This window comes from Manacus vitellinus, unplaced genomic scaffold (genome assembly GCF_001715985.3).
Source record: "Manacus vitellinus isolate BGI_N305 unplaced genomic scaffold, ASM171598v3 scaffold_12_pilon, whole genome shotgun sequence".
Taxonomy (NCBI): Eukaryota; Metazoa; Chordata; class Aves; order Passeriformes; family Pipridae; genus Manacus; species Manacus vitellinus.
The window spans coordinates 11,431,688-11,575,866 of NW_021938949.1; the positions used below are offsets into that span (position 1 = coordinate 11,431,688).

The window sequence follows — 144,179 nt, forward strand, 5'->3', positions numbered from 1 at the left end:
GAGGCTCTGTGCTGCCTCAGCACACAGTGCTGGGATGGAGCCCGAGGGTTTGCCTGCTTTTACTTGGAGGAGCTCCCGGGGCTGCAGAAGCTGAGCCATGAGGCTACAGTTTGAATCCCACGTCCTGTTCCCAGTTCTGCCAGGATGTGTTTGCCTGCTATGTCCCAGCCCTGTGGCCACCCCACCCCAGGGCTCGTAGCCCTCTCTGTCCCCAGCCTGGCACCTCGAGCACTCACAGCTGAGGTGCAGATGGTGTGTGGCCAGCAATGAGCCTCCCTTTCTGCTCTCAGGGCATTGCAGCACTAACACCCCCCTTCTCAAGCTTATGCCAGACACAAGCATCTCCCTCAGCCCTTCTCGCTGCCCAGTAGGAACTCACTGCAGAGGAATGGGTTTTCCTCCCTCACCACAAACAATCAGGCTGGGAACCACCGATGCTTTCATGCAAACATTGTTAGGGCCATTGATAGGACCTGGGGTTGCACAATTGCAGTCTCCTGAGGAGCCGATCAATCGAATATAAGAATTGTAAAAAACAGTCATTTATTTCTCATTAGATGTCATTTTTATGCCACATCCTCCTGTCAGGCCCAACAGAATGAATATATCTTGGGAAGTGCGGGAGGATACCCTTCCCAGTGCAAAATGCTGAAGGGAGGAGCTGCAGGGGCAGCTGCTCTTTCCTTTGCCTGCTGTACCCTGCTAACAACAGCCATTGTCTCTCCAGCAGGAGAAAAACCTAAAATCACTCCATGTGCTGGGGCAACCTAATTGGATATTCAATATTTGTGTAACAAGCTGCAACCAGGAGAAGTAGCAGGGCTGTTGTAACACTCCAAGGAAATGAAGATGGATGGACTCCCAGCATGGTGTGAGCTGCCAGCACCAGCAGCGAGGAGGGACAGTGTGGTTTGGGGCATCTGTGTGGTTTGCACCTGCCAGACCTTGGAGCAAAGGCCTTGGTAAAGCTCCTGGTGGGTAAGGAGAGGAATGAGGCTCAAAGTGCAAGAACAGGAGAAAGGATGGGGCAAACCTGGAGAAACAGCATCACCTAAACCCACACATCACCTTTCAGCTTCTCCATAAGTAACATTAGTTTTCTAATGCTTCATTTTTGCCCAGCTAAAGGATTGCAGGCACCTCTGGGGACAGCAGGAAAATGCAGTGCTGGAGTACATGGAGTACTTGAGGGAACTACTACACAGGCTTGCATTTGCAAAATGTTTTTAAACTGCACATTTGTTGGCATATAAATGCAACATTGAAAATCATTAGGAATGAAACAGCAGCAGGAAGCTGTGGACATGACCTGCAATTGTCCTGGGACAGCAGAACCCTTCATCCTTATCTGCTGATCCGTACCTCTGATCGTATCCACATCAGAGAGATCTGCTGAGGGTTTTTCTCATGTGACACGAGCATCACCCAAAGGACTGTCACCATTTCAAAGACTCCAGCACCTTTCTCTTTTCTTATGTGGATGTGTGTGTGTGTGTGTCCCCAGCAACATCCAGCTCTGTCCCTCTCCCCACTTCAGCTTCCTGCAGCAGGCAAGCCCCGAGGCAGCACATGGGGCACACGCTAATATTTATCACTTTGCTGTTATTGATTAGTCCCTCAGGGACTTGCAAATAATTCAGTCTGAATAATAGCATCCAGTGAGTGCAGCTGCAGTGACTGGTGACACATCAGACCTGAGGGGGAAGGAAAGAGCCTTCCCTGGAAACTTTGATGTGGGGACAGGTGTGCTGCTGTGTGGGTGGACATATTTCATCACCCTTGCTGTGGGTGATGGATGGGTGACAAAACAGCTCCAGAAAGACCGAATAGGAAAGTTAGAGCACAAAAGAGCTTTACATCAGATTTCCTTTAATATGAAGCAAAACCCAGTGCAGGAGGGGGACACCACTCTGGGCTCTGGCTTTAGGAGCACAGCTTGGAGTCCCTAGGCAGCAAAGGCTTCTTTCCCTTCTGACACATTCTGATGCTGCAGCTGATTTTCCAGTTAGGTTTGGAGATGACAGTACTGTCACACAGCTGTGCTTTTTTCACAGTAGTTAAAAAGTCATATAGTAAGCAAAACTCCCAAGCTTCTGATGAAACCTGTCTCAGGAGGGAGATTTTTCATCAGAGTATTGACTGGTGTTCTGTTAAAAGGCAAATATTAAAACCCAGGACTTCAGGTAACTCCAGCCCAAACTTTGATGAAATCCAGATGAAAAAATGGGATTCCCTGGAATTACATACTGTTGAAATATTCTGTGGGGCTGAGGTAAGTAAAAGGATTTGTCCTAATGTGATCAGAAATGTCACAGGGAGAATTTCATGCCATTCAAAGTCACTCAGCTAACAGCACCTGCACGAGAGGGGTCTGAACCCTCATCCACCAAAAGCTGTGCCCTTACATCCTGTATCACCTTCTCCCACTGAGCTCCCAGAGAAAAAATACTAAGTATTAGAGGAAACCAAAACAAAAATCCCTCACACTTACCCCCCTAGACTTACAGACCATACTCTGCTTCTAGTGTGCACTTGAGCTGCCTTTACTGGCCTTTAAGTAACCATGACTCATATTTCCCCCATCACCCCTTATTTTTTTAAAATACTCTAGAAGACCTTCAAGGCTTGGTCTGGAGCCCTTCATTGGCTCTGTGCATGGACAGGATCTCTTCCATGGCACTGTGGTTCTTCCAGTACATCAGAAAAAAAATTCCTTTAAACACACCCGCAGTGTAACTCATCTGAATTAGTCCTGCTGCTGGTTGTGGGAGGAGAACCACTTACAAAGCAGGCAATGAATCACTTGAAAATTAATATTAAGCTTGTTTGGAAGTGAAACCAGAAGAACTGAGACAACACAGACTCTCCCCCCTGTGGGAGACAGAGCTGCTTTGGATGGCAGCAGAAATCCCCTTATCACGCCCAGCGCACGCCGCAGGCATTTGGTGTGTGCAGCATCCTCCTGTCTGCAGGCCTGGTGTGGGATAACCACACGAGGGTTCAGGGGGTTGTAATGGCCAGCACTTCAGAGGGTTGTAATGGCCAGCACTTTGTGGGCCCTCTTAGCAGCAAATTGCAGGGGGTGAGCTGAGACAAAGTGCTCCAACCCTTCTACTCACTTCCCAGGGGCTGTGCCCCCACCTCCTCTCACAGGGGGAATAAATCTTCCCTGTCTTTCCCTTGGCTGCGACAGCACCAAGCTGATCCAAAACACTTGTTCATCCCCATCCAGACACAGGATCCAAGGCGGGATCCCACGTGCTCCAGGGTGTGTGGGATGCTCACACTGCCATCACCCTGCCAGGCTTTCTGCAGAGCACTGGGCTGCCTGGGGAGCTTTTGGCAATAATTGGTGGTTTTCCATGGGAGCTGTTAGATAATGCTCGGGTTTCTGTGGAGCTGCACTAGAAAACGTGGATGGACCTGTCAAAAGACACAAACTATACTGCAGTGTAATATGGACATGGAAAGGGGCCAGACTCAGCTCTTCTTTTCACAACAAAACAAGGGTTATTTCAATGTATTTTGAATATATAATGCTTTTTGTGGTTGGTTCAATTCAATACATCAAAAATCCTGAAAGAATTAGAGGGAGAAGAGGAAGTCAAGGGTGGCTGGAAATCGAGCCAAAATATTAGGCAAATAAAAAACCCCAGACTGTTTGTTTGCAGGCAGCAGTATTTGGGGTTAATGACACTTTTTATCCAGACTGGAGCAGAGAAAAGGAAATTCTTAAGGCTTAAAAATATTGCTGTAGCGTGAACCACAGTTCTCAGCCAGCTCTTGTTCTGAAGCTATTTATTTGCCATGACTAATTTGGAGTTTCAGATGCGGTCACCGCCTCACACGTGGCGGTGCCTGAGCTCTCTGGGCACCGGGAGCCCAGGAAGGGAACGCTGCTGATTCCCACCAGCAGTGCCAGCTCTGCTCTGGAGCCCAAAAACGAAAACTGTTAACCCTGAGTTTCTAAAATGCATTTCACGTGTGTGCATGGGGATGTTCCCACCCTGAAATTAAAATGCAGATGCAGATCAAATCGCTGCCTCACTATTTCTCATCTTGCCCTACTTTTTTTTTTTGTTTATTAATCAGCCCAGAGACACTGAGAAGCCAAGTGTCTTGACAGGGCAGAGGTGGTTTAGGAAGGGCTGGTGGGCTGCAAATCTCCTGGCAGCAGGATCAGTGCCTAGCTCAGCTTTGCAGTTGCCCCTGTTTTAAGGGTAAATATACTGTTAAATTTATTGAACTGATCATCACTTCCCAGGGAGCAGGAGAGGCAGGCAGCACTTCAAACACAGGTGGTTTAAGAGTTCTCTCCCTGCCCCATCTCCTCTGTGGATTGAAGAGAGTATGTCCCACTGCCCCTTTCCCTGTACAGGCAGTGTCTCCATCTACCATTAATAAGGATGAGAAGGGGGGACTTGAGGGGATTCTGGGTTCATTTATGGCAGTGCCACTTTCAAATTCCTTCAGTTCTGTGTGACGCACATTGGGCATGAGCTGAGATGCACCAGGCAGAGGGATGGGCTAAAAATAAACCTGGAGTGTCACTGCTGTGTTAGTCTCCTGTTGATATTTCCTGGTTTGTTCTGTAACATCTTCAAGGCCAGTCAGATGGGGGGGAAAAAACGTAAAAGAGGGAATTTTTGCTTTTGAGGCTGGATTAAGAGTGTGCTGGTACAAACTGTGTCATTTCACTGAGTGCCTGCAGAGCTCTGGTACTGGTTCACACTCGTGCTAAATAAAAAAGTATACAGCTTGTGCTAATTCTTAATGCATTATTATATTGATACCAATTCAATTTATGTTACTTAATTAAAGGAATGAACAAATTAATTCAACATTTACCTACCCATGTGAAAGGAAGGGACTGCAGTGCAACTTGGACTCAGCAAGCTCTGGTACCCCGAAAACAGAGACCAGGGGCACAGGAGGTGGTAATCCATCAGACCTTGGGTTCAGGACTTGTTGGCTGTATGGAGAGAAAGACTAAATTGGAGAGAAAAGCTTCCAAATAGGGAATTTTGGAAAGAAGGTCATGCTTTTAAGTGCATCTGGATGTTGCATTAATTGCCTGGGAGATGTAAGGTCTCTGCAGTGGTCTCTGCATCCCCACTCTGTGGTGGGCCAGAGTGGTCCCTGCACTGTCCCCTCCCCAGGGACACCTGCCTGCCCGTCCTGGTGTGGCTGGTCCTGCTGTGGCCAAGCTGCCTGGAAAGTACCTCACAGCACTTTTGCTTTTTTCCTGGAGGCAAAAAGTAATTTCTTCCTCTGAAGGCCATGGCTGGAGTCGTCCTCTGCTAATGAATGCACACCATCAGTGAGCTGTAATGGAAAATCGGGGATGACGTGGTAGGCAGTGGCTCGCTTTCAAGGCACCAAAAAAGCCCTTTTAAATTTAAATTTAGCAAAGAATTAAAAGCACATATAGGCAGACTCTATTAGAAAGTGAAATATTTGATCTTGGCTATTAATCTGTTATAAGCATACTTTCATTTCCTTGCCATATGTATCCAGTGATAGACTTGCATAAATGAAATCACATTAAAATGTACTTTATATTTCTAGTCAAATCTCTTTTATTATTATGCAAGTCCTAGTTAGGAAGAAAAAAAAAACAATTACAGAAGCAGACTAAGAAGAGTAAATTATTTTAACCCATTTATACAAGTGAAGTACTGCTCCTGCTTGAAGGCTGTACTTTGTGCAATAGTAGATGCCTTGGGAAGAGGTTGCTCCATTGCAGCCATGGTACCAGCTCTGGAATAACTTATAGGCTTCGGAGAGCTGCAGGGCCTGCTTTGGTGGAGGTGTTAACTCAGAGGCAAAGGGACCATTGGCAGCCTGAACCCAGCACAGAGGATCACAATGGATGTTTCAGGGTGAGAAGGAAAAAGTGGTTTACATCTTATAAGTTACTTTGCCTGATTAAGCACAGCTGTCTGTTTTAAACCTTAAAATATGGGCACCCAAATCCATGTCATATTCCTGCTGCTCCCAGCCCAGGGCAGCCAGGTGAAGGGAAAACCCTCACTGAGGTGCTAATTTGGCAACAGATTAGGCAAGATCATCTTTCATAGAAGAATGAAGCATTGCCATCCGTGTCTGGTTTAAACTATAGTAGAACCTCACGCATTTTTAATAATTTTTTAATCATTATTAGACAGCAAAGATTTACAACTGTTTGCATTTGTGAAGCCTAAGATTACAAATAGCTTCTGATTTTTAGAAAATAGGCTACAGATTCTTTAGTAATGGATGAAGGAACGGCAAATATCTGCGTACTGAAACGAAATCCCCATTGTCAAGGCAATTAAATACCTCGTTCCTGTCGCACTTGGTTTACTGTGCAACTATTGGCAGATTGCTCTGCACTAGGTTTTGTGTCATTACTGTGAATTAACCACGTTCTAGACTGTATAAATATTCATCACAATCCCCTCATCTTAGGCATGGCAGATGCAAAGATGTGATGGTGCTGTCTCCAGCAGACGGAGAGGCACAGCCTCTCCTGCCAGCGTGAGGTTGTCGGCAGCTCAGACCATCAGGTCCAGGGTGCCTCAGGATTTCTGTGTGTTGCCTCAGAGAGCAGATTCTTGCTGAAGTCTACACAGCGAACAAAACACTTGAACACCTGGTGGCTTGATGTTTTGTGGGTTTTTTTTTCCTTTTTCTTTAAAGTGACACATTTGGACATAATTAAAACAAAGGTTGTGTATTTTTTTTTTTAATATGCCATGACTGTTAGCAGCTGGATGAGGAATAAGCCAGCACAAAAGCAGCATACTCCTTATATCATCTATAAATAAAACCAGCCTTCAAGAGCACACTTTTTTCTTTTTTTCCCCTCCTTTCTCCCCTCCACAGAAAATCTTTTCTTTGTGCCAAGACTAAAATATTAGCACTGTGTTCCCTCCTCTGTTTAAACAGACCTCATTGCATCTAAGTGCCAAAAAAGTGGAATTCCTGAACAGCAGGTGAAAAGAAAACACAAGATCAAAAGCAGTTCTGGCTGCCAAGAGAACCTGCAGCATGGCTTAGGGGGTGCATGAAAAGTCACGCAGACTCCTGGTGGTGTCAAAGACTTTTGGAAGGTCGTCAAGGAGTTTTTCTTCAAGCATCCCACATCAAAAAGCTGTGCTAGGAGACAAACCTGCAATACATTATGAGGATGGTGCTAAAGATACCAGTCACCCACTTTTAGGAGAATTTAACTTTTTCCCCATAACACCCACGGAAGCAGCTCTAAGATATCCGTGCTCTGTGTGGAGACCATGGGTATGAAAATAAATTTAAGTGCTCATGCTGGGTGAACATCAGGCAATGGCTGGTTTGGGTCCATAACCCACCAGGGTACTATGAAGAAATGTGCCTTTCTGAGCTCATCCTTGCACTTAAGGCAAAGGACACATATTTTGCTGCTCTTGTAACCAGCCAGCCTTTACATTAATTCTTATTTCTGCACCCAGCTGGATATTTCTAAGCCCGTGACAGAGTCCTTTCTCTTTGGATGATGTGCCCTTTAGAGATCCATGGAAGAAACTGCTCCAACACTTTTCATAGCTGATGGCCTTCAGAGACGAGACTTCAGTCAAGCTCCTTGTTAATCCCTTCTGACCCTCTGCCTACCATTCCTTGACATCACTGGAAAAGGCAGGGACATTCTGGCTAAAAAACCAGACATCTGGGTTTGAAAACAAGGAAAACTTGGCCGAAAAAACTCAGATGTGTCTCTGGATGCCACAGTGCAGTCAGTGCTGGGAGTCCTGTGAAGTTCAACCACCTTCCAACCCTGCACTGGAGGCAGCACCCCAGGTCAGGCTGCAGCTCTGCCTGCCTGTGAGCCATCCTCTGACCAACGGAACTGATTCCCAAAAGGCATCCATGGATGCTTCCCCTGTAATTGCTACGGCTGGGAAATGGAGCCTGAGAAATGACTGACTGGACAGCAGTCCTGGAATCACAGGTTGGAAGTGCTTGGGCCCATTTTTCCTCCTAAAAATTACCAAGCAGCAAAGTTCTTTCAAATAAGACACACACTGGTGGAGTTGAAAATAACACAAGGTGCACATGTGCTCCTGAAGACAGCCTTTTTTAAATTTTTTTTATTTTAAAACTCTGCATCTGAAAACACAGTATGACAGAAAGCATTTATATACACTGCAGTGTTTTTGGTATAATACAGTATTTCATACATCCATTTCTTTTTCTGCAAAAAAATGTGCTTTGTCGGACAAACAACCAAACTCCCATTGACAAAGAATACAGCTAAGGCACATTGTTTCTGCTAAATGAAAGACAAAAGGGTGCAAAAACGGGTAGTGCAATAATTGCTGAAAATCACATTCTACTACAAGAAAAGCATTCTGACTTTGAACTTTGATTACTGGTCAATTTAAGACATTTCAATATCTCATAAAATACTCCTTTAAATAAATAGCAAAATATCTACATCTTTCAGTGTGTTCCATTTGAATTCCCAATTTTTTTTTAAACTTTCCTGTATATACATGGTTTTCTTTTTTCTTATTCAATAGATTACAAAATATTTCTGTACAATTTTATGCATATTATGATCTATAACAAAATAGTTATTTCTTAAAACTATATTACCACCAGTCTTTGAAAATGACAGAATAGAAATAACTTATTATGGACTATGTTAGGCAATAGAAAAATCCAATCAACCCAAAACAGAACCAAAAGGACAAAGTCAGAAAAATAATTTCATTACATTGAATTAATTATTTTTGTTCCACAAATTCTTGTTTTCCATGTAAACCCTTTGCAGTTGCCTTTGGGTTGTATCTGCATCTGAATACCAAAACAGGATAGAATTTGGGATTCCTAAAAGCCCTGCAGCCTGCCGGGAATATTGGTGCTACTGAAAGACGACAGTTCTCATGGAGAAAAGTATTAAAGAAACCCAACATACACCAGCCTTAGGAGAAGTCGTTGGTTTCTGCTGACTTTGACAACCTTTGGATGAAGCTCCAAAAGCCAGATTTTTGGAACTGCATTTATGACTCAGATGATACAACCAGACTCCACTATGATCTAAGTGTACTGTTAGATTCCCAACCACCACTCCAAATCTGGCCCATGTGGTGACATTCTTCAGGTTTTAAGACCATACCATTAAGAGGATATTTCTTCTCCCAGCTACCAGTACAAATCTGAGAGGAATGTTACTACATTGTGTTAAAATGAGTGAAATTACTGCACAATTTGTCTTGTGCAACTGAGAGCAGTCTGTCCTGTTGTAGTCTGAAGATAAATTAAAAGTTATTAAGTTTGTTCTTCGTAGGTAATTAAACCACCCTTCCTTATCTACAGTGAGTTGCAAAAGACAAGAGCTCATAATTTCCTAAGGTTTATATGAACGTCTGAGCCTTCCTTTTGCCCAAAGGGAAGGTCGTTTTCTTCCTTTAAAGACTGCATTTGTAAGCAATTTCTATTGTATTTGTGAAGTGTAAGCTGACAGCAACACAACTGAGCTGTAATAGAAATCTCAAGGTGCCTTTTATTCATTCCACAACAAACAGAGAAAGTGAGCAAGACACAGACAACACCGAAGTTCCTAACACAGTTTAAGGCCACATTTAGAAAGGATGAAAGTAAGGCTTTCTTTAAGGGGCAACACACTGGATGCCACAATGGGAACAGACACCGAGCGATCCAAAGCCGATAGGATTCACCCACGGAAAAGCTGAAACAACATCCTAGTTTTGGCCAGCAGGTCTGTGCCTTTTTTTTGGATCTAAGCAGGAAAATAAAATGAAATGCCATAGACATCCTCCTCCGGAATATTCCCAGCAAACTGAAGGTGCTCCCCTAGCAAGAGTGCTGTCTTCTCAGTCGAGGGTGCTAATTACAACAGAACCAAAGACAAGCTGAGTCATTACAATATACAAATGCAGCGCAATGAACCGCGCCTAGAATTGTCACTCTGTTATCAGAGGCACCTGTACAGTATCTTGCTGTTTATTTGGCAAGGTTACAAGTAATACTTCTAGGTTTTAACAAAGTAGAAAGAGAATTTTGCATAGATTGTACATTCAGTTCAAGGAGATTTCTGGTACCTTTTTTTGTTGTTCTCAGGTAAACGTGTTTGCAGACACAGTGAGGTAGCAGCTGTGATAGCACCCATGAGCAAAAGAAGGTAACCAAGGCAGAAGCAGAGTGATGAACACACCACTGTCAGTAGAAAGGAACAGAATCAACATGGTACCTGCAGTGTCACATTGTGAAGATTAACTGGTGCCAACACCACTTAACTGAGACACCCTAATGCTGCTGCCGTGGTCCTGGGTAACATGGGCTGTAAGACTTTGTTACCTCAATTTTAAAATGCTCTCAGTCTGATTCTTCTTTCCCTTACTATGATGGTGGTGGTGAAGGTTTTGAAGGCCAATCTCCTCTTCAGTACACCTTCGAAGGGAATTAAAAATCAGAGTGTTTGCTCGCTCCTGAAGAGTCTGCAGGGAAATAGGTGTTGCCCTACAAATTCTTCCTTGCTGCCCTTAACCCTAATTCACATTTTTTTTTGGCTCCTCTGTGCCTGGCTGTAGCAGCAGCTGCCCTCAGCAGGGCTTTGCAGGAGGTATTCCTGCTCTCAGGAAGTCCTGCTGGCCCCTGGAAGGGCAGTGCTCTGTCCCCTCTAACGCTGCATTGCTCCCTACCCGGTGTCACCCCCGGAGCTGTCTTGGCAGAAGCCTGAGGGTTTGGTTTGGAAAGGCTTTTTTACACAATGTTTTCAATTGCCATTTAATATGGGCTTCAGGTAATGTCCTACAAGTCCTTAAGATTATATTGGAGGTCTTGAATGGTAGAAATAAACACCTATGGATCATTATCTTTTCACCAGATTGAAGCAAAGGCCAGTGGGAAATGCTGCCAGCCACTTCCTACCAGGTCAATCTTACTCTGTTCCTGAAATAACCAAGTCTCCTCTTACATATATCAGATACCCAATGCTTGAAAATCAGGAAAAGGTAACTGCTGGCCTTCACCAACTCCCTCCTGTGTGCAAGTACTGAATGGACTGAAGGCTGCTCTGAAAAGCCAACTGGTCTGGTCTGCAGCAAGGGTTTTCTAAGAAGCCGAAGGGATTTGGCTCACACAAGTATAAAACTTCCTGCTCAGTGGAAAGTGGTGGAGTTGGCCAAAGTTTCACGTGGCCAACTCCTGAAGCTTTGGGATCTGGGAAGACAACAAGGAGGGCGTGGTAGCCAGCAGCAAGCTGGCAGTTCTCTGACAGCTGGGATGAAAGAGAATGAGAGAAATCAACAGAAAGCTGGTCCTCATTGCCTGGTCACAAGAAAGATCTGGATCTTGTTTTCTTTTTTATCTGGAAAGTCAAAGCTGAGTTCTCAGGGTATCAGTGGTTCTCAGCCTTGCTGTGCAGAAGGAGCCCAGTTTGTTCAAAGTTTTGTTGCAGCACAATTTTGTCAAAGTTTTGCTAAGTTTAAGCATCTTCTTTACCCTTCATCTCTCCCTTTGGTCAGGTTTAGACTATCCCAGCTCTGATTCACTGACTTCACAACTCTGCTCACTGTAATGGTAGCTAAGAGTGATGAAGGCTTCATTAGCATTGCAATTAGTGCTACAGGAGATGGAGAGAAAGTGAATGCCCATTAGCTGGTCCTTCTGAAGGTGCTGCAGGATCACTGTTAATACACTGTTAAACAACTGTACAGGCATTGTGCACTGAAGCCAGTACCCAGGAAAGTCAATTTGTAATACACGAATGCACATTCCTGTATCTCTAGGCTTAGCAAAAACGAAGGCTTAACAACAGAGATACAGAGGGACTTTCTTGTATAACACTTGCTATCATGAAGGAATTGTTAAAATTCTCTGCTTGCCAAGAGCACAAAAAAATGAAGACATCATTTCAATTCTAAAAAAAAAAACCCCTTGAATATCAGGAAATGAAAATGCAAATATTACTACTCAATGTCCAAATGTCATCAAAGAAAGAATTGGACAAATCTGAAAATAAACTGTCATTTGAGCTATTTCATTTAGCCTCGGGGTTTAACATTACCATATAAACAGGTTTGCATAATGCTAAGACTGACTTTGGACATAATTCATTAAATCACATATGTAGATGTTCTGCATTTTGCCACATTCCCTTTCTGTGTAATACAGATTGATCACAGGAGTGTTACATGGCTGTTGTGCAGAATGGGCAGGGAATTTAAACAAGGAAAGCATTACACACAGAGGACAAATGTGTGCCTATGGAAATATAACCCTCTTCCATTGAAAGGAATTTTGATCAAACCTGGCTTTCAGCTGGAATCCCGTTCGGCCAGGACTGGCCAGTGTGATTGGAAAATAACACCTGCACATTCAGATGAAGATGGATAACTTGCTTTTCTTTTTATACAAACTGTGGGGCCCTGCTCTGAATTCTCCTTTTCACCAAATGTAAGATCTGTGAAGTTATTCTCTTCTGACATTCAACAATGTTCATCACAGGTTCCCAGTGCTGCCGTTTCAAGCCAGAAAAACCACTAAGCAGGACGTTGGTCTTAGCAGTGCTACCTACCACTGATCCCTGCTGCAGAGTCTGGCTTTACATGGTTTTCATTCACAACTACAGGACTTTGTAATGCAGACACAGAGTACCATATATAACTTGTGGATCCATGTCTGCACATTAATAGCTATAGTAGAGGTGGTTATTTAGGTCCAGAATTTTACATTGCCCCCAGAAGATTTGCCAAAAATGGCAGCTTATCCTTTCATGACTTCAGAGACAGCAATTTAACCCTAGCATACTGTCACATCTTTTATGTATGCTGGACTTGACTCTGAAGCCCTCACTCAGCATTAGCACTCTGGAAGTTTTGCTTGAGAAAGGACTGCAGGGTCAGCCCCTTCAGCTCTGCATCCCATGTTTTAACAGCAGCACTGGATTGCCAGCTTGCTACAAAACTTCACTGTGTAGATGCTTTTTTCCTTTCAGAAAATAAACTAATAGAAATTTTGCTTTGAGATATTTTAAACCTAGCATATAATGCAAATGGATATATCAGCAACCATTTATTTTCTTTCCCTTTTCTTTGTACTAAAACAAAATAATTTGCACCTTATATTTTAAACTGTAAAAATGGCAGATTTTTTTTTCCTAACCACAGAAGACGTTGTCATCTTCTGCTTGGTCTAGTTAGTAATGAAAACTTACCAACAAAGCACTTGAAAACGTTCCTGCTTAAGAATAAAAATAAGTATCAAAATTAAAAACTGAAGTTATCTGCGTGGGTGCACCCTACACATATGCTTATGTGCAAGACAGACTGAAGATTTTGTGACTACCCTGGTAGCCTTATTGAGAACAAGCACTGCCTGGGCTTGTTAATGAATTTTATTGTGTGCCCTAAATATGATGTTCTTCATTTAATCTGCAGGGCTTGGACCGTGCAGTTGCCGCTGCATCAGTGTGACTAAAGCCCTGGATTTCACAGTGAGGATTGGAGGTCCCCAGAAAAGATGAACTTCACAAAGGAATGTTAGATTAAAAACAAGCACTGTTAAAACCCCCTACTGAATAGGAAATAACACTGTGATTCTATTACATAAACCTGTTGGCAACCCTGGTTTCAAACACGCTTTCCTCTAGAGCTGGTTGAAAAGCTGGAGCATTATCTTGACTGAAATATTTCAACCAGTTCTCATTGCTACAAACTTCCCTAAAACTACGGCTCATGACTGTCAAAATCAAGACAAAAAAAGAAAGGGAGGTGTGAGGGGAGGAAGGCCTTTTCTTAATAAAGGCAGCTTCAGTTAGTAAAATAACATAATCTTCAAGCTGCAAAGGCAGCACCTACTAATTAGTCATTGACTAAAACATAAATAATAAATACCTAAATTGTTCCTTCTATGCATCCATTTTTGTGCCAGATAAACATTTTAATGCTCTGCCTTAATGCCAGCACAGCTGACACCACAATTTCAAGTCCAAAGCAAACTGCAAGTAGCTTTAAACCAATATGACAGAGAGATTCTACAAGTCACTGGGATCTGTGTGTTAAAGTCATACTGCAATTGTTGTTTAAAAGGGAATTCAACCTTCCTGTGAGATTTGATTATGGAATGATTTAAGGGTCTGTTTCCCTCCTGATGTGCACACTTAACTCTCAGCAGAAAGTTAGCCATGCACACAGAAAGGTGAACAGACACTCTGTTAGAGCAACAAGACTTCTTCTTTCCTAATTACCCAATAGCTTCTAATGGCCTTTTTGGGCTCTGTTGCTAATAAGAGATTATTACCACAGCAACAACAACAAAGTGCATGTTTTTGCTAAGGTAAAATGCATTAGTTGGAGATGAATTTGCATACAAAACCTATATTTGAAAAAGTTCTTGGAACGTAAATTAATTTTTTTCTACTATAGGAAAAAATGATGCAAAACATGCCTATTTAAAACAGGATGCAGCTCGCTAGGAATTTTGAAGACAGGCAAGGGTAGACTGACAGAATAAAGTAAAAGCAGAGAGAAACATGGCATTGCTCTCCTTTCTGTTCAGCTTCTGGCTTTGGGCAGGGACCCACGTCCTGCACAGCCTTCCAGACGCCCTGCACAAGCCTAGAAGGATCCTTCTTCACAAAGAGATGGAGATCTGAGACCAAGGGAGGGAATTAGTGTTAAGACTTACTAGCCACTACTCAAATTAGGGAAGAAACCTGTTGTTGCAGATTTAGGTCCCAATTTGATCATTTCACTGGTTCTGTGCAACTCCATCTCCTGAGAAAAAACTCAGCTCAGCTCATGAGCAAAATCAGCAAAGGATGTGTGCAGACACATCACAACCCACCCCAACCTACACATGCACACCTGCTGTACTGGCAGTCTGTGAAAATGCTCAGGTGGGCTCAGAAAATACCTGGAGATTTGAAAAGGCTGAAATTCAAAATACTTCTTTTTTCTTTAATAAATACTCTTACTACGCTGACCCTGAACCCGACTGCATGAGACATAAAAGACTAATACAGCAAAACATTGATTCCATTTAGATTTGTTAGTGAAATTAGCCTAAAAAATCTCTGAAAGTTTCTCCTTTTACTTGTTTTTTTTCTAACTAGGGTAACAGACATCAGCTGAGTCCAGAATGACTTTGTGTTATTAAAAACCAGAGGGATGTTGTACCGTAATTATTTCACGTTCTGTGAGGTCATGTGGCCATACAGGCTCCAGCCTGCAGTAACCGACCTCTGGGAATTTTGCTGTGATTTATTCATGGTAGCAAAACAATGAAAGCCTATGAAATAGCAGAGGTACAGACAAATTTATTTTTAAAAAAACACTTTTAGCAGCTGCTCCTTCACTGCCGTCTCCATGGCTTGGCACTACTGTTTCCAAACCCACAAGACAGTGGATGCAGCAGCACATGGTACAGCCGGGTCCCCATGGGACAGCACAGGCTGTGGGACACATGAGGCTGCTCCCAACAGAGCTGATGGAGAGGGCAGTGCCAAAGGCCTTGTCTGAAATTCTTTTTTTTTTTTTTGAATTTTTTTTTTAAGTGAATTATATATTGCAATAGGTAACAAAAAAAAAAATGTAACATTCCCTTAGGTTTCTGAAATCTGGTGTGAGATTCACAGAGAAGCAAGGTTAAATTCCCTTTTAAAACCCTATGCCGGAGCAGGGCGCGCCGGATGCTACCTCAGGCGGCCGTCGGGTTTGACGGGGCCCAGCTCGGATTTGGGGTCTGGGCTCAGGGAGCTCCAGGCTGTCTGGGCACAGCCCTGCATGACCGGGCAGGCGGTGGGGCCGACGCTGCAGATGTCCACGGCTGACCAGACGCTGCCCACCAGAGAGTCCACCCAGGCCTCCAGCCGGGCGCCCACGAGCCCCGCGTTCCTCTTGGCCTGGTCCACGCGGGCGGCGCTGATGGGGATGTTCAGGACGGGGTTCAAGCCCTGGAAGCTCTGCTCCATGTACGCGTTCTTTGGAGGCCCGCTGTGATACTTCATGGCTTCCTCTGGAAATGCAGAAATAAACCCAAAAGTTAATGCATAAAAAACCCAACATTAAGGATCTAAGGGCACAGCAAACAATAAGACCAAGGTTAGTGGTGCACTGTGGTTCATCTCCCCAGTACTGAGGACATGCTGTGTCCCAGGGATGACTGGCTGTGCTCAGCACTGTAAGTTCTGCTCACTGTGATGCTCACCCTGAAAGCACTGCCTTAGCAGGGGGAGCTCTGAGCCTGAAAGCAGCATTGCCCTTTTCATCAACACGTACCACCAGCATCCTCAGAGCTGTAGAACACCCAGCCATGGCTGCACTTTGAAGTGAGGAAAGAGTTCAAGGATGCTTGGTGTGAACGGCTGCCAACCCCTGTCAGACCTTCAAGTGCTATCATTGATTTGTCTAGGAAGAAGAGCCAAGATCTCAGACTGTTTTGTGGTTTTTTCTCCCCTAAACAGATGAACCTTGACCGGTTGTGGAAAAGCCACAGCATTTCTTAGCTCTATCTGCCATTCCTGGCAACACCATGGCCTTGGACAGACCAGAACCATAATGAAATACGTGTAGCCCCAATATCATTCCTGGAAGAGCTCCAGTCTCCCTGGGAAAGAATTCTCTCATGACTATATTTCAAGCACTTGGGCTGAACAGTAGATCACAACTATTCCCTAATGACACTTTTCTTTGCATTGTGGTTGCTTTCCTTACAGTAAGTCTTCTATCTCAGCAAAATGCAGTACAATATCCCAAATCTGTAATACTGCAGTAAAAATCAATGTCAGGCTGTGACAATGCTCTCAAAGACCTAAACTGGACACTGTGGGTCAGGCTGCCTGTGTCTAAAGTTGTCTGACTTCTGAAGGTCTGTGACAGCACTGAAGTGCTGCACATAAAATCAGAATGGGACCCTCCAAAAATGTTCACCGAGTGCCTCTTGGGAGCAAATTTCCAACCATCTCTTCCTGTTCTCAGCTGCCTTCCCCAGCATCCTCACTCTGGCAGCACAGAGGATATGTTTAGCTCTGCCAACAGACACACTGTCTAGAACAGAAAATGGGCCCATTCAGGGCGCTCCAGGCGAGGAAAGCCACCGTGCACAGCGAGCGTCAGAGGCCAGGAATTACAAATTCACGGCTACAATTCCTTCCACATGTCCTTGCTGCTTGCACTGCAGCCTGACACTGAGTCCTTTCTTCTACGCAGAGGACAGTATCTCAGGTGCTGGCAATAAATCCGTATATTTATTCAGAGGGAAAAAGGGACGTTTAATTGGAGCTTTGCTGTTACATTTGCAAAGTCTTTAATGTCAAATACTGTTCAATTCCATTACTGCAAATCCCCAATTAAACTTGTTCAGCACATCCACATCACCATTATACATCACTCAACTGTTCCTGCATCCATCTAACCTCCTCTTTTTATTTTAAAAGGTAGATATCCACAATAACCTCTAGTCAAAATGAATTAGTTCCACGCACATGTGTCAGGAGTGTGTTCTGCCAGAGCACTGCAGTTTAAGAAACAGAACAAATATACATGATTAAATTTCCTTCTTTGGAAGCAATTAAATATGGAAGACTGTTTGTCAACATATTAATTAAATAGGAACATTCTGAGGAAAAATCCCCAAATAAATAAGAGTTGGCATTACTAGCAGGATCATCTGATTGAAACAGGCAATTCATTGAGCTTGTTGAATCAAAGCCTGTTGTGCATGTGTTTAGTGCATGGAACAAGAGAGATCTTTATTCAGACATGAAACAGGATGAAATGGAACTTGCTCTTCTGTCTGGCTCAGCCTTGCACTTGTCCCAGGCCTCAGGACTTGGTGGATTATCAGGACTGGAAGGAATGAAAACTAAAGAAACCACAGGACCCAGTGCTTGGCTGTGCAGCACACATTGTGTTAAGGGCTTCCACTGCCCACAGTTAAATGTGCTCTGATGAACCCTGACCTGGTACTGGTAGGGGATTGTCTGGCCCCACAGCAGAATGTCACCCCAGCCTGGGTGTCAGCACGTCCTAGAAAGGAAAAGGTGGGTAACAGCAACCTGAGTGCAGAGTTACATACACTCATCAACAGGAAATGATGAGGATTTGACCCAGAACCCTCTCCTGGAGCCTCCAGGTCTTTGTTGAACAGTTCATAGGAGAAAGCAAAGAGGATGCTGCTCATCCAAGTGATAGCAGATGTGTGCTGTTCCTCTGTGCATTAAAGGAAAAACAACAGAGACAGAACCATGACTCTGTAACTTACTGGGCTGGTACAGGAGAGGGACAGTGTGGCTCCCAAGCCCTGAAATGCTGTAAAAAGGAGTTTGGAGCCACTGGGTGTGCTGTTAATGCACTGACACTTCAGTCAAGTGTCATGAGCAAGAGCTCGGGAAAGAATAATGAAGAACATAAGGCTTGCCTCTATGAGAGGTGCGTTTAGACATTTCAATCTGTATGGTTAGAGCAAACAATTCAAAATTAGCTGAACTGCAGACATTAAGCCAGACTTTTTTGCCAGCAAGCACATCCAAGCAGCCCTTTGACTTCAGGAGGATATGCATCAATGCAAAATATATTCCACTGGCTCTAAAATATAGCTTTAAAAAACGTGGTTATTTTTGTCCTCCATTTTTATTTGCTCTTTACTCTGGGAGGGTACATTTCTCAACTGACTTTTCTTGGTATAACTTCTTTGAACTAAACCATAGCCAGCCACACAGGCTGGGATTTCAGAATTTTTGTGTGGGTTTGTTCTTCATTTTGCAGAAAAAGCAAATGAGTTCAGACAGAGAGTGGGCTAAGGAATGAAAAATGTGGTTACCTTGGTACACATTAGGGTACTAGACCTGTGGGTTTTTTAAAGCAACACAGAATGTACAGCTTTATTTCTTTACTTGAATTGTGCTGAAACCCTCTGGCAAAGAGGTAATTTTTTATTGACATTTTGTTTGTTTTCTCTTGCAGCAAACAAGACAGTGCTGCATTTGCTCATTGTGGAGCTAATCGACTCCTTGTCGGCTGGATCTGAACTAAATTTCGAAGCAAATCCCTATCTTCAGGGTTTTTCTCAGAATGATGATTCCAGGGCATGTCTGCTCTTCTGCAGTCATGTGCCTGCCTGCTGCTATTACTGCATTTATCAAGAACATGTCATGTTACCTCTGGTTAATTTAAAGAAATCACAGCAGTTCTGACACAAGTTGCCACCCACTTTATAATCCGTATAGATGCAATTAGAATTGATTGAGCCACTGCAAACAACCAAGGGCAAAACAAAGGTTTCCCAGTATATACTAATTGAGATGATCTATAAATATGGATTAGGTTAAAAGGCCATTGAGGTGCCTGTGTGCATCGCCTGTGTCTGCTAATGCTGTCAGGCTTTGAAAGGGCTGGTTGCAGTTTGGGGGCACAGGGACAAGGCACTGGTGTTTCAGGCTCCCTGGGAGCAGCAGAGATCAGCAGCTCCACGTCCAGGACATGCCATCAAGCTGGGAACTGAGCAGGAAAGGTCTCCCTTAAGGTAAAGAAGGAGGTTGCTCTTCTTCACTGCCCTCCTTGCTTGAAGGAAGAAGGGGTTTATGTATTCATTTATTTATTTATTTTCAATCCAGAGTTTACTATCATCTTGAGGTTTTGGGGATTTTTCTGCCTCGGAAGTGAACCTGCCCCCTGGCTCACCATAACCTATTTGGCTTTAATGGAGCAGGCACTATCCATTAAATGTATGACAACTCATTATCGGCGCTCCAGCTGGGAGAGCGCTGTGGAAACTTTACTGTGAATATAAACTCCAATTTAAAAATGAAATTGCTTTGCTTTTTTCTCTGCTCCTCCCTGTGCCCCCAGGAGACATGTAAGATCACACTTGGCATGACTTTTACATGGCCTTTGTAGAGCAGGGAAGGGGGAAAAGTGGGATGATGGGGATGCAGAGCCAACCTCTGCTGAATTTGCTGTTTTCTTAGGACTTGAAATCTGCTGGGTAGCTTGGATTATAGTCTGTGAACTGCTGGCTAAATGCTCTGAATTATACCTGTTGTTTGGCTCTGCCTCTGCAGTCCCTGTGCAGGGGACCTGGACATCTGGCCTCGAGTCTGCAAACCGTGCTTAAATTCAGACTGCCTAAAGCAGACAGCAAGAGTCCCCCACTCCTGTCTGTCATCACTGCTAGTGATCTTCTACTGATCTGCTCCCTGTTTTGTCTCCTCCACATCCCATTCCCTCTTAGTCTTGGCACAATTATTCCTAAAGCATCCTGCTGGTCCTTGGCAGCCCTCCCGTGTCCTTAAAACAAGCACGGAGTACTTGGCTTTAACACACTCGACCATATGGTGAGAAACTCAAAATCATTTTTTAGAAGAATAAACTGGAATCTGTCTGTGCAGGACATGGAGGGAAGGGGACTTGGTGGAGTGAGTGAACCTGATATCTCCAAATGATTTATCTCACAAATTCATTAAATTTCCTTTTTTTTTTTTTTTAACTTCCTCCAACTTCAATAATTGAAGGCATTCCTGAGCCAGAGGATCTGCTGAAGGCAGAGCTGATCAGTGACACAACTCAGAGTAGAGAAAATAGACACAGATTTGGATGACTGGAAGGGGGAAGAGGAGCGAGAAAGAATAAATAACATTAGATTATAGGTTTTGCACTGAAATAGCTTTGGGAGCCTCATTTACAGCAGAAATACCCAAAACAGCATCCCCAGTAATTCCATGTAAGATCTGATCTCCTTTGGATCCAGGTTTTGAAAAGGTCAATGAATCTATGCTTTTGAAACAATTTACATTCTATCAGTTATGCTCATTTGGACACAGTATCAAAGAAAACACATGCTCCTGATTTCCTTCTGTGGTTTTACTTGCATGCACAGAATTTAGGCCACAATTAATAAATAAACGGAAATACAAAAAATGAATAAACTAGTGGCATATGCTGCTTTTATAAACTGCTAAACAAAACATCTTTGCTGGCAGCTGTCCCTTGATTATTTTTTTGAGTTGCAATAATGAATTTTGAGAGTCACGATACAGGAACGGACATGTTTCACTTTGATTATTCAAAAGAAGGGCAAGTGTTTCCCTTCATGACACTGGGAAACCAAAAGCAACTTTCCCTTGTTGTGCTCTGGGCTGAAGTGATGTGTAGATGAGCACTGATTTAGGAAATACAGGGATTGTTGTTGTGTCCTTGTTCTCAAGATATAAGATTTTAGTGGCTGCTGCCAGATTTGTGCAAATGCTTTTCAGAATGACACAAGCAAATTGCACACAAGACCATGGACAGATTTTTATGTACATGGGCTCCAGTTTCTACATCTGGACTGTATGAGACAGAGGGGCCCAAATCATTATTGAGGAAATTACATGCAAAGAGGTATGAAAACTATCAGTCATTCAAAAAGCTTCTGGAGTAGCACATTACTTTCCAGGGCAATCCTTCTGACAAGGGCTTTTTTTTTTCCATGGGGAAGAGGTGGTGAAGGAGGATGGTTGGAAGAACAAAATTTTAAAATCTCCATTAAAACATATTCCTCTCCTCTGCTGACAACTCCTTGCTAAGTCTGATGTATGTTTTATTTTAAATGTTAAGACAAGGATACTATTCCTTCGTTTTAGATTATTTCTGGCAGCTTTTTCATTGTTTACAGTAACAGAAATCGTTCTTTTAGGAGTTCTAATTCTTCTGTCATACTCTCAAAATGCCTTTACTTGGCAGAGAAAAATGTATTTAAATAATAAAGTGGTGACAAACTGACAAAAGCTGGAAATCAAAGCTAAATGACAATTGCCTGCACAGAGCACAGTAGTGTCTGAGACAGAAAGCCTTAAAAACCAAGCAACAGGAATTTGCATTGTAAATACAATTCTAACTACAGTGGAGTTGTCACCACCTGCCCCTGTAATTAATTTTCTTCTCTACCTCCATGCCTCTATCATCTAGAGATTATACATCAGATCATCAGTAGCAAATCATTCCTGAGACTTTTTTCCTAGACAATATTGTTCCCAAGCTTTATATTTCATTCCTGTAGCAGATTCTAGTTACCATATGAATGAACAAGGCTCTTCAACAAAAAATACGAGCCAGATCTTCTCCCAGTGTATCAACAGGCAATACAGAATCACTACATCACTTCAGTGGAATTATTCCAGACTCAGAGTTTGGACCAAAGGGAATTTTGCCTTTATACCATAAAGTGTGGGCATAGTGTCTGAGACACATTTACCTGCCCATGGGGTTCTCACATTAAAGTCAAAAGTAGCAAGGTTACTTGCTACATGCCATGTTTTCTGTCCAATTTATGCCTTAGAAGTTAAATTACCAAAGAACATGGAATTCATTAATTTCCAGGAGACGAGTCAGTAACAGCTGCATTTAGAAGCAGGTTGCCTCAAACTTTAAAAATGTATTCCTTCTACACATGGTGTTTGTTCACAATTTATCACTGCCTATTAGCTAATAACAAGAGCAGGTTGGAGGTGGTTTAGTTTCTGCTTAAGAAACGATGCCACCAAATGTTAGAAGTAGAAATCAGTAAGTTTGCTCTTCTGCTGGGAACTGTGTGGAATCAAGCTCCTGTTGAGTGAGATAAGGGCTGCATTAGCTCTCAGCAGTTGTCTGTTGGTGTTTGCATTACAGAAGCAGCACGTTATGCTGGAAGGTAAATGCCTGACTCAGTTTATTTGCTGCCCTGTCAGGAAGAAGAACTTCTGAAAACTTAATAGGATCATTCATGTATCCAGCAAATTTAAGATGTCTAAAGTTATGAATATTAATACTGGGCAGATGGAAGCACTTGTGCACATTAAGAAGAATGGTAAAGATGTTCAGAGCAACATGCTTGTTTTGATCTTACTGAATAAGATAACAGGTGTGGCTGTAAAACATTCCCTCTTCTCCCAGCAGTGTCCTGGGCCCTGGCTGCAGACCCTGGCACTCAGATGATGCCTGTGCCATGCAAACTCCTGCTGAAGCCTGCAGACACTGGCAGCCCCAAAACAACCTCTGGATTTGGATGGCTCAGGGCTGCTCTGGCAGGGAAAAAAAAAGGTTTCTTTCTAAAACTTGTCAATGTGGGTCTGATCCCAGGACTGTATCCATAGATATTTCTGTAACAACTGCTTGGCACGTACTGAGCAGGTATCAGGCAAGAGTGAATGCCTGGACCTGACAATATGCCAGGTGAGCTCTGGCCTAGGGTAATTTTGCCTAATTCAGCATTTTGTGTGTTAAAGCTTTCGTTGTTAAACACACAAACTTTGTCATGAAAACAGTTTAAACGTCTGTAACTCTGTAAGAGCAAACGTGAATGAAAAGCAGCACAGAAAGGTCATTTTTTCTTTCTGTTTCTAAATGATGGTTTTTACAATAGCTGTTAGATTACTGAGAGTCTGAAGTTCTCTGGATTCTGAACTGTGCATATTTTAAAGATATAAATAGTCTTTTGTTCAAAGTGGCTGTGTTTTACAGACTGGATATAGACACTTCTACTTGTCTTAGTGCAGAAGTTTCTTCTGATTTAGTATCTATAAAATTCCTTTCTTATATCCTTTTTCAATAGAGTGCTACTTCATTTTTAACAGCAGCATTTACAGTGAGTACAGACCCAATAACTGTATTATTCCTATAGCAAATAATAAAACTTACCTTGTTTGATAGGCTGCTGATTGGAGAAGGTGAGAGGAGTAACAAGGAATTTGGTTTCAGCTACCTGTACCCAGTGGTGTAGAATTTTTATTGTCCAGACACCGGGTCGCAGGGGCAAATTCAGAGGTGGTTTGTAGTGAGTAAACTCGGCACTGGATTCAATAAGAATATCATATGTTGCTGCAATTACATTAATAGGATCCACCCAGATGACAGTCACAGTGACGTTGGGGCCTTTTCCCCATTTCTGCATGCCCACTGGCTCATCTGTTGGCCCGAGGAGTCCTCCAAAATTCCGGAAAAGCCTTTCCTTGGCGTCCCATTCGGTGCCAATCTGAAATGGAAGAACACACTGCTGCTGGCATCACCTCTGTAAGCATCTCAGACCCTTGTGTCAAATAAGGGCTCTCAAGAGACACAACTCACGTTTCTCTAATGACATGAATTATACATACATATAAAAGCTGACAGCAACATGACCTAAGATGTTGTGTACAGTGTGTACACAAATTGTGAGACAACCTCGAATGCGAGGTTTGCTTTTTTGGTCCACTTCGGATGGATAAAAAGGTTTTCTTTATCTTAAGGGTGACATAACAGGCTATAGCAGCTCCCTCTTCCTAACACAGAAGCAGTCCATAAGGGACCAAGCCTAGTGACCGAACACAGGTTATGCACAGAAAAAAAATTTGACCCATCATCTCCTGGGTCATGAAAATGTACTACACATATGAGAGATGGAACCTGCAGTAGAGACCTAACCAGCTACTGCTAAGACCAGGAAAGAAGCTTTTGCTGCTGACTTTAGGACAAGTCACATCAGGTCCTTTACTACAATCCATCCATGAGATGCTGTCTCCTTGCACTCCCTGCCTGCCTGAAGTGGGAAGTTATTTCTTGTAATCTCTTTTCTTACTGTCATAACAGTGACACTGTTTTTTATTTATTCACTAAGGAACAGTAAACCAGCTGATTCACAATCTAGTGTAAATATTTAATGGACTTTTTCCTAGCAGCTTTCATATTTCAATGCTCTTTATATGAATTTCAGTGGTTCACCCATAACCTGTGGGACGACACAAACTTACAAGCTATTGCCATTAAACCCCTCATAGTCCTTCAGGTCTCCTTTTGCCTTCATCTCCAGACAGTGTAGATGACTGAAGAGTTGATTTGTTCCCTGTACAGAAACCACGTGATTCTCTCAAGTGGCCTCTAGAGATCCATGCACACCCAGGAGGGATCCCCACTTTCAGAATATATGTGGATATTGCAGATTCCACCAACACAGAGCTGTCCTTGTCCCTAAGCTTCACCTCACAGGGGCATGGTCAGAACCTGCTTTCCCGAAAGCATAAGAAATAAGCGTAGCTCGTTTGCTTCAGAGATTTTTCTCCTTGATTTCATCTCATTTCATGAGAATAAGTGATTCCAGTATAATGCCAAAATCCCCACAAATCCCCAAAACATAACAATTACCTGATGCCTATTACTACTGATACCTGTACTGGAAACTGCCCAGTCTCCAGTCCCTTCTAAATAAATCCCTGTGGTTGGCAGACAAATTACAGGAGGACTGAAAGCAAAAAGCTACAAGGTCAGTAAAATAAAACCCTACCATCCTAAATCCATCTGTCATCATATGAATTCTTCCTACTGGACTATGACACTGCAGAATATGAGACAAAATGAGCCTTCCACTCCTCTGCAATCAACACAGCATTTCTGGTATTTCAGAGGTATTTCACCCAGTACACCAGCTAATCAAACCAGACAGCGTAGCCCAGATATCAGACCCAGGCATCAACTGCCTCGAGGAGCTGTCAGTGCGTACTCTCCTGACAAGACTGACTGAATATATATGGAAATAAGCTGAGAAAGAAAATTTCCTGACCAGATCTTATTATCTACTCTGCCAACCTTCACTGAGTGCAGCCATGTCACACCTACCGGTGCTCAAGAGACCTGGAAATAATAAAGCCACAAAACGTGAAACAAATCTACACCCTCCTGGGCAAGGAAAAGCCTGTAAGGAAGCTCCTTCCACTACATTCGATATTTCTTACTGAAGAACTCCTTGAAGAAAACTTACTTCATCCTCAAAAATTAAACGTTCATTCCTGACATCCAACTATTTCCCCTCTCTTTAGCCTTTCATCCCTGGGAAAAGAAATCAGAAAGTTACAGTCCCCTTGCTCCAGCCTCCAGGTGACACTGCTCAATACCAGGTTGCACAAAAGATGTTGAGACGTGTTCACGTGCACAAAGGTTTATTTATTAGAGTGCTCTGTAAAAGAGCTAAGGTTGCTTTTGGGGAAAAAATATAACAAAATCATTGTCTGGTTGCTAAGCTTTGTGCAAGTGTGGTATTGGGCTCCCTAATGCAAACCAAAAGTTACAGGCAAAGGGCTGGGGAAGAGAGAAGGAAAGGACAATTGCCTCCCATGAGAGCCTGTCACACCGCTGTCAGGGTGTGCAGGTCCATGAAACAACAGCACAGAACCAAAAGGAGGGCACAGGGCAACAAAAAGGAGGACACTTGACAACACAAAAGGCGCTCAGGCACCCCAAACCCCCACGTGCCCCAAAGCCAGGGCTCACACCAAGGCTCCACAGGCACCTTGGGGAAGGGAAAGGCAGGGAGTTGCACACATCTTCTCACAGGATCTGCCCTTTATGTCTGGTTTCCAGCTGGGGACATACTTTCCCAAGCTGCTCAGCTTGCAGTACAGCTGCTTTTAGAAGCACAGTATTTTATAGGGAATTTTACTTAAAGCACTGGTTCATACCTCTTCCCTTGAACTTTACACAGTTGAGTTCCCAGGACCGAGATGTCTGATTTTACAGGGCAAGAGATACTACAGTCCTATAATAATTTTCACAGCCCCTTAAAACATTGTTAGTAGGCTTTCACTTTCAAATGGAATACACAAAGTATGGGATGGAATCGAGCAGTAATGAAAATCTAATAAATTATGAAGGGATGTGGCACAGAAACTGACATTTTTCACATCACTATTTTAATCACCATTAGTTTGGGCTTCAGGAGCAAGCACTGTGCACAGGGTATGTTTGGAAAGCTGGAAATGTCTCATTGGTTTAAAACTTCTGTTTCTATATGTTTGGTCCCAAGATAAAATTTTCCCAAGATAAATTATGCCTTGATTATGGGTTTGTGTCTCATTGCTCACCACAAACAGGACCATTAGGTTCACACAATACACACTAATTGCCTGCCACCTAGTTTATTTTATTTTCTGTGATGAATCACAAGTCTTAACAAGACCAGAAATGAACTTAGTGTTCATCTGATAGATGGGGAGCTGAGACTTTTGGTTCTGCACAGCAAATAAATCTCCTGCCCTCCTTGGAAAAGTTGCCTGAACCCAGGCTGGCAGGACACATACTGTGTGCATTGTGCACAAGCCAATTTTAGGAGGTGTGGGAGTTTCACACTTGGAAATCATCTCTCTCGGATTTCCTCTGAGTTTATTTTACTTTATTGAGCCCGAGGCTGAGTGCAGAACACTGTCATTAACCCACCAGCCGTGGGGCAGCCCAGCTGGCCCATTTCTTTCCACTCGTCTCTCCATGGTGTGTGGTGAAATCTGCTCCTCGGGAGGCAAAGTCTGAGAAGCAAAGCAGAGGAGCAGAGGGCAGGAAGCACTGACTGGAGAGATCCCATCATCTCTGCTGCAATCTCAGTTGTGCATCAAGGTCACAAATACACTCGGGAGCACACTCAATGCAGCATATTTGTGCTCTTCCTGCTGGCCCTGCTGGTGTGAGCTGGGAGAGGGAAGAAAGCTCCCAGATAAAACAGCCCCATTCAGCTTTTAAATTCCTGTCAGATCATGGGGTGAAAGTTGTTGAAGAACCAGCAGTTCTATGTCCCAATAAGCACAAGTCTTAATTCTCATTTCTGTGAACACTAATGCCCTCCCATCTTAGCTAAACTGCTAAGTTTGTTTTCCACTCGCTGGACTTTGACAAAGCAGTGGTATTTTAATCAGCTGTAGCAGATCAGAGCTTTCCAGCCACACTGAAGCTGAAGAAGTTAATGCTGGATTTATACTAGGGTAACTGAGAGAATAATTTGGCTCAGAGGCAGAGATCCCTGCAGGCCAAGGGAAGGCAGATAGTAAAATAAACAATTAAGAAAAGATTAAATGATTTACTTTGTACCTCCTGGTCTTTTAATATATGAATCATCTATAAAAGGAGAGGACAATTAAAGAGTTTAGGTGAGAACACATAATGAAAACAAGTAAGCAGCTACCAAAACTCTTTTTGAGTTTCAAACAGAAGAAAATATTTCCTTATCCTGAAAAAAGCTCACCGGTGATTAAATTCTTCCCATGCTTTGCACTCACATGGTTTCCCTGCAGCAGCAGTTCCTGTGGGGCTGCTCACAGACCAGTCTGTGAGGCTGTGAGGAGCAGCTCCTTAGTCCCATGGGATCCAGGGATCCTCCCTGCAGGGCGACACGCCCCACAGAGCTGTGGGCACGGCCATGCCAGGGGAGGCTGCCCCGGGGCACTGCTGCTGCAGGATGTCTGTCAGGCAGGCTCATGCTTTGCTGCAGGACTGGTCTGAGGGAAAAAAAGGTGCCCTGTGGCCAGGGTGGGACCTGGCAAGTGGCCAGTGAGTAAATTCTGGTCTCAGGTTAGCTTCCTCCCTACAACTGCAATAAAGTCAGATGTGTTCTTCCTAATTATTTTTGAGTTCCAGAATACCAAGATCAATATACTCCGTTCTATCATACTGTTAGAAAAAACTCTGTCTCTGCTGCCAGCCCTGTTGCATTCTAAAAGAGGACCCAGAGCAGGCATCAGGATGAAAGTGAGATTAAAAGTACTAAATAAACAGCAGAAATACTCCTACAAATCACAAGAATTAAGGCTTGTATGACCATTTATCACTGCATGAAATGGCAAGCCTACCACCAGACACATTGATAAATGAAGCACACTTTCCATCCATCTCTTTAATGGCACATTAGTGTCATGGATTTGCCATGCACACCAAAACACTGAATCCCACCTAGGCGTTTCTTAATTGCCCAAGAAGATGGTAATTTATGGACTTAGCCATAATGACTAGAACACATTTGTTCAATCAATTTTATACCTTAATTGAAATTTGTGGCTTAACAAGAAAAATCATGAAATTAACTGCTCAGGTAGTTGTATCTTTAAAACAGAACACAGATGTCAGGTTCTATTAGTGGTCAACTTTCCTGATATATTTTAGGGTACATTTTTTACACTCCATGTCAGATGCTGAGAAAAATTCCTAGAAAAAAATGACAGGATTTGGGGGAAATCTCAGTCACTGCTGTGATAATTTTCTCTTTTGTGTTACAGCATCGATATTCTGCTCCCATGTGGCATTGATACCTGACTATCACTAATTTTATGAATTTTTTTTCAGTATAATCTTGAGAGAAACGTTTAAAGACATCACCATTCACACCTGGAGTTGTAGAAACATGACATTTTCCCCAGTTGCCTTTCACAGCACTTACAAAAATGATGGTTGCAAAACTTCTAAGTAAGTTACTGAGTCCTTTTTACAACAGCAAAGGCCTTCAATTTATTCTTAAAACAGAAAGGAGCGAGGAAACTCTGAGTAAGGTAAGAAGTGAGGCTTGACCACAGGTCTGACCTGGCAACAGTATCTCCTGTGAAGAGGATGTGCATTGTGTTAGACAGCCACTGTTTCCTAAAATCTACATGGAATACAGTTCCCAAAGGCTGCTGAATTGGTATGCAATCTCTTGATGCCAGAGGCTCATGGGGGACTACGAACACTTACCTCTGAGAACTGCAACCTTCCAAAATCGCTCGGTGGACTTGCGATCTTGAAGACTTTCTTAGGCATCACCCACGTTTCCAAAGTTTCTAGTTTACTGACAGCCAAATTGGTTGCGTGGTGCCTGATCAGGAAGCCTTGGAAACGGTCAGCAAGGAAGTAAAGGTGGACGGAAACCGGATGGCCCATGGGGTAGTATCTGTAAAACAGCATACGCACATACACTCATCAGTTACACAAGAGAGACATGAGATCTCCATTTACTTGCAGCTAATGGCTTAAGAAGCATTCATTTTAACTAGAAAATCCACCACTGTACATTAAGAGATTTCAAATGTGTTCATGACTCATTATCAAATATTCTTAGGCTGTTCCGATCACCCCGAAACGTAAAAGAAATGTTACTAAGAATACATGCTCATTTAGAGCATATCCACAGCTCTAAGCTCTTTAGGAGGTCCCTCTGTGTGTCAGAGAACTCCCCTCCCTAAGCACCTCTTCTGGGTAGAAAGTGCCACCCAGAGATACACACAGATCACCAGGCAGTGCAGCACTGTTTGCTCGGATAAACTGTAGGATAAAGGATACCCCAGCAACGTGCCTGTGCTTCAGGTGCCACCTTTCCTGCCCCAGCAGGGTCAGTGCCTGCCCATGTGGGAGAACATGGAATGCTGCAAGGCCGAGCATCAGCCCTGAGCCCCCTCCATTCCCAAACCCCTTCCCCAAGGGCACGGCTCTTTAGGGTGGCACTGCAGCCAAGGACATCAGGATCCAGCCCCCATTTTCCTACATTTTAGGAAATAAACTTCGCATTCCTTAAAGACTTGAGATTTAAAAAAACCCAAACTGATAAAAGGTCAAACAACCAGGCAAAACCTATCATTGGGAGATTTGGGGGCGTTTGATTACAGTTCAGATTTAAAGATATTGTGTTCACAGCTTCAAATAATAAACTGTATGGTCAATTGTCTGCTATAGTCGCAGAAACTCCCGTAACGATGTTTGGGTACATACGGATGTATAAATAATTAAAAATGTGTTTTTCATAGCTCAGAAATATATTACTACTTTGCAGCACTGACGTTAACTGCAAAACAAGTTGAACCACCCAGTATCACACCTTCCCAGTAAGTCAGCTAAGTCTGACTCCTCGTGCTTGTTACCACAGCTCAAGACATGAGCAGTGGTAACAATGAGCAGAGGAGCTGACCAATGAAGCTCTTCCATTGCACGAGGCCAGCAACACCCAGAAGGAAGTCTCTAGAGCTTGAGAAATAAACATAAGAAGACAGAGTACAAACACTGATGGACTGAGTAAAAACACAGCAAAGCTACGCAGCCAATACCACCAACAACCTAACTTCTGTTCTGAGTACTGAGACCTCCTGTTTTATATGTGTGTAGCAGCAAATATTTACAATATCCTTGAAATAGTCTGAGTAAATTGCCTCTTGGCAGCAGTGAGTAAAAATGCCTAGAGATGGAAGAAATAAATTAAACCTCAATCACACATTAATGTTGCTCCAAGAGAAGATGCTGATACGCAATCTCATTTGGTACCCGAGCAGTCTGCGGGGGGCACGGCTTCCTGAGGCTGTGAGCTGGCCCTCGTTAGAAAAGTGTACAGGGCAGCTTCTCTTATAAACATCTCCTGTGCTGCTGCGGGAGGCAGCAGGGACTGACTCCAAATGTGATCTGAAGCAGTAGCAGCTTTCCTTGCAGTGCCAGCAGCGGTGTGAAACGAGCTGGGGTGGTGACTACAGGATCAGCTGACTCGGTGCTGCTGTAGCCCCAGCAGCAAAGGAACACTGTCGAGGTGCTCAGCCCAAATACATCCCTGCCATTACTGTGTTAGAGACATGCAAAATCACTGGAGGGAAAGAGGAAAGGTATATATGCATACACCTAGAAAGACAACGTAGTATTGAAGAGACGTGAATCATAAACCTGAGGAATATCCACCTTTCTGTGATTTAAATTGGATGCTGACTCACAGTGTTTCGAGGGGGCTCAGGTAGGTATGAAAATGAAGCCTCCACTCCATATCACAGTGCAATTCCTCCCTGCACTGTTTCATGAGGCTACAGCCTGCTGTAAAGGAGCCATGCTTTATTCCAGGGACAGTTGCAATCAGCAGTGGGTGACACCATGTCCCTATCTATAATCTGAGCAAGCTTGAAAAGCACCTTGAGCTCCTGTGCAATGGAAAGTTCCTCAGAAAAGATATTTATAATTGATGTAAATCAGCGTCAGAACACTGGAAAAAGGAATAAGTGCAGAAGTAATTGTCAAATTATTTCAGTGCTGGTTACACAAAGCCCCCATCCTCTCTGTTTGGCTCTGCGGGACAAATGACCCAGCACTTCTTTAGGTCTGCCTTTATTTCATATAAGGAAGGCATGCTACTAGTGATTATTTCTATCTAATTGTTATTGATCTTTTATTGCTTTGCACCGGTGACCTTCACTGACAAAACTCTAATAGGAATCTGGAGCACTTATTGCCACATCTTTCTAAATGGGACATTGCTCAGCACTTCCATGACTAATTTAGGAAGGTCAAGGCACATTTGGTTCCCTCTTGAGAACACAAGAGGGGCAACGTCCATCCATCAAAGAACAAGGGGATGTCTTCAGTGTTGCTGACTTAGGTTGTGTTTTCTGTTAGGAAAAAAAAAAAGGCAGGGTCCAGAAATACATTCTGAAAAATGAATTAAGATGAACCCTCTCTGCTTTGAATGTAAACAGCTTCAGGTGTGTTTGCAGGCAGCAAACATCTACCATGAAGAGAGCCTTTTCTGTGCAAGTCTAACTCCGGGAATTCTTGTTTCAAATCTCTTTTAGACTGAATTGTTCTTTGCTAGGCTTATAGGTGAAAAAGGAATCTAGAATATAGGGGAAATTTCCCTTTAAAGAATATGGAACTTCATTTGAGATATATATATATTTCTAAATTATATTTATATATTAATACATTTTATGTATTTGATGTTAATAGATCCTACCAGTTGCAGCACTTTTGGCACAGACAGCTACACCAAGCAGGCAAACGGAGCCAAACAAGCGGCTCTGTGTACTCCGTGTGTGCTCCCAGGGGAACAAACAAGCAAGGACCATTAACCTGCCTGTGTTCAGATTAGTTCTGAAATCCTGTCCTCTGCTCTTGGTAAGCATAATAGAGGTGAACATGACCTCTGCTGCAATCACACGGAGGGTTTAGGAGCTGTGGCTATAATACACTTGCTGAAATTAATCAAGGAAAACGCAGCAGTGGGGGTAGCACTGCCCAACTGGATCCTGTCAGTCTTCATCAGGCCGGAAAGTAGCTCCTTAAAAGTGCAGCAAACAGGTCACATAATGTCAACCCAGAATAACCAGTGCTTTATTATGGACATAAATACTCCTGGAAATAAGTGCTGTGCACTTGCAGCTGCCTGGCCCTGTTTGTGAGGGCGGGTTCCAGCCAGCACAGCCGAGTAGAACCAACATCCCCGGGAGCTCGGCGGCCCGGTCAGCGTCCCCTGAGACCCCCAAGACAAGGCAGGCCCAGACTAACCGGCAGCTGTTGTCTCCAGCAGCGTGGAAGGAGGTCTCGGCTCTGCGCAGGCCCAGGCGGGAGAACGCGTGGTACATGGTGAGGGCCACGTCGCTGAGGGTCTGCACCCCGTCGGGCTCGTCGTACACGTTCTCCCAGTAGGCCCGCAGGCCGGGCGTGCCGGACGGGTAGTTGCCGTACAAGTAATAGTCCAGCTGGCCAATTATCTCTTGGTTCACTATAGCTTCAAATTTGCGGGCAAAGAAAGTTGGCCTGGCAGTCTGCTGTTGGGATACGACAGGAAAAGACACTGAGTGAGTTCCCATTTTCGGCCATGGCACTTTGTCCTAAGCCATGGGTTGGAGCTGAGGACACGAACTGGTTCTCTCCATGGGCAAAGATGACTTACAGGGTCACCTTTGTGCCCATTCGTTGTTAGGAGTGATATTAAGGTTCAGGTAAAAAACTACATAGTTACACAACAAAAACACAGCTGTGCCAATCCCTTCATACCACCAGCCTCCCCTTGCTGCCTTGCTCTGGAAGGCTCTCAAGTGCCAGAGCAGTGTGGAATGCTTTCTAAACCCTCTGTTAGCCTGGAGACGGTGCAGCACTGGCACGTGTTAGGCAGGGAAGAAAGCATTGTGTGACACAGGGGCTCAGAAGAGGCAGAGCAGCATTTTCTGTGCATGGATTTGCTGCTAGGAGGTGGTAAGAGGACTCTGGGAGAGTTGCCATCTATGGCTGAGGTTTCTCAACCTCTCAGTGGTCCTGCACAGATTTTTGCCCTGCACTTGACACAATCTTGAGCATATTACTGCTTTATATGCTACTCAACTACAATAAGGTTTAAAAAAGTCTTTGTTTTGCCTTGCTCATATTTGAGCATGGGTTCTGAGGTGCCAAGGAGTTCAAGGGTGCCCCAGATGGTTGGAAAATTCTTTTGAGGATGCTCAGTTTTAGTCCGAGAGGGCACATACTGTGGGCTCTCTGATCTGTGCCTCTGCAGCTCTCTTTGTGCCTCCATGAGAACTGTGAGTCAGCCTTCTGGTGCCCTGTGTTTGTGTGAGGGGCTCTCTCACCAGGCAAGTGTCAGAAGCTGCCTTTACATCTATTCTAATTTTGTACTTTCCCTTCCAGCTCAGTTTACTTGATTGTTTTCTGAAATATCATTGTGGGTTCACAGCCTGGAGCAGGTCAGGCTCTGCAGTCTGGCAGAAGTTTTTTAAGACTTGCCATTTGTTTTGTGCTGGAGACTTTCCTGGGCTTGGTGGTAGGGGCAGCAGAGCCTCTCTTAGATAACATCTCACTTGCTCTTTTTGTGAGTGCCTGTGTCACTGACTTCAAGTGTGTCTGGTAGGCACATTACAGTAAAGATCTGTTTCAGAGCAGTCATCATTTCTGTGCTGTAGGGTAACACATTCCCCATCCCACACAAAGCCTGAACAAATATGCTTTATGCAGGGAAGCCCAAGGAGCTGCAGGGATGGAATTGCAAATCTGGTGACCTTGAAACAAGAGGCTGTTCATTCTTAATAAAAGATACACGGGCCAGATACAGCCTTGAGACTGAGTGAACCCTTAAGCACAGGATTTGCTCTCATGTCTGGCTTGAGGAAACTATCACAAAGGAACTGATTACACTTTTTAAGGCAGTATTGCCAAACCTGGGTGATCAAAACCTCATGACTAAGGCTCCCAAAACAACAAAATGAACACTAATGCTGATGAATATGATCATGAAAATGAATTTGTCTTGTGCTATGTAAGTCTCTAGCAGGCACACTAGTCAACTTCTAAGTTTTTTTTAAAGATGATAAACATTGCTTAACACTGAAAGCTGGGAGTTTAATGAAATCATGAAAGCACCTGAGCTGAAACTTTGCAACAAAATCACAAGAGTTACCAAGTATCGTGAGAGATGTGTCAAGCTTCCCATCTTTCTAGCCCAGCAGATTACCAATGCTAAGTAGCCCAAAGAGTTGCTTTGTGACTTTACTGTGCAAGTAATATGTCTCAAGGGCCAAAACACAGGAGAACCAATCTTTTGTGCTCCTGAAATTAAGATCAGAGCTTCTTCACATCTCTTTCTCCACCTGACTGATGGAGTAAAAGCTTCCCTTCCCATTCCCTGCTGCAGCCATGCAGCCAGCTGGCTCTCCACACCCCAGCAGAGGGAGAAGAGCCTCTTTCAGGTTATGTTCAGTTACCTGGAATCGGTGAAAGTCTGCTGGTTTGAAGTCATTAGGTGAACAGCCACACCAGTCAACAATGTGCTTGTATTGACACTTGCAACCGAGTTTACGATTCCAGTTCGTGATGCGCAAGTTGTTGTCCACCATGGAGTCACAGTATGGGCTGTTCTCCAGAACAGTGTGAAAGAAGGACTGCAAGAAAGGCAGAGCAGATCACTGTATTTAGCTCCTCAAACTTCCATTTTCTCTCCTTCACTTCAGCCCATGGGTCCAAACCTAATGCAGGTGACTCATCTTCGTTTGAAATGATAGAATTAACAAGCTCTACTGTTCTGCCATATATGAAATGTGCTCTCTGTGTATGGATTCCATAGAGCATGAAAAAGTCACTACACACTACAGACCCAACCAAACTATAATAATACACAGCTGAGGCCTTGCTCCAAATACCTGGCACAGAAAACCTGCACTTCTGCAATGAGCAGTTTTGTGCACTGGGAGTCCAAAGGACTCCTGGAAAGGCCGCAGTGTCAGCAATTATTTTATTTATATTTCAGCTGTATGAGCAATTCTAAGAAATTCCCATTATTTCTTGTCTGTAAGTTACTGTCTGGTCTAATAGATTTAAGACTATTTTCCTGAGCAATGTGCAAGTAATATATCTCAAGTTCTTTCCTAAGACAATTCTCAAAACTACACCATCACCCCAGTTACTATGAAAATTATACAGTCCCAGATAGCTCTTCTGTGGCTCCCTTTACCACCAGCACTCTGAAATGCACTGCTAGTTGAGTGGCCTTGTTCAGAAATACACAGTTCACCCTAGGCACCAAAAGGACATTCTGCCTCCTGCATTTACGTCTGATATCGTAAGTCTTTACTTGCTGACTCATGGCAGCGTGGAATTCCTATTGGGCTACCCTAATTATATCATCATAATATCAGCTATTACATAAATCATGTGTAATGGGGACTGATACAGCAGGTTAACAGGTCAGTGAAGGCAGGGTGGTTTTAAGAAACCAGTTATGTATCTTGCAAAGAAAACCTTGCAGAAAAAGGCTATGGAATATCATCAAATTTAGCCCTGGAAGAGACCATTTTTGGAGCAGTGACTTCTCTTTAAAATCAGCAATAGCAGGATCTATAAATAACCAGCACAACATTAGCGTGGCTGGCCCCCAAATAATCCCCCTACCCTTTTTAATGTTAAATGACAGCTCAGTGAATATGGATTTTATGCTTGAACTGTTTGGTTAAACCCATAAAGGCATCCATTCTCATTCAAGCGAGAGGGGGAAAAAAAAACCTACCCAATTACCCATTGCCCTGTATCCTTTTATAGCAATACAGAAATTTCTCTAGATAATGGATGAAAAGGTTATCAGAGTTGAGAAAAAAAGTGATTTTTAACAGAAATGGGATTAAAAGAAAATTATTCAACATGTGTGTGGAATAATAAACCCCTACCAAAAGATGACAATTTCTGTGCTCTACCACAAGCTAACGAGCCTAGATTTGCAAGATTGGTCTCATCAATCCCTGGGAATGTTCAGGAGCCAAGGAAGCTATTATTTTAAAGACAGGCAACCAGGTCTTCCTTGGGATGGCTGAGTGCTACATGCTCTGGGAGCAGAGCCTGACAAGCCAGGGGAGTAACATACCTGCTGAGGCAGGTGAAGCACAGCCCGACAACCCGCCAGGCTCTGTGCTCTCCTTGCAGATAACGCACATTCCCTGACACACTGCTGCGTGCCAGACAAAAACCCATCCTCGTGTGTGCTCCCCTTCTGCATCACTTGTAGCCAGAGCCATTCCTGAGTGATCTAAATGATTTGTGACTGTGCCTTCCAGCTGAGTTTTGAACTGAACAATAAACCTTTGTTTGTAGGGTTTATATTTTTAAAGAAAAGGGCTGGATAATAGCAAGAAAAGCTACTTATGAAGACAATTCGCCATCTCTAATATCCTTCAAAAGCTTTGTGCAGGAACAATTTGCAAGCAAAGGACAGCTGGATTTTTGGTTGTTCGGTAACAGATTAATAGGCTTAGAAGGATAAAACAAAGCCATTCCTTGCAAAAAAGTCCCACAAACAAACAAAGCAATAAACAACTGCAAAAGATTTTCTAACCCTAAAGGACTTACTTGTGATGGGAGTAAAATTCTCATTACCCCCTGTGGGATGTTTCAAAGCCCACCAAAATCAGGTGAAAGCCCCTCTGATTCTGGTGATCTCTGGGACAAGCACAAACACTGCAGGTTTGAACACAGAGAGGGATTGCTCTGGATTCACATACCTCAGCAGGAAGCAGCGTGTAAGAGTAAAACCTCTTCATCTTTGTTACCAAGTCATCATTAGAAAAAGTCACATACTCCACAAACTTCCTGTTTAGGAGAAACCAGTCTGACCCTCCATCAACCGTGATTCCCTCTGGGATCTTCCGGTCCCCCAGGCGCCACATGTGGGTATCACATTCCAGGAAAAGCCGATCCAGTCCTTGTTTTCTGATAAATCTGAGGAAACACAATAGCAGCCATTAAAAGTTAATTTGTATTTTGTTATCATCACGAGGTCTATAAATAAAAAGCTACTTTCTCAAACAAAGAAGGATCAAAAGGTCATTTGTTTATATTTCTGTTCTACTCCTAAATAATGTAGAGAAGTTTAATAAATAATTAATCAGTTATACATTCAGTTATAGAGGCAAAGATCAACAGATTGCTTTTAAACATCATTTTATACCTTCTGCTGTCCTAAGGCAGAACTGTGCAGATGACAGAGCTCTGTGGCATGAAAGTCCATAATGCTCATTAACTCTCCACAAACCACTGCAGAAGAACCATAACATGAACAAGAACTAAACCAAACCTGTGTGACAGGCTTCTGTCTCTAAATGAAGTCATAGTTTTTCAAAACCAGCAAACTGTACGTGAAGGTAAAACGACCAATTTGCTCCTATGTTATTATTTCATTAATTTTTCTATTGGGGTATAGCCAATTAGGAAGAAATAGCACTGTCTTGGTCTTTGCTGTGGAAAGAGCTTGTTTGCTCCTTATGAAAGTCTATGGGGGACAATGTGTTGTTAATGCTGAACCATGAATAAGAGGAGCAACTGCAGAACTGTAAACTTATGGAAATTAATTATTTGAGACCAATATAATAATAATAAAAAAAAAAGCTGAGAAATCATTCTGTGTTTGAAAACACTTTGGACTGGATGCCCACACATGTTTTGAGACTGTCTGATCCAGGTTTCTGTTTGTTACTCCATTTCCAGAATGATTTCCCAGAAGGAGAAGCAGGGCAGCCATGAATTAGCACACGCCCTCACAAGGGGGGCTGAGCGCCGTTAATCAGGTGAGTTGATGTGTTGAACACATCCCACATGTTCTGAGCAGCAACAGATGCTCACTAACCAGACACTGCAGAACTCACAGAACACAAGTTCTCTCTGGGTGTAGGATCTGCAGGCCAACAAGAGCTGCAGCACCTACAGTGAGGAGAGCACCGTGTTCTGTTCCTGAACCACACAGAGCTGTGCCAGGGGGTTTCGGGATTAGGAAGTCAAGATGACATTTTAGTGGTCCTCAAACACATGTAACTGAAGGAAGGGGAAAAGAAATAAAAGTTAAGGAACAGCACCAAAGCTTTCTGGCCTCCTGTATCTGGAAACATGAGCATTAACCCTGTACGCCAACTCCCTGGTTCAAGTTCTGTTCTACACCAATCAAAGAACTGAGATGCAATTATGAAATGGTGCATATTAATTTTCAAAAGGACCGTAAATGACTTCAGGGGTTATGTCCTACTGATAGCTATGTCTCTTTTCACAGTATGAGAAGAGTTCCTCTGTTAACACAACAGTGCAGAAAATGTGTAAATGAGAGTGAAGAAATTTTTCTTTCCATGAACAAGTTTCTAATTTCATGTTCCATTATGAAGGATAATAGAAAAGTCTTGCAATTTTAATGCAGTCCTCTGGAATGTAATCTTCAAATTCAATATTTATGCAGTTATCTCCAAATCAAATATTAATGTGCCTGAAAGTTTGGTCATTTATTTATTTCCCTCAAAACTAAATGCTCATTTGAGTTAATTATTTTAAGAAAATAATAGAATTTTATCGACCATATTTAAATAGGAACATAACGTTCTTTTCCATGAAGTAATTTCTTTCAACTGCTATCTCTACCAATTTATCATCCTTTACTCTCATTTTCAAATAGAAGGTTCTTTGGCTGCAATAGAAACCCTCAAACCAAAGAAATCACCTTTCAAATTTCAAAAACTACTCTACTTACAAACTCCCCCAGCCTGCATCACATGATGGGGCTTACAGCTAACTGGTACCAGAAAGCTCAGTAACACAGCTTCAGCCCTATTGCCTGAACTTGGCAATAGAAGAGCATGACCACACTCCAGATGAGAAGGTCCCAGCAAATCCTGACTCACAGCTTCATGTCTTCCAAAATAGCTGACAGGCTCCTTTTTTCTATACTTACAGGGTTCTATGACTTTTTTGAGCTAATGGCTTGTTCAAGCAAATCTCAGCATATGGAGTGAAATAAGTCAATTCCTGGGAGTACAACTGTTTTCACAGCAAATCTCAGCCCCAAATCCTATACAGCATGGTTACTAGAAGAAAACTAATCACTCATCCTGCAGCAAGGCAGCACAGCCCAGCTGAAGAGCAGCAATGCCTTTGGAGACCTCCACAGAGATGACCCTTTTGCTAATGCTTCTTGAAACCTTCCTGGAAACACCACATCAGGTTTTAGACACCAGTAACAAACAAATGGAAAGCAGGCATTTTTCAGAAGGCTCACCCTTACTGGGCCTCTTCACACACAGTCATTACACCTAAATGGAACAACACATTAGCATAGCAAATAATTTCTATGATCTATGAAGCAATGGTTTATACAAGGGGTTGTGAAGACACAGCTCTCCACTGGGCAAGTGCTTGCTGTCCATTTATGTTCCTTGGGAGCCAAGGGGACCAAGCACATTTCAGATCTGCTGGAAGCTAAATGATCCTGCCTGAGGAGGCAGCAGCTGCCCCAGCAAGCCTAGGCAGTGCTGCTGGCACAGAGAGCTGAACTACAACCAAAGTGGAAAAGGTGGATAAGGCTTTTTTTTTTCCCCCTAGTCTCTCTTCTAGGATGACTGATGCTCCTATAGCTACTCCAGCAATAGCAATTTTGGCACTCAGGCAGGCAAGAACTTACTCTAAGCATACTGGATATTGCTGGAGGGAAAGGGAAGGGGGCCATTTGTATGTCACACAGGGCTTTTCAAGAAATGAAAAACTCTCAAATGCTACAAAGAGTTCATAAAGATTCTTAACTAGCCATTCAAGATTGCTTGCAGCCACCTCTGAAAAGAAAGATAGGAGGGCAAAAGCATGACCCTACTGATTTGTTTCTAGTCTAATGCTGTATTTCATTAGTTTCTGGTTATGCTCAATGGAATACCAAACCAGTATGTTTTATGAAAGCATTTAAAGCTTTGGAGAGAGAAATGAAATCCAAAACGGTGTGTTTTTCCCCCCTTGTCTTTCTCTCTTGAGTTTTACAGGACAAATTAAAAGTAGAAAAAATGGCTTAGTAATAGCATTTCAATAATCTTAGTCAATGTGAAAAAAATTCAGGTGCTTCCTGTCACCCTGAACTTCAGGTAAGACTGGCACATCTCTGGCAGCCACAAATGCACCAGCCAGGACAATGACATCCAATTGCACCAAGGTATGGTTGGCCAAATACAACAGAGATTATCATCAGATAAACAAAACAGAGGAGGAAAATAATGATGATAAGAGAGTCAGTCAGCCAGGAGAAAATAAAATTAAAACAAGACTAGGGTTAAGAAAAAGCAGGCCATAGGATGCTGTGAATGCATGTTGCCACCTGAGCTCAGCAATCAGGCACTGACACGTGTGAAAGGTGTCATTTGTGCCCTGACTATGTGTGGATGCAGCCTCGGGGTTTACACAGTTCCAGATGGTTATTTTTATACTTTGTTAAAAAAAAACCCTATTGCCTGCAGCACGTGGTCTGTCACACTGAGTAGAGATGTCAGCCCAGACAGCTCATGATTGCAATCCAGCTCAGGGAACTCCTCTTACTTTGTAGTTTATTTAAATATTTATAATTGCATTTCAGATAAGATTCTAGGACTGTATAACACAAAAATCATTTGTAAGTTGTTTAGCACACACTCCTACAACATGAATATAAACACATAGTGCAGCTCTTATGATATGTTTTTAACTACTAACATTGTTGCCCAGTTACTTAATATCAGCAAAAAATATCACAATCAACTATCATCCTTTTGGATAGTCTTCTCCAAGTGACAGTGCATGCCACAGCAACTTGGGAGAGATCCCTGCTCCTGAATGCTCGTACTTATGCAGTGTGTAAGTCAGAGAGTTTGCTGTTTTCTCTTTTCTGAAGTCTATGAATGCATAAAACTTTCTAAAGCATCAGAGACTATCAGATTGCTAAATGTTACTTATCAGTAACTTTATCACTAAAGGGTTTTTGTCTGGAAAGAATGTACTTTGTAAGGTGAAAAGGTTTCTTCCTAAATGTTTCCTGTTTCTGGCCTCTTGCCTAGAAAACCTCCTATCGACATTTCACTGTTAACCAGGTACACCCATGACCTCATCATCACCATTCACTATTTAAGAATAAGAGCTATAAATAAAAGTTACAATACATTAGAGAAACAATTCATCACAAGTCAAAAGTCAATGTCAAAGCAAGAATCTGTAGAGTTTGGAGCTCCACTAGCAGCATGTTCATTTTTCCTTTAAGGTATGTGGACAAACTCTGCACGTTGCTTTGACTTTATCTGCTCCTCTTTTAACACTCTTTAGACAAAAATCTGAAGACAACAGCTCATTTCAGTGGGAAAAGTCAAGTAAATATTTTTACAGATGAGAAATATGAGACACATTTGCCAGCAGTGTTTGCACAGCCACCCTGGAAACACTTAACCGGAGTCAATCAGTTGGGAAGCATAAAAAGAGTAACTTGCAATTTAGGTGACCAACTAGAAAACACAGAACAATAATTTGACAATCTTGAGCATAGCAGTTGCAACAAGTAATTTGTGAGCAATCTCTAGGCCACCATATATCTCCATAAACCAATCACTGAAAAATTCTTTGTAAAAAGGAAGTTCATAAAACCCAAACCTGTGCAGAGCAGTGTCACTCCCTGCCTGCTCAGGCCAGAAATCCTGGCCTCTACTGAGTATGCAAAGGATTTCCAGTTGACTGCAACACAGGCACACTATTTCACCCCATTTCCATGAGTAACTCTATTTGAAGGGTGAAACAATATTTACAACATCTGAAATAATTAACAATCGGCTATTTAAACACGTCTATTCAGTACCAGCTAATCATCTGTTTTTCTAAAGATATGATCTTGCAGTATGTTTCCCAAGACCTCTTCCTGTCATGCTGAAAGCCTCCAGGGCTGACCCCCCATTCCCAAAATGGAGTTGAAGCTTGAAGAGGGGAACAGTGTCAAAAAGAAGTAGCACGTACTTAGTCTGTCAAGATAAGGAAGATTTCTGCCTGGTATGACAGGCAGCATGTGGACAGCACAGAACACACAATTCCTGCTGTTCCAAAAGGCCATGAAAATAACTCTCAGCACAGACAGAAGCGATGGAAGAAAAGAGAAAGAGAAATAATAACTTTAATTTGCTTTTCAATGTGTTGAAACTGCGGCATCCTAAATGCAAATGTTACGAGGTCAAAAGCATAATTCTTCTTATCTTTCTGTAATTCCCTTACTCAGAAGAAAATATTATAAACACAATACTCTTCCAACAATCTCCCTAAGCTTTAATGCCAATGCAGAAACAAACATCAACAATATCAGAAAGAATTTCTCTCTTCACTGGATTTGCTCTGGTGAGATTGGTCTTATTTCATGATTGGGTTTATTTGAGGAGCTAAAGCCAAAGCTGTAAGTAAGCACACAAACTGAAATGCTTTTAGTAGCTTTGCCCACTGTACTAAACACTCAGAAGTTAACAAGGAACACAGGGAATCTTACTTCTAAAGTGTGATTAGTGTTTGTTACTCCGTATCTCTGCAGCAGATCTCTCTCCACCAGACCCCGTGGAGCAGCAGAGCATGTGTGTGAATGGAGAGGGGCCAACCCTGCACCGTGGGATCACCAGCTGCCCCCTGGCAAGGACAGCGTGGGCTCTGACCTCAGGAGGACAGGGATTGACTTCAGAGCAGAAAACACAGGTGACACAGCCACGAGAAGTAACCCAGTGCTGAGAGATGCAGTTTGTGACATTTGTTCCTGCAATCTGTGTGGGTCTCAGGGAGCTGTTACCACAGTTGTTTTAATTGTATGTTTAACCACTTTTATGTTCAGTGTGCAAGTGAATCTAGGGCAGACAACTGCTGCCACACACACTGGACATAAGGTTTAGGTCATTTACAGCGCAGCAAAAATGATACAGTATTTTGAATGTCTCTTTCAAGTTACAAGTCTACCTTGAAATACGATGTTCAATGTGGCCCTTCTCAATGAATGGCATCCTTATGGAAGCCAAACAGCTTCACTTACAGGATTCCACAAGATGCTGTTGAAAGCTGATGAATATACACATTTTATCTGGTCATTATTCCATCTCTCTATGGACATATTTAGATTTTTCAAGCTTTACAATACATGCCTCATATTCTACATAATTTGTTTCTGCTTCTTTCGTATATAATTTTCTCAGAATAACCATTTAATGCTTTAGTCCTATCACATCTTTGCATTATGTTTAAAAAGAAATTTCTCAAGATTCTTTTGTTCTTGTCCATTTTTTCCTAAGCATTAACTTCCCCTTGCTTTGAAAAATCGTACTTTCCATCTTCTCTCTTTCAAAAGAGAAATCTCTCTTTCAGAGGAAGTCTTAAAAAGTCTCAACGTCTCTCAATATTTTAATGTTGTGGGTCAAGGAGCAAAATAAAAAAAACCTCTAAATTTTTTTTATTTGTAGGAAACTTGGAGATAGTCTATTTTTTTGCAGTCATGACTCTACTTGGAATTGCCTTGTTTTGACAACAGTTCCATACATTTCCTTGTGAGCAAGATTTTCCTGTGGGTTTATTTCCACTACCCTTCACTTACATGATATCTTTTAAGCAACACTGAAACAGCTTTTACAAGGACAAAAATGAAATGGCTTCCTCTCACCATAAGGGAGGCCACAACTCAAGTGATTCTGTTTCTTTTTACATTAAATAAGCAAAACTGGAAATGATAATATGCAGAGATCTATCATGAATGCACTACAGACAGATTGAATGATATGAAACCTGACATTCTGCCATCTGTTTGTCTCCAATAAATGTCTTTTCTATAAGATTTCTTGTCCCCTCACCTCCTCTTCTTTGCAAAACCCTCAACACTCCTCAACTGCCGGAGCAGTCTCCGACCTGGAAATGCTGCTGGGCCTGAGTGGCTGAGCTTGAAGCCATCTCACCTATGTGATGCTGCTGCATAAAGTACTAAAGAACATTTGAAAGTTAGCTGGAATGTCTAAATTTTTTAAGCGCAGCCTCTTTGCAGAGAAGATGCATGTTGCTATTTCAGTCGCTACATTTCTCATGCAACTGTTGGGCTGAACTACTTCCAAGCAAAAAATAGATCTTAGTCCACGTGCCCAAAGTGTTTTATAAAAATTAGCAAAAAAAAGTATGGCTGAGAGTAATGCCAAATGAACCACCAAGTATTTCACATGAGCCGCAAGGTATATGCTGCTAGAACCTAAGTGGTTAAACCATTCCAACATCAGGGATAGTTAATCAATTTTTTTCCCTAGTATTTGGGTACTTACTGGGCAATTCATCAATTAAACACACAACAACATTTACTGTGTGATCCATTTTCTAACCAACCACCAAACCACCACCAACCCAGTGTACAGAACAGCAACAAACAGCATGTGCCACTGGGGAAAAAAGGCACGTCTGAAAGGGTGGTGAAACAGGAATTTATCAGCAGAACTGGGCTGAAAGAGGTGGAGACTTTGGGAAAGTGGTCCAGTCCTTTGGTGTTTAAGGTCTCTCCAGCCTCTGAGAACTGGGATGGGAGTGTGACGCTCCTTAGTAGAGTTCATCAACACCTCTAAAATTATCTGGAACCCAGGAGTGAGAAACGGGACAACACAACTGCAAAAAACAGCATTAATGAGAAGAAGAACAGCACAAGAAAAGAACTCAGATACATACCAAGCTTTTAATGGCCTTTTCTTTAGCTGTTTGTATTTTGCCTATGAGCTCGAGATTCCTCTAAGATCTAACAGCATCCAGCCTTCACAGCATGTTTACACTGTTTCCCAAATGATTACTGTGGCAAGATTTCTCTAAAAAAATCTTTTGTCCTGCCTGTTATTGGAGATGTCACATTTGACTGTCTTTATATTTTATAATACATCAGCCAGGTGCTGCTCCTACCAAAAAAAAAATAAAATCTCCTAACAAAAAAAAAGACAACAAAAAACCCCCCAAACAAACAAACCAGGTTATTCACTTGCTTTTAATAGTCTGAGACATTGAAAAGAGGAGAAAATGTGTTGCCCAGTAAGTACTATGTAACGACTCCAGCCACTGTATGCAATTTCATTTCATACATCCACCTCTCTCAGGAAATAACACTTCTCCAGCTGAGTGTAGGAGCCATTTTCATGCCCATTCCCTTTACTGAAGCTACTAAAGGAAAATCAGAGCGATGCACTTCTTAATGACTTTGGCATAACTAAAAGAAAACTTCACTCTGTAAAGGGGAGCCTGGTTTTTCTCCTTATTTGGCAGTAAAACATGTACTGATTGTGAACATGGCTTGAATACAAAGTCCATTGTAATCGAGCTGTATAAGCATTTTGGTTTTAAGATGGCACTTCTAATCTTTCTCTCTCCGTTATATGATCCAAAGACTATGATGACTTAAAACTCAGTTTCCAGTTGTTTAAAAAGCAGACTTAGACAATTGAAAAGCTTATTGCTTAGGAACCATTATTCATTCACAAATTAAAATTACCAGCAGGGACTATACATTGCTTTCAATGATATTTAGATGCTGAGCTCCTGTATTATTGGTTGACATGTTTTGACAAAAACACCTTGGACAAGCCAAATCATTATTGTACATGGGGGAGTAGTCAGTATAGTCCAGTGCCCTCTCCCTTATCATGGCTTTAATTAGCTGGTTTAAATAAAAAAATTCTGTTCCAATCTGTTTTGAGATAGAATATCCCAAAGGAGTTTTTTCCTGTTGCCTAATAACATGAAAACTGGCCTGTGTTCTAAATCCTTTCCAAAAGCTGGCCTTTCCTTTTTTTTCATTATTTTTTTGTTGCCAAACCTTGAGGCTGTTGCTTCTCTTCTAGACCTTTACTGAGCTCTTGGCCTTACCATTCGCCTCATGAGGTATTTCTTTTCCCCTGGGCTGTGAGATGACTGAGCAAAGAGCAAAATTTAAAAAGTAACTGGAAAAGTGAATAGAAAAAAATAGTCATACCTTACTCTTAAACGAGCAAGTCACCAAGTTTGGCTGCGGAAATTCCCCAGGCAAAGGTCACAAGAGGCTGGGAGAATATTGTAAGGCAGCACCACTACCCATCCCTCCTGCTCCTCTGGGGACATGGGCTGCAGGCAGCCAGACATGGGGTGACAGCCTGGATGGGCCTTTGCTCTCCTTGCACCTGCCTGTGCAGGTATTTCAGCCCAGAGGACTTCATCATTCCAATTGCAGGGATAACTGGAATGACGACAGCTTACACACCTTGGGCATACAATCAAAGTCAATTGGGAACTGTGTGTCAAACACACAGAGCAGCGGGTACACTCACCAGTTTAGACAAGACTAAGTTAATGAAACACTAAAAATGAAATATCAGGCTAGAGATCTTCACTTTAGATAGAACTTCTCTCTCAACAGGTAGATGTAGAGCTGGAAATTCACCCGCAATACAAACAGGGGGTAACTGCTTATTGATCAGCTTTTGGAAACAATGGAATGAATTTTCACCAAACTCCAGCATTACTCAGAAGATTCACAGCTGCTGGCTTGAGTGTGTCTCTGCAGCTGTCTGGGATTTGCAGGAGAAGGGGAGCCACTCTGTCTCTCTGATAGAAAAACTGGGGAGATGCCAAGGGGGATGTGAAAGGATCTATTCATCCAGTGGTCAGCAGTGGGAGTGCTTAGGGGACTCAGGGACTAGACAACCAGAGCAGACAGGGTCGGCAAATCTGCAGTTGCGTCCCAAATCATGTTCCCTGATGCACAGGGAATTTATGGTAGAAATCCAGAAGAACAAAAAAAACATGGTGACTTGTTGCAATAGGTTTAAAGGTATTTAGCTGTTTATACAAAGAGAACCACTGAACTACTAAGTGGGTTTTTATTCCTGTGAGGGGAGGACAAGTGGCACATTAGCTCCTTTCATTATTAAAATAGTATCAGATTAGTGTGTTTAATTGATCTAAATAGTTCTGATCCAGCTGAAGTTAGCATATTTAAACCGGTTTGATGCTGGCACATCATAATTCATTAGCTATTTTCCTTAGCTAGGTCAGGGAATTTGAGAAGACTCAGGTGCACCAGAGGAGCAAGGAGGCAGAGCCCAACTGCTTTTCCCTGGCTCTTTCTCTCCCCCTTTCTATTGTAACTGTGCTGTCGATCACTATTGCCAGCTAGAGCTGAGTCTGCCAATCACTCTGACACTCTGCATTACCCAAACGAGGGACTCTCCTGTGAAAACTGTTGACTTGGATTTAAATATTATTCCTCACAGTATTATTTTTTACTACCTCTTATAGAATTTCTGACTTCACAAGATGAATGCTCATGAAGACTTAATTTAAACAGGAACATGACAGAATTGATAAATCTGGTGACAAGAGCAAGGACAGCCAAGAACGAGAGAGACCTGTGCTTTATTCTGCCCACTCACTGTGCTGAACGTGAGACTTGGTGTGTCACATTCTCAGTGTACTCTAACCAAACCCAGCCTTACAGCACACTTGACATTTTATAGAATAAAGGGATGACCTGGTGACCCAAGCAGAATAAAACAATATTTTTAGATGCAAAGCCACTGGGACTCAGCATACGTAGTTGCTAGAACTACTATATGTTACAAGACTGCTAGCACAGGTACAAAACTAGCAATAAAGAGGAAAAGCAAAACTAACAATAAATAGGAAAACAGAACCACGGCAGTCAGATGGGAAAATTCTTTGATCTGCACAGGTTGGTTAGATCTTTGGAACATGGTGTTTGGTCACTGCTGCTCCCTCAAACCACAACGGTAAGTGAGAAAACACAGCACATTCTCTTCTCCCTGACACCTCTTCATGGGTGGATGAAGATGGAGTTTAAGTCAAGGACCTCAAAACTTTAGTAGAGTGTGATACACTCCAGCCACTGTCCTCACTCTCACTAGTATGTGCAGGCTGCTACAAGCTCCCACAGCTGGGGCTCTGCTTGCACAAGGCTTTGCTGCAGACTCCAGCTAGCACAGGTCTTGGTCACCAGGGTGGCTGGGACCAACTGGGCAGTGTAGGCAATGACTGCTAGCTCACAAAACATCAATCTGTACCAAGCCCCAAGGACAAAACAAGCATCACTCTGCTTAATGTCTCTTTCTCCAAAAAAGCATCTTTGCAAACTGACTCTGGGAAGGAGTCACTCTGGACCAATAAACAACTGTCCTCAGAAGAGGTTTTCCTCCTCATTCGCTTTGACTGACTCAGGTAAACACTGGAAAACCATCACTGTGCAAGAATCCTCAGTGCCATGGTTAAAATAAGGTGAAGGAAGGGCCAGCGTACCTTGCGTTGTCCCTCCCGTGGGATTTCAAGAAGTTCATATCACGGTATCTGGACAGGAATGCTACGAGATGGTCATTGGTCCTGCAAGAGAGAGAACAAAGGATGCACAAATTACACTGTGAAAACCCCTATGCCTAGAGCAATTTATAGACTTATTGTTCTCATCTGGGGATCATCTGCAGACTGAAGGAGGTGGTTTCTGAAAAAAACTTCCATCCTGCTGCTAAACTTGCTAAAATCTGCTAAAACTTCCAATCTGCTGCTTCCTCTACTCACTAAAATGTACTTGGAAGGAACCACAACTTTATTACATCTTAACGAATTTCTTATCAACTTTTGGCAGGTATTTTAAGCACTGTAACAGAGTAGGTATTAAGTAATACTGCTCAACACTTTTTAAGTATGAAAGTCCAGCTGTGAGATGACTGCATTAATAGTCCCATTTTACATGCTTTGCTAGATATTTCCTGGGGAGTTTGGTTAAGTATTGGCACTTTATTTGTTTTCATTCTTGTAATAGAGAAGAGGCCAAGGTTGGAATGCATAAATTGGAAAATTTTGGTGTCAAAATGTCAATAGAATTAACAGGAACAAAGGAATTTAGAAGGTTAACTCCAATTAGTGTGACAGGCAATCTGACACCAGTATTTTCAAAATTTCAGCTGACATGTCCAAGAATGTATTTATGCTTGACAGCTTTTGTGGTCTGTTATTTCTTTAACAATGGAGCAAAAATGTTCTCTATTTATCTAGGTCAGCATATTTAGGAAAAACGAATAAATCACATTAAAATGATCTTAATCTCCTGAGTTGCATTCAAAACCACAACTTTATAGATACAACACCATTTAAGCAATGGTCTGTAATGAAGCTGATGGCAGAAAACTCAAGATAAAACAGCTGTCAATAATACTGTATCTTGAAAACATTTCATTATTATAAGGCACAGAAAACCAAGTTAAACCAAAATCCTGTACAAAATGCATTAACTTCTCAGGTCAGGCTGCAACAACTTGGAAATCTTATCAGCCAACTAAACTATTTTCATAATCTCACTGATTTTATCTAGACTAAATGAATTATCTGTCTATCAACCAGCCTGACAGACCAGGCTGCAGGAGCCTGAGACCCTCCTCCTACGCTCACTCGTGGGAGCTGTAATACCTCCCAGGGTCAGACTCTGCATCTCAATTTGGCAACCTCAGAAAACTGCTTTCTGTATAGTAAGCTGTACAGATTTTCACATTTGCTGCTCCAGTGACTCTCCATCTTACTGGGATGAATAGGCATTTAGTGAATTTACTTAGCAATGCTTCCACATGAAATGGTTTCAATGGCTGACATCTTCGGATGAGTTTCTAGGTAAAAGCTGGCACACAAAGATGATCTCTAGAAATATAACCAACTTTGGAAGTGCTTGAGCTTTAATTTTCTTACAGGATAAAAATCAAATCAACCAAAGTAACAATACACATCACTCAATAAAATATAATTTCTAGATTGCTCGCCAAGCTATATTTTGCTGTTCAGCAGTGCTCTACCAAATGTATTGAGACTTGGGGCTGCCATAGAAACTTCTCAATGCTTCTCAGTTTTTAGACAATCCTTATAAATGCCTAAATGAAGTTTAGCTCTCAAAGTAATCAATAATTGACATTTTCCTCTTCTTGAAAACATTGGTGGTATCTTAGTCCTACTTTGAATATTTTTAATTTTTTTTTTAAAAGAACTTATACAGAGTTTTTCTCCTTGTCAATTAATATGCTTCTTTTCATGTGTTGACAACATGGAACTAAAACATCCTATTTCCATTTAGTAAAACTTTATAGATATTTGACATTTAGATTTATGCAGTCAACCAGTTCCGTGCTCAGCATGACAGCACACTGAATTTCTATTAAGCTTTCATTCAAACTGCCTCTTCTGCCCCCAGTATCAGGAGGATGCTGCACATCACCTCTGAATTACTCCACCACAAGACCTTAAAAAGAAAATCAAAGGTACTGAACATGCCACAGACGTTAATGCATTTGTTAAAATACTCCTCACCTTTCAGAAAACTTTGCCTTCAGGGGTAGATTTCCTAAATGCCTCTGGCACAGATTGCTGCCACACTTCTTCACATACAGCAGCAGAGAGTCTCTCTGCCATGGCAGTGCCTCTGGCACTCCTTCTGAGAAAGACTAGAGACATGGGCCTATTTTTTCTCTAAGTAAGGCAATTGAAAGCTGAGATTTTCAGCTGAAGACATTACTGGGAGCAACATCAACTCCACACTGCCAAATTAAATTCTGCTATAGCTCTGCAAGTTTTAGGGATAATTCACTGAGCATAAATTTGGCATAAAATCTTTTACTAACTATCACAGTATAACAGAAAGTAACAAGTGCAACATAGCCTTCCTAAGAAGGAAATAAGAAAGCCATGGGAATAGGGAGAGTAGTTCTTGCTACTGATTAAAATACATTGATATACATATTACATTCCTATCAGTCTCCCCAGTGTGTAACACAGCACGGATACAGAGTGAGGAAAAAGCCTTTCCTCAGGTGGTGCCCAAGGCTGGGGCTGATGGATGCATCCACACAGCAACCACTTTTATTTCCTTTTATTATTAAACTCACCCAGAGGGTGAGGCACCAGGGAGAAGGATTAGTCAGCTGGTTACCTGTATCATTAGCAGGGAGAGAGGATGGTGTCAGTGTAGACAGTCTGAGAGTCAGGTCTGCAGCACAGAGAGAAATGGGAAACTAATCCTCCAGTGAACTCCAAGTGTGGAGAAAGCTTGCACGTGTAGGAGGGTTTCCATGAGAAGATGACAAGTGAAAACTGAGGGGGAAACAAAGCTTGTTTGACTTCACTGATGTAGATCTGGTGTTAAGCAAGGGCAGGTCTGCCAGCTGGGATGGGGGTGCCCATCTCTCCCAGACCTTTGCTGAGGTCACCTCACTAAGGTCCTACAGCTCCTGTCCTGCAGCAAGGGTGGACAGAGGTAGCAGGGGCAGCACACTGTGCCTGCCTGCTGAGATGCCATTCAGCAAAACTCAGCCAAGCCCCTGCAGGGCTGAGCTCAGAAGGTGGGAGCACTCGGCTGGGCAGGCAGTGGGGCTCCAGAGGCTGCAAAAGCAGCTCCAGGGCTGCCAGTGACTCAACCCACAGCACTGCTCAACCTGGGGACACGGCTGAGACCCTGGGCTGGGGCTCAGCTCAGGGCTAGGGTCAAAATTAGAGTTTTGACATATGAATAGCCCCAGTGAAGTTGACTGCTATCCCTTACCTGCCTGACTCATCTCCACAGTTTCCCTTCCCAGGGTTCAGCCCTACAGAGCCCAGACACAGCAACTGTGGCAGCTCTTTGCCAAGAAACTATTTCTAGAAGGTCCCTAGAGAAGAAAACTGGAATTTTGGGGCAAACTGATCTACTCAGAGTTAAGCATGATATTACTTCATGGTTAAACATGCATTGTGCACAGAAGAGCCTGGAAGTGGAGGAGGTGAGTGCCTTGAATTTTGCTACCTTCTTTTCAATAAATTTTCATAATTATGTTTAAGCGCATTGATCTCAATAAATTATTAATTTAATATTCATTTACACAGCATTGTAAAGTACAAAGAGGTGCCATCGCTTCCAAGACCTCTGTGTTAGGAGAGTTCCCTTCCTGGCTATTCTTACCCCAGGCTATCCTGCCTTGCTGCCTGCTCCCTCCTACGCAAGGAGGGGATGTGCTCAGACTGGCTCACCAGCTTCTGCAGCTGCCAGCATCACCACCACAGGAGCTGGGGAGGAAGGAGAGCAATCCAGGAGACAGGGAAGAATTATTGCTAATTCCCACATACCCCTATAGCATCCAGTGCACTCTGAAAGCTTCGCTCCCGCCTCTGCTGGGGACGTGGCAGCACTTGGCAGTGCGGCTGGGTGGGATTTTCCTACTCCAGTAAGGGACCCGACCTGCACTGGCCCTTTCACTGTTGCTGGCACACGTGTGGGGGGGTGTGTGTGTGCACAGGTAACCTAACAAAAGGATACAACAGCAGAATGATTCAACAGAAAAAAGCAAAAGACCTCTTCCTGAAGGGAACACTTACAGCAAGATGATCAACCACACAAATGCAGCACAACAATACAGGAAAAAAACCCTCTCATTGCAGGGTTCAGCTTTCAGACCCTGGATGTGCAGCCTGACCCTCTCACTGATGCTTCCAACTCCCCCTCCCTCTCTGAAGGCAATTTAGTGCAAGGGGAGGCTCAGAGCAGCCTTACCCTGGCTGTACTAAGAAAAAAATTCAACTCTGCCATCTAAAAATGCAAAGAAAAGGGAAGGCTATATTTAGCCTTTGCTATCCATCACAGAACAAATATTAGCATGGCAGGCATTTCTCAGCGAAGCTGATCCCTATAACAACAGTCATTCCTAAAGTGTGTCATAAAAATGAGAACAACAGATATGATTTCAGAGGCCAACTGCATGTGGAAGGCTCTAGGTGACTGTTAACACCTCAGCTTTTCCAACAGTGTTGTCTTAAATGGTTTGTTTTGTCTTTCCAGTCAGGTTTAACCGAGGAACAAGATAATGGAAGAAAACTATTGCCTTGGCAGCTCAGCTCGCTGGAGTACTTGAGAGATTAGAGTTCTGCTCCAACACCAGCGCTGCCATCTGGGCTGGGAAGTTGCACCTGTGTATTTCAAAGCATCAGCTTTCTGCATTTGGATGCTCCAGGCACTGATCAGTCATCACACGGGATGCAGCTACTCTCGGTGCAGCTCTGCCAGTGTTGTATGATTCTCAAGACATTTTATTAGCAATACAATCATCTTTGCTGTACTTTCAATTACTGCTTCCCATTCAACCATTGTCTGTTTCCTATGGAAAAGAAAAGAACTAACATAGTCAAAAAAGAGTGAAAGTCTTTTATAAATGTCAGACTGTTGAATAAATCTCTTCCTAGTGAGAGTACATAAATGCCTGGGTACAAAGGAGATGTTCTGAGAAAAAAAGAATATACTCCATCATCTGCTTCCTGAGCCACTCCACAACCTATTTTCTATAAATTCAAGGCTTCAGATGGCATTTATAAAATAAATAAATAAGCCCACTGCTGAGAAGCAGCAGCATGCTTAAATGAAAATCCTAAAGAGACCATATAAGAGAATTCCACCAAGGATTAATGAACAAATGTGATTAAAACTATCTACAGCTCTGGACTGCTGCCAAAATGCTGCCAGCAGTATTTGATATGTAAATGCTTAAAACATTTGCTATGTGTACTGCTGCTGATGCAAAGCCTCTATAGAGAGTTTCTCCATCTAATTAGAGATATTGGTTTAGCAAACTTTGGAGTCTATAAAAATCCTCAATGTCTCATTATTCTTCTAAAATAGAATATTCATTTGTTTGGAATGTTTTCAGCTATATCCCATGAAACCCTGAAAAGCCCTTGGCTAATGAAAAACTCTAGCCCTATATCAGCTAATAAACCCTACAGCTTTTATGATAATAAAATACTCACCACATGCACTCATTAAAACTTCGTAACTTGTCGCTTTTGACTTTCCTTAAATATTCACTAGGCAAAAAGTAAACTACTCAATTTCCAATTATTTTATAGTGCAATTTCAACACAAGCATTTAAAACACCCAGGATCTTATCAAACACACCATACACGGTGCAATCACAGTGCCTCTGATCTGGTGAAGCACTTAACAGCATGTGCTTAACTGTAGCACACTTGGAGCTCTCCTGAAATGATGCAACTTTCACACTGCATTCTCATAAATTACTTCATGGGTAAGGACCTACATGTCCATGTGCTGGGAAGCAGCATGTGCAATGATTACACACAAGATTAAGAGCTGAGAGCTGTCCTTCAACTAATCTTAGATCTCTCAGGCACACAAGTACACTTATTAAGGTGACTTTTCTAGCGAGGGAAATCCAGTTCTAACTCAGATTGTCTATCTCTACCACAGATATATCACACCAATGGTTTAAGACTTATGTTACAAACTTAACTTATGTTTACAAAACATTTTTTAAAAATCCCCTCAGTCAAAAGAGTACCTTTGAATTGATCTTAAGAATTCATTTGTCTGTGACAATGACATTTTCTGAGCATCCCTGCTGGTGCAGTTAAAAATAAAGAAATAAGAAAAACACTACCCTGTTATACCATGTCATATGCAGTTCTTTTTTTCCCTCACTATTTTAAAACAACTGTAAGTTGCAAGTTACAAAGCAAGTTACTGTATTTTACAATCAAACTATGGAATACATTGGTTTTCCTTTCATAAATCTAATTGTATGCAATTGCTACTATGCTTATCAAGAACAAATGCACTGAAAAACACCAGAATAACAAAAGCTTCTGAAGCACCTTTGAAATGTGCAACTGCACAGGACCTGATACACATGAAAATAATCAAAGAAAATCAGCTACATGCAGGATGACTTCAAATAACCTCGTATTGATGCATTCAACTCAGAGGTATTTTGATAGAAAGGAAGAAAATGTTTTACCCTGATTTGTTAAACAATTTTCTATTTATTTTTCTATTTAAGTATATGAATCATCAGCACATCATCACCATTATTTATTTTTTGCATCTTGCTGGTCCAGAACTCCAGTGTCTGACAGATAGCCTTTGCTAGAAAGGCCTATAATTGCCTATTTCCAACAAATATTTCGAAGCAAAGGCAGAGATGTATGACTAACTCAGATAAGGGCTAGAAAACTTGTTAAAGGTATATATTGTAGTAAAGCAAAATCCTTTCCCACCACATTCACAAGAGATGTCAGTTTAGTTGAATTGCATGTATGAAAGAATGCTCATTTCTATCAGTGCTGGCAAAAACTGTTTATCAAGCCTTGCTGGCATTCCCATTATTCATATTTCGAAATCAGAATAATGCAGATTAGTGAAAAGACAGCAATGTGGGGTTTAGAGTCTGTAAATTACAGTCTGATCTAAAACACTTAGCATTTTTTGATAAGTAGCCCAGAGATTCATAGCCTCCTATGCTTACTCAGCATTATCTTCGCTCCAAACATGGACTCATAGAACCATTTAATTTGAAAAACACCTTTAAGATCATCAAATCCAGCACTGCCAAGTCCACCTCTAAACCATGTCCCCAAGTGCCACTCTCCTAAATTAAGGTTCCAATCTTGAGTCAGCAGATTTCCTGTTGGTTTTGGTCGTGTCATGTTCATAAGCACAAGTTTCTGTTCGTGGGCTTGCGAAAGCTATTTATGAGAGAGAGCTGCCACGTTTGCCTGTTTCCCACTCCAGTCTGTCTGCCTGGAGAACAGGCAGTTTGTGCAGTCATATTAGAGTCTGTTTATCATGGCTCTGGTACATTTATAGCTCGTTTCCAGCCTTTTTTGGCTTTTGATCCCACCAACCCAAATCTACAAATTGAAAAAAAACCAGCCTAACATAAAATCTGTTTTAATTTTTGTTCTCTGGTGGGGTCAATGGTTAAATATCCTCACCCTTGCTGTGGTTAACAGGCATGCAAGGGGTAAGCAATACATGTGGTTTGGGTCTCTTTTGCCTTTGCAGACAGGATGCAACACCCTCCAGCAGCAGAGTGGAAGGTGTCTGACTCTGATCCATGGTGGGTCCATGGAGGGGCAGAGCTGCTATTCCAGAGCCAGGCCAGGATCCTTGGCACCAACGCTCCAGCTCAGCTCAGCTCTGCTCTCCCCTGAGCAGCACAACCAATTACTTGTTCTTGTCTATATTTACTCTCCATGCCACGTGGCAGGCTTTCAGAAGTCAAGCCAACAACAGTCATCCCTCTGGTTCAAGCTGAATTCTTCCCAAATTAATGATACAAAGGGGGGAGAAGCATCAGTGCAGGCAGGGGCAGGTGAGCTTGCCCAAACTGGGAATAACTTCATGGGAAACTTGCCACATGCAGGCAGATGGGTTCACACAAAGCACAATGAGGCCAATGTTCCCAGTCACTTTAGCTGGCCTTCCACTAATAGCTGCCATTAACACTTTAGTCAGCAACTTTCCAAGGTACCTGTGGTTAGTATAAATGGAAAGAATTGTGATTTTCATTATAAAAATGCACTGGTTAGGGGGATGACATCAACAAGTCCAAGTTCGAACGTTTTTAACCTTCTTCTATCAAGAGTGTAAGGATTGATTGAATGCAGAGTGTGAAGCTAATGAACACACACTATCTGCTGACAATTTGGCACAGAAAGGCTGTTTTAATATTACACTGTCAAAGGTCTATCATATTTTTCATTTCCATCAACAGGGAAGTTGAGTGTTGACGTAAATGATCACTTTGATAGACAGTGAGCAGGAAGCAGCAGTGTACCTGAAGAGGTCAGCTACACCCCTTTAAGCCACATTGATATTTACATTGAGATGCATGTTTAAAGAGGATTCATGCTCAGAATGCCTAAATTTAATGAGGTTATTTACTTAGTTTTAATCCTACCAGGAAAAAAACGCAATGTCTTCAGTGTTATTATCTCTCATTTTCAGCATATTTCTATTTAAAAACTTTTATGACAATAAGGGTTTTCTCCCTCTAGAAAAAAACTTGTGAAGTGACAGAAAAATTGGTAAATGCTCTTTCTGCCCATCCCTCTATGAAGTGCATGTTTGAAGAAAGCAGTACAAAAATTAAACACATTTTGTTCCTTAAAATACTAATATTTTTAGAATCCTCAATAGTGAGACGAGTTCCTTCTTGCAAGTGCTTTAATCAGTGAAAAAGTACTTTTTTCTACCCTCTTTCCCACTGATAAAGCCCTACACAAAGGAGAGCGTTTCATTCTGTTTTCGTATCTGTAATGCTCCAAAATCAATGCAGGGCACTCAGTTTATGCCAGTGTAAGCCAGACCATAAACCCAGCTCTCTGTTATTGGAACAGGCTGTGGGAAATCATAACAAAGGTTTTGTGGTGTTTCCCAGTCTAGAGGCTGTGAAAATGTGTTGTTAGCATGTGTGACAGCATATTAATAGACGAATATAAGCAGTGTCTTCCCATCACTCTGAGAACTGCTCTGTTTTTCCTTGCTCACGTGTCTCATCGTAGGTAATTCTCCATAGGAAAAATCCCTGAGCAACTACTTCTTTCCAAAAGGCCATTCATTGTGTCAGAGTGGCAGCAAATGTAATTGTTGCCAGTTACTACATCATTTCTAACAGCTGCTGAAATGTATTTGCCAAGATAATTTCACAGAGTTGCCTTTACCTGTTATTACAATAACAAGCCATTCCATTACTAATCACTGCCTCAATGCAGAGATCAATACAGAAAACTACCACATTGAACAAGCTAACACATGAACTCTGGATGGACCAAACACAAGCCATCCTCCTGGGGATGCCAGAATATCATTTGTAAGGATGCAGCACTACAAATGGTTAAGACAGACATGACTATCCTATCTCACCAAAACATCTTAATATGTGCTGAAAAGTATCTTAAAAAAAAATAAATAAATGAAAGAGTACTGAAATACTTGACTAACCAGCTGCTAATACCCAAGGATATTTAATTATTAAAACTAAACATGATATAATTTTAGCTTTATCAAAGCACTGGGATTTTATTTAGTACAGAAAGATGCTCCCTGCTTTGCGTTTTCCCAGTGTTTGTCTGCTGCTGCATATTCATGTACAACCTCATCTGCCTACACGATACATCCCATTTTGATGAAAACAATAATCACTGATTAAATAAGCAAGTGGAGTGAGCTGCAGAAATTATCAAGTTCATTACTCAAATTAGTGAGACTTTGTTTAAAGGAAAAAAAATCTCGATATTGGGCTGAATGGGATCTTTTTGTTTGTTTATACCGTGTATATTTTACAATTTTTTTCACCATCTCTAAAATTAAATTACCGAGAGTTTTGTGTAAAAGAGAAGAAATTAAAACTAGATATGAGCATAGATTTAAAGCAACCATTCACTTCATTTAATTTGTACATTCCTGCATCCCTCTGAAATTTTATTTGCACAGGTCAATAAGAAAAATGATTTGCTCATTAGGTTGAGCAATTATAATAAAAAATGCTCACTTTCTTCCAAGAAAGTGGGAAGAGAGAAACTTTGAGAACGTTTTATGTGAAGTAAACTCAGTCATAAGCAGTATTAATGCTTCTGCCTTCTCCACCCTGCTCATCATAGCAAGCTTTGCCTGCAGATCACAGTCTTGTCAGTCTGGGAGTACAATCCCACTGTCCTGCCAGAGCAGAGACCCTCCAGCATCTGTGGAGAAGGGCAGCTGTGTGCATGGCACTGCCCTCCTGAGACACCTCACCTTGGGGCTGGGGTCCTCATCGTCACATGCAGGAGGACAATGTGAGGGTGACACGTGTAGGGGTGTCAGCCTGGGCCAGGCTGTGTGGAAGGGGTGGATCCAACTCGGATTTAAAGCCCATCATTGTGGACTCTGTGTTCCACAATCAGCAGTGACAGTCTTGCAGCTTAAGGCTCGTGAGAAATCTTTGCTTTTCTGGATACAGTTGTTAAGATGCCACTTTTCCATCTTAAGTGTTAACTTTTGGTCATTTCTCAGTTTCCCAAACGTAACTTGCTCCCTCTGACTGTGCTCACCCACAGGCCGTGATTCACCCCCTCGCCCCACCCTCACACATCTGCCATGCCAGGAAATGAAAGCCATTCAATCCTCTCTTCCCCTTTCAAAATCAGCGCGTTCCTGACAGACACCAAAGATGGTTCACTGCAGGACTCAGTGAAAACGTCCCTCCTTGCACGCCCAGCTCGCCACTGAAGCCACTCCACCACAGCCCCTCTTTGCAGGGCCACCTCCCAGCGGCTCTGAGCAGGTGAAGGCGTAGCACACATGCTCCCAAATGTGAAGGTCCAGCACCTTCTGCAAAGCTCACATTCCATGCTGTCACACAACACAGTGGCCACTGGAACTTCAGGTCAATGATGAAATGGAAATCACTGACACTAAGCTTGCAAGCAGCAGGGAACTGAGACCACCACATGCCCGTGGAAAAAGGGAGAAGGAGAGCCCTTTCTGAGGGGCCACAATGTATAAATTAGTCATACTAGTATTGGGTCTTGCCATCTCCAGTTTCCAGCACAGACCTACACAAAATCTGGCCAACTTAGTCTGACACTGCCCTGAGAGCAGATGATCCTTCTGACGCAGTGGGAAAGATGGACCTGGGTAAAAAAACTTGCTTTTTCCCCATCTCACACTTTCTAAGGAAAAAGAAAGAGGCAATTTACACTCATGCAATGGGCAGCTTTAATCTCCTAACTAGAGTTATCCTCAGAGAAGAGTGGTGGGACTCCACCAGCAGAAGGGCTGTGTGGTGCTCTCTGTGCCACGGTGAAGTCGAGAGCTCTTCATCCCCCGATGAAACCCCTCTGCTGAGGCCCTTTCACAAACTCATTTAAAAGTAAAGTGAATTACTGTAAACCAGGCCCTTCCTGAAGCTCCTCCTGGGCCTGCCACTCCTTTTGATCCCTGAGCTGCTGAATCAACCTGTCGGAGTGCATCAATTCAAAGGACCAGAAGGCAAAACAGGGAAAACGGGGTCAGACTAATGGGATTTAACATTAATTCTGCACCAAGCCTAAAAAGATGGAAGAACAGGGCCTGGGGGGTGAAAGGGATAATGAACTGAGAGCTGATGGAAGGAAACTTAATTGGTTTTAACAACAGAAGGTCAAATTTTGTTACCTTTATTTGGGTTGAGCAATAATCTTATTTTGACAATCAGTGCCAGCTGATGACCTGCCCTACTCTTCGTTGGGACTGTTTTGGAGTAAGTGAAGAATGCAGAGCTGGGACATGGGGCACAAACATGTGGCAGAGAGGATGTCTGAGTGAGAAAACTGCAAAGGGAATTACAGATCCATTAACTGACATAACTGGGGCTGATGAGAAGACTACTGGGAGGGTGGGAGGCTGATGTTCCTGCTCACTGCTGTGCTTAACAGAGCTACAACTAGAACAGTCTTATTTAATACCGAGACTAGAAGAGAACCAGTGGTTCACCTCAACTCAAGAAAAGACTCTAGAAAAGGCAGTCTGTCATCAGTGATCTCCTGACACTGCCAGGCCCTACTGTGTAGCAGTGATCTGGAGTGATGTCCTGGCTGCCTCTCCTCTCCTGGGCTGCAATGGTTCATGAACCTGGGGGTGCTCCAGGCACTTTGTGATGATACCCAGCACTGGTATCTCTTGACACACCACATGTACCAGTTTCTCATCTCGAAGAAAGATCAGGGTGTAGTTCTGCAGCTGCCACCTGTAACATGACTTGAGCCCTGTGGGAACAGTTTCAGTGCCTACACAATACCACCTATACAAAGGTATAGCAGTGACACTGACCCTCACAGAGTAAGCACAGCCACAGTCCCTGCAAGCCCCTGCCATAGAAATAATCTGGAAGCTACCTTGCACCTGACTGGTATGGTACATCACATCTTCAGAACACAATTATCTGAGTTGGTGCTAAAATGTCCTCCAAAGCTGCCCCAATTATTTAAAGCCATAATGTGACACAAATAACCAATTTGGATTTACAGATCTTTTAGTTTTCAGCTGGCCAAGAAGGCACTGTTGCAAGGTTATTTGCCAGAAATTAGTTTGGGGCAGCAAACTTTTAAACTGAGATTGACTCTGTATTTGGAAAAGTCTTGGCCCCAAACCAGTTCCTAATGTGGCAAAGAGTGCAATTATCCTGATGAAAGCTTAGGGATGCTTGTGCCTACAGCTGGTTCATCAAGTAATGCTGAATGATGGATATAATTAAACAGCGTGTGGCAGAGTGGAATGTGTGTTACAATAAACCATTTAGGGCCTCATCCCCTCCGATCAGCCTGGAACTACAGATGGATCATCACAAACACAGTCAACGGCATTCAGCACCACTATTTATATAGAGAGATTCAGAAGTATCATATCAATGCACTGTGACTAGCAGTGCTGTGCAGGACAAGCAGAAAGGAAGTATTCAACTGTAATACAGTGCAACTGTAAAAGCCAACTAGTCCCTAATTCTAGTTGGGACTGCATAGCAAAATTTAGGTCTGGAATTTCTGCACTGCCAGGTCAAAGTTTACACAGTATCTCAAGATACAAAGATTTGACTAGTTGACACTAGTCAGGACCATAAAAGAACTTTAAAAGACAAAGAACATCACACACAGAGGTGGCTCTACTCTCTTCCAAACCACCCAAGCTCTGCAGCACTGACAGTGCCCACAGACGCTGCTTTTGGTTGACAGAGATGTGAGAGCTGAGCTGGGCCTCCTCTGGAGCACTTGCAGATCGATGAAGGGGTTTGTTCCCCACAGAAGAGAACAAAGACTAAGAAGCCTCTTAAGCAACTCCCATGTAAGGGAGTGCATTGGAAGATCTCAGTGCTTCCCACCTGCAACCATCTTCCTTCACCCCAAAGCTCCTGAGCCTGGGGACTGGAGCATCAGCACGTGGTGTGGTCTTAGGGACTTCACTGAGTGACAGCAGCAGACAGAACAACACTGGATGCTTCTGTCCAAATAAATACAGTATTTCCCATCAGTGCTCCCCATAAATCCCAGGGAGTGAGGCAGCTGGTGGCCAGCTGGCTCTTACCTTGCACTATAATTCTGGGGAAAAAGGAGTTTCCACTGGATCAAAGTAAAGGAAGAGGCAGGTGGGACTGTACACTTGTGCCACCCACCCTTGCTCTCTAAAGTAGCTTTAATTCCATTCCAAAGTATTTCATTCAAATCATCCATTCAGCTCATTCACATGCAGTATTACTGAATAACAAAATGTCAAAGTGCATAATTTAATATCAGGACAAGATCTGAATTTATGTATCAATTGGCTGAAAAATCTTAAACAGCAAATACCATTCAACACTTACATTTTTAGCCCTCTTTTCAAGGGGAAGAATTCATCTATCCATCTCTCCCTCTCTTCTCTATTTCAATATCACTACTAGGAGACTCAATCAGAACAACATTTTGGCTCACCCTTTAATGGCCTTTTGGTTTGCAATTATTTAAGAGTGACTTGGAAAAGGTATAATAGCACATGTTGTGTTATCTTCACTTTGAACTGCCACCAGATATTATTTTGCAGCTGTTTTATTTTAAGTGGTATCTGAAATCTAAACAAAAAAGTGTCTTAATGGCAATTTCAGCAGATTTTTAATTTCCTTATAGAATTCAGAGAGACCACGAAGGGAGAGCATGTTTAAAATGGAATGTTATAATAGGAATGTCTCCCTCTTTCAAGCAGTTTTAGCTTTTGGAATTTGATAATGATTTTACTGAACTTTCGGAAAAAAACCCCAAACAACCAAACAACAAAAAAACCCCAAACCAAGTTAAAGAGAGATTAAAGGTTCTCACAAAACCCAGGTAAACACCACATGGACACCTGTCTCTCTGCAGCTGCTGTTATCCACTTCACACTTAATCCAGAGTAAAAGCCACTTGAAGCAAAGTTGTGGGAGAGTGCACAAGAGAGAAGGGTCACACCTGAGATTTCTCTAGTGATCAACATCCCACTACACACTCAGACCCCACTGGAGCTTCTCTCCCAGGAATGCAGTGAGCAACTGAGTATCATGAATTTTGCTAAGCATGGATTTAAAGTACAAGAGCCATTCTGCACAAAGGACTTGGTTACCCCACACTTTTTGTCCACAAAGACAAGTTGTAAATGAAAAAACAGGTTTCATAAATAGCTCTGGAGCTGTGAAGAAGAAATAGCTGAGCTGGCAGATCCCTCATACTGCTCAATGCTTTCCTCAGCCCCAACACATTGGCTACCCTTACAAAAACACTATTCCAGATACTATTCTAGCATCCTGAAGACAAAAGATGCAACTGTTGCCTAGGAACCAATGGTGCACATTATCACAACATTTGTGCTCTTATAGTTTACAGATCAGGCTGAATGGTATCCAGTGAAGACTCACATTTAACTCTCTTTTAGCAGACAGACTTTTCTCTCAGTCATAAATAAGTAAAAAATAAATTGTGCCCAGAAAGCAAATGGCAAACAGATGAAAACCCTTTGGCTCTTTGCTGGAGAACCTCCCTGTGAGCAGCCCCAGAGCCAAGCCAGAAGAGAAGTGGGTACCAGCCTGGCAGCCCAGCAGTGCTCGGGGGCTGCAGCGCCCACCAAACTGCAGAGCTTGGCATCTGGGGCTTCCTTCTGTCAGGCAGTCCCCACAGCGGCCTGAGACACTGGCTCAGATGCTTCAGTTCACATACCAAGAGATAAAAGGCTCAATGTTTAGCACTGTAATCAACAAGGTGACATGCTGCCAAGTACAGGGGCTCTTCGAGTAAAAATCCTATGCTAAAAATGTGCCTTATTGATGCATCTTTAATTTCCCACACTGTAAAGGTGTCTGGATACCCAAACCAGTCTCCAGTTTGGGGTGCATTTATTCCTGTTGCCAGACTGAGGCTGCTATGCAGCACATCTCAGAAGTACTAAATATCCAAAGAAGTTACAAAGAGCTGCAGATGTGACAATTCTCCAAAAGCAAAAGCTGCTTTACATCCTTAAATCCAGGAGAGGCAGAAGGAGTAACCTCAGCTGCCGTGGCTGCACAGAGAAAGGGTGTGTCTCCCACCACTAACATTTGCCAGCTTGAAGAAAACATTATGTTAACAGCAGATGTAAATAAAATTTTTAAGCCACAATAATTTCAACATTTCACCCCACCCATTTGTGACCATGCACAAAACCACAGCCTTGCCAACCACTGACAATTCATCAGTAAAACAGAGAAATGGAATAGCAAACTAAAAAGATAACCTTCAAAATATATATAAATCTCAAGCAAATGTGCTGAAAAAAGGAAGAAAGGAGAAAAGGTTATTTGAGCGATTAAAGAAAGAAGCAAATCTGAAATTCTCAGAGAATGCAGATTCTAGAAAAACACCAATAAAGTTCCTTTTTGGACAGGAAAAAAGATTCCCTGTGAAGCATTAGGAGTGGATTGACATCTGGATTGCCAGATAAAGATATTCTGAGCAAACAAAACCACATACAGCGTCAGTGACAACACTGAGATAAAAACCTCAGGCACTGGCATCTTAACAGATGTTGTACTGCAAAAGCTACCTGTGCTGCACTCCCATCTAGATGTACAGATATGATTTAGCAGTGCTTCAGCTCAGGATAACATTTGAAAGGGTACTTTAAAGAACACTGCACTATTTGCCTACTGCCTGGTACATTATTCTAGTGACAAGGCCTGCATTTCAGATCAGCATTGCAACATGTGGCTTCACATGGGGTGTAAGGTCAAATTCAGCCCTGAAAACAGTATCCTTTACCCAGGCTTTCATGTCCAGCAACAGCTTATACAATGCCAGGAAGGAAATATCTGTGGAGGACAGCTCTGAAGTCTGAGTCTTAGTGAGACGCAGAATTGTTAAATTAAATCAAGTCAAATTAAGACAGAGACAGAGAGGAACTGCCTTTCTAGCCAATGTTTTGGGTGATCCTATTTGCCATTAAACAGCTTTCATCAGCTCTGCTGTCTTTGGGATTTCTAAATTCATAGCCATCAAGAGGGCACAACCGCGTCTCAGACATTTCTCACAAAGCTAGAGAGATGTATGTGAAAGCCAAGTGTTTTGTTTCAGTTCTAGGAAGAAATTTTCCTGCATTTCCAATATTGCATTTCGAGCCTACACACTGCAAAAGTTGAGAAGTTTTGCAAAAGCAGTCGGACAGCTTGAGTCTGGCATCAAAGGGCACCCCTCAAGTTTCAAAGGAGCACCTAAATCTTTAGATGAACATTGCTGTTAGCATTAACAATGTTACCTTGACCCTCAGAGGACTACATATTGAAGGAAGAGCAAATCTGTCAATAGTTCTCTGCTAGCTCATTTTTCTTAATTTCTGAGTGTGATTCTAACTGACAAAGATGATCTCCATAAATTACACCAAATTGGCACCTGTTTAAAGGACCAGTCCCAGTCAGGTCATCCCATTTACTTCCCAAAGTCTGTAGTACCTCAGGTGCTATTTGTATTATGACACCCATTTCATTGAAGTGCCAGACCAAAACCTCTATTAAAGGTGTCTCACTCAAATGAGTCTTCACAATACAGGCTTTTGGAAAAGTAGGGCTACACAACTTCATCACAAGAAAGCATCAAGCAGCAAAACACAAGTAGTTTCACTGGGTTTATTTTAAGTTCTGTTGTTATACCTGATTGCTCATAATTGAAAATGTAGTCGCATCTGCATTTCTGGCTCCACCAATAAGACACTTTATTTTCTTACTATTCTGAAGCACTCCCCAAGCTTCTGCTAATAATTTTGCTTGACCTTTATTAAAGACCAAGCATTAGCTGGCAATTAGATTTGGTGATCCCTTTGGTGATTGAGGTTCAGTGATTTACTGTAAATTATAAATAGTTCAAATGTTTCATTACGTTTATTCTTTATACAAGCTCTGTGGCCAGGTAAGCGCTGACATGACATTCACTGTTAAATGATCTCATTAAACTTCTTAATTTAAGTGGTGCAACACTTCCCCTGCCACATTATCCAAGGACTCCTGCAATGCACATTAAACATTCAGCATGAATAGATGCTCTACTATAGTTCACCTTGTTGGGAGTGAAATTTCAGTCCCTGAACATAAGGTTGACTACTTTATGCTCTTTGTCAGAGACAATAAATAATGCAAATAGATACCCATGTAAAGTAAGAGGTTAAAGACATCAATAGCTTTCCCACAGGGTTTTGAAAGAGGCTGTCAAAAGAAAAGACTTTAAATAAATAAAAAATACCACTAAAATTTAAAAAGTTAAGGAAAACAAAGGAAGGTGCTGGTTTCTTTCATTTCTTTATGAATTCAATGACTGTGAGAGATACTTCTTGAGAACTCTGGAAGCATGTGCTCTTTTTTATTCACAAGCCCAGGGCTAAAGGAAGGGCAGTTGCACAACCTCCCACCTCAGAGTTTCATGTGGAGGTTTGTCTTTAGCCATTTCATCTGTCCTTTTCCTGCTTAGAACGTTTAACAGAGCTGAATGGAGTCAAGGCTGGATAATTCACCACATTATTTCACTTAGGCCAATAAATAACATATTGCTTTATGGCTAAAAGGAAACACAGAACTTTTGTTGAAGGCACCTTCACATCCAGACTATTGGCTAGTGATTTCTACTGCAGTAACAAGGAGAGACTCATGGATTAGGACCTCCTTTGTGCCAGGTGCTGTACCTACAGACTCCACAAACGAAGCATTCAGGCGTGAGGAAGAATAATAGGGGTATATGAATTTTCCTGGCCTGCATAGGTTTTATTTTACACATTTTTAATTGTTTCCTTCACAAAATGAATAGTTCTAATATTTTTTCCCCCGTGCCTTTAAATAGTATGATCCTTAACATCTGCTTCTGGACATCTCTTCCAAAGTATGAAGGGCTCCTAGCAATTCTGCTGCAGCCCATGAACATACCAGACTGCTCCCTGGACAGATTTAGGCTTCATCATATAGTATTAACCCCACATACTGAATATGTTTTTCTGACTTAGAAGGCTGGATTAGCTTTTATTATCAGAAGAGAAGTAGTAAAGGTTTCAGTGTTACAGATGGCATGGCAGATGGGAAGTGAAAGCTTAATATGAAGCAGCTCTGGATAAAAACTATTAATCCACAAAATTCATATGTTGTTATGCAGGGAAGCCTAGCAAAACCCACTGCAATATGACTAACCAGTGAGAGAAGCGTAAACTGCCCGTAGCCCATTATCTGACAAATCATGGCATGAAGTCTGAAAGAAGAGGAAAAAACCCCTCAAACACCCTATTTACTATTTCCTGGAAAAACAACCAGCTCTCTTTGGGGTATGCAAGGAGTAATGCCTTTCTAAAGATTATAAAGAATATTAATTTATAGCTCTTCCACTATGAAAATGAAATGGACTCATATATGTATTTGATAACATTTTCCAGGGTTTATAGCTGTAATACTCCATATTAAAAAATTTCTAACAATACTTATAAGTCACTGTCATTGAAGTTGCAGCGCTAAAAAAGGCTTCTTACTTTTTGTTGAAGTGCATCATGGTGTGAAGGGAAAGCACATTTCCTTCAGTTCTGGTAACAGAATACTCTGACAGAAAGAAAAGGGAGCACTTCAGATGCTGCCTGGCTGGTGAGAGCCAACCACACATCTCTGAGAGCAGCTGCAATGGAGAACCACGACCTTCGAGAATTCCCTCTCTGAAGAAACGAGTGCCTGGAATTTCTCCAGCTGAATGGGACTTGTTCAGAGCTTGAATGACTGCAAGATGCCACGGCATTATTACAAAGAATCCATTAACACTGAACTGGCTACAGTCTACTCAACAAATCCTGGGATTGTTTATGGCCATGTCTGTGAGCGGCTGACCCCATCTGGCCCTGTGGTTTGAACTAAGAACAGTTCAGACTGCCACAGGTCATGGCCCCAGCATTACACACAATGGATAGAGTGGACTCAACACCACAGGATAACTGGACACATCTGCTGGAACTAGTCTAGTACTACACCAGACCTTCAGCAATTTTCTCTTACAATTTATCTTCATTCAAAGTGCCATCAGCTCATCTTTTAGCATCAACACAGCATTCCTCACCAGGGAAGTGACTGATAGGGAATAACAAGCTAGCTTTTCCCAAAACTCAGGAGGTAGACAGAGAACTACATACTCTCCCTTACAAGCAAGGATAATATGTCAAAACTTTTAAGTCTCTTTCTGCTGGACACCAGAAGTGTTTAACTCTGATGCAATGTGAAATACTGTGATTTCTTAATTCAAATCTCCATGTTCCAATATCAATGCAATCTCAGTGACTCGTGCTCTTCCCTAATTTTTCTCCCCCAAATGCACTGCATTTCTCTGACAGTGCTTAGAAATAGGCACCAGCAATAAAGCCTTTTGTCAGTCCTCACAGAGTCCTTCCTAAGGCCTCATGTTTACTTCCATTTTTCACCTCAGTGGTGAGATTTCTGTCCAAGTAGCAGCTTCAGGAAGGGACTCATACTTTGAGGGAGACCTTGGAGAAACCTAATCAGTGGAAGCATCTTTTATGTTTCTTTTCTAGGAATATTAGAACCATGTTACATCATCACTCATCAGAAAATCGTCCAAGAAAGTTACTTCCCCTTTCATTGATTTATTTCAACATAAAGGGAAAGAGAAGCCATAAGGAGAATTTCCTGTTTCCTTCTTCTTAATAACTCTTACAGCCTAAATCAAACAGTTTAAGGACACTTGGGGGTTTTTTTGGGGTGGGTATTTTTTTGATTTTTTGTTTTGGTTGTTTTTTTTTTCGTTTGGTTTGGGGTATTTTTATGGACTATCTACTTTTGCACAATGTTGTAAACTTATGGAATGAAGCTGTGAGACCTGGGTGATGTAAATCCAGAAAGAATATAAATTTCACTCAAAATCACGAGCCTTATCATGTGGTTGTGTGGAAGTTCTCTGCCTGGTGCCATCTGAATAAAGATATTCAGGCAACGCTTGGTGCTGAAGATATAATTGACTCCTAGCTAGTTATTTTTCACTTCTACAACCCTTATCCTCCACAGAAAAAGTACTAAAAAAAAGGAGAGGAGAACATTACCTTCACTGAATCTGCATTCATACCTTTAACACTTGCTGAGACATCAAATCAAACTGTTAATCAGAGCCCTGGCAGGGAGGAATCTCTCCACGCCTGGGGTTCATTTGCTGAGCCCCAGCACTTCCTGCCACTTTACTCATCCTCTGTTGCCTCTTTTGCTGGAACTATTGACTAACTAGAGCAGCCCCTCAGTGAAAGTGGAGGTCCAGTGCTGCTACCCTGCTCCAGCTGCAGTCCCTCCCAAGGAAGTGGAAGACACACAGGGTACAGTAAGGTGATTGTCTCCTTGGCCTAAGTGTGGCTCTCAGACACCTGCTTCACCAAGGGGAGTCTTCTGCTATAAAACAAAAGAAACTGCCCCTCTGACTGTGCTTCTTGCAGCACAGCCTGGACATGTCATCCCTTATATCCATACTTATTTCCTTCAGGAACAAAACATACACATTCTTAAAATGCTTGTTGTACCTGATTGGGTAGTCGGCAGCACTGAGGTTAATGAAGAAATCCCATGGCCAGTCATTCATCTCCATTAAGTCCCTCATGGTCTGCAGGTAGGTGGACAGAAGACTTGCTCCTCCCCAGATAGTTGCCATTCTCCAAGAAGTGACTCTCACATTTGGGTACTGGCTGGCAAACTGGAGCACTTGACGATGCAAGTAATTGGATCGCTTTACAGGAGAAAAAAGTAATACATTCAAGTTATTCTGTCCAAAATTTTCTCTCCCTGTATTCACTAACCACCAACCCTACCTCCTGACTCACCGAGTGCTGCCATTGCTTTGCCCTCACTTACTATAGTACAAAACCTTGTTTTGCTAAATGCTTATTTGCTAAATGTACAGAGAACCCTGTTTAATTCATTTTATTACAACTACAGTAATCACTAATCAGTGTGATTAGCTCATCATTTGTCATTGTAGATCCCAAAGGGCTTTCATAAAGGAGGTGAATGTTACCACCTCCCTTTTATAGTGTGTGACTTGCCTAAGGCACCTCAGGCTATCACCTCAGTCTGCATCAACTTATTGGTTGCTGCTAACTAAATGTACAACAGACAGACATGGAGAGATACTCATTGACACAGAAGGAGAAATGAAGGCTCTTACATAAAGAAGATACCAAGAAAGAAAAATAAGAAAAAAAAAAAAAAGAGGCTCCGAACATGTAACAGATGAAGAGACAAAAAGTGACGTGCACTTTATGCAGCAGAGGTAAAGAGAAGATGAAGAAGATGACAAAGATGGGTAAACTGACAGATGGTGAGACAGGCAATTTATAACCAGTGATATATTACCTTGTCAACATGAATGTAATAAAAATGGTCTTTATGGTAAATAGCCTTAAACATGCGCTGGAGCTGCCGAGAAGCTCTGCCATGAACAACCAAGACAAATGCGATCCTGACTGGGTTGGCTGGCATGTATTCTACGGAGTCGTCATCCCACTGTACATTGTTGTTGGCTTTTCCTGTTCAAAAACAAAACACAGGACATCTCTGAGCGTATCCACACGGCAGGGGTGCAGTGAGCAGTACACATTCCACCTCGGTTCTCTCTTCAAAAGCAGTTTCTATGGCAGAGCAAGAACTCACAAGGGGTGCCAGCCTGCGCCCCATCAAGATCATACCCCTCTCCTCTGTCCCCATACAGGGCCATCACCCCTTGGGGACAGCCATGCCAGCCTTCCCCATGCAGCCCTGCCTGTGTGCCTCATCCTGAACAAGGCTGCATGAACATGGGTAAGTACCCAGGTGTTTATGAGTTGGACAAAGCTCTACCTGAGTACGCACATTTGTACCTTCAAAGGAGTCACCTCAAAGTTTCTAAGCACTCTTCAAAATATTCAAACAATGTCAAGGCCAACATTACCCTAGAGTGAAACCCCCTTTTTGGCCAAAGCTGCTTGTTCCTCTGATCAGCACAGCTCTGCTGAGAAGCTGGTGAAACTCTGCTACTTAACAGCTGCTGAGGATTATTGACTGATAGCATTTACTCGTAACAGCAGATGTATCCTGGAACATATAAATGGCAACATGCATATTTTCACGTCTTCATGTAGGAGAGGGGCTCTTACAATCCTATTTAAAATTTATGTTCATTTTTTATTTTCATGGAGTAATTTCTGGTCCTTATTTTATAAAGTAAGTGCCAGAGTGCAAGGTTCAGACAGGATATACTGATAAACTGGAGAACTGGAGGGACATTTTCAATAAAGAATTTAAAGTGCTTTGTTTTTGGTTTTATGTAACTGCTCTTCAACTCAAAAACCTGAACTTAGTGTAAGAAAATTGTAATTTTATATGAAAACTGGCATTCATTCTTCAGTTAAACAACGTCAAGTGCTCTGACCTTGTAAGGACCTTTTTCAACAAAAATGCTTTAGACAGAATCTGAAATTTTGAATATTAGCAGAAAAAGGAAGCAAAGTACCTCAAAGCTAAAAAAAAAAAATTCCTCCTGCCCCAATTTTCCTCTTGCATATTTTAACATTATTCTTTTTTAAGTGAAAGGGATATCATTGTCTCAAATGTTCCTTAGTGTGTGTCACCCCTGCCGAAGGTACAATTTTTCAAAGCCCTAAGATCTGAGTTGTTACCCAGTTTCTGCACTTAGTGCCTTTTGTGATGCCCCCTTCTCCTCCCACCTCCACATACACCCCATCTGAAGACTCCTTTTGCAGACACGATAAGCTTGCACTGTGTTACAGGACAAACTTGAGGCTGCACTTGGGCACAGTTATCAGACAGCAGGAGCACAGCCACAAACTCCACTGCACCTTCCAAAACATCTACAGCTATTAAAAACACATGCTTATGTCTGTGAGATTTGATATAAGGAACAAGAAAGGCATTTGCCAAGTGTGAAGTGAGAGTAGGAGAGAGGGAAAACACTTTTCCACAGGTTTTTGAAACTGGAAGCATATGTTGATCAAAGTAAGCAATACCAAAAGCATTCTTTTTTGTTTGTTTTCTTTGTTTTCAAAAGTATTAGTTACAAAACGAAGTCTGAACACACAAAAAAGACCTTTGCCTGATCCCTCCTGTGTATCTTCTCCTTGTTCAAAGGAATAGCATAAACTCAGAAAAAACAGACCAACTGGCAGTTTGCAGAGCACCGTTTCAGGTGACGAAACAATGTGATCCCCTTAATTGTAATGAAATGCCCTTGAGTAATTGAAACACTTCTTTTAGACAACCACGAGACAGATCCTGCTGCAATGGGAGCAGCACATTCCGGAAAGGAATGGTTTCAACATCTCCCATAACTCTCCCTTCAAGTTCCTTCCTCCTCAGCAGTGTTCCCCTACAACACTTGCTTTAAGTTAGAATCTGTTCTTTCCACCTTGGAGGTCCAAGAAACTGTACAGGTAAGTAAGAGGTACAGCAAAGAGAATCAGGCTCTTCTCTGGACTATGTAAGAGGCTAAAAGGCAGCTGGGTCCCTATCCAGGAACATACACACAGATCCTGAACACTAAAGAGCCTACAAGGTCCCAGAGGCTCACTGCCCCATGCAGCAGACTGTTACTGCCCACAGTCCTGCACAGAATACCAGTCTGCAGTACCATTGCTCATAAATTAATGTAACTTTATTGCCCCCAGTTCTATTCAGACTAGCCACTTCTAGCCCCATGAGTCACTCAGCTTCAAATGGGACACAAACAACTTACATGGGATTTCTTTAAAAAACCCTCCACCACCAGTTCAGTAAGAATCAGATGAACATTAAAAAATTAAAAATAAAGCTTAAATGTAATTCCTTCTATAATTTTCATTTTGTGTATTATGGTCATTAGCCTTTGCCCAGGATTTCTGCACGGTGACAGGGACAAAAAGGGACTCGGAGAGAAAGAAAATGTGCTTGCAAGGAGAACTGACAGGGTAATTGCAATTGCTAAAACAAGCCATTTTTCTTTTAAACTGCTTTGATTTCAAGCTGATGATGTCCCATCAATGGACTCAAATATTTTTAGTGGTTTTCATTACATTTTTGGATACCTCTCTTCTGAAATCAGTGGCTTTCTGCAATGATACATAGAAGGTGAGGGGAATTTAAAATAGCTATATTGTAGGTCTTTTATTTTAAACTAACTTTCCTTCAATACCCACACTATCATTTATCTAGCAATTACTGAGAATAAAATCCTCCCGAATTTTCACCTGAAATGCCACCTCACTTCAATGGGTTTCTCTAATAAATTCCTGCAGTGACTTATTTTGCTGTCTGCTGTTTTCCTCCTCTTCTTCCATGCGCTCCTTTCTTCTTTCTCTTTTAGGTTTAAGTTTTTATACTTTCATTTGCGACCCGCATACTATTATGACTTCTTTAATCTAATCCTTTTCTTGGCTGCCTGGAATTTCAAAAGGTAAGAATGTTATACTTTTTCCATCTGTCAGACTATCTGCTACTTTGCTTTATACTGTCACTCCCCTAGTTTTAGTTTGTGGCTGCTTAGAACCCTTTATTTTTCAGACTGCTTCACTGACAAAGAACCAGCCTGGTTTGCAAATAAGATGAAATTGGAAGGAAACATTCAATTGAGTACCTGCTTACTAAAAAATACAGTAGGACTTCAGAGCTATATGGGCAATGTTAAGACCTGAATAGCTCCATCCACTTCATTTTATAAAACCTGTGCATACCAGAGAATTCATGGGCAGCTCCTTGCCTGCAGCACTCCCTCCTCCCAGCCTTCACAACACTTGTCACCTCTCCACACGCCATCGTCTGCCTTTCCAAGAAAAATGAGTCAAGCCAACCCAAGAGAATTCCCACCTTCTCCTCTTGCACAGGTCACCTGGGTAGTCTCAGTGGGACTGGAGCTGCACTCCATCTCACCTAGAAAGTTTCTCTGAGCGTGGGTGTTGCCTTTGAGTGAAGTTTCCTATGCCTTTAGGGAATTCCCTTTTTCCAGGATAACTTATGCAGATTGGTGTTTTATAAATCATAATAAAAAGCCCACAATTTAATAAAAAGTAAAACAAAAACTGTGAAGGATATGATTGCTACCGTTCCATCTTGAGAGCACAGCTCTACCCTCAAAATAGCTTTGCACAAATGAGTGAGTGGGGAGAGTGAACGGAGCATCCTCCTTATGGCCATCTGGCACAGTAGCTCTGGCCTGGAAGCCTGTTGCCTTAAACTTCCTCAAAGTTTTCCATTTCATTAAACAATGGAAAAGGTGGATAGAAGAGCGACTTCTCATGCTGCCTTGCTTCAGAGCAACTGCCACATGGAGCCTCAACAGAAGGGGCAGTGCTCACCTAGCTCACAACAAACATTTTCTAGCCCTTGTATCAAAGTGTATTTACTGTGCTATCCTACACTGAACACAAACATGGTACTCTGATCTGTGACCAAATGTGTTTCACAAATTTACTGAGAAAAGAGAAAGCTGCCTTTTAGCTTCCTGTTCAAAGCCTGAAAGGACTGGCATAAATGTGTGTTAGCAGGAAAATCCGTACCTGGTTTTGTAGATAACACGAGAACCTCAGCTCCAGTGCAATTTCAACCTGCACTTTCTAAAGCCCAGAGAAATCAATACTCATAATTAAGAGTTTAATCTTCATGTATTGCAGTATTACTAAATGCCAGAATAATGAAGATGGTGCAATCATTTTCATATTTATTGTGATGCCACATTATGTTCAATCATCCACCAATATAACTCAGAGCCAACCTGCTAATCTCTTACTTCTACTGCTAATTAATGAGATTAGACTTCTCCAACAGAACAAAGCAATCTTTTAATCAATTTTGTGAGCCATATTATGTTTTGTAAATCAATCCATCAAAATCTGTTCTCAGTTTGGTATTGTCCTGGTTGTTCAACAGGACACCCCTGCACAGACACACCTGGGTGCTGCTCACTTCATCTTAACACAGCTGTGTGTGTATACTGTGCCTTGATCCATGAATCAATGGATAGAGGACATCAGAAGAGTTATTGCTGTGTAGTTCAGCCCACTATTTACTGCTATTACATCCATAAATGCAATCAGAAGCCCTGTCATTATAGCAGGAGTATGAGCCATAATCACTCCAAAGAGGCAGAGCTCTGCAGTCCCTACTCAAACTCACAGGAGCAGCCTCATTCCCTTCAGTGGGACCATTTCTGCAACAGCCAGATGAGTGGTAGTTGCTGAACTCAGATTTCCACTATAAACTCCTTTTCAATTGCTCACAACTCATAACAACACAGCAGGTTGAAAATTTCCAGGCTTGGCTTTCATCTGAAAATGTTTTCCATTTTGGTTAGAGCAAAACCAGTTTTGCCTTGTTTGAATGGTGACAAAACAAAACACAACAAAAAAGACAAGGCAATGTTTTCACTTAGAAAACACAATTTTTTTATCAGACCTAGTAATAGAAGTAGTTGGAGTTATATAAAAACTATAAAAAATGTCACTGAGCAATTTACCAGTGAGCCATCAGAATGTGATGAGAAGTCTTTGTCTGAAGGCTTGATAACAGCAACATTCATCTGTCCTGAGCCAGAACTCTTGCTGGAGTTAAGGCCCAGTGACCCATTACAGCAAGTGCATCACTTACCATCAGGCTGGAGAGGGAATGTTCTCTCTTGCTGCAGTGCCCTCCAGTGAGGACACCTTACACAGGCAAGGTAACCTCTGTAGCACAGCGTGTGTTAATCACACTTAGATGAAAAAGCAATTTTTCCTAAGTCAGAACCTAGAAAACTATCTCTAGCAACATTAGCGCCAACTTTGGGATGCCAGTTTTCACCTCCAGCCTAAGAAACGATTCATTTGTTTCCATGGTGGCCCTTGTGGAGATCTTCAGTGGAAAAAAGAATTTTAGGTGAACACTGATTTGATTTTATAATTAGAACCATTACCTATAAGCTAAATGCCCACTGGTCTATTCTCTGTGTAGAAGACCCCTACCACAAAGCGGGCTGACTGTAATTCTGGGGAATCTGTACATACTGACAACCAACAGGCCACAGAGGGCTCTGTGCACCACAGACACGTCCTGGTCACTGCAGGGCCATCACCTGCTTTCTTGAGCTGCCAAGGAGCAGCATAACCATGAGCATCTCAGGGAATCAGCTCCACCTCAGGGAATCAGCTCCTCGTGTGCCAGCTGAACCCAGCACATCCACCACCGCTGTCAATGAGGGGCTCTTTGCTTTAGCAAAACAAACCAAGTTCCTGATGAAGATAATTAACATGACTGGTCATATGTGTGGCTTCTCCTGCTGGGTTTTAACTTGTTTAGCAAAGTTGAAGAGGTGAAATCAGCTGAGATGATCTTCTGTACAACTGTCCCCAGGGCATGGGGATTTGAGAGGGATGTTTATGATTTACAGAATGACATGTTGCTAGTTATGTTCTGTAGATTTCCTTAAAACTGCTGTTACCCATACTTTTTATCTGTGTGTTACTGTTGAGAACTTTGGAAAAAAAATCTGAAATCATGCTGCTATTGAAGAGTAGATATTCAATTTTTTTGCAGTTGTGTTTTATCTCAACAACCCCATTCTACTGTTTTTCATCCTCAGACTCTACCATGAATTATAGAAGCAATTTATGATCCCCTGTAAGTTCATATGATCAAGTAACCCATAAGCAAAAATCAATGCAAGGCAGGCGGGAAGCAGCGAGACATAATTTACAAGAACTCAGTGGCTAGTGCATTTAACATTAAAGAGACAGATTTCAGTAATGTTCTTTCCATGCTGAGAAGAAGGCCTTTCTTGGAACAAAGGAGCTGCTGATGTGGGCAATTTTGAGTCTTCTTTTATCATTTCAGAGGGTGACAGTATAAACTTAAGGTAGTCAGAGGAGAAGAGTCTCTGCCTTACAGCTGGAAAATTCCCTTCATAAGATCACTGGAAGTTTCTCTACAGTGAGTTTGTGAACTGATAAGCAGCTCTGCATCCCTGCAGAATTTATATAAAAAGAGAAACTCACTGTCATTACAGATTTAGGTTCAGTGCTGGTGTCCATGAACAGAAAAATAAAGTGAATGAAAGAAGGAAGGTAGAAGATAAAGGACACAGGCAGAACTGTTTCATATTCACAGCTGGATGATGAGAAGATGATTTTTTCTACCTTTTCCCAAAGGGAAAAAATATAATTTTCTGTTTTGGAATTTAAAAGAAAACATTTCCATCCCAGCTCTGTCATCCTCCTGTTACAACTACTTAACATTTGTGCTCCATGCACCACTTCCAAGACTTACTCAAGAACCCATCGGGGCAGGCATCATCCATTAAGTAAATCCAGAAAGACAGACACCCTGCACCAGAAAACTTTGGTAAATATGCCTTTTTTCATATGATTTGCAGGATTCATTGTAAATGAACATAAACAAAAACCTTGAGAGCAAAGACTGAAATTTTTTGTATCACAAAACCTGCAAAAGCAGTTGGGACAACACAGGACTGTCCAAAATCAATCTTCAGGGTCTGTGTATGTGCTGTGTCTGTGACAGCACATTCATAGCCACTAAAATTTCAAACAAAACCAGGTAGCATTTGGTTTGAAGCAGCCTGCCATACTTCAAACAAAAATTCTGTTCTGTCTTGCAGTCTCGAGTCATTACTGAAACCATTTTTATGATTTGCAAATGACCAACTAATTATCAGATTCCACTATACTGCGCTTGTAACACACACTAAACTTAATTTACTATGATACTTATCTAGGCAGGCAAATCATCTCAGTAACAAGCTTGCTTTTCTGACTATTCTAATTATGAAAATGGTAAGCATTCCTGGGAGACAAATCTCAATTATTTGTAGTTTTGCTGGAGTGTGTTAGTCAAGTATTTTCTCCGTATTCCTACTGACTGCCATGAATAAATAACACTCAAAAGCAACAGTAAATTAATTAATGTTGAATTAGAGTGAATCTCCTAATAATAGTATTTATCATATCAATTAACAGTCAATTAGCACATCATGATCAGTGTTACTAGGGTGAATACAAAATGCCTTCTAAGTGAGCATTGGGCTATGTTTACTATATCCAGTGACATTACTGGACTTCAGAGATGTAACATACAGCAAATCCAAGAACAGGCACAAATATTCCGTGTAAAGACCATTCAGTCCTCTTGCACCTTAAACCTTAGGTGGACTTGGCAGCCCAGAACCATCCAAATCCTGGGCTGCACCCAAAGGAGTGTAGCCAGCAGGTCAAAGGCAGTGATTTTCCTTCCTTTTTGGATGCCCCAACCCTGGCAGTGTTCAAGGTCAGGTTGGATAAGGCCTTGAGCAACCTGGTCTAGTGAAAGGTGTCCCTGCCCACGGCATGGGCAATTGGGACTAGATGATCTTTAAGGTCCCTTCCAATCCAAACCATTCTGATTCTATAACCTAACATTTAGGAGGTAACACCCTTGGAAACCACAAAAAAGAGAAAGACCCCTATTTACAGGTACCTATTTACAGGTATCATACAGCCCTAAGAAAACACTGTAAATAAAAGAGATTTTCCAGCTTGATTTTCAAGACAAACCAGCAGCCTGTTAAGAGTGGGATCCCCAGCTCAGAGTCAAAACTTGTGGAGACCAACCAGCCAGGTTGTCTGCAGGAGGAGACACTTCGATCAGCTCTTGTGCTCCAGGAATTGACTCCCACCCAGCTGAGTTACCACTGTCTGGGAGGCTTTGTGCTCCTTAGGAGGGGAGAGGTTACACAAGGAGAGAAGTGAAAGGGCTGAGATGAGGCATGTGTTTAGTTATCTAATCCACCACTAATTGTTGCTAAGGATGCTCCTATCAACAGCCCAAAACTGATGAGAACAGAAATTTGTCAGACGAGATAAGTCATCCCACCACTCCCAAGAAAACTGATGACACAAACCCAAACAGAAGCATTTATAAAACCTCATTCACAATTTGCATTTTCTGGACACAGCTACAGCCACGCCAACAGCACTCTGGCTTCTACAAAAGCATTTGGAGGGGACCCAGTTCTTCTGGGCAGCTTGTTTAGTCGGTGCCTGCTATGGGTCACTGGCCACCAGCACATCCTTCCTGGACAGCCCCTGCCAGGGCTGCTGGCCACCAAGCTGCCTGCAGTCCCTACCCCTCTGAGCAGTGACAGTGGGGAGGTTCATACCACTCAAGTGCAGAAACATAATTCAGGTGCCTCTAAATCTTGCTGCTGCACAGCCTCTCCAAACAGTCCGTGGAGACAGAAGGACTCTCCAGAAGCTGTTTAGGTGATGGCAGTAGAGGTAGAACTGGTCAGAATGGCAAAAAGGCTCCTTTATAGGAGCTGTTATACTCAAGGCTCTCTCAGGCAACAGTGGTGGCCCACAGGTCCATCAGTCTCCTCCTGGTACAGCAGAGCTGCTGTCAGGGGAGGTGGGTGATGGCAGCCCAGAGGTGCTCCCAAGTCCTGCAGTTTGCCCTTAGGGCACCTCTATTAGAGAACTGGCCATTGATTTAGGTGGCCTGAATTACACAGCAGAGGATGCCAGCCCTCTCACTGCAGATGGATTACATTCCAGCTGGGACCCCAGTGACTGGCTCACTGCCATTCATGCCAAAACTAACAATGGGCTTTGGAGTCAGCTCTTCTCTACACTGAAGCACTTCACTCCCTTCCCTGCTGGAGAAGCCTTTAGATTTCTTGAGCAAGATAGGATAAAAACATAGAAAATGTCCTTATTTCAGTTCAGACTTTCTCTTCTGCCACAAATGATCAGGAAGTTTAAGCCTTCAAGGAACAGAAACTTGAAAGCCGACCAGTTACTACACAGCAACCAAGGTATACATCAAACAAGAAAGTAACAATATCAACATAACAAATCCTAAGCAAAATAGCAAAAGAAATCTATCAAGGCTCATACTTCAAATTAGCATTTGAAACAGCCTTTGCTGATTGGAGTGTCTGTTTCAGTGTGTTTGGAGAGTGGCAAATCCTAACCGTTACACCATCTCTACCTCTCATGCTCACAGCACGAATAATCAATAAGGAGTGAAAACAGCAGCAACTACATACACCTCTACTTCACAGGATCTCCCAAGAGATATTATGTACTGCTGAGACTATCAAGAACTGAAGAGGTAGATAAAAGCATGTTTGTTACCTGCCTGATCAATGTATGCCCATTTTGTTTTACTGTGCTTTCAAGTCCTATGTAAACTATCATTTCCCCCAGATAATCTTAAGAAATTAACAATTAATCATTATAATCAGTTGGTGCAAGGCCAGGACCAAGTGAATTTATACCATATGACTAGCTGGCCTGCTAACTAGAAATTAATCCTTCCTTTGAGATTCCATTACATCTGTCTCCTATTTTTTTAAATGCAGAATCGGAAGGACAGAGTCTGCCTTTATTCTCTGCCCAAGATAATTATGAACACAATATTGGAAACAGACCAAAAAAGTAAAGACTTTCCCATGTATTTTACATAGCTACTTTGAAAAGGTCTAGTGAGGTAGTGAGAATAAAGGCTGCACTAGCAAAAGCAAAACTCAACTCACATACTTGTCCCTTGCATCACTGTGTTGCAAAATGGGAAAGTTTAGCCTTATATTTTAGCTGACACTTGCACTGCAAGTGAAATTAATAGGAATTTCACAATACAGTCAAAAGGCAGAGAAAAGATAAATAGCACATGTCTGGGAAGATCCACGCCAAAGCTGTCAGGTTGTGCTTCCTCTGCATCCCTTTGAGTTAAGCTTTTATGGATTTCTAAGGCTGCAGGGCTGGGACTAAGCGCTTTTAAGAACCTCACACTGTGGCAGCAAAAGAAGTGTGAGACATCAGATTCATGTATGTGTATGTACCATAAATACATACATGCCTTGAGTGTGGATACACTGCTAGACACATAACTGTTGTCAAATATCCTTTATGTCAAAGGACCCTGGTAAGCAATGGTTTTCCCAAATGACCCAAAGTACTTCTCATTTGTTCATCTGAATAGTAGCACTTTATTTTATCACTGATCAGCTCATGTACTTCAAGCAAGCTTGCTACCATGGGTACAACTTAAAGGATGAATGCGGAATGTGAGCAATTTTACCCAACAGAGAAGAAAAAGAGGACCAATCTTCTCTGAGTATATTACTTGCCAGACAGAGGAATGTAACATAATTATATTGTGACATTTCCAACAGCAAATAGATTCTACTGTAAGCAATTAATGCTGGTTCCTTTGGCAGACTTCAAAAACTTAATTGTATAGTATGCTCAGTTACAATAACATCTGAATAATAAATGCCACTGCATTACTTAAGCTAGATTTTAGCATATATGGACAGGTTAAAACACAGGAGAAACACACGGATGTTAATTCTTCCACGGGCCACCCTTATACCCCAAAATTGTTCATTAACATGGACAATGTTCAGGATGTAAATATGCACATTTTTAGAAAAAAAAAGTACCAGTAAGTACTCTGGATCTAACTACAATGGAGAATTTTGGTCTGTGCATTGCATATTACAACTTATGTCTCTCTTCCTGGAGATGGGAAAGGCAGGGCTGGGCTCTCCTTCCTGGCTAGAATGCTTTCCAGAAGCTGCTTCTGATCAAGAGGGATTAGTAAAGATAGTTTAAGAAGGAAGAAAAAAAAATCATCTGGCATTAATCCTCGAAACATTTCATAGCCAACATATCTTTAATACAATCCCTCTAATCCAATTAGGGTGCCTTGAAAATCATATCTTGAATTCCATGCTTCACTGTGATGGGTTCTGAGCGACTGAAACATCCATCCACCAGACAGCTGCTAAACTCCTGCTCTGCTCCACAGCCCATTCCCCACCCTCCCAACTAACCCCCAACCTGCCCAGGAACTGCCCAACTCCAGCCTGGAAAGCTGCACCAGCAGCAAACCTGAGCCCCCACACATCCGTCAGCAATTTCTAAAGCAAGCTTGCCACACAAAAGAGAGAGTATTAAAATGACTTTCATTCATAAACATATATAATTAAATGTGTATGAGGAGTTCAATACAGAATTTTAACTCCCCCTTTCACACCTGAGTTTCAGTTATTGAGAAACATCACTAATAAGAGGAAGCAGATGCAGCCATAGCAGGTGGGTTTGATGATGGCCTTTTAACATTCATCCCTTTGAACCAACAGGGAAAACAATTCCTAATACAATGTTTTTGCCAGCAAGGAACAAATTACTACTAATTAACTGAGCTTGATTTTTTTAAAATGTTCTCATGAAAATTATTTGGATCGGTTTTCACAAGGATGTATATTCACAGTTATATTTATGGGCAAAGAACAGAACAAAACAGCATAGTCTTGTTGCTAAAATAAAGGACTTTCACTCCATTACTCTATCACAGTATAAAAAGATCCCATTAACATACCACTAGAGGAAAACAAAGAAAAAATCAAATTGCTGGCATCAGAAAATGTTCAACAAAAGCAACATAAAGTAATTTTTCTGTACTTCAATAGACATTACAGTTTTGTTGTTAAAAAAAGTCTAATGTGCAGAAAACGTCATTTTATTGGCTAAATAAGTCACTGGCTGCTGTTAAAAGCATCTGGGGAGAATTTGTAAGTGAAATACATTCTTGCACTAATATCATAATTTATAAATCAGTTATAATTTCCTCTCAGATTTTAACAAGGCTGTGATGACCTAGGATGTCAAAGAGCTGCTTAAACAGTAACTTGCTGAAGAGTCTGCTCTATACTGCACAAGAGGAGTATCTGTGCAATGTTTGAAACAAAAAAATTAATGCTGACTTTTTACAGACAAAAATAATAAAGGATACTATTTCTAAAATTATCTTAACTCTGCTCCTCAGAGTCTGCCTTCCCATTCTGCAACTCTCCATGTCAGCAGTCAGAGGTACTAAATTTGGCCCCAGGCACTTCCCACTTCCTGCAGCTGGGGCAGATCCTGCCCTTCCAATGCTGCTGCCTCTGTGCTGGCAAGGTTTTAGCAGGACCTTGGCTTCAGGGAGGCTCTGCTTCTGTGCAGCTTATCCCACACCACTGAATTTGGGGAGTTTGGCAGAAGTGAGCACGATTTGTTAGTGTGGATCTCCAGGAATAACTTAATGGGGCAGCACACTATGAGACAGGGCACACATCCAAGGAGTTATGTATTTTAATTAGGTAAAGTAAGTGCTAAAAATTGCTTTGAAGGTCTAGATGTAATTCAGTAGCATTGGTTTCCAATATAATTGGGTTTTTCTCCTGCCATCTCTCACTCATACACTATTTGATCACCCCTATCACAAGGGAAGGCTTAAAAGAGAAAAAAACCGCAAGCAACTTGTGTTCAGATGTAATTCAGCTCCTCCTCCTCAAAAGACAGAGCCCCAAACAAATTTATTCACAACTTGGCTTTTATAGCACAGTAGGGCATGAAAATCACCAACTGGCAGCAAAACTGCTAAGCAAACCTAATTTAGGAGATGAAAAGTGTGAAACATGAGAAACATCTCACAGATTGGAAAATGACATGTTTATTTAAAAAAAAAGAGACCAGAAAAAATAAGAAATGCTGGCAGAGGATCTGCAGTAACAACTGCCTGGCTGTCAGCTGGTTAAAGCTGCCCATCACCTGCAGGCTCCCAGACCAGCAGCAAGTGCTCCACAACCCTGAGTCGCTGAGCACCTCAGTGAAGGAGACAGGAAAAACACCCCAACAGGTTTGCTGTTATTTTTTGCAGAAACAGTTCTATACTTCACTATCTGCATGGGTAGGACCAGTAAAGATGTCTGCACCTCATTACAGAAAGGTACAAAAGCACAGCACCAGAGAATCAGGAATCATTGAGAGCTACAGCAAGGTCTCCTATCTCTACAGTAGCTCCTGCTGCAAACACTTCTGTGAGGCTGTGGACCATCAGGAACTCATCCTTCTCACAGCTTAAAACCCCCAAAGATTATTTTTAATGGAGGCAAAGGAGAAATACTACTTTTTAAGGCAAGGAGTTCGTTAATGAGTAGTAGCAACATAACTATTCAGTTTATCTGCTGAATTAATTTCAATCCATCTCCTACTCTGCAGCCCATCTGAAATCAATGGAGAATGGACAGTGTAAAATCAGTATCAAAAGAGGATTAGCATGTTTGAACCAAATTCTGCTCATGTTCCAGTTCTGAACAATTCTTGATCTATATAAATGCAGATTAACTTTGAGCCTCCTTAACAATTCCCCATTCTGGCTGAAAGAAGCAAATAGAACTGAGCTGCAATTTTCTTCAAATATAATTTAATTTCCACTATCTTTATTTTGACATTAAAAAAATGATGAAAAATCTCTTCATATTAGTTCTTAAGACAGTACTGCAGGAAGGTGAACTGTTTTTCCATACACACACCACTCACTCTCCCCCTTTCCTTCTTGAGACTGGACCACCCTGACTTTCCTGTTGCAAGTACCACTCTTCACTAATGAAAGAACAATTTTAATGTCTAGGATGACACTTTATGTAAGCTAATCCAATGTCTCCTGATACTAAATGCTTACTGTTCAACAGGACAACTTTCACAGAATTGAGGATGACATTTGAAATAGAATGCCTGTGCTGGCAACTTTTTTATTAGAACAAAATCATTCTATAAATCCAAAAGTGAACTAGTATGGAAAAGTTTAACATAATTTTAAATGAAGAAGTATTTAAAAGTAGCAATCACACCTGACACTATAATTACATTGCTCTAGTGTATAATCCCAAAAAACCAGAGAGACCTTTTGCCAAAGGTGATTTGAGTGTTAATATGAAACTCAACGTGGGCTCGTTTTAATTACATATGTGCCTGCTGAGAACATATGATAGAGTCCAAAAAGCTAATTCATTGTCAGCATGGCAGCAGGAACTAATATTAAATCTTGCACACCAAGTAAATTTTTCCAGATTACCAATTACCACACAAAAATAGGACACATTGCAAATGTGGTAATCAGCATGAAAGCAAAATGCAAAAAAATATTGCTAAATAGAGCTCAGCTCTGGACCAGCAGAGGGTATAGGAAATCTCCCAACAGTTCATCCATCTTCAAAGCAGCAACATTTAGTTGGTCCAACTCTAACCACAATGACACCAGGTTAGTACTGACTTTCACAGTGTTGTTGAACCTCACTGACACTGTAATAAAGTGTAATAAAACTCCTCTTTAGCCATATATAACAGCAGTTCAAAGTAGATTTTGGTGTGGGATTTTTTTTTCCTCTTTATACTTAGCCTTAAATCTTCTGCATTTCAAAGATATTACTGAATGGTTTTGTGTTCTCTTTTCACGACTCCCTGACAGGTTTCTGGCACTGAAAAAGTGTTAAGAGTCAGATTACACCTCTTAACCTACACCAACATGCCAACAGGCATTTTCATTTACCTTTAATTATGGACATACTCATGCATCAGTCAGTATTTTCTAAAGAAAGTGCCTGGAGCATGAAGAGGAGAACCCAGAGTCACGATGACGAGCTAACCCTGGGGAAACAAGACATAAACACAATTCTGAAGGAGACCCAGCCAATACTTCTAACTGCATCTTTACCTGCCTTTTTGTTGCTTTGCTGATGCATTATTAATTAATAACTACTGAGCACTCCCAACAGAGCATTTTAAATAACAGCTGAATTTCTTTAAGGATGATTATGAATCATAAAAGTATGTCTGCATGTTCAAAGCAATAAACAAGCCCAGGTAGGGAGCCTGAACTGCTACAGAAACTGCTCTTTGAAGCTTGAAGTTTTAGGGATGCTAAATGCCTACTGTGCAGTATTACACCATTTCCAGTCTAGCTTAATCCAATTAATCTGAAGAAATGTAGGATTTTTTATGTTTTAACTCAGCATAAGCAAACGCTGCTGGAAAGGACGATGATGGCATTTTAGAAAAGCTGCAGGGTCAGTTTGGTTCACTGCTTTATCCAAATGAAGCTACACCAATTTAGGACAGCCAGCAATTACAGTTTTCAGTTCTCAACTCAGAAAAGAAAATTGTCAAATCACAATTATTTCTAACCATGATTTATGCAAATGCTGAAAAATGTTTCACCAGCTCTGAAATGAGGGATGATGCACAGTTTTCACGTTCTGCTTGAATTCTGCACAAACTTAGAAAGTATTGAAGGTGTATTTTGGGCAGCTTTGTGCTATTTCAGCTGGCTAGTTTTAGATATAGGTTAAAATAAATTTGTTATGCTTAAAGATGAAAACTCATTTGGAGATTCTGTTTATCCATAAGATAATTTTTTTCTATCTCCACCTCAAAAAATGAAAAGCCTCTTACTATTCAAAGAAAATTCCAGCATTAGTTTTCAACAATATCACTGCCTTTAAGGTAGAAAGGGACTGACATTCCCACTCACTCTTCACTGGATTTAGTTACTATCTGATTAACTTTTTTTTGCCTATAGACCATGCTTAACATTTCTTTGTGGTGTTTAAACTGGTACATAGGCAGCAAAAGCTTCAGCTGTGCTTGCTGATCCTATTATCTGCCTTCTAGACAGATAATGCAGGCCCTTGCCATATAACACTTGGTAGATGAGGAAAAAAATAAGTTACCCACACTGTTTTCTGAACAATGTCATACAAAATTATTAATCTGTATCTAGACAAACTCTAGACAAAAGAACATAAGTGAGAGGATGTGAAGGGCAGAGCAAATGTGCACCAAGGCTTCACAGCACACGGGCACAGGACATGGACTGGTTTGATGGCCATTTGTATGGGATCAGTCTTACCCTCTGGCTCCCAGGGGCAAATCCAAATGCTTCTGTTTCCAGCTCTTCCAAGGAAACACGTTTCTGTTCTACTGATCTACCAGGTACCTTCTCCACCCTGAGCAGGGATCAGTCAAAGGCTCAGTCATATGGAGTAGATGCTCAGTGTGCCTTGGCAGAGAGAACACTGTGGACCCTGTCTCTTTGCCTCCAGGAATGAGCCACACAGAGACTCCTGGAAGGCCTTGGTCTTTCCCAGCAAGCAAAATTTGCTCTCAATTCCCCAGACAAACTACTACAAACTACTTTTTCTTTCTGTCTGCTAATCTTAATTCTTCCAGTTTATGGCCCAGTCCTTCTTTAGGGATTCACAGCAGAGAGAAAGAATAATATCTTTCCTACTTTCAGATATTAAGATAGATCATTATTCCACTTGATCTGTTGGAAGATATTTATCAGTTTGAGTTATGAGACCTTCCTGACTGTGAAGACTTAAACATCGATTTAATGCCAACTTAAAGACTCCTAAAAGTGTAGGAGATTGCATTAGATAAATAATTTAACAATAAAAGGTATATCAAGGCAGACATTATTGCAACCTTTCACCAATCAATCACCATTTTCCATGTTTATCCAATTTTCATCTCAAGGCTCTGTATATCAAATTGCCCAGACACATTCTAGACAACTGAAATAACTTCATCATTGAATAGAATTGCATAGCCATTAAAATTCTCTAATATCAAGATAGCTGACATTATGTAAAATATTGGCTTTGGTTCCGTAAGGTAATAAATTCTGACCTAAATCCAATCTTTCATGGATAGCTGATTCATAATGAAAAATTACTGGTTTGTCACTTTACCTTAGGAAATTTACTGTGGAAACTAATACAGCACCGGGCAATCTTTGAAATATATGATAAGTAAAACCACAGTTCCCTTCCTAACCACCCTGAAACAAAGGGAATAGATTTGGTTTGGCACAAAAATATCAGACATACTAAAAGCTAGCAGGTCAAGAGAGAAAGTTACTGTTGTGGTTTGCCCAGGTCTCTAAGGCAGAAGCACTCAAGGGATCCACTGCCCAAATGACACCTCTTGCAGCAGCCACCACACAGAAGTTCCTGTACCAGGCTGAAGCTGTTGAGCTGAACAGCTAAAAATGGAGGGCAAACATCACAGGAAATTTCTCCTCTGACTTCACATTTGTGTATCATTCTGTGGTGCAAAGCTGGAGAACCACTGTCAGCGATGTGTTGATACATCTGGAGGGGACAGTAAGTCAGACTGGACCTACAACTGCACTGATTTCTTGCCTTCATCCCCCCAGCAAACACCAGGGTTTTTCAGGGACAGACCTACAGGTTTTAGCACTTAAATTAAGTGACTTCAGGAAACTTACCATTTTTCTCTTTAAAGATACTTTTTTGTTCAGCAAACTCCTTTAGGGGACTCAGTAAAAAAAAAAAGTTATTATTTTGTAACAAAATTACTTCCAAGTCTCTTTATAAAAAGGATTTAAAATCCATGTATATACCAAACTAACTGTAATACCATCACCACCATTTTTCCTCTCTATATATATCTGCAATGGAGTTAACTCAGACAGAGAAGTCTTTTTCACAATTAGTCTCTGTAGGTCTATTCACAATTAATCTCAATCACACCTCTCCTTAGCCATTTGCTTCTCTGACAAGGTGGGCAACTGAGCCAGGCTGGGTTCTCCTGTCCAGCTTTCCCTTCTGTAAGGGAGTATATTTCTCATATGCTTCTGAATAAACAACCAAAAAAGTGACTCCCTCTTGGGACAGATCTTTAAACCTGCTCAGAGACTCACAGTGAAATTCTTTCAGAGCACCTACACCTCAGTCCCCTGCAAAAGAGAAAGTACAAATGGGTAAAACATATATTGCAGTAAATTTCTCTTCTGAACTTCCCTTTTCCTCTCTACTATTCAGTAAATTGCCCAGAATGAATCATAGCTCACAAATAGATGGAGAACATGAAAATGCATGGCTCTGTTTAGTCATACTACTGTCAAGTTCCACACTATTATGCAGCACAGTAACACACTGCATACACAGAAGCTTTCAGTCTGAAAGTAGCACGATTTCAAATGCTCCACTGCACAGCAGCATCCACTGGCTGGATGGAAACCTTCATTTGCAACCAAAACCACAGGTGAGTAAGCAGTGAGAGTGCTTAAGCTGCTGTTTACAGCCAGTCATGAACAAAGGTGCATTCTCACCAGGGAAGTGCTTCTCTTACAACTTTTAATGAGTTATAGAAATTAAGCAAGACTTCAACAAAACACTTCCATCACTATGGGCAAGAATGTCTCCACAATAGAGACACAATCACCTTGCAACAAAGAGAATGATTCAAGCAATTATATTCTAGTTACAAAGAGGGCTGCCTTGAACTTCAGGTGAGTAGTGAGGCTTCCAATAAGATTTGCAGAAAAAGTCCTTTTGACTAACAGCTTTTTTTTGTGGTGCTCCCTGACAAGACCTACAACTGCTGCAGACTATTAGGAGAGGTCTAGGTTAGATATTAGGAAAAGGTTTTTCATCCAGAGGGTGGATGGGGACTAGGACAGGCTCCTCAGGGCAGTGGTCATAGCATCAAGCCTGACAGAGTTCAAGAAGCATTTGGACAACAGTCTTAGGTACACAGTGGGATTCTTGGGGTTTTCCTGTGAAGGGCAAGGAGTTGGACTCAATGATCCTTGAGGGTCTCTTCCAACTCAGGACATTCTTTGATCATGCCATAAGGACAACTGGTCATAAAAGTTAGCAAACACAAGCCAGAAGAATCAGCAAGAAAGTGGGAGAGGAGCTCTGCAGATGAACTTCTTCAAGCTGATCCACACAAAGATGTGATATACTCAGAGTATCATAAAGATTTTATGTTCAAACTTACAAAGCTGGCCCCCAAATCATCATCATGACAGAGTCAGAAGGGTATCCTCCTACAAGAATCTTCACTGGCCACGGTAGTAGGGAATAATGTAAAGTAAGGAGAATGGTGTCTAAATGAAAGCTTTTGATTCATAAGGACAAAGGCTTTTATTTCTAAACTCCTGTCTTAACTCAAAGGCAATATATTGCTGCTAAGAAGAACTTGTGAAGTTGAAGTTATCACTGAATTTTACTGCCTATGGAGAACATGGTTCCTCTAAAACACAGGCAGTGTGTATGTGCAGTGATGATGAACAGCAAATTTGAACCCACGTCTGAACCAAGCCTGTACATGGTTAGTGATGTGCTTAGTGGGTACCACCCACTCACGACCTAAATGCACCCTCTCTCCTCAGTCTAGACAAAGCACATCATTAGGAGGTAGAAGGGCCTTTCTTCAAAGTCTTTAGCACCCAGAAAAGTTGCAGCAGCACAGGAGAAGCTGATGTGGCAGGGAAATGCAGACACTAGAGTACAGTCAATTCTCTCCAGACAGCACTGCCTGCAGAAGTCTGGGTTTCATCCTGAGAATCATATTGAGAAATTCTGTTTTAAAAGGCAACAGGCAATTCAGTCCTTCAGAAGACATCCTGCAAATTTCACAATTTGAAAGTAGATACAGTTGCTATTCAAATTATTTTCAAGAAACTGTAGTGTTTGAGTTAATAGATAATGATTTTCCTGCTGTGTAATTCTGCTTTTTGGCCTAAATATCCCATTGTTCTTACAGTGACATCCTGGGATGAAGACAGACAGATAAGCACTGAAACAAGAAATGGATGAGATGATTCAGCTGCAGTAAGCTCTAGGAGAAAGGACTGAAAAATTCTTCAGCCTCCCTGGAGGTTGGTGAGAAAACAAGAGAAGAAAAATGATGGATTTTTGCCATGGGCCTTTCAGTAGGGCCAAGACTTTAAACAAGTATTTTATAGTAAAACTGTAAAATACTTCAGAATTTATTGTGCATTCAATTAAGCCTGTTGGTGACAGCAGTAGCTACTGGGGGATGGGAGTACTCTGTTCTTCCTTACAAAGGTGCCAATCAGGAATAACTAGACACAACTAGATGATAAATCAGTGGCATACCGTGGATATTAAAAGAGTGTGAGCAGGGAATCAGGGCTATTCACTTCTAACGTGCTCTCAAACTATCAAAGACGAGCATTTATTTGGAAGACTAAATATACACTAAGCAATTTCAAAATCTCTCTCAAGGTTGCTCAGCTACAGATTCTTGTCATTCAGTTTTTCTATAGAAGTCATGATTACCCACAGAGAAAAAAAGACTGATGTTTTAAAACTACCTTCTGCATAAGAAATGTTTGCAGCAGAAACAAGTAAATTATGATTTGGAATTTAAAATGGCATTAATGTCCTGTAAGATTGGCTTCATGCCTAGATTGCTGGAATTTTAATTCAGAATAGATCTCTTAAACAGCTCTTCTTCATTTCCAAGGAAAGACATTACAAAACAGCCACCCATCTCATAAAGCTCAGTGACTCCAAAAATACATCAAATAAACGTAGATTTTCAAAAACCTGCCTGAAGCGGGGTGCATTCCCTTTAACTGTGTACTTAATTCTGTAACAAACTCTGTAAAAAGTTAAGGTATTTGTTTGAAGAAGCCACACCAGAGGAAAATTCTTTGCCTCAGCTCAGGATGATGAAATTAAATGTCAATACTTTCCCCCCCCCAGTTAGTAATACAGTCAGTGCCACTGGCTTCAAACCAAACTCCGACAGCCCTGACCTGCAGACAGCAAGGAGTTCTGGAACATAACACTTCCCCAGTCTCAGAATAATAGTTCATCAGCTGTAGATTCCTGTAAAAATACAGTACTACTTTGCTAAGTAATGGTATTTCCAGAGGTGCAATGATTAGAAAGGTAGAGCTGAATTTGTGCTCCTTGTGTCCTTGGTGACATTTTAGGCCTAAACCAAAAAGCAAATCTGAAAGTTGCTGTTGCTTGATTACAATTACTATGTAACATTGACATTCTAACACAGTTTTGTTCTGGTTACAAAGTCAAATTAGGAAAGAATATAACATTGAGACTGCTCGTGCAACCTCAACTCAAGCTAAGTTCAGCACTAATATGCACAAATGCCTGCCTAGCTATGCATGAAATTAAGATAATTAGATGCCGTGTTTCCTCTTAAGGGTGTGTCTACTAAAAACACCATAATGAGTCCATTCCAGAGGTCCAACACCTGTTTTATATGAAAATCATCATGTTTCCAGAATGGCTCAATGTACTAAAGGTGGAGGTTAGGTTTTGTGGATTTGTTTTGGGTTTGGTTTTTTTGGTCCTTCTCATTCCCCAATCCCTCGCCCCTCTCCAGCTCGTACAATTGCACCAACAATTTTCTTTAGCCACAGTTGTATTTGACTTTCCCCACCAACACTCTGTCCACACACTTCAGGATCACTGGGAAGCATTAACAATCACTTAAGTACTCTTCTGTCATCTCTGTACATACACAGTAATCTTTATCAAAATATTCACTGAGCTTCTGCTACCCTCGTGCTCTCTTCCCAGGAGGTTTGCAGCGAGGACATACTTAGCCATTATCCTCTCCCACGCCTGCCCACGCTCCCCCTTTAATGCTCCATGAAACGATATCATTTTCCAAAACAGAGGCTTGGTGAGAACTGGGACTGCTGACCATAAATTTTCCAGCCCTTCTGCCCCCCATTCCTTGTGTCATGCACTGCTCTCAGCATTTCCTTGAGATGCCATTTCCTAGATGTTTTTCTGCAGCCTGTCAGGGACCAACTCTGCAGCCTCCACATCCACAGGTGTTCAGACAGGCCTAACGTGGAAAACGTGACCAGACACCAGCATCGCGTGAAAAAAAACAACAGGATCATCAGTCTGATCTCATTCTCCCACTTCTAAACTTGCAGATGATCTAGACAGGAGCTGTCTGTACTTAAATGAAAGGATTAATTGTCATAGACACCCAACAGTTTTCCCCTCGCTGAAATTTCTTTTAATCCCAAAGCTGAAACTACGCAAGACAGCGCCGACAGAGCCAGCCTGTGCTCACAACAGCCTTTTTTTGAAAGAAAAATCCCTGAGCTCTGCAACATCACAAGCTCACACATCCTTAGAAACATCAGTCCCCTGTCTTCAACGTTGCAGCTGTCCCAGAGAGGCAGGGAGGTGGAAAAACCACGTCACCCTAATTTGGGATGCCACAAGGACATTTCTAGCAATTCTGGTTCCCTTACAAGATGTGCACACACCTTCTTTCTGCAAAGAAAATTGTCCAGTTTCTGACCCACTGGCCAGATGCAGTTTCTAAGGATAATTCATTCATTTAGGCCCTCCTGCCACGGAACAACCCAGCTGTGAGCAGGGGGAAGTGTTTTGTAGCTCTTACATCAGGGCTGCCCCATCACTCCCTTCAAACAACCAGAGGGCACTGGTCACCCACAGCAAGGCAGGCAGACTGGTGACAGGGGCTTATGTGCGCTTTGGGTCCCACCACTGACATGCACTTTCATCACTTAAATGATATACTGCATTATTACTTACATCCTAATTTCAACTATCCAAACTTAAACATGTAAGTACACAAACTTATTATTAAAAATCTGAGAATCACAGGCCACAGACATTCTACCTGAGATCTCATTTTTCTCCTTGAAGTGCCACAGTTTCACTCATTTTATTAGAGTAGGCTCTGCTTCACACATGTGAGGGGAGAAACACACGAGTTATTTCATAAATTCATTTCGCCTAAAATGCAAATACTGAATCTTGAAATGGCCCTTCATAATGAAAGTAGTGCTGTAAACACGGTTTCCAGAACAGTACACAATCTCTGTACACGGTGTAATTACATCTCAGCATTCTGCAGAATACCAGTGTATGGCTTAAATGCTATTAATTGTAAGTAGTTTTGTTCCACAGGATGTTGTTCGCCGATAACTACTCAATTAGGGTTATTTTGCAATTAGTCTACTCACAATAAATTTATTGCAACCAGAGTCATCTGTGGTGCAGCAAATTAAACCGCTGTCTGGGCTGCATGTGCAGTGCCTCTTGCAGGCTCCTTAAACCCTGTATAGCTCACCACAGTGATTTTGTCACACTAATGGATTAACCACACTGAAAAGCAGCAGCAGCCAATGTCATTCGGAATCCTGAAACCAGCAGAAAAAGACAAATCTGGGGTTCAATGATCTGTAGATCAAACCCAGCAAGTCCAAAAATGCACTGCCAAACACTTAAAAGCTAAACAAATCAAATGTCTCTACGTCACTGTGTGTGTGGACATGCATATTGAGTGGATGAAATCCTCTATTTGCTTAGCTACAGGTCCCATTCTTTTAAAATTTTATAGAGTATGCTCTCATTTCCATGCCTTAAAGAACAGCTCTGCTCCAGCCCATAAGTATTTGGCATCTCAGTGGCTTATCCTCTCCCTCCCTGCAAATCACAGCTCCTTCTGTTGAGTACCTTGAAGTAGTCAGGTAAAAACACTGTAGACATTCAGATTGCTATTACCTGTGTGTATTATTCAGTAAACAGAGCTTCAGAGCCCTTTTCTCTCAGTTTGAAAACCAAAAGGCTGTGTTTTCTAAAACGAAATGGAAAATTTTCTTCTCAGCAGCCTGTAAGAAGCTGAAAGCTCTTGCTTCGATGGGCCAGAGCAGCATTATCAATAAGCAACCAGGGAGAAGGCAGTCTGATGAATGATGTGGAATGAGGGTAGCTTGATTATCTTCCTACTTTATTATAAGCTGGGTTTACTCCACAGAGATGAAGGCAGTGGTTTAAAAACTAAGAAAAGACAACAGAAGAGCCAAAGGGAAATAAATCAGGCTCACTTGAGGCCTTCTGCTTTCCTAGGGACTTTTCTTTCACCAGAACTACATCTTAGAAAACACCCCTCAAAAAACCCTGCTACATACCTTTAGTCTATCTAAAGCCATAGATTTGGGTCAAGAATAAACCCAGTTGGGTAATTAATGATAAGGATTAGGCCAGAGTCTCCCCTAGGGATATGGCAATCCAGAGGACTGCCTGGTGCAGATACCACTTGGCACAGTGCCTATGATGACTCGTGGATCTGGAGCCAATGACTAAGGAGGAACTGTGCTGCATGTCCATCCAGCAAACTTGCAAGGCAAGGGATTCAGAGCTACAAACTACCACCATCTACATGGAAGTGAAAACCAGAGAACTCGGGGACTGAACCCAGCCAGTGGGTCAGTAGCTGGGCTACTTCCATTGCAAAAAGAGGACTGTAAGCAGAAATCATAACAGTGGTCATTCTGGGACTGTGCTCCTGTCCATGGTAATATGAGATTCTGCTGGCAGCAGATCAGGTCACTTGTGCTTTGCCAAAGAGAATTTTATCTAGGTACAGAGTGAAGCTTATTTTAGAGTCAAGAATTCACATTTAAACTTCTGCTTCTTCCCAGTACCCCTGCACAAGAGGAGGGCCATGCGTGATGACAGACAAAGAAGGGAGGCAGCTGGTCCACGTCCACCAACAGCTTTGGTGAGCAGAAGCAAATCTGTCACACCACAGGAATCAGTGTCCCCAGTCTGGCCCGTACAGGACTAGGCTGACGGTGGCCCCCTCTAGGAAAGGATAAGGCTGCACCTAAAGCCTTTGACGCCAATCTCCTATTCCATAGCATTTGTGCCCTGTTTTTAGGACCAGCTTGCTGGGAAACACCATCTCATGTGCTCTGCAAGTCAGATAACTGGTAAAGCTGCCCTGTCCTGTTTTGCTGCTTCAGAAGCAATGCCCTTAGAGGGACTGCAGCCCTCAGAGAAATAACACCTGCATGTCGAACAAGTAGTGAATATCATGCTCTTGGCTTACAACAATTCTTTCTTTTATACACTGAAGATAGTTATAATCAACTTCCTTTGCCTGTTGCCTTTGGAAACAATAAAATATTTAAAAAAGAAACAGCTTGTATGATCCTGTTCCCGTTGATAACCACCCAAGCGAACATATCACTTAACATTTATGACAATGCAGTTGGATGGAGTCATGTCCATGACTGATAGCTACACTTAGCAACGTTGTGGTTTTGATCAGCTGAGACAAGATCCAAGGGGATTAAACAATGGATGACATCTCAATGGAAACCACAGCACTGGGAACGTGTTTATATGTTGGGATAATGGATGAATGTGCTGCTCCAAACGCATAAATATTTATACTTCACAGCTCCGCTGAAAACAGACAGGAAACCTTTTTTCAAACAAAACTGAAGGGAACAACACTCATATGTTGAATACAGACTCAGGTCCCCAGTGTCTGACTTTTGCTGACAAACAGCATGTAGCTTTTTTAATGCATAAAGTAGCAAGACCCCCTGCCCACACCTCCCCCTACCAGCAATCCTAACAGTGGGGTGTCTTATATCCCCAAAAGCTGATGGTCAGTGCTTCAGAAACATCTCCTAACCAAGTTCAACTCCTTTCAAGGACCCCCAGAGTCGATGAAGTCACCTTTGATGAGTGATGGAGCCACCCTGTGAGTGAATGACAGCAGTATTTATGTTCTACAGTGGGAGGAGAGAGATGGGACCACAGCACTTTTAACTCAGATAATGTATCTTGAACAGGGTTGTAAAATTCAAGGGACCTACCAAGTTCTATACATCTAAGGCCTTCCAGTAGGCACTGGACACCCTTAGTTTTGGGGTTCCCACGTTTGTCTTGATAGTACTGTATTCAGAGATTTGAAAAATGACTTCAAAGGCTGGATCTCTCCGTAGGTCTGATGTCCCAGTCTGCTCGTGCATTGGTGCTTCCTGCATAAGCAACTCATGTCCCGTTCAATATGCTGCTGCATTATCACTTCCCCACAGCAAAGCTCCCAAATCAGCTCTAGAGCAACCTCATATGGAATACAGGAGGTCCAGACTTTCTGTAAGGAAATCTGGCAGTTGAAGTGGTTAACTTCAGCTGTCAGCATGGGCAGCAGAAAATAACCTTGAGGCAAAGAAAACATCTTCCACACATGTCCATCTGGCTAAGTTAAGATGCCTCTCAATTATTCTTTTCAAATAAGTATCATTGCCTAAAATAAAAAACTAAATGAAACTCTAGCTGTGCAAAGTTAAAAATTTTACACACAGTCTTTTTACACTTAATTTTTTTAATGTGGTATATATCCATATCACATGAGTTTTGCCTAAATTAACCATAGTTGGACAACTTCTTAATTTCTCTAGTCATGTTTGTAGCTCCCAGGTTTCCTGAATGTTTTACTATGTCTTATTACAACTGAAGCATTTATACCAATGTCCTATGTACATACATGCTGAAAGGCTTCAAGTGTAAAATGAAACACTGTACTTGGTTCTAAGACCACACTATTATCCCAGCTGCAGGGCATAAGAGATAAAATCTGTATTTAAAAAAGAAGCAATAAATATTTCTTGAGAAACCTGTTTTTAAGAATGGCAGTTTTTTAAAACTTCTGGAAAGTCACCCTGTATCCCTGGGAGACAAGATTACCAGGCAGGGGATGGAATCATAGGTGTGTGCAAAATTGCACAGTTGCAGTGTGCGCCCACACTGATGACAATACATCTTCCAGCTCCCTCCAAGATATCACTTGCATATTTGTATATGTGATGCATTTACTCTAAACAAGGTATATAGCATCGATCACATTACTAAGACATGTCCTTGATCCCAAAAAGTGTAGGACAGTGTCTGCAAGGTGCTGACCTCCATCAGCAGACCAGAGCTGACTGTCCTGTCATTAGGGAGGAATAAGGAAAGATGGCAAGGACATGTTTTTCACCATGAATTCCTTCTTTGGCACCTCACTGGGACCTCAGGGACACCCAGGGGTACTCACTGATGCTCAGCCTGTCACTGATGTCTGGTTTTGCTAAATTCTTAATTCTCTGCTGACCTTTTTATCTCCCCTTCAACTTGTGCTGCCTTTGTTGTTTCTCTTCCCATCTTCCCACTGAACACTAAGTCTTCTACCTGCTCCATGAATTCTTGGTCTCCAATGTCTGCCCATCCAGCTTAAAAACTCGGAGTATTACCATGATAAGAGGGAGAAAAAACACCAAAAGAGAGATGGTAAAAACCAAAACAGAACAGCCATAGACGCACTGGGGTGGGGAATGGGGTGGTCACACCATTCATCCTGGTAACGTGCACCATCTAAATTAAAAACCTAAGAATCTTATTACACGGAGATGCGCTTGTTTGGAAACATTCTCTGGGGCACCTCTTCTTTTCCACTGTCTGTACAGGGAATTTAACCTCCTAATTTAGGCAATAGCAACATGGATCATCCTCTCCACCACACTGAAACCACCTATAGCACCCACTGCTTTGTGATGGTGCAATAAAGAGGTACCGTGGGGGTTAGAGGATGTAACTAAATATTCCTAACAAAAGAAACTAAACATCCCCTAGTCCCAATGGCTCACCACGTTTACTCCATAATCTCAAAGCAAGACCTATTCTCTAGTTTGTAAAAGTCCCTCTGCACTTTCAGCTCAGCCAAAGGCATCAGCACATCCTTCTGTGCATGGGCTGAAGTGCCACTTACAGGGTGGGGACTCTGGACTGTTGTATAAACAAATGCTGCTGTGGATAATGTTGTTCCTTGATCAATACCCACTTTGATCAACTGATCAATGCTTTTTCTTTTTTTAAAAGGCACTTTGCTCTGTGGGGAGCTTATAGCTTGATGAATGGTGACACATGAAGCAGTCTCCGAAAAGTAGGAAAAGGTCAGCTCAGAAATGCAAACTGACAGCAAGCTGAGAGGTAACTTGTGATCTGATGGCATGGAGAAACCAAAGGCAACAAATCAAAGCTTGGCTTAGGCCAGCAGAGGTAACTGACTCTCTACAGCAGTGATTTTGAAAATAACTTTTGCTGATTCAAGAACATTAAAAATAGAAGTCAGCCACAAAATTGGATTTTCCCCATGCTTCTGGAAATTTTTTTTTACTATACTTCTGATAATTACTGGGGTTATCAAAATGCTTAGGACTCCACTGTGCCAGAAAAATAGCCATATGGCCATCAATGCCACTCATTTATTGGTTAGCATAAAGCACCAAAATTCACAATGGCTGTTCCCTGATCGCTAAAAAGCACAAAACTCCTGCACAGAATAACCAGACTCTGGCTAAGAAGTAAAAGTCTGGTTAGACTAAGAAGTAAAAGAAACAGGAGTAGCAGCTGAATACCCAGATCACACTGTGCAATAAAAATGTGGAGGAAGCGAAAAAATATTCTGTAGGAATCTACCAAGGATCTTGTGACATCCAGGTACATCCCTGTTTAAAACACCGCCAAACCCTCCCTCGTTTTCATGGCCTAAGTCCATCACACACTCCTGGAATAAAGTCATTTTTCTCATCAGAAGGCCATTTCAAACACACAGAGTCCTTTCCCCGAGAACACTGTGTTATTTCTCCTTCACCATCTCCCAACTTACCCTCCAGGGCACAGAACCGCGTCACCTTCTCCGGCATCAGCGTCCCGACCTTGTGCTGACAATACACATCCGCGATCTCCTGGCGGCACTGCTTAGACTTAGCGCGGGACATGGCCGAGATTGCCTCTTTGCCCGTGACCTCACACTTGGGTGGTTGGTCGTATTTCAGTTCAGGGGAGCTGTTTTCAATTTTTTTTAAAAGATGCTCTTTTGGAGACCTGTCAATCTCCTTCAGATTGTTGTTGTTGTTGCTGCTGCTGTTTTTTCCGGGGTGTTCACTGAATTGCACCACCTCATTGGAGTGCTTCCCCAGCAGCAAGTTCTCCTTCATCTTTTCCTCTTCCAGTTTCTTTCTCAAGTGCTCCTTTTGCTTGCTAAGGGGTTTTTTCACCAGCTCAGACTGGTGTTTTTGCCTCTGAGTCCTGGGAGCAAAGTTACTGTTATCAATAGTTTCAAAGTCCTTGGGGACTGAATTTTCATTATTGCTGTCTGTTCGCATTTTCTCTTTCGGTCGGTGGGAAAAATAGCCATCCTATAAATGGGGAGAAAAATTATACTCATCTTACTAAAATAGTCATATCCCATGCATTACAAGCATTTCTTACATGACAACATAAATCAATTACAATCCAACATACTGCAAAAAATCCCCACGTTAGGGTTCATAGCAGAAAGACAGAGCTAAGAAGCTTCTGAGCTGCCCAAGTCACCCACAGGGGCACTCCCTTCCTCACTGGGCCAGAGTCTAACTCCCATCTCAGATGGAGCAGGGGTGTTTTACTCAGGTTTGTGAGCAGGGATTAACCAGACACTTTGCCCTGACACCATTAAATATCTATGACAAAACCCACACAGGTTTCAGTGGAGCGAGAGCAGGTCCTTGGGCTCCCTGGGAGGGTCAGAGCCAGGCTCAGGTGTTGGCTCTTAACCACCATGGTCCTCTTCTCCACACTGGGTACTCTCTGATAAATACACAACCCATAATGTTGCAACATTTAAAATATATCATATAAAGGAAAAGGAACAGACCATGGAAAATATCTGTCTGCAGCAGAATAAGGCTTTGGTTCACAATTTCACCCCTGTGATAGGTGGAGACCTATTACCACGGGAACTTGTCCCTGCTCATCAACAGCACAGGTGTTGATGTTTACAACAGCAAAGAAAAGGGAGGACTCTCAAAGTGTGAGAGACAGCAGAGAACAGGGCCATCTACTCTAGAAAAGATGTGACAGGCTGGAACACAACCAAGGGGCACCTAGGTGTGTATATGACTATCAAATGGGACAGCCAGGGGTGGGTGAGGCTGAGCTGCCTTCACTCCAACCACGGAAATCAGTTCTCAGACTAGTGGGGGACACAATTTTTAGACCCGTAGACCAGGAAACATCTCCATTTCTAAAAGTGATCAGTAATAGATGAAATGAATGATGAATTGTTATTAAAACATCTGAAGACAGGAGTATAAATATTAATGGACTTTTTGAGTCTGTCCTGTTTCCTTTCCACTTGTGGAAGACCTAACCAAAAATTAGAGGCTGGGAAATGACAGCATCACTAATGATGACTGATGGGATCATCTTTTAGCACCTGTGAATCACATTTTGTATTCAAAACATTTTACCAGCATTAGCTAATTCTTTCTCACACCTCTTCTGGGAGGAACTAAACAGTGAGGGTTTGCAGAGAAAGGAGAGGGAGATAATGACTTATCTAAGGCCATGCAGGAAGTCAGTATCAGTTTGACCTCTGCAGCTCAGCAATGAGAAATGTTTGAATAGTCTATTCATTAGAAGATGTTGTTTTGTAAGTGGATGAAGTGATTCTCTCTCCATGAATATGTTCAGTTTGCAATTAGCTTTAGCAGTCCAACACAGAATACAGAGGAATTAAAAACAACAACAACAAAAACAAACAAACACACAAAAAAACCCCCAAACGACACAAAAACCCCTGGCAACAACTTACAAACCAAAATGCAAACATTTTTCAAACAAACAATATATTTCTAGTTTAGGGAGAAAGATTTTTTTTTTTTAAATTCAAATTTTAAGGGCACACACGAAATTAAATTCTTTTTTCTGTCTTTTTTTTTTTTTTTTTTAGGAGAGGAAAAGAACAGCATTTAGTACAGAATCACAGATTCATTTAAGTAGAAAAAGACTTTTAGGATCGTGGACTCCAACCATTTCCCCAGCACTGCCAAGTCCACCACTAAACCATGTCCCCAAGTGCCACACCTAAAAGTCTTTTAAATCCCTTCAGGGACTGTGACTCCACCACTGCCCTGGGCAGCCTGTGCCAGAGCTTGACAACCCTTTTCCATGATTAAAATTTTCCTAATATCCAACCCAAATCTTCCCTGGCACAACTTGAGCTCATTTCCTCTTGTCCAGTCACTTGTTACCTGGGAGACAAGACCAATCCCCACCTGGCTACACCCCCCCAAATCCTGATCTGTACAGCAAATGCATCTGTATAAAGGGGCAAAGAAGGGAGAGGAGATGTTCACTGTTGGGTTTTTTGTGGTAATTATTACCCACAAATGAGACAGTGGCCTGAACCAGAACAACAGGCACCCCCCCCCATGTTCCCAGGAGCACACAAGCCTTGCCCACACTCTGCCCCATCCGAACCTCTGGAGTTTGACAAAGTGCCAAAAGATGAGGTGAGGGCCCGTTTCTGTTTCAAACAGCATCTGACATAATATCTGTGTGGTGTTTCCATCGGGATCTTTGCTCTCCATGTTACCAACCCTGTGCACAGGAGTGCTGGACAAGCTGTGCAGCTTCCCTGGGACTGCCAGAGGCTGCAGCTCCCGGCTCTGCAGCAGTGATCCCACCTGGCTGGTGCACTAAGCTGGCACAGAGCAGCAGAAAGCTGTGAGGAAACCTCAGGAGAAAAAAGCAAAGCAAACAGCAGATTTACTGGTGTGCAGTTCACCTCTTTAAACTGTTTTCCTTCTTCAAGTGCTTTGCCCCCCCTGGGAAATGCTTTTCCAAGTCTACATGCTGGAATCTGAAATAACAAATGAATTCTAAATGCTTCAAAGGCAGACACAAAACGAAGCTCGGCTGTAACTCTTCCCTGCCTGCAGGGACAGTGAACACGACAAAACCTCCCCACAGGAGGACACCCAGTATCTGCAGGGACATCTCTATGGGAGGAGCAGGGACTAAAAATAAAGCAGGGTCTGTACAACAACTGTAAAACCAAGAGCTATAGATATGCATTGAAAAATAAGAACATGTAACAAATACCCCAGTTGGACAGTGAAATCCACCCTCACGCAATCCCACACTGGCTGGTGCAAGTGTAAAATGCCACAAAACCAAAAACCTCCACCCACCTCTAGTTTGCTTTTCTCTCTCGATTGCTGTCACCAAAGCCAAGCATGATTGTTACAGTATAATGATTTCAAGATAGGCTCCAGACCTGACAGCAGAATGCACACATTTGCAGTGCAGAGGAAATGAAACTCAGCACTCTGAGCTTAGAACAGCAGCAGCTGCTGACAATAAGTTGTGTTCATTTGTGAAGTTCAGGGGTACAAACAAAAGCAGCACATCTGGTTTTCAGCTGCCTGCAGGAAAATGGGTTTTACTTGCTCTGCAGTATTTTATTTTTACAGTGCTGGATTAATTGCAGACTTTGTCATGGATGTCTGAGACATTCAAGACAGGACAAAGTCATCTTGCAGAAAGATGATCTGGAAACCAGGCAATTCCAGTTCTGACAGTACCATAGCACAGACATCAGTGGGTTCACCATCTAAATCATAATTTTTCTCAACTTTTATCTATTTGTTAGCAGCACTTCCTTATCTCTGTGCTTGCAAATCACTGAAAAAATGGAAGGCTATCCCAGGACCAAATGAGAAGCAGAGAGCCTACTACAGAGAGCCTGTATGTGTGTACAGTCAAAGATGAAAGGATTATTTTCAAACCAACACCAAACACTGCTATTTTTTGTTTTGTATCGATCTCATCCAAAGAACACACAAAAAAGTTATTAGGGAAAGCACCGTTTTGGTCTTTGCAACAGACCAAATCTCTCTAGAACAGACACAGATCAGAGGAGGATCTATCCAAAGTCAACTCATTTGAGAGGCTACCCTATTACATTACTCAGTACTATAAGGTGTCAAACACAACACATGCCACCCAAGAGCACACATTTCAACTGTGCCTCTCCTACAGTCCCACCCTCCATCAGTTTAAAGCCCTTTCCTCTTGTCCTATCACTCCATGCCTTTGCAGAAGTCCCCCTCCAGCTCCTTGTAGCCCCTTTAGGTACTGGAAGGTGCTAAAAAGAAATCTCTGGAGAGTTTCCTTCACTTTGCAGAACCATATTTCAAAGATGAAGTGTGACATTGTGGATGTGTATCATCGAACACAGATCTAAGAGAAGGATTTCCACAAACTGAAATTTTCTGTCCTAACTTCATCAGAAAACGCACAGAGAGGTTAAGTGCTGAGTACTCGATGGCAAGAGCCCTGTCAGGGAGAGTTTTAATGACCGTGGGGCCTCTTCTGTGCCTGCAATTCAGCAATAACAAGCAAATTCTCTGAAACTGGGAAAGAACAGTCTGTACCCAGGAGTGTACATGAGATCACTGCCAATTACATACTGATTGCCATTGATGCTAAAAATAATATTACAACATTAATGCAAAAATAACATTTTAAGCTCAGAGCCATTTTATGTAAGGACAGAGTTTGAATTCTGCTCCAAATTCTGCTGCTTGTTGAACATGCAGATCTTAATTCTCCAAACTCCAACTTTAATGTGTTTTATTAAAGTTTGTCAAACACAGGGTGTGCTCTTTGGTATATCAGCCACTATATCTACACTGATTGAGGGTCTGGAGCTCAGGTACTGTGAGTTTGTTTGAATTCAAAGTCCCATCTATCTCAGGAAGCAAAGCCTGTGTTTCTGCAGAGACTTTGCAATCTAATAAGAAAACCATGGAATAAATTGCTGCTGTAACCAACTGCAGACCCAACAACAGCAGCTGCTGCTCACTCCACCTAGCACAAATGCAGAGAATTTGGAAGAACTTTACAGCTGTCTGTGATGACAAAGGGATTGTAAGGACAGCCTGTTAACACTTTCAGAGGCTTTTGCAGGTACAACCCACAGCAGCTCAGCCAGGTAAGGTTACATACCTGCAGACTGCCTCTCTCCATATATTTCTCACTTGCATCTGAGTTAAGCACACTCAAGCATAAACATTAATTTGGGATTGCCCAGTTTAGATAACGTAGGTCACAAATTCTCAGGTAATCCTTCAGGTACAGTTCTGTATCCTGTGTGCTAAAGGCTGGAGGTTAAAGGCTATGGCAGCAATACTGGCCAAGGGAAAACTCTAACATGCCTGCACATTCTCTGGGGGGTATCCTGCTGTAAGACCTGCAGACACCACAAAGCCATCAGGTACCAACTCACAGTTTCCGACCGCCCCTGGAAGGAGTGCTCTGCCAACAGCCAGGGATTAGGCAATGACTGCTCATTTTTGCAATGTGCAAAAAGCCAACACCAGACCAATTTCAAACCTGCTTTCAGAGAGATAACCTAAAGTGTATTTAAATCAGCAGAGACTCAAACACAGCAGACTGGTGTGCACCAGCTCTGCAGACAGCAAGGGGACGCTGAGGGATCCGGCTTGGGACACCAAAGCCAAGGGGAAGAGCCCACACTGTGCAGGTGGGCACTGCTCCAGCATCACCTGCTACACACCTGCAGAAGCACAGTGCTGTTAGAAGGCTCCTTTTGTAGAGGCTTTGTATGGAAAGTTAAAGAAAACCTTAATCAGTTCACAAAGGCACACAATAAGAGCTTGCATTTATCTGTGAGAGATGTTCATTGCATTGTACAGAGCATTTCCTCCTGACAAAAAGAAAATGCTCCATTCTCAGGAAAAGTTATTCATTGTACGATTTCTGTATCAACCAAGTCCTATAAATACCACCCAGATGGATGGACCATGTGCAATCAAGCCCTGAATGGTAAATGTTCACAGTTTCAGTTTATCTGACAACTGATTTTCTCTCCAGCATGGAAGGATTTGCTGTCTTTTTGTACTGAGAACATATTCTCATATTCTTCCCTTGGCAAAGCATGGTACCTTTTAAAGACACAGTAAAACAAACCAAAAATATGCAGATACATACATTGAGCAAGAACAAAACACACAGACCTTCCTCTAAATACAAAGTACTGGACATGCTGGCCTTGAGGGCCAGGTATAAATCTAACACCTGTACTATAAAAACGTACGTATTTTTCCTCCTGTCACATAACAGAGCACATCAGAATTATTGACCTCATGTGAAAATATGCAGTGACTGGGCAGTCATGAAGGATCACACACAGCTGAGGCCCCCAGAGCTGGTGCAGGCACTTGTGTCCTTGCTGGGGTGAGCTGTGTGGCTGCAGGACCCAAACCAGCTCACAGCTCCAGGAGGTGGGGAACAGCTGCAAAATCTGCATCGTATGTCAAAGCCTCAAAGAGACCCGGTCAGCTTTTATGGGACCATCTATCTTACCTGTCCTGTGACCAAGAAGAATTTAAACAGCACTATGAGAAGATAATTAAAAAAACTTTCTGTTCAATATTAATCACAGCTCTGTGACATATTATTTTGCACTGCCTGTTAATTATTCAGTAACGACACCTTCCAATTGTCAGAAGATGGCATCTCTACAAGCAAGGACTGCTGCTGGATTAAATCTGTTTTTCCTGCTCTTGCCTTTGTGCATTTGAGAACTGTTTCTTAGTTGAAACCAAAACCTTTTGCCTTCAGAACTACAAACTTTACACTGTGGTCTTGAGAACAAGAGCAGAAATTATAAATATTCCTTATGCTTCAGTGGGCTCAAAATCTGATTTCATCTCATTTTTTTTGAAACGGTTGGGCATCCATCTCCCTTGGCACATAGCTGAAGAAACTTTTCAGACTACCCATTCCACGGGCAGCTACAGGCTGCCAAAATAAAGAGCATGGCAAATTCAGCTCCATGGCTGGTTCCCAAATCCATCCTGGGAAGCAGCTTCACTCGAATCTCCTTTTCTGCAAGAGTCCAAGAAAAAACATCTTTCTCCATCACCGTAAAGTAAAACCACAGGGTATTTTCCTGGAAATGTCTAAATGTTCCCTGTTCTGCTAAATGCATACAGAAGGATGGTCACCATCAGAATGATAATAATTAAAGGAAAATCACAGCAGAGAATTGCTGAGGCAGGTGGGAGAATGGGTCAGATCCTGCCTCCCTTCCCACTGGTAGACCAAGCGAGCCCATTCCCAGGATGATCAAGTGTGTGGGGCTGACACACCGCTGGCTACAGGAGCTTTGGGCACCTGCCCTGTGTGCTGCAGCCCACCACGGTCCAGAGGCTGAGCACCACAGCAGGCATCATCTCCTGCACAGATTTCAACATCCTTCAGATCCTCATTTCAGCAGCTCAGAAGGCCACCAGGTGAAGGGAGGTGCAGTCCCAGGTAGGGCAGGACCCTGCTGGTACAAAATGAACTCTGGATGCAGAGCTCACCCCACTGTCACCTGTCCTACCACATCCACATCTGTCAAACTACAGAACCACCACTGCTCTGCCTGAAGTCACCGTGCAGCCACATGGATGTAGAGCAGACACCTTGCCACAACACCAAAACAAACAAGAAATTAGGAACTTTAATTGAAGACGTGGCTGATGTGCCACAAGACCCTTGGAAAATGAGTACTTTTGGCAGGTTTGAACAAAAGCAGGGCCAAGGAGAGCAGATGGAGGAAAGGCAGCAGATGTTAGTTATATTTTTCCATATGTTTTTCTGCTTTGCTGTAATAAGTACATTGTACTTGAATTTTCAGTGGTCGAAGACTTGTGAGAAATATTTTGTGAGAAATTTGTTACTTTATGCCTTTCCCTAAAAATGGAGATGCAAAAGGTGAAAACAAGTTTATTGACTTGCAAGCTGGTAAAGATGAAAGATGCAATTAGTTCAAACACAGTGCTTTCTGTTATGTAAAAGGATTTTGAGAAAAAGCAATTGTTTGGGTTAAAAGGGGGATTCTGATACTTGAAAAAGCAGGAGTCCTTCAGGTTCAGTGCTAACAGATACTTAGAGGCACAGCTACCCCAAAACTACTGCAACACTTGTGTTTCAATCCAGAGTAACAGATGGACCACCACAAAGTGCACAAGGGACCCTGTGCTGGAACATCTGCATTGGTAAGTGATTGTTCGGAGGATTATTTTTCCCTTCCTTTTCAAAAATGTTGCCATCCATTTTTATTTTTTCCTAAAATCAGTTTCAGCAGGGTGTTCCAAAACACTCAAAACAACATCATAAAAACATCATTAATAGAAGCTGCTTTTATCCCTTTTTGCGTACATACACTAAGGGAGAATATTCTGGTTTGAAATCAAATGAAAACAGCTTTAAAACTTTGGCTGCTTTTCTCAAGAGTTTTTCTTTTTTCTTTTTTTTTTTTGCTAACATGTGACTTACTTTCAGAGTGATTAAGATTAGGGAGTAAAATAATATTGCATCTCTCAAGAGACCAAACAGATTTTCACATTTGTTCCATCTTAGCACAGCAGCTGTATGAAAAACCATATAGTATCAACAGTAATGTAAAATGTTCATCTGGTTATTAAAAAGTTGGGAATACTGCTAGAGGGAGCTGTGAAAGCACATATCCATAGTGCTTCAAAAATTGACCACTTTGTTTTCTGCTAATTTAAACTTCTCAGGAAAGTTTGTACTTAGACACCACAGACTAGTCAAATCTATCCAATTTGTAACAGAATTTGATTTATAAACAGTAACTGCCCCCACTTTACACATATTGTTCCCTTTCAAATCACACTCAATCTCATTAAGACTCCAGACTCATGCACAACCCCTTCTCTTGGCAAAGGTCCCTTCCAGTCCAATTCCCCAGGAACAGCAACACTCACTCAGGGCAGGATATTTTGCCCGTATACACAAACACACACACACATTTTAATGTTTCCACCTCTGCTTTGCATCACGTTTAGCTCTGCCTGGGTGTGGGCAAAGGAACCCATCCTTCATGACACAACACATTGCTCCACTCCCAACGGAACGAGCCCTCAAAAGACTGTCCATTTGAGCAACTATACTGCAACATTTACCAGCGTTTTTAAGCCTTCTGGATTCATTTCAGCTTAACCACGTCTTTAAACAGAATTCACCACAAAACTAGGAAAGAGATGAAGGACTGGCCTGACAGTGCAAAATGCAGCTTCTGAGGAAGCTCAGGAAAACCCTGAGGTTTATTTTCTTACAGCTTCTTCCCAAGAGAAGGTGGATTTTAAGAGTCCCTGAAATGAACAGTTGAGACATGAAGGATCTTACAAACAAGTCAGCCCTTTCTCAAGGGAAAGACTTAACTGACTTTTTATATTAATGTCTATTACTTTGTGGTCTTTACACAGGACCCTTGGACACCTGAAAAGCAGATACTAATGCCCCACAACTTCTTAGCAGGCATAGGGCTGGTTGTGCTGTTCTCTCTTCTTCCTGAGAAGAGTTCAGCCAGGGGATGGCATGACTGGCACAGTGCCTGTGTCTGCACAGGGCTGGGCCTTGGGCTTGCACACAGGCACCTTCTGGGGCGTGGGACAGCAGTTCAGCAGGTAAGGTCCAGACTGGTGTACCTACACAGCTGTTTTTCCTGATGACTATTTTAATACTGAAAGGAAAATGTGAGATGTTCTGTGTTTTTATTTATCACCAAAGAGTACTGCTTCATTATGTGACAAAGGAACCCCAAAGAGGTAGTATGTAAATAAATAACACAAAATAAGAACAGGAACAAAGCTCAGTCATTTGAATGTTTAGAATATGGACACAATAACCACACTGAATACCTGTTATGAGCCAACCTGTTAATTTCTTTTTTTTAACCTTCCCCTTCTCAGTGACCCACCCCATAAAAAGTAACACACCTCATCTGAACTGAATTCCTCTGCTTTCATCTCCATTTCTTTCATGCAAAATTCAGCCAATATAGATTTTATATCTTTCAGAGCAGTAGTAAACACTTGAAATTGCTTCCTGGTGACTTGTTATTAACTAGATTCCAACTAAATTCATCAGGAGGCCTATTCCAACTCCAATCTAAACAATCTTGAGCAGCCCAGGGTGAATTGCTAAGACACACAATAGGATCTCTGGCAGCTATAGAAATTAAACATAATTAAAATATGGATGGTAGAAACCAAAGACACCCTCACATACAAACGAAAACATCCTTGTAAAATACGGTCAGTTTAGCACAAACGTATTCAGCCTTAATTAGGTAGAAAATCTATTTAGATGAATACAATGCAAAGAATAATAATGAACTTCGGGATTACATTTTGTTACTCGGAGGGAAAAAACAACACAAATAAATGGGAAGTAATTGGACCTTATTTAATAGTCTCAGACTATCAGCTTGAACAACTATAATCATTAAAGACCCTGCAGTGATCTTCTACTGATAAATGTTGTTAAATCAGAATTACAATACAACAAGCATGAAGAGCAAAGCCTATTAATATGAGCAGCACTAAAAGAAATAGATTCATTCACATGTTTGCACCAGCATCACAAGGAGTCTTTGAACCAAGCACACAGAAATGAAAGACCTTCACGTTTCCTCTTGTTTTGGGTCAGACTGAAAGACAAACACTTCCACACTTACTGCAGGGGGACTGCAGATGAGCAACAGTCACCCAGTGCTGGGTAAGTGGCAACACAAAGTTTGGTATCATGGGGCCCCAATGTATTATCCTGTATCTGCTATTCAAAACAAGTCAAACAGACCCTCTTGTGCATGCACAGAGCACTGCTACCAGACCCTATGGACTGGGAAGCCACATTACTTCTAACCCATTCTTCTCCCTGCCTGTTCCCCTCAGCATCAACAGAGAGATGGCAGGATGGAAAGCCTGTCTCTTTTATGCTTCTTTCTCCAAGGCCTGCCTCTGCCTCAAGGTCACTGTCCTCATGAGTTGCCCTTTATCTGTAAGGACAGATACATCTACAGCTCTTCCTGAAGCAATTCCAAGGAGAGACAAACACACCCTGTGTCCCTCTAGTGATGGGAGCAGAGAAAGGACTGTCCATTTGCAGGCTTTGGCCCTTTGGTAGGTGCTTTCTGTATATCCAAGAGAGAAGACCATCAGTATCATATTTTGTCTGATTACCTACTGCCTCTCAGTGACATAATGCTGATACGAGATGCAAATTCACCAGGTTTCCAGACTTCAGGTCCTTGTGCACATCTGCCGGGCAGCAGATTGCTTCCCACAGAAGCAGCCTGGAAAACCCACGGACGCCTCAGCACTTTGCTTGGAAAAGCCCCTTGAGGTGACAGGTTGCACATAATTCGCTTTCTGAACCGCAGGGAGTTTCAGGAGAACAAGCATGGGAAAGACTGTGACACACAGCTCTTGCCAGCTCCCCCGCCGCCCCCAAGCCGGGCAAGCCCCGCTGCACAGCCGGGATGGCACAGAAATGTTTGCTCAAGCCCGAGCTGGACAGAATATCAATGCAGCCCAGCAAAGAGCTCAACGGCAAACAGGAAGGAGGAAAAAAACCCTCTGACACAAAAGAAACAAACAGCCGGAGATGAGCTTTCCCAGCAGGTACCGCATTGGGATTCAGAGCCGGTCAGCGATCCCTGCAGGGGCAGCTCCGCCGGGAACAGGCGCTCTGCATTCCTATGAGAGCTTCCAGAGGCAGGGCCGCTGATTATTGTCAGCGGATCTGAAAGTGTTGCCCTTTATTATTCTTTATTAGCATCAAATTATGTTAGCCGAGCAGATCTGAAGAGATCTGATGGAAGCCGAAGCCCGCTGTAAATCCTGATGTGAAAGGATGCATTTCGCAGGCGATGAAAGCTGAGAATGAGCTGTCGTCTTCACTTAGTTTAATGCCCGTGTTGTCCTTTATAACAGCAAAAGCCTTCATCAAGAAGAAAAAACGAGCGGTTCTGTCTATGGCCCAGATCCTCACTTTATGCTCAAATAAATTTTACATTCCTCTGAAAGCAGACTTTGAATGACTGCTAAAATGTATATGGGCTATTACTGGGTCCCAGAGTTAGTTGCTCAAGGAACTTCAAAAAGAGCAGACTTAGGAATCTATTAGGCAACATTTTCTCTTTCCGTTGAAATCTCTAGAATAATGAATGCCTTGTTAAAAGCAACAAGATTGTTATCATCCTTTACTCTCTGACTGAGTGCATGAGCTGGGCTGCTTCCAGTAAACAAGTGGTTTGTGATAATTTTATAGAAGTGATTAAAATAAGTAAAGAGTAACTTGAATTATTTTTTCCTTCCCAGTTTGTGAATAAATATGGGCTAGTCGGTCAAAAGTCCCTGCTGACACAGAAGATTGCAGCAAGACAGTAGTGGTTGAAAAACTCCTATTCATCTTATCTGCCATCAATTGTCCATGGAGAGAGGGGATGACAATTACAATGTTACACAACATCTATAAACACAAATTCTTCTCTTCTGTACAGTCAACAAGACTGTTCCCACGTGTAAGTGCATTACTTCAGAGCTGGTTTTACAGATAAAACTGAAATTCTGGCAGTCTCCACCCAGAAGTCAATGGACAGGAGAAAGCCAGTCTTTTGCTGCTGGCAAGCCACATCATCCCCACACAGATCCAGCATGTTCACCAACAAAAAAGCATGGACAGAAAGAAGTGAATTAAGTGCATTTTTAACTATACTAAGCAACAAGATTGCTTGCAATGCCAATTATTCTATGAAATGCCCGTATATTTTAATGCATTCTTCTACAAAGAACCAATACTTCTACTTTCAGATATGTAGTGAACTGGCTCGCACAGAAATTTCTGAAATTCTAAACACACCTATCAAATGGAAATGGCCTCCAGGTATGTACAAAACAACAGAGTGCTTAGCAGTAACAAACACCAGTCCTCTTGACTGTCACCCTGATGTTCATTAAGTAAAAATAATAAAAAAAAATCTTTAAGAAGTGGCATTTAATTACTTATGGAATGTTTTAATTGCTATGACAAAGCAGTGGTTATTAATTACAGATCACATTAATACAAATATGATCTCATCATGATCATTAGGATTAACTTTAGTGATCTTGTTCACCAACACAGTGTCTTCGTATTTAAAGTAAAATGCCATTAAAAAGTCATGGGAACTCCATCATTAATGTGCAAGCAGTGTAATCTTAATTTCCTCCTGCAGATACTGAACTGAGACCAATCATGCAAGATTTTCCAGTATGTAAAACAACTGTCACTTTTCATTACAAAGAATATGAAGCAAAAAGAACACTGAAATAACAAGGCTGAAACAATTTTCCAGATTTAGAAAATGCCATGCCACACTTCGTCTAAGAGCACTTTTTTCAAGGGCTAAATTTTCCCAGGAATTCTAAAAACAAGATGTAATGTCCCTTTGTCAGAGTTCAGTTCTAGGCTGGCAAGTAAGGCCACAACAGACTGACTATTCAACATACCTCTCATGCAGATCATGGTACAACCTCAAGTGTCCGGCAGATTTTAATTATTTAAGAAAAGCTGACTGAAGATCAGTGCAATTGCCAGAGGTTAAAGATTTTAGTTCTTGATGATACAAAAATGATCAAGCAGATTTAGTGACAAAGTGTACAAAAGCAAGAGTAATGCATGGCTCAGAAAAGGGAATTACAGGGGAGGAAAACCAACATTCAATAATAACTTATGTCAGGCAAGTGCAGGCTATGACATCAACACATGTGGATGTGAGGGTAGACAGTCAGCTTTCAGAAATGCTAAATAAAGGGCCCAGACCTACAAGATCCTGAGCATTTTACAAAATCAGGTAAGAAGGAAGGAAAATATAAAGCAGCTTTCTAAAATGTAAATGTAAAAGTATAGGTAACAAAAGTTATATGCACTCATCAGGACACACGTGGTATAAACAATGAGAAAGAATGAGTTTGATAAATATTAAGATTATTCTTTAGAAAATATGGACAGTTTAAAGAAATGAACTCTGGGTTACCTGTATTTAACACTTAGCCCTCAATCTCCTTCAGACTATAATTTGTGACCTGGTCTTGAACCTTGCTGCTGGGCATCCATCCTGTCAGATGCCATCTATGGCTGATACAATGAGCTTTGTGTTTGTCTTTTAATCTTATCTCTGGGCTTCTGCTTTGTTCAATAGTTCACCTTTTGTCTGATTGCTGCCCTTGCTCAGGCTCCAACCTTTGCAGAGCTGCAGACCTGTCAGACAAGGAACAAAAGACTCTTTTCTAAACAGATAAGGGAACATAAAAACAACCACGGGTCAGGTTCCACCTGAAGTCAGGGCAGGGGCTGGATTCTGTGAAGTGCTGTCAGGATGAGTCAGACTTCCTTATGTGCTGACTTGCTGGTGAAAGCAGATGAAATGTCCCAAAACTTTTCAGCCCTAAAGTTCTAACACAGCTTCAGGCAAGGACCAGAACACCAAAGCAAAGGACAATTGCACTGTTTCTCCACCCCACTCAGACTATATCCACCTAAGTAAGGCTGCCTCTTGTGCCGCTGGATCGACTGAGTTGCATCAACACGTAGGCCTTGGTTTTGGCAAAGCTCAGGAGCCCAGAGGCATACTGGGACCAAAATAGCTACCAGTATTTTCCAGTCCTTTGTCAGCAATGAAAGTCATCAAAACTTCCAAGTCTCTCTCTATTAACACCTGAGCTCCACATCTTACCTCTTCTTTCTCAGAGCGACACAACAAATTGAGATCAACGCTTGGTTTTCTTTTTCTCTTACTACTCTTTCCAAAGTCTGAGAGAAAATAACATTTTCTCACAAGAGTTTAGTAGTTTAGAGCTAAAGGCTTACTAGTCAAACCACAAGTGATTTGAGCACAAAAGAAAACTCGGATTTGACATTTCTAGCCGTTAACTCCCCGGGACATTGTTGCACTTCCATTGTTGTCGAAGCGCTGGAACGAGCTTCAAGACTGCACCATGTAATGCTGAGACTGGCTTTGCTGAGGGACCCCATGCTGCAGAGTGCCTGAGAGACAGTCACTGGAACAATACAGCCCCTCCACCAGGGTACAGGACATATGAAATGAACCTGAAGGTGTTGGCCCACAGCCGACACAAAGAGCAGATTTAAGTGGTGACGTTGGTATGATGGTAGTGGGGGTGAAATCAAATGGAAGTCACTGGAAAGGCTAACAGTGTCCTAAACCAAAGTAAATCATTAAGTCTTGCACATGGTGGCACTCCAAAGCCAGCTAACTACAGCAACAAAGGATCTGACAAAGTCTACCAAGCATTTATTACTCCCACAGTGGGGGACATGGCAGTTTATAATGTTCAAGAAACATGTATTTTCATCTATTACAGGGAAAATGCTTCAAGGTTATTCTCCCTGCGTGGTAACACTACCTCAATGTTTATGTAGATCTTCTTTCACATATTAATCAAACTCTATCCTACATATATGATGGTGGTCTTGGAAAGACAAGAAAGACAAGGAAGAAGCCTTCGAAAATGCAAGCAGACTGCATATATTGTTTAAAAGAAATATTTTCATATGTGTAAAATAAATAGTTAACCAAGCAATTCACAGTCAGGAGAAAGCTACTCCAATACAAAAACTTTCTGTCCCTCTAAAATCTGGTTTATGTTATCACAGAAAACAAATAAAAATGGATTCCTTTTTCCTTTCCCAGACATTTCAACCAAATTTTTGACTCCCTGCAAGTTTCTGTCCTCCTGCTAATGACCTTCAGTCAGGAGATTGGGCATGGAAGAGCAGAGTGTTTTAACAACTTTCTGCCTTCCTTTAATTTGCCATCTCCATCACAGTCCCACTCTCTCTTGAATTATCACTCCTCAAACAGGCTTGTATTGACACTGGAGATCTTGCTCCTACTTTTCAAGTACCATTAAAGTCCTTATGAAGATGCACACAAAAAGGAAATATTTATAAAACTGTGAAACTGAAAAACACTACATATGCTGAAGACCAAAGTAAAACAGCAGATGTCATTATTATGCATACTTATTATATATTTACATTCTATATAAAATTTACATAATACACATATCCTGATTTTTTTTTTTCAAATATCAACACACTTACGTATCAAATAGCTTTTTAAACAAAAGCTTGGAAAAAGCCCATTTGTCTTCACTGCAACCTCATAAATTTGCAACATCTCTTACGAAGAATCTGGTTTGCAACAAAATAAGCAAAGGAGTGAGTGGAAAGAAAAAAACCTTTTTTGACAGGCATCCTCTTTGCTGATCCAGTTAAAGGAGGCTGGATATTCAGACAAGTAGTTAAAATGTAAAAAAATTCTCCATTTTGCAATGGCAACAGATAAAGCTGCTGATGTGGCACTTTCCCAGCGTTTGAACATGATGTCTAAGAATTACAAGGTTTGTGATTGGAAACTTTTCCTGCCCCAATGAAATTTTAGGTGCTAAGGCATAGAGAGGCAACTCCTACTGCTTATTCAGAGGAGGTTAGGGAACAAAGGAGGAATCAGCACGTTTGCTTCATCTCTTACACACTCAATTCGTGGTGACTCATGGCTGCTGACGAAGCCTGGGCTCCCGAGGAAGCCTAAGGCTTTTCGGTGTCATTTTTTTAATTTTGAAGTGAGAAGAGCTATAATTATCATGCAGCTGACACTCATCCCACTAAAACTAGTATGTGCATAAAATAGCAAATAAAACAAACATATTAGGGCTAGATGAGAGCTGGTTATGGGCCCAGCTCTGTGCAGCCTGTACAGACCAGGAGCAGCTCTGGGAGGCAACCAGTTCCCACTGGTTTTCCAGCAGCTCACTTCCAACCAGAAGGCGTTTCCTTCAGGCAGCAGGGAATTACACTGGACACAGACACAAGACAATCCAGAATGAGGCCTGAGGTGTATGAATATGGTAGCACAGCCCTGTGTAAGTAGAACAATCATGAAGCAGTACAAATCTAACTAAGTAGGGCTGACCTACTGTACTGTGAGAATTCAACAATCAATGATAAGAGACAAGTGAGAGAGTTGTCCAGACCTGCAAGTGAAACAGAAGGCATTTTCCATGGGAAAACTACAGCTCATCTAAAGTAAAATAGGAGGCAGCAAATTCAATTTGCAGATTCAGCAAATTCAGAGGGAGAAAACAAGGATGATTTATGTCCAAGTTCTTGCTGCAGTCTGTGGCCAGCTTTCACTAAAATGCAATGTGGCTAATCCTTATACAGCATCTTTCACCCCAAACACTCCACAACACACAGCTCCACTGAAATATTGGACATTTCAATATCAGCACAACTAATAAGTAATTCCCTCCAAAAAAATAAAACAAAGTATCTTCCTGAACTAGTTTGGAAAGTCGTGGGCAGAAGACCTCGCAATTAAGACATCCTACATAAATATCAAAACAGGACTCATTTAACCAACATTCCCTTTCTAAAAAATCTAAACAAAATCTTATTTGGGCTGACAGTTCATTTTACATAAGGGAGGCTTCACAACCAGCTCACAAAGTCCATATAATGAAAAATGAGAATGTGTGCCAACATTAAATTTAGAAAAGTCATGAAGTCTTTCTGACAGAGTTCTGGCAGCTGACAGTTTGTGTTTCACTGATTTTATAGGTCAAATAATAGACATTGTGATGCCAGACAGTTGAGAGCACGATCATTAAGCAATACTTTAGCAAATCCAAAAGAGCTTATAAGCTACCCATATGGTCCACAGCTGATTTTAGCCACCAGTAAAGCAAATGTATGTTGCTAAAATAAGAGATGCAACTGCTGTACTCAGATGACACCATTAATTTAGAAACTACTGAGCAGCAGCAAGCAGCCCCTGCTATCCTGACTGTTCATCTGCAGCAATGAATTATTTGTCAAGTGAACCACACTGGTTACTCAACGACATACAAATCGTGACCAAGCAGCTTTTCAATAGCTCATGGCCATCATTGAATTGTTGTGGTCTGGGCTGTTGCTCAATGACATCTGAAGAAAGAAAAAAACCACCCATAAAGTGACAGAAGGTAGAAACATATGAGGAAAGAAAAGGAAAACAGGGAGATCATGTGCTTTTCTCTATGTCAGGGCCTCAAGAAGACAATTTCAGATGAGTCCGAAGTCACTACAGACAACTGACATCAAATAAAGGACAACTGCCCCACTGCACTGCAGACTGTTCCAGAAGCCAGCTGCCAGCATTGCCTGGCTCCACGGAGTGCTGGAGATCAGGAAGCTGCAACTGTCACAGCACACACAGGAAAGTTATGCAGACAACAAACGGGAAAAAATCCACTCACTGTTCAGCTTAGCAACTGTGGAGATGGTGTCTATAGACATCATGTAACATATACATATTATTACAACCAGGCAGTCCAGCCACTGACACAGCCTGCAGGGTCTCTGCCCACCTGAGCTAAGCCTGGGGATTGCTGCCCATCGTCCCTCTCAACTGCTCTTCCCTTCACAGTCAGTCCTTCCTCAGCTCAACCCACCTGCACACCAGGTCTGCTCACTGCTTTTGCCATTTATCCAGCCTGCAAGCAGTGGGGAACACAGCAGCCACTGCCACACCCTGCTGGCCCCCCCAGCCGTGGCAGGAGCCCACCCGGGGTCTCCCAGACAAACTGCACGTTTCAGTAGTTGCACCTTTCTGGAACACAAACAGAAAATATGCAATGCCATATTTCCCACAGGGCACTCATGGTATTTTCCCCACGTTGTTAAGATGGGTTAAATAGAAAATAGCATCAAAATCAGGTGGTTTACCTCATTAAGATTATCATCTTCACCTGATAAGCTCCTAGTAGGTATTACAAAAACCATATGGACAGGAACTTTGCAATTCCTATCTCCAACCATAACCCTTCTCCTGAAGTCTTATAAGTTCTTTGGGGCAGGAAATGCCTCCCACAGGGTGCATGTCCCCCCATGAAGGACAGTTCTGCACAGAGGCCTCTGAGGACACACCAGATCATTGCTGACAACTACACACTGATTCTTGAAAGTTTTTGGGTTGTTTTTTTTGAGGAAGTATCTCTTTGTAGCTATCTTAAGTTTCCCACTGAAATCTCCCTAGGCTTTCAAAGCTTCATATTGAATGACCCAGCGTTACAAGCCAATGAAACTCCTGGCATGAACTAGCTGGGAACACAGCAGTCTGCCACCCTGGAAAACCCAACTGCATGGCAATATGCAGTGAGACTGAATCAGCTGGGAAATTATTTTTCTTTGTTTAGATTTTCTTTTGGAAATGATGGGAATGTGAATCATTTAAAATGTGTAGTTTGCTATGTAAGAAGAATAACACAAATTGGGAGATAACTGAGACAAGCTGTAAAATGGTCTATACACATGGCTCTGAATTCCTGCTGCCACTTGAAGGAGCATAAGGGTTCACTTAGAGCTAATGAATGGCAATATTTTGTTTTGCAGGTCCTGGGTTTTTAACAAATCAGTTGTTACAAGAATGCTTTTTAACTCCACACAGGGACTTGCACACGAAAAAGTTTCCTAATATAGAAAAAGAATTTAACAAATCAAGGACCCAAGAAGATCCTAATGCATAGTGAAGTTTTAATAGTTAGTCTGTGAGAGATGTACCCCCTAAACACTCTCTACCTTATTTACTTACATAAATATATACACAAAGTATGATGGTCAAGGCTATGAAGTTACCTGCAAAATAGGGAGGAGATATATGTAGCACATCACTGCAAATTATCCCTTAACTAGGAGGGATGCAGGAAAACCTGGAGGAGAAAATGTTGCTCATGTGTTCTGTCTCCTGGTTAGTATCTTTGACTAACCAAAATTATACTCACGTGCTACTGGTACTCTTAACAGCCTCCACAGAGCAATAGCCAAAAAGCCACCTTTCTGAGGTGCCAGAGGATCCCAAGAGCCAGACACAATCTGGGGGCTCAGCAGCAGCACATTTCCACAGGCTCTGCCCATATCCTAGATCCTGAGCAAACCTACAGCTTGTACACAAGTTATAAAGACTCTTAGATGATTTCTCTGCAGCCAATTTAATTTTCAAACAACAAGATAAATGAGAAACAGGTAATATTTTTTTTAAAAAACCCCACTATGATTAGCAGGAAGATATCAATACAACTCTAATTAAAAAACAAAGAAAAAAATCTTTTCTTCCCACCTTGTTGTATGTGAAATAGAGATGATCAGGAAAATGAAGATCATCTTTTTTTCCTAAAGGTCTGGGATTTTCTGTATTTGCCTTTCACCCTTACCAGAAGGCCAGAAAAAACACTCTGAAGTGATACATCCAATGGATAATATGCCAACTACTGACAGGTTTATAACCCTAGTTAAAGATCTTAACTTTCATACTGAGGCCATGCAGGCTATAAAGTACAAACTCGTTGTTGTATCCCCCAGTTAACCAATTTTACCTCACCCTTTGTTTCTCATTTGTTTCAAAATTCTTTGCAGTTGACATTTTGAGCAGAGACAGACCTGAAACTGTGACCTGAGACAGGCAAAACTGTAACCACCACGACGTGACAGCAAAGGAGGTAAGAGGGCAATCAGGATTTTAAGATTTGGGATGTCATTAAGTGGCTGAAGAACAAACACAGAACAGATCAATGCAAACATGTTCAGAGTTAAAAGAAACATCTCTTGCTATTAGTGCCAAACCAGACACCAAAAAGGTTTCCTTTGGTACCATATACTTTTTGACTCAACTGAAAAACTACGTTCACTGCTAATTTTTTTTATTTATTTTTAGTACAGAAGAGGAATTCTTTCACAGATCTACCTTGGAGATTTTGTTCAGGGTCCTGTTTTTTTTTCTGCAAGAATAACGTGACTGTCACGCAGCTGCTGAAAGAGCACCCTGTCCACAGCTGCAGCCCGTGGTGAAATCGTTATCCTCCCCACGTAGCCTGGCGAAGCGGTCCCTGAGCAAGCCCTGGGTGTCTCGGGATGGTCTCTAGACAAAAAGGGCCTGTGTGGGAGCACAGAGGTGCTTTCAGTGCCCAGCCATGGCTCGTGGAGGGCAGAGCCCGGCTGCAGCCGCAGGAAGCGCCCGGCTTTGCCGTCGGCTCAGCAGCTCCGTTCTGACGGAGCCCTGATGAGAGGGGAACGAGCCCAAAACACCAGGCCAGCCCCAAGGAGCCAGCTCGGGGCTCAGAATCACCAGTTTTGTTACAGTCCCCTGTAGCTGCAGGAAAACAACCTCTCCATGAACCCTTTCAGGAGAATTCCCAACGTAATTCTCTAAAATGTAGCTTGTTCGCTGCTTCCCATAGAAGCGTTTCAACATTCCTTAGTTGCTCCTGCAATAATTCAGAAATTCAAGTAACAATTCAGCAGTTATGTTTAGAAAATAAAAAAACTACAGAAAAACACCACACACATGGACCAAGCAAAAAAAAAAAAAAAGTCAAACCCCCCATCCTAACAAAGCCTCCTCTGTCAGGGCAGATCTTCAGTTGGTAAATCAAAGAAGTTCTACTGCTCGGTAAAGAATTGAGTTAAAACCAGAAAAACACTTGGATGGAGTCAATCGATTTCCTTTTATTTCATTCAACTGTTTTACGGGCAGCAATGGTGGAAAAAAAAAGAAGAAAGTCAAAATTTTCCTGGTCCTGCTGAGTGGCCTGACAGACCCTTGCTCCTCTTCACGTGGCAATGGCACTACCTGGGAGCCTCAAGGGCCTCGGTCACTTTGGATCACATGTTTGTTCTCAAAGGTGTGGCTCTTCTCAGTCACATACGCCAAACTTTTTGCGGTACTTTACGAAACAAAACATTAGAGATCACTTTGCCGGCAAGAATCCCACAGATTTAAGGCCAAATTCTATTTATCTGGGAAGACTCTTGTGCGTTTCATAGCTGCAGGAGCTCTCTGTACTGGAAGAGGTGGGGTGTGCCCTGGCTGAGAAAGGACCTGGCTCTGAGGCTGATGAAATCATCTCTTCCACACCCTCAGCTCATGGCAGCCCACAATTAAACAACGAGTAAAGTGATGCCTGTTTAAATGGAAAACAGAATATTACCTTTTTAACCAGCTCCACAGGATGTCCCACAGCTAGATGTGCATGTCTGAGATTCAAAATAAATGTACTCTGATTCTAATGCAGTTTTATCTCTAAAGAGAAGTTCTGCTAGTTGATATAGCTGGTACAGCCTGAACTTAGTCTACTGGAAGCAGCTCTCTGGATTCCCTAAGGATTACTGGAGACAAATTATAATGAGCACATTAGTGGTATAATTGCACTGCAACCCAAGAAGCAAAGTACAGAAACTTTCATATTCTTTGTTGCTAAAAATTTAAAAAATAACAGTTGCAAAAAGTTTAGGCAGCCAATTACTGCACATTGCTTGTTTCTAGATGCAAGATTAGGCAATGAGAATTTCCACACACGCAGCTGCCAAGGCTGCTGGAGCTGCTGCAAAGATGGTACCTCCCTGCCTTGGCCCAAAAATGGATCAGCCATGGCTGACAGCAGCAGGAGGACCTCTGCAGCATTTATGCAATCAGTTATTTATTTCAATTCATGTTTAGAAACACAAGACAGGATTATACAAGTGCAATGACATTACAGGTGATTTTTCACCAACCATAAAGCATGTTTTCCAGGTGTTTATATGCACTGCTGGTGAGACAGAGAGATTAGAATGACCTAAACTTCACATTGTACATACTTAAAATCTACAGGTAGTATCAGTCCACCACTCCAAGGTAATTTCCAAGGTGTCTCTCTGGGGGTCAGACAAATGCCAGAGAGCACTTACTGTCAGAAGGGACATGTAGCAGCATTTGCCTCCTGCTCCCCCAAACCTCTGGAATTCCTCAAACCCACTGAGCACAGGCCTTCCTGCCAGGAGCAAACCTGCCTGCTGGCCTCTTCCATTTACTTTCTTTTGGGAAACTCTGGCTTCAGTTTCTAGCAGTACTCTGAAGAATATAAATGTACAGAATGAATGTACATTTTATAACAATAACATCATTTATGCTACCATAGAATGTATCTATGTCTGAGAGGTTAAGTATTTATAAAAGCTAACGATCCCTTAACTGCACAATGGTACTCTGGTGCTCTCTATTCATTCCCATCAGAAATTCCAGGAGTTGGTTTATAAAAGAAATTCTGTGAAGTGTACCAAAAGCCATGACAGTTAAAAATCTTTCCTCTTTAGAAGGAATAACAGTAGCTTCTGTCATGAGAAGAGTATATTGTCTCCCTCTAAGGTGAAAAGACTAGTGTAAAACTCTGATGCTGCTGTGTCCTCTGTACCTTCAAATTCTCTGCCTAAAATTCTCTGTCCTAAATACACTGAGGTTTTACACTGCCATGAAAAGAAAACACAAGAACCCCTGGATGATAAATGGAATGGGAAGATTGTGTCACAACCGTGCAGTATTTAGGCTTTCAGGCTTTCTCAGGTAAAGACCTACTTCAACAGATCAGTTTTAATACTGTTGCTGCAGAGCAAAGAGTGAAATTATCAGTAAATTGAATCTATCAAGTGCTGCTTTTGATAAAGCAAATGTGGTTACACGTGTTTTTAAGGTCACTGGGATCACATATGGTTATTTCCTCTTACTACTTTTAATCAGGTCTATGAACTGGAAAATTATAGATAAGCTGATGAGAAAAAATGGCATCTTTCTTCTCTCCTTCCATATGTATATTATAGGCAGAAAGAATAAGAGAATTGTATAAAGCCAAACCTCATTAAGCAGTGCTTTGCTGTGGGCAGTTTCTGATTTCAGCAATATCCAGCTTCACAACATTAAGCACTTGCACAGCGACTTCCACAATAACAGAGGACTCGAATGAGTGTGTAGGTAGCTTTTGTCATTCAAACAGTGTATCTTAAAATGGAATAATCTAATAAACACATTTAGACTTCAGCTGAGTTTATTTCTCATTGGACAAATACAAATGCCTGATGTTTTTCAGTCGTTTAACTGAACTGGATTTATGTTGCAAACCAAAACAAACTCTTTTGCAATGCTATTAAAACAAGGCATCAGAGGTATTAATCTGACCCTCCTAAAAAGGAGGGAGAACACCTCAGGTAACTTAAAAGCATTGAATAAAAGAATTGTGCAATTTCTTTCAGTTTCATTGCCAATAAAATGATAATCTTATAGACTTGCCAAGTAATTTTGATACACACAGAGTAAGGTGATACAGATGTAAGCTCACTTTCGCTCTTTCATTAGCTCACCCGTAATTTACAGTGGTTTTTCTGCCAGTTTAGTTGGATTGACTTTAATTATTTTTGTCCCAAGCACTGGGTTTAGACCCAGGAAATACAGGTTCAGGTGTAACAAAACCTGCTTTCTCAAGTCTCCTAATGAGGGTAACATCACCTTACTTCATGCGACTTAAGCAAGAACAAAGTCTTCAAGCCCTGGAGCATTCCTGGGTGTATGCCCAGAGGAAGCATTTCCCTGTCCTGTGCCACACCTGCACTCTGACATACAAACCCTGAACATGTGCTGCCAATTCTGCTGGTGACACTTGAGCACAGCAGGTCTGACAGATGTCAGCAAAAGACATAAAAACTTGAATCAATTACTTTACAACAACATAGCACCAGCCCAAAATATTATTTCCACAGTCTGTGACTACAACCATTACTACAGAAATGTCTTTTCTCTAGCAGTGTTCATTTTACACTCACAAATGCTCACTTTAAACTGCATGATCTAACTTAAATCTACATTTTCTAAGAGCATTATTCCTACTTTTCCCACACGCATTGATACTTAAAGACAAATTTACAAAGGTATTTCTGGACTTAAAGGTAATAACTGGTACCTGAGCTGGTATATCAAAGCAGGCATGGGAGTTGTACTTCTATTTCATTACGTACTTTTCCTGTATCTTTACACATCTACATATCATAATCCATTCTGAAACAGATGTAACACATATCCTTGTGCAGAAATGTTCTCTGCAAAGCAGAATTCCCCTCTAGAGATGCACCACTGCAGAGCAGCTTTGAGCCTCAGAATAAAACTCACTTGTAAACTTAGAATAAAAAAATGCCTCTTCTGGGAATATTCTGCAATGGCCCATATTTGACCAGGCAACTGTTTTGTATGGAGATAAAAGTGACCCCTTCCTTAAAACTGGAGAGGCACTAAATTTTGGACAGCAAAGATCATTTTGAAGCTTTTATTAGACCTTCACACAGGATGGAGCCTCTGCAAGATCCCCAAAGGCTTCTCTGCAACAGAGATTGTTATTCTGGTGCTTTCCCCAAAACTGGGTAGTAAAGCCATCCCAGAAGCATGGTTATAAACCAACTTTACAAAGCAATCTACACTTCATGGTAACTGCTCTTTATCATTTTCCAATCAAGACTAGTTGGCTTCTAATTGATTTTATATTATGTCCCTTACCAGAAGTAAGAATATTGTGTTTACTAGGGCAGCACAAAGAGGGCAGGCCTATTCTTACTGCTGTATTTAATGCTGCTGCTAATCATGGAGATTAGACTGAAACAATTACAACAGCTAATTAAAGAACAATGCGGTTTTTGGCATCTTTTCTCAGACAGCACTACTGGGAATTCCTAACTCAGGCAAAGCAGGGATAATTAAAAATCGAGCTCTGGTTTCCCCTGCACTGGCAGCTGGATCACGCTGATTAAACTGCAAATAAAACACATGAAACCAACACTTTGTAGTGTATCCAATTTCACTTAAAAGGGTCTTTAAAACTGAATCATAAACAGAGAAACAGCACACAGCAAATTATGTAGCTGAAGCTGGATATATGGTCTTCTGCAGTTGCTTCACTGCCTCTTGTATGAGTGTGGGACACGAGTTACTGGTGCCTGCTGTGCCACTCCAATCATCTGTGTCCCTTCCAACAGCATCATTGTTCAAAATGTCACACCAGAAGCAACTGGGCTCAGACTTAAACACCAGCATAAAACTTTGGAAGACCCCTGTGGAAAACCTAATTTCCACCTAATTGCACCTCATGACATCTCAGGTCACTACTGAAGAACAGGACCAGGCTCAAACCCCTCTCAGCAAGACTCTGGAGAGCAGAAGAGTCGCTGAAGAGCAGCTGTTTCTGACTGCTGGAAGCTCAAGACAAACTTCCAGATGCCCAGGCAGGGCAGAAATGTAAGCAGAATTAAGCCTTGTCCAAGATTGTTTGGTACTCTGTCCACTGTTAGACAGCAGTTAGAGAAGGGCAGTCGGTGCATCCCTTTCTCCTGCTCAGATCACAGCACGGCTCAGGGTCAAAGTGCAGTTACCCAGACAGATTTACACAGCTTAACTTTATAATGATGATAATAAAAATAATAATGTTTACTCTTGGCTAGCATTTGTTTGTGTACCTCTGAGTCACACAAGAACAGTAAGAACACAAACAAACCCAAAGAATAAGACATGAAGTGTGATGCAGAAAAACCAAATTACTTGCCTTAAGCTAGTTTGGGTGTTTAGAAATCTGCCTGAAGATTTTTACTGTGCTCTCTGGACAAGTAGTTAATGCTTTTTTAAATAACAAGGGAATGTTGTTACAATTTTTTAACTAATGCCAAGATATTTTGTATGTATGCAGCTGTGTGGAGAACCATCAGTATAAACTCATTTTCACTGATCATAACTGGGGATACCTCATATGAATTTGATACTGGTACAGCAGAGCTACACTAAGACTGTAAACCAGCAAGAGCACCACATTCCTTCAGAAGCAAAACTATTTTTAGCTTTGTATATTAAGTAAATATATTTAACAACAACAAATAATAATAGTAACAAACAGGGAGGCTGCACTTGGCACCAGCAATACCTAAATATTAATATTAAATAAAACTTCAATACATGAAAGGAAAGTGCTTAAGGGTGCTGATGCCAGCTGATGCAGAGGAAGGCATATAACAAAGGGGAATTTTTCTGAGCCTTTTTGCTTTTGGTAAACATTTGAAAGTTTGTGCTACAGGACAAAAAATCTGCTAGAAAAAAATCATTAGAAAGATGAAAAGGGGAAATACACATACTTTCTATCTATATGAGGTGTACAGATTACACAGCAGTCCTGCTTTAGAAACATGACACAGGAACAGCTTGGAAGGTTGGCTCAATATTAATTGGAAGTAAAATTATAATAAAGGTCCTTGTGGAAAAAGCTCTGTTAGCACAGTCATACCTCAGAGGAAACACTCAGGTGCTCAAGAGACAACCAGCCTGGGCACATAAGTGTTACAAACATTGTGCTGGCTTTTGTTGTGAAAACACCAGGGCAGTGAGAGGTGGGGAGCACCTCCTGAGAGCCCTCCTTGCCCTCTGCCAGCAGGGAACTGGCCCAGGACAGTGCAGCTGTACATCCCCTGCCAGGACAGCTCAGTTATCCAAGTGTCAGTTCTTCCTGCAGGGGCAGATGGGTGAACAACCACAGCCCTACCTCACCCTCCTGTATGAATTTGGTGAAATTTTCAAAGCTTGCAGAGGATTCTCAGACCCTAAACCCTGGAGAACTCAGAGGACTCAGCTGAGGGTTCACCATCTATTTCACCCAGAGTCAGCCTGAACTGCCACCTTTTATTCTATTCATCACCTCAGACAGAGCCATTCTTTGCATTTACTTCCACTTCATTAATCTCATTTACCTAAGACAAGCTTCAGAAATAATTTTAGCACCCTGCACTGCCTAGAAATCAACAGCAGCAATCAGTAAAAGAAGCAGACATTGGCCTTACAAAGGGCTGCAAGGAGAAGTGGCTGTCAAATACCAGTAACAGAAGGGAACCAAAAAGGCAAATAAACAAACTTAGTGGTCCTGATGGAGACTCACAGAGTGACCTTGAAGAAGGTTTCTTCTCCATCTGATCAATAATGACTGATAATGACTATGCTGATTCCTTTTTGCCCACTTTTTTGCTTAGATGCACACATGCTTTATCACAGGGACCCAAGTTATTCTTTATTTTAAGTTATTTGTTGTTTCTTATTACTTTTGTTAGTCTCTGGTAACACATAACAGAAGTTTACACTGGAAAAGCAGCTTTCATATTTTCCTCTGAAATTACAAGTTTGTTCTCAATCCCTGAGATGATATCTCATGCTTAAATGAAATTTTGGCAAAGAAAAGCAAAGCACTTCACAGTTATCCTTCTACATCTAGTACCATTATGTCTTTATATACCTGTGTAAAAGCAAGCTATGCAAATTTGCCTAAAAATAATGATGCTAGTGTAACTGTTCTTTCCAGGCTATGTTCCAAAACCAATTTTAAACTTGGAAAAACTATGAAAGCAGGACAGCTGGAAAAAAAAATACCTTGTTTTTTTACTTAATAATAAATGCTTGAGTGGATCACAACATTTTATAAGGTCATATGTAACACCAGTTATGGCACCACAGTAATGCATTATTCAGTGTCAGCAAAGAATATAAATCCTTGCAATGCACATGGGTAAAATGTGGTTTAATTCTTATTATCCTTTGGCTCTGACTCAGAGTTCCTGCTGGGTGTTTTAATGTTCAGAAGATGCATATTCCCTGAGATGCTTTAATTAAAACTGTAATGTAAGACTTTGCCTCTGGCTATTGGTCAGAATACCTGGCACTTCCACTTACAGAGGTACCACCCACCACTTGTGTTCTACTGCCCAGCCTGGGCTGGAGTGAAATGAGCATTTCTGCCATTGCTCAGGCTGAAGCAGACTGGTGCTTTGAGTAGATATTCAATCTTTGCTATTGCACAGTTGAGGTTTATGGTACAAAAAAAAAAAAAAAAAAGATAACTAAGAGACTGAGAAAATAAAATTCCTGCTCTAACCTTTCCTTTTTTTAACAACAAATTTCTGTGGGGGAGTATATGGATGTTTAAGACCAGGGGTTTGCAGCACACATGCGACTTCTCTCTGTCAACAGGATGAATTTCCACTATGCTTCAAAAACTCATAAAGAAAAGACCTCTGAAATTTGTGTTACCTGGTGACTGCCATTATTCACTCCTGCTCCACAGGAGTGAATGCCTCAACAGGGAGAAGGCCTGAACCTCTAGGACTTCTCTGGGTACATACATGCACAACACAGCACTGTGCTTAAGGAGTATCTTCTGCTCACTCTTTATAAAAATATCAGAAGATCTGTCTTTGTTTTGAAGTGAAACACCACTTTCAAATCTCTAAAACCTGTAACAGCTAAGGAAAGTTTTTCCTTCTCAGCACTACAGGTCTCTCATTCAAAGGCAAAGACAGCTGGGTTGCTTCAAGCACTCTGGCAAACACCCTTCAGCATTTTTAGGAATTTCACTGTATCTTTTCACAGCACTTGCACTCCTGTGATTGTGACCAGCCTAATGGATCCTTCTTCCCTACTGAATGCTGGAGCAGGCATTTTAAATGCAGTTGTTCACATGTGTTGACTCAAAAGTGCACGCATCCTGGAAATTCACTCCCTTTCAGCATTACTGCCAATAAATAATTAAAAAGCCTATTAAGACAGCAAAAGCCAATTCACTTGAAATTATAAGCAAATATTTTTGCATCAAGGGCCAGACTCAGGGAAACACTTAAACAGCATCTTCAATCCAAAGCATATAAGCATTTGCATTGATGCAATTGCCTAACTCGCAAGTCTTGTGTTTTACTGAGTAAGGGCTATTACTCAGCTCTGAAAATTATTTTCCCTTGTGGAAACATACAGTTACTCAAGATTTCAAAACATCTAGTGAAAACAAGAGTTTCATAACTAGGAAGACAAGCTACAAGTCTAATTTCAGTCTAAGTCCTATAATTTTAAATCTGGAGAGAAAAACACAGCATTTTCCAAGGAAATAGCACTGACAGAATTTAGCTTCCACTGTATTGTTTCAGACATCAAAATACTTAAGTTATTCAGAAACATATAATATCACAAAGACAGACAATAATGGAAATAAGGACATCAAGAAAGTATTCTACCTCAGTCGGCATATTCCCTTACAGGGAACAAAATCAACTGCCACAGAGGGAAGACAGATATTAAGCACAAGAAATCTCAGTTTGAAAAACATTCAGATAATGGGAAGCACCAAACTAAAAGTTAAACCCTAATTAAGAACATGAAACCTAGGAGGGAAAGCATATGCTGCCAGAGCTAGAACAGTTACATCAGGGAGTGACAAGGGAGAGCAAGAAGGTTTGAAGAGGAACAGGGACACTTAGAGAAACAGTAAACACTTAGAGAAATAATAAACATTCTTTTGGGAGCAGAGCATCTTTGCCAGACAGTACACCTGGCTGGCAGCACACCCTGCCAGACAGGCAAGCCCTGCTGACCCTCTAGAGTTTGAATTTCCCAGGATGACCTTCCACAGCTTACTAACACTGTATTTTCATGACCAGCTAAGGTCATGGTGGGGGGCTGGTCGGGAGAGGATTTGATGATCCCAAGGAAAATGAAAATTGCCAGCTGGGATACCACTGGTCCTTGACTGACTGTAATGCCCCCTCTCCACTGGGGAGCCTCAGGCTCACGTTCCCTCACGTAGAACAACTTCAGCACAGCAAATGGATGAATGACATTTTCTGAATTAAGCTGGTATTCGGTGCTGGGCAGAGCAGACAGGCTCAGCTGGCTGTTTTGGGAGGGTCTTCAAGGAAATTATGCTTTTGAAAATACACAACCTAATGCTGGAGTTGAACAGATTAGATCAAGATGTAGGACTGTCTACTGTGGCAAGTCATTTAACCTAAAACAGAGCAAGAATTCACCTTGGACCAACAATTCTTGATTAACTTCCTCTGCTGGCAGGCTTAGTGTAAACTAGGCACTATGCCAAAGCCTCCCAATCCACTCTGGAGTAAATGCAATTTGAAATGATGCTCTCATATTTTAACAGCATGGCCTTCAGAGTGAATTTTCAGGTAATGGTCATAGACCCATGGATCAGTCATGATACTGTTACTTTGTGTAACAGTAAATCAAAATAGGTCTTTACTGACTTCTTTCACTGCACAGTTAAGGAACAGCTTCCAAACTGCTCTGCATATTGTGGTGTATGATGTACAAGGAAAAACTGTTACTTATAAGCTGGAATTGGAATTTACAAAAAGTATCTATGTTTAGTACAAGCCAGAACAGTGGGAAATTTATATTTAAGATATATTTATATATAGTATATACTGGAGATATATATATATATATATCCAGACACAATCTATAAATGTCTGTAACATGAGTCAGATCTGCACACCCCCGGATTCACAGGCACCACACTGGCTCCACTAACTCCACAGAAGTTATTCAGTGTTTTCTTGTGACTTGAGGCATCCTACAGGCAATGGACATGACCTGGACTTCCACCTTCTGGCATCACAAGAAACAGATACGTGCCAGAAATCTCTGCTTTCTGTGGAGATGGGAGCCAGCACTTCATCAAATATTCAGGCTACTGATACAGATCTCCTGTAGAAGAGCTCCTCAAGGTCACTACTGCAGAGTATGATCCCAAACAAGAGTTTCATTTGAGTTTTAGCTTCTCTGAAGCTTTTGGACTTTCCAAGCCCATCAGTCTGCCTCAGGCAAGCTGGAACCATGCCAGGATTTGCAGTCTTCCTGCAGGAAATGCAGACAAGCTCTGCCCAGCAAAACCTGCACCCACTGAAAAACCCTCCTCAAATGCAACTGGGGCAGCTCCTCCTGCATGGCACAACCTGACATCTGTCAGGTACCTTTTAAATAAACCCCACCATGCTGAAATAAAAAATTCCGTATGAATGGCCAGGTTATACGTGTGCTAAATCTTCCACACAAACACCAAATCACTGACAGGAACAGCACTGGAAACATCACCTGCACTTTCTGTCCCAGGCTACCAAACTGACACATGACCAGGGGAGTCAGAAAGGGACACAAGAAGTCTGAAGCAGAGACTTGTGTGTGTTTTAACTTAGGCTCCACATTAGAATAAAGATAAGATATAAAAACATCAACAGTTTAATGTCTGTGTCAGTTTTGAAAGGCTGGGCTATAAAGAACAGAAAGCTATTCAACAGGTGAAAAAAGAATTAATGCGAAAAGTACATCAGCTATCAGTTTGATGTCTAAAATGAAAAGGCAGTGAACTCCATTTACACAACATTTCTGTGTTTTCATAGGCAAAGGAACAGGCAGCACACCTTGAGAAAGGTCACCGGGAGGCTGGTCTGGCACTAACTGATAAAGCTTCATTGATTTGTTATTTAAATTATCTTTCGCTTTTTTGCCCTTAAAAAAAACCCAAACCAGCTATTAGTCAAGACTAACTTTTTGACCTTTGTAAGACACTGTGTTCAGCTATCAAGCACTGTGATAAAAGTGCCAACACAAGTTCAAAGCTGAGCTGCCAGAAAGGTGTTCTGAAAGCAGGAGTCAAACATTGCATGTTTCCTGCTCAGTAAGAAACCAAGCACTGTTGAAGGCCACAACCAAATTAGCATCTAGATAATTTGCAAATAATTAACTTAGTGTCATTTTGCAGGCACTGTTTGCTCTTCTAATATCATGACTTAATTATCAGTATTTATTAAAAATATTTTGTTTGCTGTACATAAACTCAAACATTAGAAGACAGTCAAAAGCAATTACAAATACAAGCAACATTTACTATGTAGGGTAAAGTACAATTAAATGCTAAAAGACACACCAACAGAGAAATAATAACAATTCTTTCCTGGTTCCTGTGAAGTCATGGAATAATATGTATAATTGTATTACACATAAACAGCAAGAAGAAAACTATTTCAGGGTTACAGTTGTTTTAAAACTGACTTTCCAAGTAGAGCCAGAAGCCCATCAAACCTGCTTGTAGCACAACCCTTCTTGGAAGCTCCACTTCAAGCTTGGCTTTGCAGTAATGCATATAAATTATTGATGGGCTGCAAATGCCAAACAGCCAGAGAGGGCACAGTGTGGCTCTGCCCAAGGGCTGCAGTGGTGGGAGATTCAAAACTCTCACAACCTCAGTATTTTTGCTGCATGACAGATTCTGCTAATCCTGTTCTGAGCCTGACAGCTCTCTACATGCACACAAAACACTGAGCTTAGGCAGTAATACAGGTTCTGGCTATACAGCTTTGTAAGGCAAGCTCAGATTTTGATGCTCTGTCAATTACTGGACACAGCTTCCAAACACTCACACTCCTTATACAACCTTGTCTAACACACAGCTTGCTGTGGTTGGAAATACAACTGATAGAGGAGTGCAAGGCTGCCCATGTGACTGTATGCAATGGTTCATGGCCAGGGCTCTCACTGGCATCGTGGCTGGGATGCCACAAAAATGTGCTGAAGGGGAGGGGGAGTAGCTGGTGCAGATGGGACATCTCATTTCCATGGCTAAAGTCACCTGCTTGGCATGGACTTGCACAAGCTTTTCCATCACAGAAATGAGACTGAGCCACTCAGTTCCCACCAGTATTAAGGGTCCACACTAGCAAGCCACTATTTTCTTTTTTTTTTTCTGAAGAGGAAATACAGGGAACATTTCAAGTAATCCAGGATTATTAACTTGCTTCTTTAATTACCCATGGAAATGCCTTTTCAGACAAACTCCATCACTTCCACAAATGCCCAGCTAGCAGCCCTGGGACTGACAACCTACCACTTGCCCACTGCCCTCAGTGTTGTCATCAACTGTGGCAACTAACACTGCTGTAAGGCAAGACAATTAAACATTTATGTCTTTTCCTTTAAATTTTGCTTTGGCTTCAGCACTGCAATCCAGCCAGTTGCAGTCATTTTCCCAATGAGCAGACAAAACACAGGAGTATGTAATACAGAGGTCACCTCCATATCTCCATAGGATTTACCAGCTACTAATATGCTTTTATTGCCAGCCTACAGCCCAGTTAATTCCTCATCCAGCGATAGCAGTGGACTCTGACAGTGAGCCAGAACTACGGGGACTGTGAAGGTACATCAACAAGTCTGTAAAACAAGGCAGTTGGAGGAGGAGGATGGTTAATGTGAAAAAGTGCACGTGCAACCTGTGTGGCAGCCCAGGCAGGCGACAAAATCTCCTGCATAATTTGTCCTACTTATGTCTATCGAGAACAAGTTTCAGAAGTGGGTTCTCCTTGTAATGTGGGCTCCACAACTGGAATGAGTAGGTAATTACAACAGCAGGCACAATTCTCAGTGTGTTACATGGAAGTGGACACAGCCACTTCAAAGCTGCCCTGGCTACAAAATTATTGTAACTAGATCTGGAAAATGCTGCATGTAAAACACAGCTGTGCACATCTGTATTTATCCAATTATTATCTATTTGGTTTTAGGAAGTTCTTTGTGCGTTTTTATTTTCGGTGCTATGCTTCACCATCCCAGAAATAGAGTTAACACTTTAAATCACTTTGCTATATAAAAGCTATCTATGCCTTTGAGGTCTAATTCCAGCAAAACCAGAGGAAGAGAAAATTGCAAGGGTGGTGGTGGCGGTGGGGAAGCAGCATCACAAAAGCCTTTTCAGTTGTACTTATCTGTAGCTGTTACAGAAAATGAAATAAAACAGAAACAGACCCCACGTTTCAGTAACATTTCAAACCAACCCTAAAGAGAAAAGGATCCCAGATACCTTCTGAGAAATGCTGCACAGAGAACACCCCACAGATGGTAACACCAGACCCTGCATGTAGCTTTTTGTCCTACCTGTGCACAACCTTCCACAACTACACACCTGTCACACTGGAAAGTCAACTTGCATTTTATTCACTGCTCACATTAATACTCCTCAGCCAAGATAAACCCACACTGCCCCAATTCACTCAGGAGAGGCACTGGGAATTAATTACTCATGAGACGATCCAGTCCACTGCACCTAAAAGGGCTCCAGAGATAAAAACATATTTTAAACTATTGTAAGGGAAATTTGATTATAGGTAAGAAATGAAGGTGTGATACACAGTGGGACTTCAAGAAAAAGCATCCCTTAAGTCAGCTGCACTTAAGTGGGTGCTTGTAATTAAGCATGCTCTGAAATGTTAGCCTAGGAGGTGATGAATGGGGAGCTACCTAGCAACTGACTGGAAAATAAGAGGTGAGTTCCTCCTATCTTGCTGTTCTGACAGCAAGTGACTCACAGGAGAAGGGAAACAGCAGTAAAATTCTTAACAGCCCCTCACTTCAATATCTCAACTGTCACAAATATATATTGTATTTGCAATTGGTGAGATATGAAGTACTTCTTTACTCCTAGGTATATTTATCAGAACAACTTCTAGATTTATTTCACTTAAAGAATGGCAATAGATACCCATGGATTCAATTAGTCTCTGAATATTTCTGTTTCTCAGTACAGTTGTTTATTTGTTATCAGAACAGATCTGCATTTAGAGTTTTATTTAAGCAATCAGACAGACTTCATGTTATCAAATACAAACCTTTTATCCCTTATCTCCATTACCTCTATTATGGAAAAATCAAGAATTTTCCTGTTCCGTGATGTCATTTGAAGTGCAGAGAACAGCTTTACTGTACAGCAGGGACAGGGGCAGAATGAACCATTAGGTTCTGAGGGCAATTGATTATAATTAACATAAATTTACATCTATTCTGCCATTTTGCCCTATACAATAAAAACAGGCAAACACAGAACTAAATTTTATTTCCATCAGCAAACTTAGCTATTGCTGGTAAGCATTTTGAATGCTGTGCAAATTAAAAGGGCACTGCTGGGAAATATCACAATTCCCCTAACTTTTTAAGATCACAGCTTGGGAGCATAAGGTTTTGGTAGGTGCACTGTTAAAAATATTCATAATTAAAGATAACTGCTTAAGAACACCCTGAAGCTTCATTATGCTTGAATGGACTTAGGGACAATTAGAAACCTGCCTGTTTATGGAAAGGACAAGAATATTTTCTCAAATGAGCATTAAGAAAGCACAGACAACCCACTGGACAGCTCAGGAATACTTCTGGGAACAAAAAAAACCCCAACCCACAGCTGACATCCAGAGAATAGGAGCTGTAGTTCAGGCTAATTAAGTGAGAGGAAGAATGTTTAGTGAGCTCTGGATGCAGAGTTCAGGTACAAGTTGAAAATACCCCCCTGTCCATCACACAAGTTCCCTTCCCCATGTGCTGGGTCTGGGAAGTTTGCCCAGGCTGCAGCTCCCACAGAGGAAATTTCATTCTCAGCACTGTCCATGGGACAGCTTTTAAAAGCACCAAGCAGATTGAAAACATGCTGAAAATGTCAAATGCCCTGCAAAGAACAGGGGAAAGGAATTACATTATTACACAGCATCCAGGTCACTGTGAGCTGAGCTGACAGCAAAGCGCATTTTTTTATTTCCTACATAAGTTAGAAAGCTTTATAAAGCCTTTTTTTCTTCTTTAATTAATGTTTTGACTTTTAGGAACATGGAAAAAATTAGTATCCTGTATTCCATGAAGAAGAATATAGGATACATATGTATAGGATTTTTTTTTTTATTATTACCATAAGCTTACAAGAGATGCTGCTGACCTCTAGGCAGTGGAAAACCAAGCACTTACCACAGAGACACGAGGGCACACATTTCCTGCTGCAGGCTTAGCCCAGCATCCCTCAGACAGTGGCTCTCAGGGCAAGCATTGAGCTCAGTTGTGCTGAGGACAGCACTGCCAAAGGAAAATATATGGCAAGGTTTTCCTCCCACAGGTGAGGGCAGAGGTAAGAACTGCCATTGCTGCACCCATCACTCACCTGCCACACAAAGTCCCACTCCCCCTGCCAGCTGAAATACTCCATGGGGCTGTATCAGTCACCCTTAGAGGGCTCTGGAGCATCCGGTCACACAACTTTTAATGGTCTCAAAGCTACAAGGAGACCAACAATGGTCTCTCTAACCCAAAGGCAATAACAAACTCCATTTGTCCAAGGGAACGAAAAACTAGGCCAAAATTTATCTCTGGGCCAAAGCCATTCCCTTTGGCTCCTGGTATTTTTGTGAAAAAAATGAAGGACAGGAGACAGCCATAAGCTCATTAATGGGGATAACTTTTGAAATCATGAGAAAAGGAGTCACAAAACACAGTCACAGCTGTTTCAGATGTAAGGTACAACCATCTCAACTGCTGAAAACAGCCTTCATTTTCTCTTTGTTTTCTTCATTGCAGAGTATGCTCAGCTTCTCTTTGCATGACAGTGCAGGCACCTGAGCCCTCCAAAAGAATCCTGACAACATGACCTTATCCAACACCTCAATGCTGCTCAGGGGTCTCTGTTTTTGGCATTAGCATACAGTGAGATTTAGAGATAGGAAATGGGAGGTTTGTTTCAAAATATTTTTTCCAGTACAGTAAAGACCAGGTTTCTGGGTTTCACCCTAGATGGGTACCATTTGCAACAGACTTGGAAAAAAAAAGAAATGAACAGGAAGAATAGGAACTATCTGACTGTATCATCTTTTGACACTGTCCCAACACAGGTGGGTATAAATCAGACTGTTCCCCAATATACTGTTTCTTGATTAGCACAAGTAATGTGATTTGGTAGGTCTAATTTGAACAAACTACTTTGATGTGCCTCTAAGAGAAAGAAGAATATGAGGGAATTGTGCTAAATGTTTTTTTTTCAGAAATTGTCTTTTCCTTGGAAAAATATCAGTGAGGACACTTGCTTAGCTCTCAAGTCAATGCTTTCCTCTGTTCATTTATACACAAACCAAAATATATCTGCATAAGGGAGTTCAAAGAGATCTGCTGAAGCTGAGCAGGTTGGAAGAGTACCCATTCTCTCTTTAGAAGCCATACCTGTAAAATTTTCAACAGCTGTACAGCTGATTGAAAGACTAGAGAAAGGAGGGGAAATTATATGAAAAATTCATGAGAAGGCCTCCAGAGCACAGCATGGGCTTGAAATGTCAACATTCAAAATACCAACCAAACCAAGCCGAGACAGGAAACCAGAGGGCAGTGGAGAAAAACTCCCAAATGAGCTGATTCATCCCAAGACTGTGCAGCAAACCACCAAAGCAGAGAAGTTGCTCACCAGTCTACTCAAAGGAATGCAGTGCAACCCTCTGCTCCCATCTGTCCCCATATAAAAAGAAAGGGAATAAAGCATGCAGGAAACTTCTGCAAAATTGGAGATTTTTTACTAACTGAGTTAACATCCTGTTCAAGTCTGTAAAATGTTAAAGCTGCTGATGTTATTTTTCTCAAAGTGCTTTTTCACAGCAGAGAAAACAGAGACACTTGCAGTTCATACTGCTAACCTCTTAGTCAGGATATAAAACAACTTTCCACTGTTAATGTGAATGCTTTTAACCTCTTCAGGCAAAGAGAAATATATTCCTAGTAAGCAAAGTTGCACCCTGAACTTCAGCTGTGATACCCAGATTTACTTCCACCTCTCAGAGAGAGAAAGGCTCTTCCCTCTGCTCTCCAGGATACCTGTCTGGTCTCAGCTCCTACATCTGAGGAGCTCCCAGTCTAGGACACTTTGGGACACAAGTGCATTGCCCATAAGAAGTTGGGTTTGGATCTCCTCATGTATTGCAACCTCAGAAGTAATCAGCTTTCTACAGAAAATGGATTCAGAAGTGGATGTGGCTTTCAGTAACACTGAAAGACGTACCAACATTTAAGAGCATACCCTTAATTTCTACCTTTCTTATTTATTAAACAATGTGCCTATGCCCTCCCTGACCCTAAAAAATATTAAGGCCCCTTGAAAACACAGCAACTTTTGGGGGCACTGACAGCTTTAGCAAGGAGGTAACAGGTCAGAAGAGCGAAGGACATGCAGGTCAGGGAAGATGCAGACTGGCAGGGTAGGGCAAGGAATTCCTGTGCTGGGGCTGAAGGCATCACCTCAGCCATAATGTGCAGCAGCTGGAGCATTGTACCAGCTGGAGCTGATGATCTCCTTGCCACTCCCCTCTCCTCCAAGTGAGAAGTTCTCTTGCTCATACTCACTTGTGCATTCTCCCCTTGCACCTTCACTGACACAAACTCATGTTCTTACACTATTTTAAGTCAGTAATAAGGTCTTCCTTATTACTGTATATTTGTAGTTCTACATCATACACAGATCCGTACTTTATTATGCACTCTGTGTTTTGATACCATTTTATAGTGCCACTGTGTATAACAAACTTTGTGTGATCCTTCCTTGCCAGTTTTGACTCACAAAGGCTTGGCTCCAAAACGAGGTCCATAAAATAGATGTAGTAGGCTTGTTGAAACAAATAACAAAACAGCCAAAAGCCTTCCCCAGAGAAAGGCCAGCAGAAGACAAAGGTAGAAATATTTATGCAGTCACTAAGGGGCATTGGAAATGTGTTCTGAATAAACACTCATCTTCAGTATGCAAGTACCATTGCCTTTGCTGTCTCCCAAAGATCAGCGAGAATGGAAATCAATGATGCTGCCTTGTTAGAAAACACAAATCAAAGCATCAGTGACTTTGTAAAATCCCTTCTGTCACTTTGACCTTCTAGTGGCAGGCAGCTCCACAGATTCATTACTGTTCATTGTAATGTCTAAAGAAAAAAATCAGCAGCACAACAGTATTTGAGAGGAACACACAAGCAGCAGGAATCAGAAAAACAGCTAGGAAATGGAGTATACAAAAAGAAATGAGAATCCCATGAAAGGATGCTCACACTGCCTTAAGGGCTGCATCCTCTCTTCTGATTTATACAAGTCAATTCTGTTGTCCAGCTGTATCTACTGTTTCCTGTTGAGAGCCTGGTTCTCTCCTTGCCCAGTCAGTCATGTCAGGAGCTGTGGCTACAGTTCCTACAGTTGCACCTTCTCTAGGGACACCAGCAGGGTTAACGTCATAGATATGAAGGGCAGCACCAGACCAGCCCTCTCTTTGAGTGTCTCTTGTAAGAAAGCAGTGGGATGGGGGGTAGTACTAACCTGAGTCTCCAAGCTGGTGTAGGGACTAGGAGGTTCCATCTACAAAGAGAGCAGACAGAAACAGCCATTACTCTGGAATAGTGGAAAGGACGGTGTTCTGAGAGATTAATATTTGACTGGTGCTCTCTTGTAATTTCAAGGCATTATAACCTTTTCAGAAAGTTGATCAGGATTTGATGACGAAAGGATTGGCCACATCCCTGGTAAAATTTTTCCTCCCAACAGCTGCAGTTAGCTGTGGTTATTTTGTTTTCCATTAATATTTTATCTTGATGAATGTCTCTCTCCAGCTCTGCTCATTATAATGCAAGTGCACTGTGCACTTTCTGCAGTCTGGCATCTTCCTTGGTGTCAAAATCTGAACTCTTAACTTAGCTTGGCCAGAGGATTCAAACCTCATTAAGGAGCTTCTAAACACAAAAGCACAAAAATTGTCTATTTAGCTTGTTAATTAAAAGGTTAGAAAGAGATAACAGCCCTATAGGAGACTCCAACATTAGTGTTCCAGAATTAGCACTCAAGCAAAATCTTTAAAGAAACATCTTTTAAAGGATAAGGGACATTTAAAACCTCAGTCCTGCTGGTCCAGGACCTCTGCAAGGTCTGGTTTCTACATCCTGTTTAATTGGAAAGCCTAACAGAGTGGAAGCAGGTCAGTGGTGCTTCCTCTTAAATCCATCACATCTGTCTAAACTTTTAGTTTAGTAAATTCTTGTCTATCAGATTATCAGGCTCCTGAGATTAATTTTGAGTTTTGAGTCATTGTGATTCTCACTCTGGCTAAATCACAGAACAGAATGAAAAAATCTGGCTTTCTTCCAAGAAACTATATATTCCTTTTACTTTTAATTATGCCTATAAAGCAGCATTTTAAAAAATAATCAACATAAGTATACTAATGAAAAACCAAGCTATTAAACCAGGAAAAAAAATTTAAGGAGGAAACTGGCCTTGAAACCTTTGATACACATTTCCTCCACTCAGCAAGTTATGAACCAGGGACCACAGTGTGCCCAGGTGAAAAAGTCCACGACTACCTGTTACACTGCTAACTTACAACAAGTTGTGAAAGATTACACTTAACACCAGAGGACCATTACGACACAGATGTAGTAGACATTATTTGACAGCTGGCCAAATGGTATCAAGACTGGAAGGAAATCCAATGAAAAAAGAGAAATCCCAATATCACGTCATCAGCTAAGCTTGGAGGGGGGGAATTATATGAAGGTGAGAGTGGAGGTGAGAGGACTCTCATCCTTGGGTGACCTTACTCCAAAACAAATGATGGCAGCACTCACAGCTCTTCTCTACCAGACCTGGCGGGGACAAACTCATCTGTTTTGCAGCTGGACTCCAAGCAATGCTAGTTTGGTCACAACATTGTCCCACACGGCCCCACTCAGATTTCTATCATAGCAGGAAGATCACAATACTGGCAGGTGTGCATGTCAGATAGAATACAAAACATGTTTAAATAAAAAGCAAAATACTACTGTTACAAAGAACAGCCCAGCTGCACAGGCTCCCCTTTGGGAGATCATCTGGATTTTCTCAGTCGGTGCCAATTTGATTGCAGACAAAAGCTTTTTCAACATGTACTGTTCACTTCCAACTGACAATATTTCTATAAGAGGAAGTAGCTACTGTATGTATAAAACATCCTGGAAAGATTAGGGGATTCCTGCAAAAGATAAGGCTTCAGACTATTTAAAAGCCAGGCAAACAAAGTCCAATACTTGCTGAACAGAAAAGATTTCTTATGGTAATTTCTAATTTCAAAAGCTTTCCAGACTGAAGAAAGTTGTAAACACAAACCATGTTTTGAATGGCATTATTTCCCCATTGTGATGATGATGGATCAGCATGGGCCTATCAAGCTGCTTTTCTGTTTCACTCATGCAGTTACAGGTACCACACTCAGGACAGCTCTCAGAGCCACAACTGCAGAGAATGCATCCCAATTCTCCTCTTTAAGCAAGGCAATAAGGAAGCTGGGAAGGGTGAAGGAGGGAGGACATAAACATAGTCAAATTCAGTTTTCAACTGCAAAAAACAGTTTTAAAATTCAAGCTAAATGTCAGCAACCTAGAAGAAAGACTCTTACTCTTACTGTAGGAAAGAGGCATGTTATTAAAATCATCTGCCTATCACCAGTGCCAAATAAATGTCCCATTTGGGTAAATCCCAGCATTCTCCTCCAGCTCGTGTGCATGGCCTGAAGTACATCCTGATGGTTATGGATGACAGTGTGCACAGGAACAGCCCTCATGTGAGGGATGAAGGTACACACTTTTAAGGCACAACCTCTGTGCTTTGTCCAACCTGCCTGCTCTCATTGATTATTAACTGCTAATGAAGAGTCTGAGTCAAAGACCAAAGTTATCACTCGTTCACATTTACACATGGAAACGCTTAGGAACAAAGAGCAGAACAAGTGGCACCACTCTGAGCCAAGTTTTGCTTGGTCTGAATTTGTTCCACTTAAGTTCTACCAGTTTTCAGCAGTCTGACACAGTACCACAAGAGTTGGGATACTTAAACCCTGGGGATGTCAGCAATCGTCCCCTCTGAAATTTCAGACTGCCATTTTTCAAGTGCTATGAATCATTAATCTCCAGTGCTTGTGATCAAATGAAATCTGTAGTGGAACTGGAGTGTGAACAGTATGACAGTGCTGTATTAACAGCACGACACATTAATTACCTTTAAAGATCGATCAGGATAAGACTGTTTACTATTGAAAGGTGACACTGAGAACAGCAGCTCTGGTCTGGGCTTTGGTTACTGTGTGTTTCATAAAGTGTTAATGTCTCGCTCCCATACAAGAAAGAGACAAATGTTTTCACAGACATTGCAACCTTCCCAAAACAAAACTAAAGGATAGGAAGACTCAGAGGAACTCAGGTACAGATGAATAAACCAACTACTCCTAAGTCATATGAGAAATACGAGAGGAACCTCAGGACCTTGACCACAAGATACGGTTTTCTAGCACAGTTTCAAGAGACATCAGGTTTTAATATGGTAACTCAATCTATGCCTCAATCTAATCACACATGATCTAAGCCTGACTGCAGGAAAGCCCAGTGCTTAGACTCAGCAGAGTGCTGTTGGCTGCACTGGACCTGCTCCTGCAGACAAACCTGCTCCCCACCCCTTCCATCACTTCAGGACTGAGCCCTTTTAGTTCCCCTGCAGCTCTGTTCAGCTTTGACGAGCGTGGCAGGAACGTGAAAAGCTTTTTTTATACTTGATGAGCTATTTTCTCTGTTTCTACTCACTTCTCTCGGTGCCTGGTGGCAGCACTGATCGGTGTGTGCCTTGGCACAGGGCAGTGGCCCCCCAGCAGTATCAGTCACAGGTGCCCTCACTGCAGAACTGCAGCATCAAACTGCAGCAGTTTTTCCACCTTTTGTGTAGCTGGACCCTGAGACACACAGGGGAACCAAACCAGCTTGAAAAGTTTTTTTTTAGTTTTATTTATTTGTTTTGTGTCGCTTTACAATTGAATCAGTTCTTTCACTCAGCTTGTGACACAAGGCAAAGAGAGCTGTGCTGGCACAGCAGAGAGGTGGCCAGCAAAGCCAGGAGGGGGAGGATACGAAGGAAAAACCAGCAGTTAGGGACAGGGTAAGAAGGTAAGTAGCAGTAACAAATGCCAGCATCACCACCAAATACTTCTTCCCACGAAACCACAGTTTCAGACAAAAACACAAAACATTCCCCTAAAAGTGATATTTTACACCTCCTCTCCAATTGCTCTGTTGCCTGCAAGGCAGGACCACATAACAGCAGCTCCCTGTGTGGGCAGGGCTGTTTTTACAATTTGCAGTTGAGGGTTACAGCTATCCCAGGGCACTGTGGCTTCGTCTCTTCTGCTGACTCATTTTATGACCCAGGGGGTTGTTAGCCTGCCAGGCTGTGGTTTTTATCCTACACTCAAATTTGGCTCTAAACCTGTGTATATTCACAGAAACAAACAAAAAAAACCAACAAAACAAAACCAACAGGACTGGAAGGGACTGCCTGGACTGCCACTTCTCCATCTTTCTGCCATCTCTCCACTAGTGAGGGGGAACACGAGTCAGGTAACCTCCCACGCATGGTAAGGATGGTGGCAGCACAAGTGCCCTGGAGCAGCACCCGGGGCACCAATGCATGCAGTTCCCCTGCAGACATGTCCCTGCAACAAAACCCAGCATCTTATTCCAGGAAGTGTTCAGTAACCTTAATGGTAACCCTTAGACACAAGTCACACTAACAGCTGCCTCTACACCACCAGCTATCTCACACACGCTGGCTGGCTTACGTGGGGAAGAGTGACTTCCTGGCAGTGCTCCTGTGAGCTGGGTGAGCCTGGACAGGAGCTGCTGGGCAGGGGACAGGAGGTTCTGAAGTCACTCAAAAAATGCTCTTGCAGATCTGATTTTTACCACACTGCCCACCATCAGAAGCTGCACCAACATTTGTGAAGGGTGAGCATTTCCAGGGTGGTCTGCCTGGCACTAGAACAATTTTTTGTTGTTGTGTCTTGGGGTAACTTCAAAAGCTCCATAATAATGTTTGCACGAAG

The 144,179-nt window shown here is 41.9% G+C and overlaps 1 protein-coding gene across 1 annotated transcript; it reads right to left on the reverse strand.

The window, feature by feature from the left end:
* Nucleotides 1-15,569: 15,569 nt before the first annotated feature.
* Nucleotides 15,570-100,250, reverse strand: XYLT1 (xylosyltransferase 1). Its single transcript, XM_029957907.1, has 10 exons — nt 99,725-100,250; nt 70,953-71,125; nt 70,124-70,326; nt 49,047-49,127; nt 37,478-37,694; nt 35,195-35,371; nt 33,006-33,268; nt 29,454-29,649; nt 23,637-23,970; nt 15,570-15,999 (listed from the first exon to the last, which is right to left on the reverse strand). Exons 1-10 carry the CDS (start codon nt 100,221-100,223, stop codon nt 15,677-15,679), a joined length of 2,466 nt encoding a protein of 821 aa, XP_029813767.1. The 5' UTR covers nt 100,224-100,250; the 3' UTR covers nt 15,570-15,676.
* Between the last annotated feature and the right edge of the window lie 43,929 nt (nt 100,251-144,179).

What these genes read in the sequence shown, in the direction of transcription:
- XYLT1 (XM_029957907.1), bottom strand. Translation starts at nt 100,223, where the DNA reads ATGCGAACAGACAGCAATAATGAAAATTCAGTCCCCAAGGACTTTGAA. An exon ending in GCTGCCGACTACCCAATCAG is followed by an intron (nt 49,128 to 70,123) that starts GTACAACAAGCA and finishes TCTCTCTTGCAG; the next exon opens with GACCAATGACCATCTCGTAG. An exon ending in CAGACTTTCACCGATTCCAG is followed by an intron (nt 33,269 to 35,194) that starts GTAACTGAACAT and finishes GTATCCCAACAG; the next exon opens with CAGACTGCCAGGCCAACTTT.